The sequence below is a fragment of the Eptesicus fuscus genome, chromosome 3 (genome assembly GCF_027574615.1).
Source record: "Eptesicus fuscus isolate TK198812 chromosome 3, DD_ASM_mEF_20220401, whole genome shotgun sequence".
Classification (NCBI taxonomy): Eukaryota; Metazoa; Chordata; class Mammalia; order Chiroptera; family Vespertilionidae; genus Eptesicus; species Eptesicus fuscus.
This window is the reverse complement of record NC_072475.1, coordinates 104772998-104917176: the sequence shown is the minus strand read 5'-3', so window position 1 is coordinate 104917176 and position 144179 is coordinate 104772998. Positions and strand designations below refer to the sequence as shown.

Below are 144179 nucleotides of genomic sequence, written 5' to 3'. Positions count from 1 at the left end.
TTTTTACATTTTTAAATGGTTGGAAAAATCAAGCAATTATTTGGTGATCTGAAAACTGTATGAAATTCAGATTTCTGTGTCTTCAAAAAAGTTTTATTGAATACAACCACAGTTGCTTTCAGGCTACAACTGCAGAGTTGAATAGTTGCAATAGCCCATCTGGTTTGCAAACTCTAGAACATGTATTCTCTGGCTCTTTACAAAAAAGGTTTGCTAACCGCACGGTACAATAATACAAAGTAACAAGGAAATAATCATAATATATAGTTATTTTGCTTCTTATATTCTTCACTACATAAATTCCTAGAAGTGGAATTGCTGGGTCACATCATAGTAATACTCCTTTATTATATTTTTCTTCAGTAACCTCACCTGTTTGATAATTTTTTCTCAATCAGTTTTCACTTTTTTGTTTTTGTTGTTAATCCTCATCCAAGGATATTTTTTCTGTTGATTCTATTTTATTTTTTTAGAGAGAATGGAAGGAAGGGAGGGGGGAAAGAGAGAAAAATAGATGTGAGAGAGACATATCAATTAGTTGTCTCCTGCAGGTACCCTGACCCAAACCTGCAATGCAAGTACATGCTCTTGACCAGGAATCTAACCCACGACCCTTTGGTGTGCAGGGTGATGCTCTACCCACTGAACAAGCCAGCCGGAGCCAGTTTTCACATTTGGTACTATTATTGAGACTATTGTTTTTATTAGGTGAGTGTGCCAATTGGCATTTTGACACCTAAACTTTTTTTTTTTTTTAAAGAAATAAGGTGAAAAGATTAAGCAAACAAACAAACTCATAGACACAGGTAACAGTTTTGTAATTACCAGAGGGAAATGGGGATGAGGGCAGATAGAGAGGGAATAGGGGGATAACTGGTGACTTTGGGGTGATGAACACACAATACAATATACAGATGATGTATTTATAGAATTATACACCTGAACCTATGTAATTATATTAACCAATCACACGCCAATACATTCTATTAAAAAAAGAAATAAGGTACCCCATCTGGCGTGGCTGAGTGGCTTAGCATCAACCTATGAACCAGGAGGAGGTCACAGTTCGATTTCAAGTCCAGGCTCATGTCTGGGTTGTGGGCCTGCTCTCCAGTGTGAGGGGTGCACAAGGCAGCCAATCAATGATTCTCTCTCATCATTGATGCTTCTATCTCTCCCTCTCCCTTCCTCTCTGAAATCTAAAAATATATTTTTAAAAAATAAGGCCCTAACAGGTTTGGCTCAGTGGATAGAGTGTTGTCCTGCGGACTCAAGGGTCCCAGGTTTGATTCCCGTCAAGGGCATGTACCTTGGTTGCAGGCACATCCCCAGCAGGAGGTGTGCAGGAGGCAGCTGATCGATGTTTCTCTCTCATTGATGTTTCTAACTCTCTATTCCTCTCCCTTCCTCTCTGCAAAAAATCAATAAAATATATAAAAAATAAGGTAATAGGCCAGATTAATTTTTATAGAGATTGAACATTTATTGCTTAAAACATTAATGAGAGAAGTTCATGGGCCAAACTGCTTCAGATAACATGTTATGCCACTTTTTAAAAACTAAATTGTACACTTCCTGAACTTATAACCCCTACCAAGTAAAAATAATATACCTGTTTCAAAAGAAATTTTATATCAGAAAGTCTAAGAAACATGTGAAAAAAGATGTTGAGTTTTCCAAAAGTAAATAGAAAGGTGTGCATATTATTTATGGCTCTTCAGCTGGTTACCTAAAGATACCCTCCGTTAACAGCCATTGTCCTGAGACTGCCTGTGGTCCTACCATCATTCAGGTGTCAGTCCCAGGCCCCTGCAATAAGATTGCCATTCCATAGGGACAGCTCAGCTTTGCGGAATCTCTAAGGTTGTCAGGCATGGATGTTGCTGCAGTTGTGGAGACCTGTTTACACTGAAGGCCACTCCTGAAAGGGGGCCAACTGCCTATTCTAATTAGTTACTCAAGTTCAACTTTACAGCCCACTCCTTCCCTTTATATTGCTTTATTTGGTTCTTAGAGACTCTCTAGGGCTTCACCAGCTTCTGTCTGCACCTTTTTCCTAGTATGTTTTGGAAATGGTAAGTAAACTAATTAGTATGGTTCCATCTACTTTCTGTTTTCTAGAGTTTGTAGTCTCTGGTCAACTGCTTTCTTACCAATGTGATGGATTCATTGCTTCTAGCACTTTCCTGTCGTGTCTCTGAGCTGCTGAGAAAGGAGAGAGGCAAATGCATGTGCTTATTTTGCTATCTTAAATTTAAGTCAGAAAAGCACATGTCCAATGTTTTTTTATATTTTATAATATATGATATCTTTATATTTTAAATGAATTTGAAAGTTAAAAGCATTTAATAGGTTTATCCAAAACACTATTCCTGATATGGCCACTAGAGGATTCCAAAGATCAGGGTATATGAGAATTAACAGAGTTAGAAATTTTAGAACATATCTGGAAAATACACGTATACTCGTATGTTCACTCACTTAAAACTTGCCAATGTAATAGCCTGTGATGCTGCTTTTTTTTCATTGCCAGATTTCTTGTGTGTGTGTTTGTGTGTGTGTGTATGTGTGTTTTATTTTTGCCAAATTTCTGGAATTAATCCTATTTAGCCTTATTTCTACACTTCCTCTGAGTTCTGTCAGTGATCTCCTATTGGCTGCAAATGAACTATGTTTGAAGAGTTTATTTGTAGGTTAACTGTTTACAAAATGAAATGTATTTCTCATAGATGTAATACTATAAGTGGTTATTGGTGCTGAGGTGAGCCCATGAAAATCCTATCTAATAAAAGAGTAATATGCAAATTGACTGTGCCTTCGCTACACCCACAAGCCACGCCCACAAGCCATGCCCACAAGCCAATCAGGAGCAAATATACAAATAAATCCAAGCAAGATGGCTGCAGCCACAGAGAGCAGGAGGGAGGCTTGGGTTTCCCCAGCAATGGAGAAAGACAAGCTTACCGCCTGCCCTTGCCAGCCTAGGCCTCCACTCAAGGCTACAAAGTTTCAATTATAGAAGGTAAATAAATGGCGGCAGCCATGGAGCTGGAAGAGCAGGAGGCCAGGGTTGCCCCTGGCAATGAAGGAAGCCAAGCTTCTGCAGCCTGGCCGGCCCAGGCCTCCACTTAAGGCTACAAAGTTTCAATTATAGAAGATACATAAGTCGCAACAGAAATGGCTGTCGCCACGGAGCAGAAGGCTTGGCTCTGCTCCAGGCTACAAAGTTTCAATGGTAGAAGATAAATAAACTCCAGATACCAGGGCCTCCGCTTGGGTCGCCAGGGGGCATGGCCAGCTGCAAACCACCACAGGCCCTTCGCCCAGGCTGCCCCACACCCCAAGGGAGCCCCCACCCCGATCCAGGACACCCTTCAGGGCAAACCAGCCAGCCCCCACCCGTGCACCAGGCCTCTATCCTATCTAATAAAAGAGTAATATTCAGATTGACCATCACTCCAACACACAAGATGGCTGCCCCCATGTGGTCAAAGATCCTGCCCCATGTGGACACAAGATGGCCACCAAAAGATGGCCAGCAGGGAAGGGCAGTTGTGGGTGACCAGGCCTGCAGGGGATGGCAGTTATGGGTGACCAGGCCTGAAGGGGAGGGCAGTTAGGGTCAAACAGGCTGGCAGGGGAACAGTTAGGCATCAATCAGGCTGGGAGGGGAGTGATTAGGAGGTGATCAGGCTGGCAAGTGGAAGCAGTTAGGGGCAATCAGGAAGGCAGGCAGGTGAGCAGTTGGGAGCCAGCAGTCCTGGATTGTGAGAGGGATGTCCGACTGCTCGTTTAGGCCCGATCCCGGTGGGCCTAAACGGGCAGTCGGACATCCCTCGAGGGGTCCCAGAATGGAGAGGGTGCAGGCTAGGCTGAGGGACACCACCCCACCCCCCTGTGCATGAATTTCGTGCACTGGGCCTCTAGTCTTAAATAAAAGAACTAGGTATAGATTGATTTTTTTAAGGCAATTTAGAATTTATTTTTTTTTAAATTAATGCCAGAATAAGAAATATAAGAAAATAGAATGAGAATTTTTTTGAAAATTTAAATGTTAACTTTTATTTAAGTAAATGAAGAAAATAAAGAATTTTTAGGAGATTCCTGAGGGTGCTTTTGGTCATTTTTGTGTGCTCTAGCTATTGGTTCTTTACCACATACATATAAACTTATCTTCTCTTTCCCTTGATATAAATTTTCACTATTCTTAAATTTAACCATAATTGAGATAATTTGGTGTTTACAAATAAAATGAAGACAGGGAAAGAAGAAAGATTTTCCTAAGATCACTGAGCAAAATATAGAAACAGGAAGGAAAGAGACAAAGGCATTATAGAGAAAATGATAATACATGAGATGGACAGAGAAAGAGAGAAAGAGACAAGCGAAGGAAACAGACTGGAGCATCACACCTAGGATACCATCTCAGCTTCCTGAGCTAGAGAGGAATGCAGGGATGATGAGGACTCTTGCAATATGAAAAAGTACTATGGAACCCAGGAATAGTTGCAAATCAGGCACTTGGAAATACCTGCACAAATCTTTTAGGAATTAAGGTGTGTGTGTGTGGTTTTCTTTTTTTTTTTCCCAAAGAAAAGTCATATGTATTTTTTCCCCTCAGCCTATTATATATATGCTAGAGGCCCAGTGCAAGAAATTTGTGCACTGGGGAGGGGTGTGTCCCTCAGCCCAGCCTGCACCCTCTCCAATCTGGGATTCCTCAAGGGATGTCTGACTGCCCGTTTAGGCCCCATCCCGGTGGGATCAGGCCTAAGTGGGCAGTCGGAAATCCCTCTCACAATCCAGGACTGCTGGCTCCCAACCGCTCGCCTGACTGCCTGCCTGATTGCCCCTAACCGCTTCTGCCTGCCAGCCTGATCAATGCCTAACTGCTCCCCTGCTGGCCCAATTGCCCCTAACTGCCCTCCCCTGCCGGCCTGGTCACCCCTAACTGCCCTCCCTTGCCAGCCTGGTTGGCCCTAACTATCCTCCCCTGCTGGCCTGGTTCCCCCAACTTCCCTCCCCTGCTGGCCTGATCACCCACAACTGCCCCCCCCTGCAGGCCATCTTGTGGTGGCCATCTTGTGTCCACATGGGGGCATCCATCTTTGACCACATGGGGGCGGCCATCTTGTGTGTTGGAGTGACGGTCAATTTGCATATTACTCTTTTATTATATAGGACTAGTGGCCCAGTGCATGAAATTCGTACACGGGGGGGGAGGGGTTCCCTCAGCTCAGCCTGCACCCTCTCCAATCGGGGACCTCTTGGGGGATGTCTGGCAGTTGCACATTCCTCTTGCAATCTGGGACCTCTGGCTCCTAACCATTCACCTGCCTGCCTGTCTGATCACCCCTGACCTCTCTGCCTGCCTGCCTGATCGCCCCTAACTGTCTCTCCCTGTCTGCTTGATCGCCCCTAACTGCCCTCCCCTGCCAACCTGATCTCGCCCCTAACTGCTCTCCCCTGCCAGCCTGATTGCCCCTACCTGCCTCTGCCTGCCTGATCACCCCTAACTGCCCTCTCCTGCCAGCCTGATCTCACTCCCAACTGCCCTCCTCTGCTGGCCTGATCTCACTCCCAACTGCCCTCCCCTGCCAGCCTGATATCGCCCCGTAATGGCCCTCCCCTGCTGGCCTAATCTTGCCCCCAACTGCCCTCCCCTACCAGCCTGGTTGCCCCCAACTGCCCTCCCCTGCCAGCCTGATCTCACCCCCAATGGCCCTCCCCTGCCGGCCTGATCTCTTCCCCAACTGCCCTCCCTTGCTGGCCAGATCTCACCCCCAACTGCCCTCCCCTGCCGGCCTAATCTTGCCTTCAACGGCCCTCCCCTGCCGGCCTGATCTCTTCCCCAACTGCCCTCCCTTGCTGGCCAGATCTTGCCCCCAACTTCCCTCCCCTTGCCCCTACTGCCCTCCCCTGCTGGCCTGATCACCCTTAACTGCCACTGCCTCAGCCCCCACCACCATGGCTTTATCTGGAAGGAAGTTGGATGCCTGGAAGATGGCTGGTTGACCTGGTCTAATTAGCATATTACCCTTTTATTAGTATAGATAGATTATATATGTTAGGATTGCTTAAATGGAGGGGGAAAGCCTTTTTCAGCAGGAGGTTTTCTTGGCAGACAAAAATACATAATCCCTATATCTTGACTGATAGCCAGTCATATGCACTATACTGCTAAACTGGTCATTAAAAAATTGAACCATTTTCTTATACCTTACACCAAACAGCTATTGCCCTTAAAACCCCTCCTCAGCTCCCACCTTAGGTTCTGCCTTCACAGTTCACCCAGATTAGGTTCTGATTGGTCGGTTTCTATGCCAGTTAGCGTCAAAAGCTCCACCTCTTAGGCAGCCATTGGCTCCTTGCAGTTCACCCAGATTAGGTTCTGATTGGTCGGTTTCTATGCCAGTCAGCGTCAAAAGCTCCACCTCCAAGGCAGCCATTGGTTCCTCGCAGTTCACCCAGATTAGGTTCTGACTGGTTGGTTTCTATGCCAGTTAGCCTCTCTGGGCCTATCTCCAGGCCTGATCAGAGAGGCAGGGCTGATCAGCAGCCACCCAGGCTGCTGGTGAGAGGGCTGAACTGCTGACCTCTCAGAGAGAGAGAGAGAGGCACAGATGCTGGCGAGACCCGGAGAGAGAGAGAGGCAAGGGCTGATCAACAGCTGCCACAGAGGCTGCGGATCAGACCCTGCTTCTGTCACCAGGCCTTGCCAGCAGCTTGGGCAGCTGCTGATCAGCCCTGCCTCTCTCTCTGAGAGGTCAGCAATTCAGCCTGCTCAGCAGTCCCTGCCCACCCGAGCCTGCTGCGTGTGCAGCCTGGTGTTCAGTCATCTCTTTGGTTGTTTTGGACGTTACGGACCCTGGCTCTTTATGTAGAGAGATTTTTTTATTGTTTAAAGTATTACATATGTCTCCTTTTCCCCCCCGATTGACCTTCCGCTGCCACTCCTACACTCGAGGGCAAGCCTCCACCACCCCAGTGTCTGTGTCCATTGGTTATGCTAATATGTATGCATACAAGTCCTTTGGTTGATCTCTAACTGCCCCGCCCCCCTGCCATTTGTCTCTGGATCTATTTTTGTTCATCAGTTTATGTTGATCATTATATCCCACATATGAGTGAGATCTTGTGATATAGTCATATGTATTTTTAGTTTTATTTTTATTTATTTTTTATTTTTTTAATTTTTTATTTTTTTTTATTGAGGTATTATATGTGTACATATCTTACCATTACCCCCCACCTCACACCCATTCATGCCCTCACCCCCAGAGTTTTGCATCCATTGTTTATGCTTATATGCATGCATACAAGTCCTTCGTTTGATTTCATAACTCCCCCACCTCTCCCTAACTTTCCCCCTGTAATTTGAAAGTCTGTTTGATGCTTTACTGTCTCTGTATCTATCTTTTTGTTCATCACTTTATAATGTTCTTTACTATCCATAAATGAGTGAGATCATGTGGTATTTTTCTTTCATTGACTGGCTTATTTCACTTAGCATTATGTTCTCCAATTCCATCCAGGTTGCTGCAAATGATGAGAATTCCTTCTTTTTTATGGCAGCATAGTATTCCATTGTGTAGATGTACCACAGTTTTCTGATCCAGTCATCTGCTGATGGGCACCTAGGCTGTTTCCAAATCTTAGCTATTGTAAATTGTGCTGCTATGAACATAGGGGTGCATATATCCTTTCTGATTGGTGTTTCTAGTTTCTTCGGATATATTCCCAGGAGTGGGATTACTGGGTCAAATGGGAGTTCCATTTTCAGTTTTTTGAGGAAACTCCATACTGTTCTCCACAGTGGCTGCACCAGTCTGCATTCCCACCAGCAGTGCACGAGGGTTCCTTTTTCTCCGCATCCTCGCCAACACTTGTCGTTTGTTGATTTGTTGATGATAGCCATTCTGACAGGTGTGAGATGGTATCTCATTGTTGTTTTGATTTGCATCTCTTGGATGATAAGTGACTTTGAACATGTTTTCATGTGTCTCTTGGCCTTCCTTCTGTCTTCTTTTGAAAAGATTCTTTTTAGGTCTGTTGCCCATTTTGTTATTGGATCATTTATCTTCCTTTTATTAAGTTGTATAAGCTCCCTGTAGATGTTGGAGATTAAACCTTTATCAGTGATAGCATTTGCAAATATGTTCTCCCATGCAGTGGGCTTTCTTGTTGTTTTGTTGACTGTTTCTTTTGCTGTAAAAAAAGCTTTTTATTTTGATGTAGTCCCATGTGTTAATTTTCTCTTTAGCTTCCATTGCCCTAGGGGCAGTGTCAGTGAAGAAGTTCTTTCAGCATATGTCTGAGATTTTGTTGCCTGTGGATTCCTCTAGTATTTTTATGGTTTCCCGTCTTATGTTTAAGTCCTGTATCCATTTTGAGTTTATTTTTGTGTATGGTGTAAGTTGGTGATCTAGTTTCATTTTTTTGCATGTATCTGTCCAATTTTCCCAACACCATTTATTGAAGAGACTGTCTTGACTCCATTGTATGTTCATGCCTCCTTTGTCAAATATTAATTGAGCATAGTGGTTTGGGTCGATATCTGGGCTCTCTATTCTGTTCCATTGATCAATATGTCTGTTCTTGTGCCAGTACCAGGCTGTTTTGAGAACAGTGGCTTTGTAATACAGCTTGAAATCTGGTATTGAGATCCCACCTACTTTATTCTTCTTTCTCAGGATTTCTGTGGCTATTCGGGGTCTTTTTTTTATTCCAGATGAATTTTTGGAGAGTTCTTTCTAGGTCTGTGAAATATGCTGTTGGTATTTTGATGGGGAGTGCATTGAATCTGTAGATTGCTTTGGGTAGTATGGACATTTTAATGATGTTGATTCTACCAATCCATGAGCATGGTATGTTCTTCCATCTGTTTACCTCTTCCTCTATCTCTTTTTTCAGTGTCCTGTAGTTTTCTGCGTATAGGTCTTTTACCTCCTTAGTTAAGTTTATTCCTAGGTATCTTATTATTTTTGGTGCGATGGTAAATGGGATTGCTTTTTGAGTCTCTCTTTCTGTAAGTTCATTATTGGTGTATAGAAAAGACATAGATTTCTTGGCGTTAATTTTGTATCCCGCTACATTGCCGAATTCATTTATTAAGTCTATTAGTTTTTTTATGGAATCTTTTGGTTTTTTTTTTTTTTTTAATATATTTTATTGATTTTTTTACAGAGAGGAAGAGAGAGGGATAGAGAGCCAGAAACATCGATGAGAGAGAAACATCGATCAGCTGCCTCTTGCACACCCCCTACTGGGGATGTGCCCGCAACCAAGGTACATGCCTTGACCGGAATCGAACCTGGGACCCTTGAGTCCGCAGGCCGACGCTCTATCCACTGAGCCAAACCGGTTTCGGCTCTTTTGGGTTTTTTATGTACAATATCATGTCATCTGCAAATAAGGACAGCTTCACTTCTTCTTTTCCAATTTGGATGCCTCTTATTTCTTCTTCTTGCCTAATTGCGATAGCTAATACTTCCAGTACTATGTCAAACAGGAGTGGTGAGAGTGGGCATCCCTGTCTTGTTCCTGTTCTTAGGGGAAATGGTTTTAGTTTTTGCCCATTGAGTATGATGTTTGCTGTGGGTTTATCATATATAGCTTTTATTATGTTGAGGTATGATCCTTCTATTCCCACCTTGTTGAGAGTTTTTATCAAGAAAGGGTGCTGGATTTTGTCAAATGCTTTTACTGCATCTATTGATATGACTATGTGATTTTTATCTCTCAGTTTGTTTATGTGATGTATCACGTTTATTGATTTGCGGATATTGTACCATCCTTGCATTCCTGGGATAAATCCTACTTGGTCATGTTGTATGATCTTTCTGATGTACTGCTGGAGCCGATTTGCTAGAATTTTGTTGAGGATTTTGGCATCTATGTTCATGAGGGATATTGGCCTGTAATTCTCTTTCATTGAGTTGTCTTTATCTGGTTTTGGTATTAGGGTGATGCTGGCTTCATAGAAGGAGCCTGGAAGTGTTCCTTCCTCTTGAATTTTTTGGAATAGTCTGAGGAGGATAGGTTTTAGTTCTTCCTTGAAAGTTTGGTAAAACTCTCCTGTGAAGCTGTCTGGCCCCGGGCTTTTGCTTGCCGGAAGCTTTTTGATGACTGCTTCAATTTCTTCCATAGTTACTGGCATGTTGAGCTGTTTAGATTCTTCCTGAATGAGTTTTGGAAGGTTGTATTTTTCTAGAAATATGTCGATTTCCTCTAGGTTGTCCAGTTTGTTGGAATAGAGTTGTTTGTAGTATTTTGTAACAATCCTTTGTATTTCGTCGGGGTCTGTTGTTATTTCACCTCTTTCATTTCTGATTTTGTTTATTTGGGTCCTCTCTCTCTGCTTCTTGGTGAGCCTGGCTAGAGGTTCATCAATCTTGTTTATCCTTTCAAAGAACCAGCTCTTGGTTTTGTTGATCTTTTGTATTGTTTCTTTGGTCTCTATGTCGTTTATCTCCGCTCTGATCTTTATTATTTCTTTCCTTCTGCTTACACTGGGCTTATCTTGTTGCTCTCTCTCTAACTCTTTGAGTTGTTGGGTTAGGTAATTTATTACCATTGTTTCTTGTTTTTTGCAGTAGGCTTGTAGAGCTATGAACTTCCCTCTCAGGACTGCTTTCGCTGTGTCCCATAGATTTTGGATTGTTGTGTTTTCATTGTCATTTGTTGCCATGATGTTTTTTATTTCTTCCTTGATGTCTTTGGTAACCCAGTCATGGTTTAATAGCATGCTGTTTAGTCTCCAAGTGTTTGATTTCTTTGGGTTGTTTTTATTGTAGTTGATTTCCAGTTTTATGCCACTGTGATCTGAGAAGATACTTGATATGATTTCTATCTTCTTGAATTTGGAGAGACTTTGCCTATGTCCTAACATATGGTCTATCTTTGAAAATGACCCATGTGCACTTGAGAAGAATGTATATTCTGTGGCTTTGGGGTGAAATGTTCTCAAGATGTCGATGAATTCCATCTGTTCTAGTGAGTCATTTAGGATTGATGTTTCCTTGCTGATTTTTTGTTTAGAGGATTTGTCCAATGGTGATAGTGGGGTATTGAAGTCTCCTACTATGATTGTACTGCTATCAATCTCTCCTTTGATATCTTCCAGGAGTTTTTTAATGTATCTTGGTGCTCCTGTATTGGGTGCATATATGTTTACCAGAGTTATTTCTTCTTGTTGGATTTCTCCCTTTAGTATTATGAAGTGGCCTGCATTATCTCTAGTTATGTCCTTCACTTTGAGATCTAATTTGTCAGATATAAGTATTGCTACCCCAGCTTTTTTTTTCATTTCCATTTGCCTGGAAAACCTTTTTCCAGCCCTTTACTCTCAGTCTATATGCGTCCTTTTTTTTGAGGTGGGTTTCCTGTAGACAGCAGATATATGGGTTTTGTTTTCTTATCCAATCTGTTACCCTGTGTCTTTTGATTGGGGCATTCAATCCATTTACATTTAAAGTTATTATTGATAGGTACTTATTTTACGCCATTTTTATTCTATACCCCTGTGTTCCTTCTTTGCTTCCTATTTCTTTCTTTCTTTCTTTTTTTTTTTTTTAACAGCAGACCCTTTAGCATTTCTTTCATTGCTGGTTTGGTGGTGATAAACTCCCTTAGTCCTTTTTTGTCTGTGAAGCTCCTGATTTCACCTTCAATTTTGATTGATAGCCTTGCTGGGTACAGTATTCTTGGATTTAGACCCTTCCTTTGCATGACTTGGTATATTTCATTCCATTCCCTTCTGGCCTGATGAGTTTCTGTTGAGAAATCAGTTGCTAGTCTGATGGGGGTTCCTTTGTATGTAACTGTCTGTCTCTCTCTGGCTGCTTGTAAGATTCTTACTTTGTCGTTGGTGTTTGCCAACTTAATTATAATGTGCCTTGGCGTCGGTCTTTTGGGGTTCATTTTGCTTGGAACTCTGTGAGCTTCTTGGATTTGTGTGGGTTTTTTCTTCCCTATATCAGGGAAGTTTTCTGTTATTATTTCTTCAAACAGGTTTTCTATTCCTTGCTCAGTTTCCTTTCCTTCTGGCACCCCTATTATCCTGATGTTGTTTTGTTTTGTGTTGTCCCAAAGTTCCCTTAGGCTCTCCTCCATCTTTCTAATTTTTGTTTCTAGAAGCTGTTGTAATTGGGTATTTTTTTCCATCTTGTCTTCTAGCTCACTTATGCAGTCCTCTGCTTCGTCTAGTCTACTCTTGATGCTTTCTATTGAGTTCTTTACAGCAGCAATGTCATTTTTCATTTCTTCTTGGTTCTTCTTCATTTCTTCTTGGTTCTTACTCATATTGTCGAATTTGTCTTCCATCCTTTTCAGCCACCCTATGACCATTTCTCTGAATTCTTTCTCTGATAGGTTGTTTGCCTCTAAATCGTTTACTTCCTTTTCTGGTGATGCCTGCTTCTCTTTCCTGTGGGGGCTATTTCTTTGTCTCCTCATGGTCTCTCTTCTCCGGATGTCTGGTTATATAGATTTCTCTCTCCGGCGTTGATTTAAAGGTACAAAATACAACACAACCAGGCACAACAGACAAGGCACTGAACAGAATTGTATTCACGATATTAATAACCTCCAATAAAGGTAACCACCAGAGAAAGACAAATTAGGGAATAGGAGTGTGAGAGGGAGAGTAAAAAGAAAGAACAAAAAAAAAACAAAAAGTGTGAATCTGAACTTGGGAAAAGAGAAGAAAGAAAAAGAAAAGAAAAAGAAAAGAAAAAAGTAAGAGAGACAAGAGCGATACTAAGAGAGAAAAGGGGAACAAACTATATATATGGGGAGTAAACTCCACTAGAACAACCACTATTCCCAGCAAATTCCAGCAACACGAGCCTGGAGATTAATACAAACTGCAACACCAGCTAATATCAAGTGAGGCAAGGGAAAACAAAAGTGAAAAACAAACAAAAACAAAGCAATCAAAAGAACCAACCAAACCAACAAAAAGAATAATCAAAACAATCTCATAAAAAAGCATAAAAATTCAATCTAATCAACATTCAAGCAAACAACAACAAAAGGCCAGAGAGAAAAATAATTTTTTTAAGGTAGCGTAGAGAGAGGTTTGTATGGATTTGGAGCAGAGGGTTGGGAATTAGATATATAAGTAGGGTGAAGTTTTAGCAGAGAGTAAACTGAAAAAGTAGGGAAAATCTAAAGCCAGAAAGGGTTAAGATAAACAGGAGACCAAAAGGGGAAAGGTTAGGAGGAGAGTGATGGCATAATGTTAGCTTTGAGATAGGGTAAAACGATTGTAAGGGAAAGATGCAAATTGAATGTAGGACACTAATCCAAAAATAAAAGAAAGAGAAAATCAACTGACATTAAAAAAAAAAAAGTAAAATAATAGTAATAATAATGCTGATTGAAAATAAAAATGTAATAATTAAAAAGGTGAAAATCGAGTGAGGAAAAAGAAAAAAATTTAGTTTCTTAAGTAAAAGATGCAAAAAATGAGAATAAAAAATTTAAAAAATTGAAAAAAGAATTTAAAATTAAAAAATAGGAAGACTAAAATGTGCAGTAGCGGCTGTCATTCACTTCCTCTATTATTCTGTTTGGTACGCCTGTTTCCCAGTCTGGGCGGTATTTCAGTTCAGCTTCATTCCAGGGCTCCTCAGTGTTGGAAGCCAGTCCTGCTTTTTAAGCCGGCCGTGTCTTAATTTCTCGTATTTATTTTTGATTACACCAGAGAAAATTAGCGTTTCAGCCCTTGGGTGGCAGTGTTTCTGAATTGACTTCCGGGCCTCTCTAGCTTTTTTTTTTTTTTTCCCCCTCTATGGCACTCACTACCGGTTTGTGGAGGTGTGCGCCTCAGAGCTTGTGGAGGTGTGTGCCTCAGAGCTGCCTCTCTGATGCTCACACCCAGCTCTGCTCCCCAGATTCCGAAAAAACAACTTCCCCCCACAGTCTTTCAGGGCCCCTCCACCTGGGTTTTCTTATGTATTGGGCTTAGCAATCAGAGTCGGAAAGAGCCCAAGTGTGCGGACAGTGGGTCTGTGCACCAAACTAAGGATACTGCACTCCTTTGAAAATTCTTAGTCTGACCCTCCTCGTCAGATTAAAATGAGTTGCTTTCTAGAGGTCACTTCTGTTAGCAGCTCAGAAGACCCCCCTCCACATTCACAGATCACGGCAGTTCCAACTGCCGCCGATTTTTCTAGGCACAGACCTCCCGGCTCCTGCCGGTCCTGCGGCTGCCGCGCTTCCCTCACCCAGCGCTTCCCTCACCCACCGCGGGGATTAGAAACCACTCCTTATTTCAGGTGAAATCTGACCTTTCCGTGGTGCAGTGAAGAGTTCCTTTGAATCCGAATGTTTGCGCCGATAGGGGACCGGTGGTCTGGTGATCGCAGCAGTTCAGTGTTTGCAGTTGTCGCGGAAAGTCAGGTTTCCAATAAAATCCTCCTTTCCTTACAAGATGGCGAGGCGCCCGGTGAGCCCGCAGCTCTGGGAGGGGACCCAGCCCCTGTGGGTGCTGCATGGTCAGGGGAACACTGCCCAGCACTCCCCCGCCTTCTCCTGGAGTTTAGCTGTCCCTTGGCTTGCCCATATACACTCCCTCTGCGAGCCTCTGCTTCTCCTACTCTCCGCCCCAGGACCAGACTCCAAACCCGACTCTATTCCGTCGCCATTTTTTCCCTTCTGTATTTTTAGTTTTAAAAGTCTTACACACTCTCAGGCAAAATTTCTTCTAGGCATAATTTTGTTTATTTTTCTACGTTCAGTTTAAGCTAAACAGGTCAAATCCCAGAATTGTGGTAACCACAGAGAGAACCTTTTATTGTGTCCAGCCTGTTTTGTTTTTTCATCCTCTTCTTCCTAGCAGGAATATCAGACACCCACTAAAGAAACCTGAAGTGTCTGGCTTGTGCCTCATCCCCTTAGTCCTGAATCTATAATGGAGACTACCCATTCATATTTAATGACTGAAGTAATATACTATTTCTTTCTTTTTTTTTTTATAGCTAAATTTTTATTTTGTAGCATATGCAGAACAAGAGCCCTGTGAATCACATATAAAGACACCGAGGAAACTAACACAACATTCTTCTGCCAATAAAAAACCCGCAGTCCCCAAGTAAGCAAGTAGGGCAAAGAACTGTGAATTGTTGTTACTCTGTTATCTACTTTTCACTCATTTAAGTCCATATATAAACATTTCCCTCCATCTAATTGATCTTAAGAAAGAGAAAACAAAAACCAGGTATTTTAAACCATTGGCTACTAATCAATCCCTCCACCCTCAGATAAGGGAAAAGACTTCTCTACGGTCAGGTCAGTATTAGCAACTCAAAACATTTAGTGTCTGGGAAGAAAAACGACACGAAAGCCCCACCCGCAGACATGGGTGCTCCTGGGTGTGCAGGTGCGTTAACTGGGGGACCTCCAGTGTGGGGCAAGCGTGGGTGGTGGCTGCTGGGACCATCCCACCCAGTGCAGGCCACCCATACACTGACGGCTCTGGGCCAAGGCTGCACTGGAGTTAGGTGTGTGCTACCAGGCCTCCTTCGATAGCATCTTCTATTAACGTTTACAGCTTTCCAACAAACTGGCTTGGACTCCCTGATTTTAACAGGAGTCTAGGATGTTCATTTCAATCTACCCACAGGTGACTGACTATACTGATCTACAGCTCAACAGTTCTAAAATCTGCTTTAGTTTTTTGAATTTTCCAATGACTCTATTATGTATCCTGTTCTCAATAATGTACAAAACTTAATGTCTACCAAAACAAGAAGACATCAGTCATGTCTACTGCGTGCCCAGTTCAGATCTATTTCCCCACCGAGTACCCCATATTTTCCAAGGGCAGTGAACTATCTCCTCAAGTTGGAGATGCCGACATAAAGTATTCTGGTTAAAGACTGAGCACAGGGCTGATGCTAAGGAAACTCAGGAGTCACCTCAACTTGGGACCCTTACTTAGTAAACATTCCCAGAACAATGCTCCAAAATGGAGTGTAAGGGAAAGAAGTCTAATAGGAAATACAAGTCTGAAAAGTAATTTCAGAATCATTTTTTTTTTTTTAGGTGAGAGAAACTTTCAAATACTGTTGCTCTCAGAGGGACAAACACAACTCCACACTCAACTCCACGGAAATTCTCCCCTGGGATGACAGTCAGGAGAGAGAGGCAGCTCTAAGCTATGGTAAAGGGTGCCCTTCACAGTCATCTTTTTGCTTTTTAAGTAAGCGGGCAGGAGTTCAAATCTCTGAGAGGTTTCCCCGGGGTCAGGGTCAGTGCGACAAAAGCTCTTGACTCTTCTAGTGGATGCGGTCCTTGACACTACTAGCGGCCGACCAGGTGGAGTGGACGCTGAGCTCTGACACGCGAGCCCAGGGAACCAGGGAAGGAACTTGTGTGAACTGACAGCGCAAGCCGTCAGCAGACTGGGAAGAGTTTTGAGGGTTACGGTAAATGTTCAAGGGGGCAATGGTCTGGCTAAAGGCTGGTTTATTGTGCAACCGAGAGCATCAGTCTCCATGACGACATGCTCCAATTTTGAAATAAAATGAACAGTTGACTTTGTCCTTCTCGGTGCCGAAGATGGAGGCCAAATACTCCGCCATTTCCTACCCGCAGCCGCCGACAGCGCTGCCGACACTGCCCGACGCCCGCGGGAGACGTCACCCTGACGCGCCTAATATACTATTTCGACCACAAAATTTAAGCAGACATTTGCATTTTAAACACTGTCAATGAAAGTCTTTCTCAAGGCATTTAGACAGAGAATTGGGTAATATTGACAAGTGACCAGGCTTGGGCAGTTGTGGGGCCCAGTACAAAAATAAAAATGCAGACTTTCTTATTCAAAAATTAAGAATTTTAACATGGTGATTGCAAAGCATTAAATCAAGTGCTGGGCCCTTCTAAGCACATGGAGTCGTGCAACTACACAGGTTGCCAACACATGAAGCCAACCTTGTGTAGAAGCTGCTAGAATTCCAATTCCCTCTCATCTTAAAGAAGAGTCTTTACTTTGTTTCAGATATCCCCCAGCTCAACCAGTAAATTTGATTATCTGATTGGCTTTATTAAACAATTAATGAATTGGCACCATCCCATCTAGCAACTAGAAGGGCACTCCAGGGGGTTGTACAAAATGGAAGGTTTTTATACAAAGCAGGATGGGGCAAGGGAGTGTTAACGAAAAAAATCATTGAAACCTGTAAAGAATTTAGTGAGTTTATTTGAGCCAAAATGTCGACATATGCCGGGAAGCAGAACCTCAATGAATTGAGATAATGCTCCGAGGAAATGGTGGGTTACATCTGTATTTATACATTGCTATTAAAGGAGGGACATAGGTTGGCTACATGAAATTCATTGGTGACGGATTAAGGAGGTGGGTTAAAGTCAAACGGTGGGAAACCCCTGGGATTGGATAAAAAGTAAAATGATGGACACATACCTAGGTGGGTCCAGGAACAATTAACATGATAATGAAGGAATTTGAAGTATCTGTCCTGGCGCCCACCACATTTGGTTGTGCCCCAGGGGCTCCAGCAAAAGAAGGAAGTTACAAGTTACCCAGACATCTCACAGATATGTTATCTTAGAGGCAAAAAGGCAAATGGGCTCAGTAAGGAAGATCTAAGTTGACCTTTGTCAGGGAAGATATTGGCCTAGGACATGACTGCCCACTATAACCTGTTTGTAGTTAAATATTTAATTTTCAAACCATCCTTTGTGGTTATTTCAGGTCTCTGAGTTTTCAAGACTGCCATACAGGCCTCCCCTGAGCTTGTCAGGTTAGCATGTGGCTCCTTTCATTCACAGGAGTTATTAACAAAAGAAAAGAAAGAATTATTGGTCTGGATGTTTTTTTTTGGTTTTTTTTGAGAATGAGAAAGGGAAGGGTTTTCAATCATGCAAATTGCCTCTATCTTTGGAGGGTGGGGGATATTGAGAGGGCCAGTCTCCATGTGGCTTCTTCTTTAATCCCCTACTTGTAGGACTTCCCTTCAGCCAGATTTCAGGCAGTTCTGAATGATGGTTGTTCTGTAGTTTAGTTGTAGTTTTGATGTGGTTGTGGGAGGAGGCGAGAACTGCGTTTACCTATACCTTTAACTATGCTCAAAATGGTGGCTTGGTTCTTCCCATCCCTTTGCCATCATCTTAGTGCATTTAAGCTGAAGTGAGATGAAACAACTTATGAGCTGAATTATTAAAAGGAGACATCTTACAGTATTGACAAGGTTTGATAAAGTCACTTCAAGAAAATGCCAAATAGGTAACTGCTTCCTTCAACAGTGATCTCCCAGGAGACAAAACTTTAAAGATCACTGACTGACATCTGGAGATTTGGGGCACTTTGAAAGACATCAAATAAAAGACACTCTCCAACCTTGTGGAAAAGACCATGTGAAGGACCTAACCATGAATAGACATCTACCCCTGTCTCTGACATACCTCTACCTTACAATGGCCATCAAAGTCTTCTAGCATGAGAAGCTGCTGACATTAGGTAGACAGCTGTCCAAGACATCAACAAGGCCTGTTTACTTATGGATTGATATTGAACTCAGAATCTATTTTGCTTAATGGTCTGCTAATGATACTGTTGCAGAATTTACCAGGCAACCAGAAAACACACAACGGGTACTCAGAAGATTCAGGAAAAAAAGAAACCTTTATCCAAAGCAGCGCTGCTGGCTCAGGGGATTCGAAGATCCAAAGCCTGAACACCATATACAATGAGATTACTCCTTATATATATTCCTAAAATTCTTTGTTTCCTAACTTCCAGACTTTTGTGGCAGGCTTTTGCAGCCCTACCTAAGTTAGTTAAAATGGGGAAGTAAGATTACAGGTAAAGGCCTGGCCTGGTGGTGCCAGTGACCTTCCCTCTGGCTAAATTCTTGGTTTGTGGCCCTTGTAAACTGGGAATATTTAGGAAAACAGATTATTGCCTAAGGAAGGGGCAGTGACTTAATTATAGGCTAACAAGAATGTACAATAGGATACTGGTTAACTAGGTACAGATTCAGATTGCTAGGCCCCCCCCCCCGCCCTCCCCCTGAGGTTGCCTGCTGTTTCCCCCCTCATTATTAGTCATAGCCATAATTATATGTGTCCTTTGGGTTTTTCTATATAGTTCAACTATTTATGATTACTGAACATGTATAAAAGAACTGTTAATATTCTCTTAATGGTGTATGCCAAATGAGACTGATGGCAAAACTTGGATTGTGATAGTTCAAAGGATAGAAATGATCTGAAGGAGGAATGCACAGGCCAAAGTGGTAAGGGATTATAAATTTACTAGAGGCCTGGTGCATGAAATTCATGCATGGGGGGTTCCCTCAGCCCTGCCTGCACCCTTTCCAATCTGGGACATCCCTCTTGCAATCTGAGTGCTGGCTCCTAACCGCTCATCTGCCTGCCTGCCTGATTGCCCCTAACCCCTCTGCCTGCCGGCCCGATCGCCCCCAACTGCACTCCCCTGCTGGCCTGATCGCCCTGCCACTGTGGCTTTGTCCGGAAGGAGGACTGGATGACCGGAAGATGTCCGGTCAACCCGGTCTAATTAGCATACCCTTTTATTAGTATAGATTAGGTCATCTGTATATCAGATGGGCTGAGCCCCAAAATGGCGCCAGCACCCAAAGACGTGCTTAAAACAAACTGCAAAACTGTTATTCTCCAGAGCATTTGAGATTTTGCTCCCTAGCATGTCCTGAGTTTAGCTAAAATAAACTCATAAAAATTCCCTACCAGTTTGAACATTTCTTACATTGACACCTTCAATATATAATTTTTTTTCAGGAAGGGGGAGAGGAACAAATATTCAGCCCATAACATTCACTTTTTAGATCATCCATCAGCAACCACCAAATTAGCCAATATTTCTTCCAGAAAAGTCTCTTAGCTGTGTCTCTTCCTTTTTTTACATTTATCATCTATCTTCTGACCCTTTCTTATATTAATTGTATTAATTGTTTCTCCTGGGAAACTCCTTCAGGCCAGTTTTGCTGATGGTTTTATAGACATGTGCTACTTTACTGTAATCTGAATTTGGACCACATTACCTGCCTCTGAGATTAAATAGAGTAACATTAATAATGCAACCTCATTATCACTGACTCATTGGTCCCACATACAATCCATTTAATGCCCCCCACCCCGCTTCCAAGTATGTCTGGTAGACTCTTGGGGATGTCTGATTTATATTCAGTAAATCAATTAATTCTGTTGCCAGTGCTCGCTCTGGAGCAGGAAGAAACTTTCCTCTACCCTTCTAAGTTCTTCGCCCTGAGGTAATAATTAAACCTAGGTACATGAGACAGATTTAACAAGAGAAAACAACCAAATTTAATTAAATATTTATGTGTGGGAACCCTACATACCTGAGAGAGTCAGAGACCCCACATACCTAAGAGATTCAGAAGCAGAAATGGAAAAAGAGGTAGACATGACATTGGGGCTTCAGAGGGGAGGGAGGTCATTCACAGGATGATAAGAGCAGATTAGAAGCTTTCCCTGGCCTATAGGTAGAACATAAGAAAAGTTATCTCTGCTAATAACTCTTGCTATGGGCAAGGCCCAATATTTAAATTCTTTAAGGGAGAGGTAAGAGTTTCGTTTGAGCCTGCAGGGTCTGAACTGCCTTTAACTCAAAATAATCCACATGCCAAAGTGGCACACCTTGGGAGGCCTTCTCTGAATCCTTTCACCCTGTGTGTGCCATAGGTCTTCCATGAATGCTACCTCTGCTCTGCTGGACACCCCACCTGCTGCTGGCACTGAGGACTGCTCCACTGAGCACTGGGGTCTCTTTCGCTATCTTGGCACAGTTTCTGTATCACAACCCTGAACTGCTAGAGCCTTCATTGTGTCAGTTTGTGTCTCTGAATAAGATGGAGAATCTCTCTCTTCCCTTTGCATTATATTCTTTTGTTGGGGGGAGAGTTGTTGAAAATTGTGCTTTTAGGGTTCCAATGTTGTGCCACATTTTAAAACTTTTAGACCTGTCACTTTTTTGAATTTAGTTAGGCTGGGATGGGGATGCATTCTAAATGCCAGTCACTGTGCTGGGATTGGAATCATCTTTCTACCAGAGACCTGTGCTTTGTTGCTGCCTAGGTTCTTGATGTTTGGTCCCTTTTTCTATTAAGATGCATTATTCCCCAGAAGCATTCATTCACCCCACCCCCAGATACACACATCTGACTGCCAGCCACACTCCGTATGTCTGAGCCCTAGCAGTAGAAACCTTCTAGGCTTAATAAGATTCTCCATTTGCTTACTTTTGCACATTTCATTGGCCCCACTTAGCATATTTTCTTATTTTATAGTCATTTTTCAGAAGTCTTTCTTCAATAATGCACCAAATCTAATTATTCCTTGTGCCCTGGTTTTGCACTATGCCAGGTGGTTTACAATGACTGTCCTATGGTAATTTCTCCCTGTTATGTATGACGCCCTACTTGTAGATGCTTTCTACTTCATCTTTTATGCACATAGTTACTGCCTCAGTATTACTAAGACAGTCATTTGATAATGTGACCAATCTTAACGTGCTCCCATTTTCTATAGAAAAAAAAAATTCCAACTGCTTAGCCTGGCATTCAAGGCCTTCCACAATCTGTCCCACCTACATTCCCAATCTGACTTCCCATTCTCCTGCTAGAGGGACCACACCTCCAGGACAGCAGTCATGGCCTTTGCTTATGTTCTCTCCTTTCTTCTTCACTGTTTAAAATCTTAATCATCATGACATGATTACATTCAAACATTTGCTGTGTCTCTTTTACTTAGTAAATTAATAAAAACAATATATGTAAAGGACTTATCAGCACCTTGTCTACAGTTGGCATTTGATAAATAGTAGCTGATATTATTTGTTCTTATTTTATTACGATGCATGAAATTCGTGCAAGAGTAGGCCTTCCTTCCCCTGGCTGCTGGCACCGGCTTCCCTCTGGCACCCGAGGAAGGCACCCAGGACCCAGGCTTCCCTTGCAGCCCCGGCTTCATCCAGAAGGTCGTCTGGAAGGACGTCCAATCTAATTAGCATATTATGCTTTTATTTTTATAGATTATTGTATTGTCACCGTTATTATTGCAAGAACTCCATAGTCACCTGGGCTACAAGGATGAATGACAGTTTCTGTCCTTACCAAGGTCAGCTAAGAGCAGAAGAGGCTAAGGTGGCAATAAGTTATTTCAATGAACTATGATGACTAAATAGGGAGATCAGTGCCGAGTGCTACAGGGGCACATTGCAGGGAGGACAGACTTCACTAAAGAAACTGTATTTGCCTTGAAGAGTGAATGGAAAGGTGTATGTGTGTGTGTGTGTGTGTGTGTGTGTATGTGCGCGCGCGTGCGCGTGTATAAAGGTTTTGCATGCTTCAGTTTAGGTTTATTCTAGGAAATATAGTTAAAGGATACTTTTAAAATTATATTTTCTAATTATTCATGAGAGATAACTATTGACTTTTATAAATTGAGTTTGTATCTAGCAACCTTGGTGTACTCAAAGTTTATAGATTTTTTTGTTTTTTTCTATGTATGATAATATTGTTTGCAAACAATGGCCGTTTTTTTTCTTTGCAGTCCCCATATGTTTTCCTTCCTTTTCTTGTTATAGGTATAGGTAAAGTTTCTAGGTATAGTTCACAGTTACAATTCAGCACAATGCTGAATAGGAACAGTGAGAATGGGTATACTTAACCTGTTTCCAACTGAAATGGGAATTTCCTGGTATTCTGATGTTTCAAATTAAGCATGATGTTTGCACTTTTTGTTACATATCTTTTATCAGATTAAAAACATTTCCTTCAAGGTGCTGAGAAATTTTGTAATTATTGAGTTGAATTTTATCAAATTCCATTGAAATATATTTTTCCTCTAATTCATTATTACAAAGAATTTCTAATAGGTTTTTTTAATTAAAAAGTTATTGTACCATTGCCTACTTGGTGTGGCTCAGTGGATAGTGTCTTCCCATACACCAAGAGGTCTCTGGTTCAATTCCCACTCAGGGCACATGCCCAGGTTTTGGGCTCAAGCCCCAGTAGGGGGTGTGCAGGAAGCAGCCAATAGATGTTTCTCTCTCATTGATGTAGCTGACCTTGGTAAGGACAGAAACTGTCATTCATCCTCTCTCTTTCCCTTCCTCTCTCTCTAAAGTCAATAAAAAAACATATTAATTATATAAAAACTTATTGTACCCTTAAATTATCTGAACTTTCTTATGATGTGTTTTTTTTACTACATTAACTTAAATCTGTTTCTCTTACTCCAAAAGTTCAATTCCCATTGATACTGAATAAGATATGGGTTCCTATTGTCCTAAGACATCTAAGGTTTGTATTAGTTACTTAATGTTTAAGTGAGCTCAAATTAATTGTTGTGCAATGTTTTCAGACTTGCACTACATCCTTAAATTAGGAAAAACATTTTGATTATGTACTACATTTAAGCTATTGAATATGAGGAACTATGTACATACATTTATTGAGAACTTCCTATTCAACTGTTCCTCCAACTCATATCTGATGTATTTCATGATTGCAATACCTGGGCTAAATGAGCCAGAACTACCAATGCTTATTAATACTGAGACTTTTTTTTAAAAGTATGACCAAATTTTCCATTGCCACCCCCGACACTCTTCCCAAATCATCCAATCAAAGCCCAAATAGGACCATCTTTCTAACACCCTGTTACTGAGACTGCCCTTGGTCCCCCGGTGTGTGTTCCCCTTTGCTGCAATGAATAATATAGGACACTTTTTCAATTCCTGGTGTATTCTTGGACTTCAAGGTTTTGACAGGACCAAAAGACTTATCAACTAATGACAACAGATTTTGTTTTGGTCCTGATTTGAATAAGTGAACAATAGAAAAGTAAGTATTTACTAAAACAGGAGATATCTGAACACTGACTGGATATTTGATATTAAAAACAGTAACTTTTTTTAAGGTGGGATAATGGTATTGTGGTCAGGTTTTTATTTTTAAAGACTAGTGACTTTCTATTTTTTTAAAAAAATAAGTACATGCTTAAATATCTATGGCTGAAATGATGTGATGATATTTGCTTCCCTGGGGGGAGAAGTTAGAGCTATAGACAATCAAGATAGTAAAAATACCATTAATTCTTAAAGGTCATTACGGTCATTCTGTTCTTGTATACAATTGAAATTTCCCAAAGTTCTTTTTTTTTTTTTTAAATTATTTTACGAGAGAGCAATATTATAAGATCAAAAATGAAACTCCATAGCAAGGCACCCCGAACAGTTACGCATTCCGGTTAAGAGGGCCTGGGCTTCCTCTTTTCTCTCCCACACTTGAATCAAGTCCGTCCAGTAAGGAACTGTGTGTAGAACCCAGGTGTGCCAGGAGCTACCATTAACAGGCTACTCGGACACCCCAACCAGCGGATACTTCCCCTCCCTGCTTCTCTCTTCTCACCCGGCGGCTACGCACACAACCAAGATGGTGGTGCCGGACAGTGAAACCAGTCATTCTCCCTCGCAGCGCATGCGCAGGAATCGGGCCGCGCAGGCGCACCCCTGCCTCCCTCCCCGGATTTGGCGGACCGCGCCTGCGCTGTGGGAGCTGCTCCCGGCTCCTGCTGGGCCTTGGCCGGCTGCAGTCAGACCGAGAGCGGCTCCAGGGGCTGGCTCGAGTAAGATGAGGCTGTTGCTGTTCCTCCTGGTGGCGGCGTCCGCGCTGGTCCGGAGCGATGCTTCGGCCAACCTGGGCGGCGTGCCTAGCAAGAGGTTAAAGATGCAGTACGCCACGGGCCCGCTGCTCAAGTTCCAGATTTGGTGAGTACGCGCGTCGCCCCGCGGCGCCTCTGCTCGATGTCTCTCGCTACGCGAGTCCGCGGCTTCGCGGCCTAGCGGGCTGACCCTCCCCTGGATGGCGCGATCCGCGCCGGCAGCCTTCCTCAGCCTGCCTGCCCCGGGCCCTTCCCCGGACGGCCAGGCCTGCCTCCCTCCCTCCAGGCACAACTGCTCACTTCCATTTTGGTTCCCGAATGGTGGGAATGCGGAAGGGAGGGCATGAGCAGGTTAGATACCGAAAGGCGAGGACGTGGGGACACTTGTCAGTGCCGAGGACCGGTCGGCGGGGTCCCGCCAATGGCGGCCCCTGCTGCCTGCGGAGCCGGGCGGGAGTCGGCGCGGCGTGGGCTGAGGCGCTCCTAGCGCTCGCCGCCCGGTTCTCTTCCTCTGCCTTGCCCAGGGTGCGCCCGGCAGCCTCGCTGCCCCGCCAGGTGAAGGTTAATCCGGGTCGTGGAGGGGACCCGCGAGTGAGAGAGAGCTTTTACCGGCCGGAGCCCTGGAGGGAGGGCGTGGAGCTCCTGACAGCCGAGGGCGTGGAGCGGCGGGGAGGCCGATTCCCGGTTTGCAATCTCCGAAGTGGGAAAAGCAGTACATTGCTCTTCTGACCACCGTCTCTCCGGGGCAGCGGGGTCTTCACCCTCATTTTTCCCTACACCCGCCTCCAGAGGGTTGCCTTTGTACCTTTCAGGTTTTCTCTTGTGCATTCAGAGACATAGAAAAAAAAATCCCAGCAGTTTCCGACATTGTAAGTGATTCTGTTGTTACCAGGTTATGTATTAGAAGCAGAGCAGTAATGCAGTATAATAAGGTAAATGGGGTCGGAGGTGTGAAAGACTCAGATTAAATAAACAAATAAAAATTGTAAAAACACAGAAATTAGAATCCTGTATCGTAAAAAGGTGACTTTTTAAATATATATATATTTTTATTGATTTTTTTACAGAGAGGAAGGGAGAGGGATAGAGAGTTAGAAACATTGATGAGAGAGAAACATCGATCAGCTGCCTCCTGCACACCCCCTACTGGGGATGTGCCCGCAACCAAGGTACATGCCCTTGACCAGAATCGAACCTGGGACCCTTGAGTCCACAGGCCGATGCTCTATCCACTGAGCCAAACCGGTCAGGGCTCATTTGAACTTTTGATACTTAATTTTTGTTTCTTTTTTTGCTGTAAGAACAAACTTGTCCCAAAAATCTATTAAGAGTTTTCATTTGCAGTCACCCTGAGCATATTAAATACAAAAGTGCTTTAGGTTTGTTTTTTGTTTTTCATGGCTAACTAAGGACTTTATTTCAAACAAAAATTTAAAAATTGAGATCTATTTCTCTGGGTGTGGGAAGGTATCAGGTCAAGGAATTCCCTGTGGCTAGGCCAGTATCTTCATGTAGGGAAGGGGTTGTGGTAATCCTTCCTGGCCCCTGTGATGGGGAACGTTAGTAAGTGCAGGACCCTCTGTGAGAGCCTGCCTGTCCAGGGGAACAGTCTGGGACTCAGTCAGAGTCAGTCCCTGGGCGGGAACAGTCAGGCAGCGAGCAGCATGGCCTAAGGTGAACCACAGGATCAAGTCGTCAGTACCAAGAACCCACTCTTCCCCCGCTCTGGGATCTAGAATAGATGAAGAAGATGGCCTGTGGAAAGAACCGCTCAGACCCTGGTGAGAAGAAAGGCCCAGTGCCCTCACATTTGTCACCTTTCTTCTCTGGGGGGCAGTGAGTCCTGGAGTTTGTCAGGTGGTAATACTGGACCCCACACCTGGCTCTCCCCTGGCAAGCTCTACAGTCACCACATGATCCTGTGTGTGTGTGTTTAAATATGTAGATGAGAAATAACTTTATTAATTGCCCTATCAAATACAGGTAAATTTAGCTTGTTTGTTACTCTCCTCCTCCCCCTGAGATTAATCTGTATATAGTAAGGTGAATATTGGTTTTGGTGGAATCTTTTGGACATTCCTTTGCAAGATTGTTTGGGAAAGGAGAGGAAGCTAAGACAATTGAGGATAAATATGTGAAAATTCTTTTAATTCTATTTGAAATCTGAGTGCTGTAAAATGCAGTCGTTCAGTAATCACCACTGTTAGCAAAAGATAACTAATTTTTACCTTCCTTTCACTTGCTTTTTTTCCCTTATTTTATATTTCTTGAGTACTCTAACTTTAGTTCAATAGATCATCTGTTAATTGTACACATTTGTAATTGCTAATAGGACAAAAGAGCAATACAACACACAAATGGAATTGAAGGGAGAAAGATCATTGTGCAGAATAGCTTAAAACAAACTTTCCTATTCTACGATCAATATTTTTTCAATAAATAATTGTTCAATACTTGCTTGTGCCAGGAACAAACAATCAGTATATCTCACATGATGTTTACTTTACTCTCTCCCCTCTTTCCCCTTCATTCCCACTCTCTCTGAATATCAATGGGAAAAATATCCTGGGGTAAGGATTAAAAACAACAACAAAAAAGAATAAGAAGAAGAAAAGGGAAAAGTGGGTTGGCTGGCACCATGAATTAGGAGACTGAAAAACATGACAGACTTTAAAAACCACAGAATCTATTTGAAATAGCATGGACAAAGGATTTTTCTGTATTTCCTAAATTTCCTTTCTATTCATTATACACAAATCACCTAATTTATATGCAAGTTCTTTTAGAAAAGTATTGTGAAAAATATTTTAGATTGAGCAGTTGCAAAAGTTGACTCCATAAGTAAGATATTTCATATTACTAGATTTGCACAGTGATTAGGACTTAACTTTAAGATTTTTTTCAAAGTTTAAATTTACTTTTTAAGGACCTTTGGCCCAGGGGCAGAAGGAATGGGCAGCTATTGCAACACTTTTAGCATGTTTGGATACTTATTTGTTGGTTGTATACTAGAAGTCATAGTTTTATTCACTGACCCAGAAAGAATGGAATAACTTGAAAGATATGGGTATGATAGTTGCTATGGAATGACTACTGCTCCTTACCATGTATGTTTGCCTTTAATTTAACATTTTGCCCACCTTGATAAACACTATGTATGTTTTATATCCTGTCAGCAGTCTTGATTGCTATTTCAAAACAGAAAAATTGTTTTGAGCCCAGCCAGCATGGCTCAGTGGTGGAGTGTCGACCTATGAGCCAGGAGGTCAGGGCACATGCCTGACTCAATCTCCAGTGATGGGTGTGCAGGAGGCAGCCAATCAGTGATTCTCATTATTGATGTTTCTATCTATCCCTCTCTGCCGGAAACCGAACATTGTCACTTGGTAGTTATGTGAAAAGGGAACCCGGCAAGGCTGGTCAACCTTGAAGCTAAAGGTCAGAGCCAACCACTCCCTATCTAATTGAGACGATGGTAACTGAGGCAACTTCCCCACCAAATAATCATGTAAATCCTTATTGATAAGATCATCTGTCTGTTACTGGAATTACCTGCCTAAGGGCAATGGGTGTATCTCAGAACTCTAATAAAAGGGATAGAGCAATTGGAAGTCCTCCCACTAGAGGTGGGCTCCCGCCTGGCCCCACATTTTCCCAAATTGATTCTTTTCTAGCTTCTCTTCATTTTGATTGCGGCCTTCTCCAGAAACCGGACCCGAACGGGATATCTGAAACACGCGGGACGTGACAAGGGATCCCACACACCTCTCCCTTCCTCTCTGAAATCAATAGAAAAATATTTTTTAAAAAGAAAAAATTATTTTGAGGAAAACAATTATATAGGAAAAAAGTTCCTTGGTTTTTCTTTATGAGTCTGAAGGCAAATATAGAGAAGAAATACTTATGTATAAAAATACGGTGTTTTTTGTTTGTTTGTCTTGTAAACTGCTTCATTTTTCAAAATAAGAAAGTTACAGTTTTAAAGTCTTTTTTTGAATTTCAAGGTTATGGGCTAGTTTCATCTGGAGTTTGGTGCAAAGATCTGAGACATGGGACTGGGAGAACTGAGGATAGAGTCAGGCTTCTGAGCACAGTAGCCAGACAAATGGGTAACTAGTAGGAATCTACCAATAGTGTTGTCTGCACAGAGACACAGCTCTCTAGCTGGGGCTCTTGGGCTTCCCTTGGTGAAGGATTGGACTCCTAGAGCAAATGTGACCCACAGGCTTAGGTCTCCTTGAGGGAGAGGCTGTGTCTTCACCATGGAAGAACCTCAGAGATCTCGCCACCAGGAGGCCAACTAAATGAGCAATTGACTGTGGCATTGTGGTCAAAGAGAACTTACTTCCTGGACACAGGGAAGGATGGCTCTTGTATTATCTGATAGTTCTATTGGGATCTAGTGGAGTGGCCCAGAATCTCATGTCATGAAGTCTGTATTCTAGTCTCAGCCCTAACTAAGGTTACTCACCACTACCTACCCACTGCCTAATATAATGCTTGACACATAGTGGGCATTCAATAAATATTTGAGTGAATTAATAAATGATACATGGATGTATAGCCATGGAAAAGTCACTTGATCTCTCTGGGCTTCATGTTTTTCCGTTCATCTATAAAAAAAGAAGTTTCAACTCAATTAGGTCTCTAGTTCTGAAAATACTGCATTAAAAGTTAGATACTGTTATTTTAAATAATCAACTTCATTGTAAATACCAATGCAAACTTGGGCATTGAACTCAGGTGGCATTTCTTGGTTTCAAGGTAGATAGGTACCTAGGTAATCTAGATTATTTGTATAATAGAAGCATTAAAATTTCGTACAGAAAACACAGTTGTGGCAAAATAAAATATTTGGTGAATCTAAGAACAGTAATAAGAAAATATTAGATAAGGTGAATGCTTAGTTAAGATAAGGTATCTAGAGATTTATAAGTTCTTTTAAGAACTTAGCTATGGAGATTTGTCTCCCTTTGAAAAAATTTCTTACTTTTTAGTGACATAATCTTTCATGAAATTTTTATTCTAAATATAGAGGAAGTATTAATTGTTAAGAAAGACTGAATTTCTCACTTTTTAAAAGTGAGTTTTTTTAAGTTGAGATCTATTGATAGTTGGACTGTCTCACCCTGTCAGACATAAACTTGATGCCCTTTTCTTGGGTTGATGATGATGGTTGGCATTTTTCATTGATGACAGTGTAATTAAAAAAGCTGTCATCTGAGGTTTTATTCTGCTATAACTTAATTGCTAATCCTGCTTTTTCTGTACCAAGTGGTACCTTCATTGCTTTATATTTATGTGTTCCTTAACTTAGAACTTAATATATTTAACTACTTAACAATCTTACCTGAATTTGTAAGCTCTTCTGTTGCTATGATGGTACCATCCGCCTTCCCCTTCCCAGTTTTACTGAAGTGTAATTGACAAATAGAAATTGTATATACTGAAGGCGATGATTTGATAAACATATACAAGGTATGTTGTGAAACACTACAAAAGGTTAGTTAACACATCATCATCTCACATAATTATGTTCGTTGTGGTGAGAACATTTAATATCGATTCTTAGCAACTTTCAAGTGTACAGTACAGTATTGTTCATAATAGTCATCACGCTGTGCATTTGGTTCCCAGAATTTATTAATTTTAAAACTGGAAGTTTTCATCCTTTCACCAGCATCTCCCCATTTTCCCGACCCCCACTACCTGGCCACCACCATCTACTCTGTCTGTGAGTTCAACTTTTTATATTTTTTAGAAATATTTTTATTGATTTCAGAGAGGGAGGGAGAGGGAGAGGGAGAGAGAGAGAAACATTAGTGATGAGAGGGAATTCATGGATTGGCTGCCTCCTGCACACGCACACTACTGGGGACCAAGCCGGCCACCCAGGCGTGTGCCCTGACAAGGACTCAAACTGTGACCTGGTTCACAGGTTGATGCTCAACCACTGAGCCACACTGATTGGGCAAGTTCAACTTTTTTAGATCTTACTTATATGTAGAATCTGTAATAATGGTGTTTCTCTAACTTATTTCACTTAGCATAATGTGGTCAAGGTCCATCCGTGTTATTCCAAATGGCAGTGTTTCCTTTTTCTTTGGCTGAATAATATTTCATTGTATCATATGTACCATGTTTTTAAAAAAATATTTTTTTTTATTGATTTCAGAGAGGAAGGGAGAGGGGAGAGAGATAGAAACATCGGTGATGAGAGAGAACCATTGATTGGCTGTCTTCTGCGTGCCCCCTACTGGGTATCAAGCCCACAATCGGACATGTACCCTGCCCAGGAATCAAACAGTGACCTCCTGGTTCATAGATTAATGTTCAACCACTGAACCAATAGGCTGAGCCTGTGCCATGTTTTCATTCATTCATTCATTCGGCATGGTTGTTTCCATGTCTTGGGTATTATAAATAATGCTGCAATGAACATGGGGGTGCAAATATTTCTTAGAGATAGTGATTTAATTTATTTCAAATATATACCCAGGAGTGAAGTGGCTTGATCAAATGGTAGTTCTATTTTTAATATTTTAAGGAACCTATGTACTGTTTTGTAGTGGCGCACCAGTTTACATTCCCATTAATAGTGTACAGGGTTTCCTTTTCTCCATGTCCTTTCCAAACTTATCTCCTCATTATTGATGATAGACATCCTAGCAGGTGTGATGTGCTATCTCATTGTGGTTTTGATTTACATTTCCCTCGTATTTAGTGATATTAAGCACCTTTTCATGTACATGTTGGCCGTTTATTCAAGTTCTTTGTCTATTTTTAAAAAAATCCTCACTTTGAGGTTATGTTTTATTGATTTGAGAGAGAGAGAGAAAGAGAATGAGAAAGAACCATCGATGTAAGAGAGAAACATTGATCAGTTGCCTCCTGTATGCACCAGATCAGTATTGAACCCGAAACTTAGGTATGTGCCCTGATTGGGAATCAAACCCACAACCTTTTGGTGTACAGGACGACACTCCAACCAACTGAGCCACCCGACCAGGGCCTTTTTCCTAATTTTTTGGTTATTGAGTTGTATGATCCTTATATATTTTAGATATTTACCTCTTATCAGATAATTTGAAAATATTTTCTCCTGTAGGTTGCCATTTCATTTTGTTGATGGATTCCTTTGCTGTGCAGAAGCTTTTTAGTTTGATGTAGTCCCACTTGTTTATTTTTGCTTTTGATGCCTTTGCTTTGGTGTCAAATCCAAATAATAATTGCCAGGACTGTTGTCAAGGAGCTTTCCCTCCTATGTTTTCTTTTTAGAATTTTATGATTTCAGGTCTTTAGTTCATTTTGAGTTGATTTTTGTGTATGATGTAAGGTAGTGATCCAGTTTCATTCTTTGCATGTGGCTGTCCAGTTTTCTCAACACCATTATTTGAAAAGACTGTCCTTTCCCCATTGAATGTTCTTAGCTTCTTTGTTTTAAATTAATTGACCATATATGGGTTTATTTGTTGGCTCTCTATTCTGTCCCCATTGATCTGTGTGTCTGTTTTTGTTTTTTTATTAATCCTCACCCCAGGATACTTTTCCTTTGGTTTTTAGGGAGAGTGGAAGGGAGAAGGAGAGACACAGAGAGAGAAACATCGGTGTGAGAGAGACACATCTATTGGTTGCCTCCCGCATGCACCCTGACCAGGGCCAGGGATCCAGCCTGCAACTGAGATACATGCACTGGATCAGAATAGAAACTGGGACCCTTCAGTCCGTGGGCCAATGCTCTATCCATAGACCCAAATTGGCTAGAGCTGTGTGTTTTTATGCAAATACCACACTTTGTGTGTGTGTTTGTGTGTGTGTGTGTGTGTGTGTGTGTGTTTTACATTTGAGAGTACATTTATTAAAGTTGGGGACAGTGAAACAAGGAAGGGCTTAGGGCAGAAGAAGCAAGAGGAGAGAGCCTGGGTGGGGCTGCTTTGGCTCACTGAGAAATAAAAGTCACAGTGAAAAGAAGTGAGCCAAGACAGGACTGCTGTCATCCCATTGAAAAATCAGAGAAAAGGCAGCCTTGGAGACAGGTTCAGGGGGTTAGCTTGGGAGGAGCTGCTACTGCCCATTGCTCGTGGTTGCAAGTCTCTTGGGGACCCTTAGAATTTAGGAGATGCACACCTGTGAGGGAAGAAGAGGGAGAAGGGCCAGGTGCTGGGGTACATCTGGGAGGGAGAATGCACCAATATCATACTGTTTTGATTATTCTGGCTTTGTAATATAATTTGAAATCAGGAAGTATGATGCCTCCAGCTTTATTCTTCTTTTTGAAGATTGTTTGGGCTATTTGGGGTCTTTTGTGGTTTCATAAAATTTTTAGGATTGTTCTATTTCTGTGAAAAATGTCATTGGAATTATGGTAGGGATTGCATTGAATCTGTAGATTGCTTTGAGTAGTGTGGACATTTTAACCATATTAATTCTTCTGACCCATGAACACGAGATATCTTTTTATTTGTGTCTTCAATTGCTTTGATCAGTATACGTTTTTCCTCTCTTACATATGCACTGGTGGCATTCTTCCCTTTTTCTTGTCGGGCAGCATATATCATATCCATAATCTAGTAGTTCAGAGATTTTAATCAAGTTGATTGGGTGCTGTTGACTTAATTTCTGGAGTAATGGTATGGATTACTAGCATATTGTTGAAAATTATCTTCCCAATCTTTGTTTTCCTTCACAAAGTGGAATTAAATTTTAAAGTCAGAAGGGATCTAAAAGTTATTTAAGTTCCTCTTATTGTGATTAAGCAGGTATGTCTGCCCAGTTAGGGGCAGAAGGGGAATAAGAACCTGAGTTTCATGTCTCCTGCCTTGGTATTTTTTTAAGTTTCTTATCCCCATTTTTGAAAGTCCCTATTTCAGATGAATAAGTTGTTTTTATTTCAGTGTTTATGTAATCATTGATTTTTTTAAAAAGCCAAATTGATTAGAGAGCTCAAAGTACAATGACATATGTGAGTAGGTATTTGCTGTTGATCAACAGTAACCCAAATCTATAAAGTTTAATAACTAATGGAAGGGTTTTACTTGAGGGTGAGGTAACTTAAATATGTGAAGTTTGTGGGGGAAAATCTCCCCATACCCATTATCCAGCATCAGTCATTATTAATTTGTGACTGTTCTTGAGAAACACTTTTAATCTTGCTAATTTTAGGCTTTGTCCAACTGCTAAAGCAATCTAGGCATATTTTAAACCACTTAACAGGAAGCTTTTTTGTTTTTCTGCAGTGTTTCCTGAGGTTATAGGCGGGTGTTTGAGGAGTACATGCGGGTTATTAGCCAGCGGTACCCAGACATCCGCATTGAAGGAGAGAATTACCTCCCTCAACCAATATATAGGTAAGTAAATTTTAGTGACTTAGGAGGAAAAGAATTTGACTTCATAAACTTTTGTGAAGTGGTTCAATTAACTTTCTTGGTTATTATCATTTCTTAGTTGGTTGTAACAATACACAGAGAATACGGTCATAAAAAGCAAATTTAGAAGAATTTTTCTGTGGAAAGGAGAAGAGGAGAATCATTTTCTAGATGACAATTCTTCAAAAGATGTGTTTTTCTGTAATTGTTATTATGGCGATAGACCATGAACTCCCACATTTTTATAGTTAGTCAGTGGCATAAAATTCTATACTGCTAAAATAATAGTATTTTTTAAAGGCCAGTGCTATATAAGTAATCTTATAAGTGAATTTTTGATTGATTTAAAATATATAACATTTTTATTTTAAAACTATTCAATAAACTAGTCATTATCTTTATCACTAGTTATAATTAATAACTTTTAAATTTGGTGTCTAGAAAATGTCGGTACACATACATTGGAATTAATGAAATTTTGAAGTAAATGAGAATTTGCAGCTTCTGATGAATTTTTCTTTTCTCTTGATAGACACATAGCATCTTTCCTGTCAATCTTCAAACTAGTTTTAATAGGCTTAATAATTGTTGGCAAGGATCCTTTTGCTTTCTTTGGCATGCAAGCTCCTAGCATCTGGCAATGGGGCCAAGAAAATAAGGTATGTAACTTAATAGCTTTGACAACTGTAAGTTTTTAGGTTGTCACTGAATATGTTTTAATGAGTTTTTCTTTTGTTTTTAAAGTACTTATTGCTGATTAACCTGTTTACATATATTTTTTCAACTTAAACCACTTTTTATCTCTGGGCAAGGCACTTAACCTCTTTTGGCTTTAGTTTTCATATTTATGTAAGAATAAGTTGTGTGTTTTTTAAAATTTAATAAATCTTTATTGTTCAGATTACAATTGTTTCTCCTTTTTTCCCCCCCATATCTCCCCACCACCCGGTTCCCACCCCCTCCTCTTCTCTTACCTCCCCCCCCCCCCGTTGTCCTTATCCATAGGTGTATGATTTTTGTCCAGTCTCTTCCCGTACCCCCCACACAGACACCCCTTTCCCCCTGAGAATTATCAATCCACTCCGATTCTATGCCTCTGATTCTATTATGTTCACTAGTTTATTCTGTTCCTCAGATTTTTAATTCACTTGAAATTTAGATTCACTTGTTGATAGATATGTATTTGTTGTTCATAATTTTTTTTTAAATATATTTTATTGATTTTTTACAGAGAGGAAGAGAGAGGGATAGAGAGTTAGAAACATCGATGAGAGAGAAACATCGATCAGCTGCCTCTTGCACACCCCCTACTGGGGATGTGCCTGCAACCAAGGCACATGCCCTTGACCGGAATCGAACCTGGGACCCCTTGAGTCCGCAGGCCGACGCTCTATCCACTGAGCCAAACCGGTTTCGGCTGTTGTTCATAATTTTTATCTTTACTTTTTTCTTCTTCTTCCTCTTCTTAAAGAATACCTTCAGCATTTCATATAATACTGGTTTGGTGGTGATGAACTCCTTTAGCTTTTTCTTATCTGTGAAGCTCTTTATCTGCCCTTCAATTCTGAATGATAACTTTGCTGGGTAGAGTAATCTTGGTTGTAGGTTCTTCATCACTTTGAATATTTCTTGCCACTCCTGTCTGGCCTGCATAGTTTCTGTTGAGAAATCAGCTGATAATAGTATGGGTGCTCCCCTGTAGGTAACTAACTAACTGTTTTTCTCTTGCTGCTTGTAAAATTCTCTCTTTGTCTTTTGCCCTTGGCATTTTAATTATGATGTTTCTAGGTGTGGTCCTCTTTGGATTCCTTTTGTTTAGGGTTCTGTGTGCTTCCTGGACTTGTAAGTCTATTTCTTTCATCAGGTGGGGGAAGTTTTCGTTCATTATTTCTTCTAATAGGTTTTCAGCATCTTGCTCTCTCCTTCTGGTACCCCCATAATTCTGATGTTGGTATGCTTGAAGTTGTCTCAGAGGCTTCTTACACTATCTTCAACTTTCTGAATTCTCTTCTCTTCTTGCTTCTCTGGAGGAGTGTCCTTTGCCTCTTTGTATTCCAAATCTTTGAGTTGATTCTTGCGTTCCTCTAGTCTGCTGTTGGGTCTCTGTATAATATTTTTTATTTCAGTCAGTGTATGTTTCATTTCTAGTTGGACCTTTTTCATATCCTCGAGGGTCTCATTAAATTTATCGGCTTTTTCCATGAAATTCTTGAAAAACCTTATAACTGTGGTTTTGAACTCTATGTCCATTCGTTTGTTCTCCTCCATTTCTTTTGTTTGGGATCTGTTTCCTTGCCTCCTCATTTTCGCTGCTTCCCTGAGGTGGTAGGGTAGCTTTGTGTACTAGGTGTCTTATTGGTTCAACGGGTCAGCCTCCCAGTTACCTGAGGTGGACACTCTTGGTGTACCCCTTTGTGTACTGTGTGTATAGCCTTGTTGTAGTTAAGTCTTGATTGTTGTTGGTGTTACTGGGAGGAATTGACCTCCAGGCCAATTGGCTGTGAGGACCCGCTGTGTCTATAATGGAAGAATTGCTGTGCTGGAGACATAGTAGGGCTTTGGTGCTCACTGAGTCTGCCTCTTGAATGTATCCCTTATGAGAGTGGTTGAAATCTGGTGTTGTTTCACACCGACCACTAGATACACTAGTGTCTGGATCTCCAATGGGGTGCAGATCAGCTACTGTCTGAGGCCCCCCAGCAGGAGCTACAGCAAGAACTAGTTTTCTCCTCTTTGCTTGGGCAGTTTTGGAGCAGTCTGACTGGAGCTGCAGTTAATTTGGTTAAGCTGCCACAGAATAGGCCATTTATATGCAAAAGCCGCTGTGTGGAGCCTTGGGCGGGTTTGTAGAATGTGCGGGGCGGGGTCTCAGGGTGGCGCGGGGTCTCAGGGCGTCACTAGGCTGGGGTGTGGCAAACGGCAACGGCTGCTGTCAGCCGTCTCTGCCTTTCTGCGTTTCCAAGTCCCCGCGTCCCGCGCTCCAGCGCAGTAAACAAGGATTTTTGGGTGCACCTCTGCAAAAAAGTCACTCTCACTTTCTGACCCGATGGCCGAGCGTCCAGCTTCTCCCCGTAGGCGTCTGGGTCCCCCGCGTGTCCCCAGAAACTGGATTTCAGAGTGATCAGGAGCTTGTCTCCCTTCGGGTTGAAGAAAAGCCGCATGTCCAGTCGCCCACCACCAGTCGGATTCGCATGCCTCCGTACCTCAGCTTTTCAGCGTTTGTGCTCCTTTCTCTCCTTAGTTGTGAATCTACCACTCAGCCAGCTTTCCCGTGGTTCTGGGTGGTAGACATTTCGTCCTTTAGTTGTATTTCTGAAATTGTTGTGCGAGGCGGCAGTTTAGTTGTTTAACTTTGCCGCCATCTTGGTTCCTCCTTTGATTAAGTTTTTTTATTACTTGAAGGATAGGGAAGTATTACTTTAGTAGAACCTGGACACAGTAATTTAAAACCTGATTTTGATTGTATAATTAGGCTAATCATATCTGGCAAGACATTATATATATATATATATATATATATATATATATATATATATATATATATATATATATAATATATACATAATCTATATATATAAAAAGCCAGCAACAGGAATGCTGGAATGACTGATCACTATGACGCCCACTGTGGCCAGCGAACTGTGTCAACCTCCCGTGGCCCCTCCCCCCAGCCAACCCCACCCCTGATCAGCCTCTCCCCCCCCCCCCCCCGATCGAGGGAGGGGCAGCCGGTCAACCCCACCCCCCATGGCCATGCCCCCCCGCCGACCCCACCCCTGATTGGCCCACCCACCCTGTTTGTCCTGCAGCTCCTCCCACAGCCGGCCTGCCCCAATTGGGGGTGGGGCCAGCCAGCCAACCTGCAGCTCCTCGCCCCAGCCAGCCCTGCCCCCGATAGGCTCACCCACTCAGATCAGAGACGGGGCCGGTTGGCCAATCTCCCACAGCCCCTCACCCGGTTGCTGACCCCCCACTGGCCCCCTCCCCCACCCAAATCGGGGGTGGGGCCCATCGGCCAATCACCCTCAGCCCCTCTCCCGAGACAGCCCAGCCCTGATCAGGCCCCAATTGGGGCGGCTGGCTGGCCAATCTCCTGCCATCTCCTCCTCTGACAGGCCCAGACCCCACCCTTGCACAAATTCGTGCACTGGGCCTCTGGTCCTATATAATAAAAGCCTAATATGCTAAGTGTCCGGTCGACTGGTTGGCCATCCAGGGAGCAGGCATGTCCCCGCTCCCTAGCCTGCCCCGGAGCCGGCAAGTCCCCGCTCCCTGGCTGCCAGGGAGTCGGCATGTCCCTGCTCCCGGCCCGCCCGGAGCCTGCAAATCCGGGGGAGCCAGAAAGTCCTCGCTTCTGTCCGAAGCACGGCTCCAGTAGTTCCCTCCGCCGCTCCCCTTCCCCTCATAGCAGGCGTCATGCCTCTCCCAGCCACTGTGTGCCTGCATATGCAAATTAACCTCCATCTTTGTTGGGTTAATTTGCATACTCTTATTGGCTGTGGGCGTAGTGGAGTGATGGTTAATTTGCATGTTTCTCTTTCATTAGGTAAGATAGATAGACATATATATACACACCTGTGCTTTCTTATCTACTTTTTCTTAGTTTGTCTCTTGAGTTCATGAACCCAATTTAAACGTGTGTGTGTGTGTGTGTGTGTGTGTGTGTGTGTGTGTGTATGTGTGTGTTTCCATCATAACAATTATCGGACATCAGCAGGGTGTCTGAGAATTCAACTCAATTCTTACACTTATCCACCTGGAGATAACATCAGATTCCACAGGTTAAGAATTTAGTCCAACAAGACACATCTCCTCTGCCCTCCTCTCCCCCGATACACACATACACACTATGGTATTTAGATACTAGTTGCAAGCCCAAGTTGATACCTGTGCTTCTGATCAACTGGCTACAGAGTGGAGGTTCCCACAGCCACCTCCATGGGTTTGTTTAATTTGCTTGAGTGGCTCACAGAGCTCAAGAGACACATTTTACTTACTAGATTACTAGCTTATTGTAAAAGGATATCTCAGAAATAACCAGGTGGAAGAGATGCATAGGGTAGATATATGGGAAGAGAGCATCCATGCCCTCTCCAGGCATACCATTCTCCTTGCATCGTTTTTCTTTTTCCTTTTGCATCCTATATAATGAAAGCCTAATATGCTAAGTGTCTGGTTGTCTAGTCGGCCATTCAACCAATCAAAGAGTAACATGCTAATGATATGCTAAGGTCACTCAACCGCTTGCTATGATGTGCACTGACCACCAGGGGGCAGATGCTCAATGCAGGAGCTGCCCCCTGGTGGTTAGTGTGCTCCCACAGGGGGAGTGCTGCTCTGCCAGAAGCCCTGAACCGGGCTCACAGCTGGTGAGCACAGAGGTGGTGGCGGGAGCCTCTCCTGCCTCCATGGAAGCACTAGGGATGTCCGACTGATGGCTTAGGCCCGCTCTCTCCAAGGGCTCCCGAACTGCAAGAGGACACAGGCCAGGCACTGGGCCTCTGGTCTTTGCATAAAGGTTCACCAACCTGGAAGCTCTTCAATCGAGTCCTTTTGGGTTTTTGTGGAGACTTCATTACATAAGCATGATTAATTAAATCATTGGCAATTGGCAACTAATTTGGTCGCCTGTCCCTCTTCTTTTCCCTGAAACGGAAATGTCCAATGCTCTAATCACCTGGCTGGCTTTCCTCTTTTCTGGCAATCAGCTCCATCCTTAGGTACTGTTCAAAAATCACTTCATTAACATAAGAAAAGACACCTTTCCCATTCCCATCACCCTGGAAATTTCAAGGGTTTTTAGATGCTCTGTGCTGTAACTTGGGAAGAAGACCAAATACATATTTCACAGTTTGACTTGAAATGATTTGTTTGGAACATGGGCAGGTTGTATTGAAAACATGGAGTTGCTGATTGTTGCATCAATAGTCTCTTGTGAATTCATTCATTATATTATAAAAATGGTCAAATGAACTCTTCTTACACTGGTATTCTTTTGTTAAACTTACTAAGACTATTAAGAGATCTCTAGAAATTCTGCCTCTACATTATGAATATCCTATATAATAAAGAGCTAATATGCTAATAGTCATGACAACCTCACGCCGTAATGACCAATCAGCAGGAGGCTGTGTGCGCAGCAGGTGTGGGTGGGCAGGGCAGCATGTGTGGTGAGGAGCACACGGGTGGACGGGGATGTGATGCTGCATTCCCCGCCGGCGGGGCTTGATGGGGTGGGGCCAGCCGGGTCTAGGTCTCTTCCCTTTTAATGTTCATGAATTTCATGCACCAGGCCACTAGTCATATATAAGTTCTTTAGCATGTGTGGAGCTGTGAATTAATATTGCATTTTTCTTTTTCTGTGTATTGTTATTGAACATATGGGATAGCAGTAATAGTTTGTATAGAAACTTTTAAAATAGAATTAAAAATAGCAATTAACAAAAAAAATGAGACTACTTAAAGGTTACTGTTTCTTAAGTTGTCATGCTGTTTTGATTCCATGCCTGTTGTACTTAATTATAATTTCTTCTAGGTCTATGCATGTATGATGGTTTTCTTCTTGAGCAACATGATTGAGAACCAGTGTATGTCAACAGGTGCATTTGAAATAACTTTGAATGGTGAGTTCTGAATAGTTTGCATTCTGTGATAAATTTTAGGTGATTTATAGTGAGCATGAGGCTTTTCTGCTTTTCATAATATGCTAAATCATCTCTTTATATTGGCCTCATCTACTCTCATGGCATTAAAGTCACATCTGGCCTGGCCAGCATGGCTCAGTGGATTGAGTGTCGTCCCATGCAGCAAGAGTCTCTAATCCGATTCCCAGTCAGGGCACATGCTCGGGTTGTGGGCTTGATCCCCAGAAGGGGGTGTGCAGGAGGCAGCCAATTGATGTGTCTCTATCATCGATATTTCTATCTTCTCTACCTCTCCCTTCCTCTCTCTCTAAAAAAGCAATAAAAGCATATGTAAAAAAATAACATCTGTATGATGACGCCTGAATGTATAGCTCTACAGAGTTCTAGATCTCTCTTCTAGATGCTACACCCAGAATCTTAAACTTCTATTCCCAAACGCTTGATTATTTCTCATTCCTGTAATTCCTGTATATTTCAATTTGTTCTTTCCTTGGCATTTCTCATTTATTTAATGGCACTATTATCATTCTGCCCAATTGCCCATGTCAGAATGGGTAAAATCACTTTTGCCCTTACTCTCCATACCTTAATGGATTACCAAGTCTTCTCAGTTCCACTTTTTACATTTCTCAAAAGTCAGTCCCCATCCTTAGGTCTTCCATCTCTTTATCTTCATTGGCACCACTCTAGTCTAAGCCACAATTATCTTATTCCCCTCTAATACATTCTCTAACCAGAGGTTAGCAAATATGGCCTATATTTCAAGATAACAATAGTTTTTATACATTCTAATTGTTTAAAAATATCACAGGAATATTTGTGATACACAGAAATTATATGAAATTCAAATTAGTGTTTAGTCCTAAAGTTTTGAGTTTCATCAATGAAAAACATTTAGAAATTTAATTTTATCTCTCTAGTTATAAAAGAACCTATATAATATCCTTGATTTTGCCTCTTGATCCATAAAGCCGAAAATATTTACTGTCTGGCTTCTTATAGAAAAATTGGCTGATACCTGCTCCAAATAGAGTGATTTTTTAAAAATGCGTATTTCATCTTCTTGCTTCACTGCCTCAAATTCATTAACTGTCTTTGTTCTTAAAATAAAGACCAGAACATTTAACATGGATGGCAAAAAGGCCCTGTATGATGTACCTAGGGATCAGCAAACCAAGACTTTGTGGACCATATCTTATGCTGCGTGTTTTGTAAACAAAGTCTTATTGGAACACAGCCATGCCCATTCATATATGTATGCTTTCAGGCCACGAGGAGAGTTGAGTAGCTGTGACAGACTGTATACCTTTTTGAGCTGAAAATGCTTACTATCTGTCCCTTTGCAATTTGTTGATCTCTGACTTAGTTCCTGCCTACCACTCCAGCCTCCCTTATACCACTCTTCTATATTTCACCTGTCACTTTCTTTTTTTTTTTTTTATCCTCACCAGAGGATATATTTTTCCATTGATTTCTATGGAGAGTGGAAGGGAGGGAGGAGGGGGAGAGAGAAACAACGATGCGAGAGACACATAAATTGGCTGCCTCCCGTATGCGCTCCCATGGGGCCAGACAACCTGCAACTGAGATACACACCCTTGACCTGAATTGAACCCATGATACTTTGTTCCTCAGGCTGATGCTCTAACCACTAGATACAACTGGCCAGGGCTCAGCTCTCACTTTTAATTATAATCTCATTTTAATAATAGTAGTTGCGCCGTAGCCAGGTTGGCTCAGTGGATAGAATGTCAGCCTGTGGACCAAAGGGTCCTGGGTTTGATTCCGGTCAAGGGCATGTATCTTGGTTGCAGGCCCAGGTTGGAGCTCATGCAGGAGGCAACCAAACGATGTGTTTTTCTCACATCAGTATTTCTCTTTTTCTCTCTTTTCCACTCTCCCTAAAAATCAATGAAAAAATATCCTCAGGTGAAGATTAATCAAACAAAGTAAGTGCAATGACTCCTTTCCAGCCTCTCAGGTCTCCCTCTCATAGCATCTTCTAGTTTTAATTCTTAGTACACAATTGTGATTTTGTAGCTATTTGTATATATTTTTTTCAATTCTACTAGAATGTAAATTCCTTAAGAGCAAGAAGCCTAATTCTTTTGCTCACATTTTTATTCTTAGCTGAGTACATAGACAATAAATATTTGTAGAATGAATGTTTATTATAGAATCATGTTTAATTTTGAGGGCTGGTACAATTTATTTTTATAGATGTACCTGTATGGTCTAAGCTGGAATCTGGTCACCTTCCATCCATGCAACAGCTTGTTCAAATTCTTGACAATGAAATGAAGCTCAATGTCCATATGGATTCAATCCCACATCATCGATCATAGCCCCACCTATCAGCACTGAAAACTCTTGTAAGTATTTAAAAATATAAGAACTATGTATAGATATTAGTTTATTTGCATCAGGAATCAGTAAGATACTAGATATTACATATATTATCACTTAGGTTTCCATCTTGGGATTTAACAGATGGATGTTTTCTTCATTAAAATTTAGAAGAGATCAAATAAGATTGTATTAAGTTATCTTCAAGGCTTAATAATTGGGCTTATAATATTATTTTTTTTGACTATGAACTTCTAATGGCCAGAATTGATATATTATACTATTTGTTTATATATATACAAGAGGCCCGGTGCACGAAATTCACGCACAGATGGGGTCTGTAGGCCTGGCTGGCAATCAGGGTCTTTCGGGGCTGTCTTGCCCAGTCCCGATCAGGGACAGGCTGGCCAGGGCCTGCCGGCTGCTGGACAGGGGGGAGGGATGGGAAGGAGGGACCACAGGAGGTTTGCTGACCCAGAAGGAGGGGCCAGGGGCGGTTGGCTGGCCATGGGAGGTTGGCTGTGGGAATGCACTGACGACCAGGGGCAACTCCTGCAATGAACGTCTGCCACCTGGTGGTCAGTGCACATCATAGCAACTGGTCGACTGGTTGTTCCGGTCATTTGCTCGAAACGGTTGCTTAGGCTTTTTTATATATATATATATATATATATATATAGATTCTCTCCCTACCTTCAAATAACTAGTTTCTAAGAGTATAAAAATTCTTTTACCATACTCAAGATAGAGAATTTATAAGCAAATATGTGTGAACGTGGAGAGGTATTAACTTTTGCTTAGCAGAGATGTTCTCAGTTCTTTTCTGATCAAGAAGTTGATTTTACGAGTGAAGTTGAAATAAAATATTCTTTTTCTCATATGTCTTTCAGACATTACGGGATTTTTGCAAGAGCAGCGTGACTGACATTATGAAGGCCTGTACTGAAGACAGCAAACTGTTAGTACAGACCAGATGTTTCTTAGCAGGCTCGTTGTACCTCTTGGAAAACCTCAATGCAAGAGATTTTAGTGCTGGCACATTTTGGAATTCTGCACATTCGTGGAGTGCAATAATACTGTATAGTAATTTTTCTCCTCCCAATCCACTGAGTTAATAGTTTTCTAAAAATTACTACTTCTACCATTTTTCCTTAGTCATATTTGAAAAAATTGCAAAATGAGTTAGAATTTGATTTTTTTCCCCAAGGATGTCTGTTAAATCTGTTGTGATTTTATATGAATTTTCCTTTTGTATTGTTTAGAATTAATCTTTTTGGGAATAAGCTGAAGTTCTCACTTTATAAGAGTTTATCAGACATCTCTAATTTGGTCATGTCCTACTTATATAGGTTTCAAAATACTGCAGATTTTGAACAGTACATTATACAAAATTATGGGGGGGGGAGATCCTATATGCAAAGTTCTCTAACAGTTTGTGTGTGTGTATGTGCGCACATGCGTGGGAATACCAGAGAAACGACTAAAAGACCAACTGCTTTTAAAATCCTGTTATAGTTCAAGTGTCTTGCCTTGACCAATCTAATGAATTGATTAACTGGGCCTTTATACTAAACTCAATAAAAAGTAAGCAGATATAAGTTAAATAAAAACTTTGAATTTATTGCCCAGCGTACCTGTTAACGTTATATTTAACCGTCGTCTGTTTAAATTTTTGTTTTTGACTTACAGATAATTTCATTAGGGATTTAGATTCACAACAAATAATAGATCACTTACCATTTTTTAGGGTAATTGAAACTCGTCTCATTAAAGAAAGTTTAGTTGAACTTCTTTACAACATTAATATTAGATGAATGGAGATCACTTGTCTAATTTAACTTGCCTAACATACCAGAATTTTATTTGAGGGACAAAATTGAAAATTTTTTATTCAGTGAGTTTAATATCTTTTCAGAGTTCTAACAAGATTATAAGGGAATTTAGCAGAAGTAGGATCATGATGTAGAAAAAAGGCCATATAGCAACAGTCATAACATACTGCAGCCTCCATATAGGAATAAAAGTGCTAGTGGAAGTAAAGGGATTTATGGAAAAGTTTGGAGATTATTCAACATTGGTCCCCCAAACAAACACTTAGCACAACTGTATACTTTGTCATTAAATATTTGCTGAATGCATGTCTGGTAATGATCATGATGTGACAGCCTCGAGGTGGAACATGGTGACAGGAAGTTAGCCTGCAGAAAATTTATTAAAATGGCTTTTCCTTTTCATTAAGACTGCAGACTGTTAACCTAATTTCATACAATTTAACCTGGGGATTTACAGATTTTTATTTTTGAGGTGTAATAACATTTTGTTATCTTCAACTAGGGCTAAAACCTTGTTAACTTGATTTGTACCAGCTCAAACTTCCTATCTTCTGAGTGTGTCCAGGGTCTTTCTTCAGCTGATGGACATTCCACTAGTGACAGTTAATCTTTTGGTATTTAGACCTTTCAACTTGGAGCCTTGGAAATGTTCCCATGTACTATATCTGGCAGGTCAATCGTGAAGAAACCGAAGATTTGATTAACATTTTCCATGTTTGCCCTGGGTGGATAAATTGTCTTTTAGAGAATAACTTTAGGTAGCTTACACTCTGATAAAACTCAGCTATTTTATTGATATTCATCTCAATATTGTTTTATCTTTGGCCATATTTAAATCTAGGATTTAATGGAGTTTTAGTGAAAATGGAAAGAATGACTATGAAAAGACTAATTTAAGGGAAAAGGGAAAGTTTAAATGAAGCTATTTATAATATAGTTTTATTCCTAACATTTCAGAATTCTAATTGCTTGCAAATTTGTGTGGCTCTATAGTTTATAAATGTCTATGTACTATATTAATTAGAAGACCATAGAACATGACAGCAGGTTTGCTAATGTTATTGGAGTTTTTACCACAGTTACTATTGTGGCAGAAATTATTTGTTAGATTAATAAAAAAAAAGTTGGCAAAACATGGCTTTATACCTCAATATCAAGATGTGCAAGACAAATATGTTTTCAAAATATACATGTGGTATTTACTTATGGCACTAACATCAACAACAGCAGTTGATCAGCCTTTACCACTATCAAAATAAAACAGGATCCTAATGGTAATTCTTACTTTGAATGTTTTTAGTTGGGACTTTGTTGGCATTTTATCATTGTCATAATTTTAAATTTAGATTTAAAAATAGCCTAAAGTATTTTAAAGCATGATTTGATATTTAATTTTAAAGCTTTTAAAAAACCTTATGAGAGAAATGTGAGGGATTGTAAAGTTTGGGGCTTACCTCTCAAACATTGTGAAAATAAACTTTTATTAAGCTCATGTGAAAGAAACCCCTCCGTTGTGTAATTAAATCTATGCTAGAGCACTTTATATGTTAACTGTATTTAGAAAACTTTATGTTGTAAAAATTTGTGTCCTCAAATAATGTTTACTTTATAATGACTTCTTTTTTTGTTTGTTTTGTTTTTGTTAATCCTCACCCGAGGATATTTTTTTCATTGATTTTTTTAGGAAGAGTGGAAGAGAGGGGGGAAAGACAGAGAAACATAGATGTGAGAGAAATGCATTGATTGGTTGCCTCCTGCACGAGCCCAACCAGAGCCCAGGCTGGGGAGGGGCCTGCAACCAAGGTACGTGCCCTTGACCGGAATCAAACCCGGGACCCATTGGTCCGCAGGCTGACTCTATCCACTGAGCCAAACCGGCTAGGGCTATAATGACTTCTTAAACCAACCAGTGCTAACCCAAAGTCTGGCACTCAGCTCCTACCACTCTTGGATCTTAAAAGTACTTCCTCAGTCTGCAGTCCACTGTGCTTCAGTGTTGCTGAGCTGTCATCAGCTCTGGTGGCTTCTGTGCTGGGGGTGGAGCAAAAAGGAACCATTGCTCATCTTTACCCCCAACTTCCACAATTCCTGAGAAAGTCATACTATCATCTCTATATCTGGAGAGAAATAAAGCGAGGGTGTTTTCCTCTTGACTGGTATAGACAATTTAATAGTTCTAGAAGAGACCAAAGTTCAGATATTTTTAAAAATTTCAGCCGAGGTTTTTTCTTCACAGTCCCTGGCTCCTTTTCTCTTGGCTGCAGAGAAGCAAATAGAAATAGATCTAGCTCTGAACAGGATCCCGAAGAAAAATATAAACTGGTCTCACCTACTGTGGGATGAATCTTATGTCATCCACTCTCAAGATTTAATAGAATCTCTTCTGTTGCCTAGGTTAAGCAAGAACAAGGTAAAAGGAAACAATTTGGTAACTGTAAGCATACTCCAGCAAGCAGTGGTTTTAAAAATTGAGTGTGCCTAAAAATCATTGGTACAAATCCCTGGATCCCATCCTTAGAGATGTTGATTCAGTTGGTCTGAAATGGGACCCGATAATTTGCATTTCAGCCAAGCTTCCTGATGGTGTGGATGCTCTCAGTCTGTGGTCCTCACTGGGGAGCACTGTTCCACAGAGAACACCAGACTTAGGACTCACCTGGGAGAAAATGTAGTTCTATAAACATGAAGGAAATTTTGTACATTTGCTTTCATGTTTATAGAATAACTTAAGAACAAGAATTCAATAAAATTGGAACTCAAAAGAAAGAATGAGATGAGAGGAAGAGTGTTTCTTTTTTTAATGTATTTTTAAAATTTTCAATTACAGTTGACATTTTATATTATTTAATTTCAGGTAAGATTTTTTTTTAATTTTTTATTGAATTTATTGGGGTGACACTGGTTAATAAAATTATATAGGTTTTAGGTGTATAATTCTATAATACATTATCTATATATTGTATTGTGTGTGCACCACCCCCCAAGCCAAGTCGCCTTCCATCACAGATTATGTTTCTAAGGAAACAAGTTGAGGACTTCATTGTTCCAATTAATTTATGTGACATGTTTTTTAACCTTTGGTTAGTATTTTGGATCTTTTTGGATGGATGTTTTAAAAGGAAATGTTAAATCTTTGAGTAAAATAACTGGTGTGAATTGCTAGATTTTCTAGAGTAAAGCAGGTAACATGTTTGCATTATGCTTATATTTTATAATGATAACTGATCTTTATATTCACATAAAACAAATCTTTAAATTTTTAATAGTTTTAAGTAGATAAATTGCATACTTCTTATTTTATTGTAGTAATCATGATAGAGCTCTAAATTACTAGGGAAAGCCAATATGAGCTTAATTACTAACCCCCTCCCACACACAAAGGATTTATTGATTCATGTCACTGAAAAATCCAGTGTAGAGTTGGCCTCAGGGATTCAAATGTGATTATCAGAACTCTTCATCTAAGTGGGGCTAGGAGGGATGGGGGAGAAATAAGAGCATGGATAAACAAAAGTGTACCCTGATGCAAGTTGGGCCACATTCCTTACTTTGGATTGTATTCCTCACTTGATATCCATTCAAATAATTTTATCATCTATTAACTCTTTACTCTGTTTACTCAATCTCCTTCTTAATCATAATTGATTTAGACAAGTTTATTTATGGTTTTGTGTTTATAAGCTGCTCATACCAAGTTCTTTGCTATTTGGGAATTATTGAAATGGGTAGAGCTAGCATTGGGTTGCTTGGCTTGGTTAATAACGGTATTAGAATCTGGCCAGCAGGTTGCTACCAACACTCCCTTGAGCCACTGGTATACTCATTTAATTTGTGTACTAGCAACTTAAGAGAAATAAAGAAACAAAGCTACTCCTTTGGCTGTTGTTGCTATGGGGAGGTCTGTTTGCAAAGAAATGTGCTGATGACATTTTCCCCCTAAATATTAAAAAAAAAAAAATATATATATATATATATATGAAAATGCTAAATTTCATCTTTTAATAGCCCATAGGATCTGGAGATGAGACACTATTTTTAAGGTATTAAAATACAGATTTTTAATGCACCTTGTCTTCATCATGTTAACCAGCATGCCTTTCAGTACTTTGATGAAACCTCAGATGTTTGGCCTTTGAACCAGGGTCTGTGATTTCATATTGTTGGAGGGATCATTGTACCCCCAGGAGCTGTGGTTTTCTATGTTTGCTGTGACCGAATCACGAAAGGCATGTGCAGATTTTTGTAGAGATTATGATTCTGCCATCAGACCAGAGTCGGGGATGCCTGTGCCCTGGCGTGATTCAGGACCTTTGTGTGTCAGGCAGGCCACCTCAGGCTCTTGATTTGTGCAAGAGAAATGTGAAGAACAAGTCAAATGAGAATGACAGCAAGTTTTCTTCAGGCAGAGATAGACCAGGACATGGGCCAAGTGGTCAGTTCTTGGGATTTTATGTGTTTCCATTTTGTATTTTATGGTGCCAAATTCTGACTCCACTTCTTCTGGAAGTGTCATGGCATTTGCACCCCATCTTTCACTGCCTTCTACTTGTAGTGTTGAGGCAGGATAGTAAGAAGCTAGGAAAATTCCTTGGTGAATGGAATGAGGGAACCTGAGACAAAGTAGTTAAACAAGGCCGAGCAATTAACTTGCTAATAAATTATAAGATCTTACCTTCCCTAATCAAGGACACCTAAGAGCAGATAGTTTATACCTCCTGCCCAACCACAGAGTGAGTGAGTAGCTTAAGTCCCTGATCAGGGAGATAGATAACAGAGGCCCAGTTGATGCCATTAGTGCCAGCCAAACCCCAGAGGCGATGAAGTCAGGGGAATAAACAAAAAAGCCCAATTAGATACAGACAGACCCAAGGTAAAAGTAAAGCAGTGAAAGTGACCAGAGAATGATACCAAATTCCCCTATCTGTACACTCATTTTGGTATGTCAGCATGGACACACTTGGAAAGCTGTTGAATATTCTGTTGAAACCCTCCCCTGAGATCTCCCCTAAAACTCCCCCCCTTTAGAAGAGATAAAAAACCCTTAAGGCAAGGAATGTAGCTCCCCTCCCCCCTCTCTCTTTCTCATGCCCACCCCACCCTCCTTTCCTCAGACTTGTGCTTCTGCTTTCTTCTGAACTCGAAGGGTCCTCGAGAGACTTGCAACCAATGGATCATTGGGCAGGGGCAGCTCATCCTGGGCTGACCCCCTGAACCTGACTCTGAGGACTCTGCCTCTGTAACTTGTTTCCTTTTTTTAAAATTGATTTTAGATTTCATTTATGCATTCAGTGGTTGATTCTTTACGTGACCAGACCACTTTGTCTGCATTTATTGAAATGGTCATATTTCACCCCTTTATTCCATACTGTTGTCTATTACATTAATTGATTTTTAGATGTTAAACCAACCTTATATTCCTGGGATAAATTTCACTTGGTCATGGTGTATAATTTTTTTTTATATGTTGCTGGATTTGGTTCACTGTCATTTGTTGAGAATTTTTACATCTCTCTTCATCGACAGTAGAGATCTTTTAGTTTCTTTTGCTATCTTTGTCTGATTTGGATTAGGGTAATACTGACCTTATAAGGAGGGTTGATACGTGTCCACTTCTCTTATATTTTTAGGAAGAATTTATGAAGAATTAATATTCCTGTGAATGTTTGGTAAAATTCACCAGGGTAGCCATCTAGGACTGAGCTTTCCTTTGTGGAAGTGTTAAAATTACTAACTTGATCTCTTATAGGCCAAATACATTTTTTATTCTTATGTTGGTTTCAGTATTATGTGTATTCCTGGGAATTTGTCCATTTCACTCAAATTATACAATTTGTTAACATATAGTTATTCATAGTATTTCTGTAACTTTGGTAATGATGTCCCCTCTTTTCTTCCTGTTTTAAGTTATTTGAGTCTTCTCTTTTCCCTTTGCCCATCTAGCTAAAGGCTTGCCAATTTTGTTGATCTTTTTAAGCAACCAACTTTTGGTTTTGTTAATTTTTTTCTATTGTTTTTCTATCTTTTGAAAACCAAAAATGAAAAGAAAAATCTTTAAGACAGCCATGGAAAAACAAAACACATTGCTTCTAGAGGAATAGAATGCCCTGCAGTAAAGAAGATAATGAAATGATGCTGCACTTCAGATGAATGCATTGATTCTTTAAAAAAAAAAAGTGATTTGATAAAGCACTTTTTTTTTTTTTTTTTTTAGTCTAAGGCTGTCAGTTTGATCTCTGCAAGAGATAGTCTGCTTTATCAGGAAGAACCAGTCCTTCCCCTGTCCTCAAATTCCCAGGCAACTGCCCTGTCCCAGAGGTTTTCATGGTACAGGTGATGGTTTTTTCTTCAAGCTCAAAGGGGGAAAAAAGGCCCGGCTGACACCACACTTGGTGATGGTGCCAGTGTAGGCAGGAATCTGTGCCAATTATTGTGCTTTTAAGGAACTAGTTTTTCTCCCTTATTTTATCCCTAATCTAGTCATTATCAATTGTTTGAAGTTTAGCATCAGCTGCATGGAGCTTTATTTTTTTATTTTTTTAAAATATATACTTTATTGATTTTTTACAGAGAGGAAGGGAGAGGGATAGAGAGTCAGAAACATCGATGAGAGAGAAGCATCGATCAGCTGCCTCCTGCACACTCCCCTACTGGGGATGTGCCCGCAACCAAGGTACATGCCCTTGACCAGAATTGAACCTGGGACCCTTGAGTCCACAGGCCGACGCTCTATCCATTGAGCCAAACCGGTTAGGGCCAGCTGCATGGAACTTTTAAAAAACTCCTGATACCTATCTACATCCCAGACCAACTTAAATTTAGAATCCAGTGGTGGAACCTGGCCATCCGAGTACATATGTGTATAAATTTAAAATGTGTGCATGTGTGTGTGTGCGCGCGTGTGTGTGTATAATGTGGGGGTTTTTTTTGTTTTACTTATTATGTTGAAATTTAAAAATATACACCAAAATGGAGAGAATAGTGATCTTCAAAAAGGGGGTATAAGGACCCCCAGGGGTGAAGGCTTCTCTAAGGGATGAACTTTAGTTGAATATCCAGGTTAGAGTTGACACCCAGTATACTTTCCATCCCCAAGACAAAACAGGCTGGGTGCTTAACATGTTAATTTTTAAGGGCATGAGAAAGGAAAAGTTTGAAGATCACTGGTCTAGAAGGATTGCTTTGTTTCCTTCTGGAGGGCCAAGGGCTATTCATTAGAATGTAATTTATTATTTTTATTTTTAATCCTCACCTCAGTGTATGTTTTTAAAGTTATCATTATTGATTTGAGAGAGAGAGAGAGAGAGAGAGAGAAACATTGATGTGAGAGAGAAACATGGATCGTTTGCCTCCCATACACACCGTGGCCTGGCATGGAACTTTGGTGTATGAGTTGCTCCAACCAACTGAGCCACCCAGCTAGGCTTAGAATGTAATTTATTTTAAATCTTATCTTTATAATTTAATGAAGCATAATTTGATCCATATATACAACTTTATATGCTTTAGGATTGATAAACAATAAAGGCTGCAAAAACGTGTGGATGTGCTTCGTACAGCACTTTTTAAACGGATTCTTTGTTGGTAAAGGAGAAAAAAAATGTTGGTATGGTACAAAATCACCTTTACTATTTTTAATACTTATTAATATAGCCTACTTTGTAGAAATAATTAAATCACTCCATTTAAACACTAGGTTTCAGTTCCTATTGATTATTTAATCAAATTAACCGAATTCTGTAATCCATTTCTGTCTTCAGAAGAAAGGTGGTTGCATTCCCTGGTTTGGTCAGGACTGTACAAATGAGAGGCTGGGACCTCTGCACAAGCTGTTCCAGGCTCTGTAATAATCACGTGGTTCCCATCACTGGGCATAGCTTACAACAGGCAGGGCAGAGGACATATGTTCTCTCTAATGGTCACTATGACCATGGGCAGTTGATTTTTTCCTTTTTAGTTTACAGAGAGAACTGAGCCTCATGGTGGTTAAGTAACTGTTCCAAGGGCACAAGCCAGTTGGTAGAGCTGGGCCTTGCCCCAGGATTGTCTGACAGTTTCTGCTTTAGCGTGCAGGCCCTGGGCAAAGAGTGCACAGGTGAGGAAGGAGGGAAGAACATTGCAGGTGGAGTCTGAAGATCCAGGCTCACTTTCCAGATTCACTCCCTGGTTAGCCGTGAGACCTAAGAACTCCTATCTTTCTGTTTTAGTGTTGCTGGGAATTTGCAGGATTATGTAAGACTTCAACTGTAAGCAGTATATCAATATGAAGAGTTATTTTATCCTGTCTCCTAGATCTTATTTTGTTATAGAATTCATGAAAAGCTGTCATATCACCTTTTGGTCACAAGAATTCTTTTTTTTTTTTTTTAATATATTTTATTGATTTTTTACAGAGAGAAAGGGAGAGAGAGAGTTAGAAACATCGATGAGAGAGAAACATCCATAAGCTGCCTCCAGCACACCCCCTACTGGGGATGTGCCCGCAACCAAGGTACATGCCCTTGACCGGAATCGAACCTGTGACCTTTCAGTCTGCAGGCTGACGCTCTATCCACTGAGCCAAACCGGTTTTGGCGGTCACAAGAATTCTTAATCATTTGGGCCTGGCCGATGTGGCTCAGTGGTTGAGCATCGACCTATGAGCCGGGAGGTTACGGTTCGATTCTGGTCAGGGCACATGCCTGGGTTGCAGGCTCGATTCCTAGTAGGGTAAATATATTTTTATTGATTTCAGAGAGGAGGGGATGGGGGGGGGGGAGAGAGAGGGAGAGGGGCAGGGAGAGAAACATCAATGATGAAAATCATTGATCAGCTGACTCCTTCATGCCCCCTACTGGGGGTTGAGCCTGAAATCCAGGTATGTGCCCTGACCAGAAATTGAACCACTGAGCCACACTGGTTGGGCAAAAACATTTTTTTAAAATGTATATCTTTTTGATTTCAGAGAGGAAGGGAGAGGGAGAGAGAGATGGAAACACCAATGATGAGAGAGAACCATTGATCAGCTGCCTCCTGTGTGCCCCACACTGGGGATGGAGCCTACAACCTGGACATGTACCCTGACCAGGAATTGAACTGTGACCTCCTGGTTTATAGGTCAAATCTCAACCACTGAGCCACGCTGGCCAGGTCCAAAACATTTTTTTTTTTAAAAAGAATCATTTGATTTTGAGGAATTGTAGTGTTTTCCCACCTGTGAATGCTGCAGTGAATCGATTGTCACAACTTGAAGTGTGGGCAAGTGTGTGGCATTCCCATCTGGCTTTGGCATTGGGGAAGGAAGTCAGGTAGTGTGGACACAGGAGAGTGTATCACACCTTCTTAGATAGGGAGATGTTACCTATGTGCATTCCAGATCATCCAGCATTGCAAGAACGTGGGTAGGAAATGCCTACGTTGTTCATTGTTAAACTCTGACCTGGTCTTGATTTCTGGAGAATTATGTAAGTATGGAGTTAAAATACAAGAATAATGTTTGTGTTAAAGGAACGTTTGAATAAGGAGAAAACCTTTGATAAGGAGAAAAGAAATTTGTAAGTTCCCTCTTTGTGGCAGATTCCCTGTTCTGCTTTCAAGGCTCAGTTGAAGCCTCTGCTGACTCAGAATTGTGGCTTCTCCCCAATACTAGTCACTGCTTCAAATGGCCTTTCTCTGTCTGCTTGCCTGCTTCTGACTAGTCTCTAAAAAAAGGAAAAAAGAACAATTGCAGGTATTAAAAATACACAAAAAATAATTACCTTCCTCAGTGCCCACCCCTTGTAAACCTCTCTCCATCACATGCACCTACAGTTTGAGGCACCTGTCAGGAGTTTGACAGCATTCCCATGCTTTCTTTATACGGTTCCTGCATAGGCATGTCTAACTAACTGATACAAGGGATTGTTTTGCATGTTTTAAAACTTCATATAAATAGAAAAATACTGAACGTGTTTCTCTGCCCTTTTGATGTTCTTATTTAAAGTGAAAATACTTTTGAGGGTTGTTCATATTGATTCAGCTCATGTCTTTCCATTGCTATACGGAACTCCGCTGTATGTATAAACCATGTCTTAGTCAGTCAGACTCTTCTAACAAAGTTCCACAGGCTGGCAGCTTATAAACAACAGAAATTATTTCTCCAAGTTCTGGAGGCTGGAAGTCTGAGGGTAAGGTGCCAGCATGGCCGGCTTCTGGTGAGAACCCTTTCTAGGTTGCAGACTGCTAAGCTCTCCTTGTATCCTCACGTGGAGGAAAGAGTGGGCCTCTTCTCATAAGGGCACTAATCCCATTCTTTTTTAAAAAAAAACTTTATTATTTTTTTAAAATTTTTAAATAAATCCTTATTGTTCAGATTATTACAATTGTTTCTCCTTTTCCCCCCCCCATATCTCCCCACCACCCGGTTTCCACCTCCCCTCTTCCCTTACCTCCCCCCTCCCCCGTTGTCCTTATCCATAGGTGTATGATTTTTGTCCAGTCTCTTCCCGAACCCCCCACACAGACACCCCTTTCCCCGAGTATTATCAATCCACTCCCATTCTATGCCTCTGATTCTATTATGTTCACCAGTTTATTCTGTTCCTCAGATTTTTAATTCACTTGATTTTTAGGATCACTTGTTGATAGATATGTATTTGTTGTTCATAATTTTTATCTTTACTTTTTTCTTCTTTTTCCTCTTTTTAAAGAATACCTTTCAGCATTTCATTTAATACTGGTTTGGTGGTGATGAACTCCTTTAGCTTTTTCTTATCTGTGAAGTTCTTTATCTGCCCTTCAATTCTGAATGATAACTTTGCTGGGTAGAGTAGTCTTGGTTGTAGGTTCTTGCTATTCATCACTTTGAATATTTCTTGCCATTCCCGTCTGGCCTGCATAGTTTCTGTTGAGAAATCAGCTGACAGTTGTATGGGTGCTCCCTTGTAGGTAACTAACTGTTTTTCTCTTGCTGCTTGTAAGATCCTCTCTTTGTCTTTTGCCCTTGGCATTTTAATTATGATGTGTCTTGGTGTGGTCCTCTTTGGATTCCTCTTGTTTGGGGTTCTGTGCGCTTCCTGGACCTGTAAGTCTATTTCTTTCACCAGGTGGGGGAAGTTTTCGGTCATTATTTTTTCAAATAGGTTTTCAGCATCTTGCTCTCTCTCTTCTTCCAAAAATTCGGATATTTGTACGCTTAAAGCCATCCCAGAGGCTCCTTACGCTATCCACACACTTTTGGATTCTTCTTTCTTTCCGCCTCTCTGGTTGGGTGTTTTTTTCTTCCTCATATTCCAGATCTTTGGTTTGACTCTTTGAGTACAGTGGTCTACAGTTGGTTGCCTGTATATTCTTTATTTCAGACAGTGTAAGCATAATTTCTGACTGGTCGTTTTCCATTTTTTTGGTATTCTCATTTAGGTCCTTGAAGGTCTCTTCAAGTTTCTCAGTGGTTTTTAGAAGATTCTTGAGTAACCTTATAAATGTGGTTCTGAACACTGTGTCGTCCATTAGTTTGCTTTCATCTATCTCTCCTACTCGTGACATACTTCGATGTCTCCACATTTTGGCTGCCTCCCTGTGTTGATGGAGTGGCTTTGTGTGGTCAGTGACCTATAGGGGCCGGTAGCTCAGCTTCCCCAATCACTCTAGGTGGTCGCTCTTGGTACACCCCTTTGTGGGCTGAGTGGAAAGTCTTAGTGTAGTTAAAAGCTTTGATTGCTGTTGGTACACTGGGAGGAATTGACCTCCAGGCCAATTGGCTGTGAGGGCCTGCTGTGTCTATAACGGAAGAATTACTGTGCTGGGGACACAGTAGGGCTTTGGTGCTCACTGAGTCTGCCTCTTGAATGTGTCCCTTATGAGAGTGGTTGAAATCTGGTGACATCCACACTGACCTAGATACCCTAGTGTCTGGATCTCCAATGGGGTGCAGGTCTGAGGCCTCCCAGCAGGAGCTACAGCAAGAGCTACAGTTTTCTCCTCTTTGCTTGGGCAGTTTTGGAGCAGTCTGACTGGAGCTGCAGTTAATTTGGTTGAGCTGCCACAGAACAGGCCATTTATATGTAAAAGCCGCTGTGTGGAGTCTGGGTGGGTTTGTAGAATGTGCGGGGCGGGGTCTCAGGGCGTCACTAGGCTAGGGCATGGCCAACGGCCATGGCTGCCTTCAGCTGTCTCTGCCTTTCCGCGTTTCCAAGTCCCCGTGTCCCACGCTCCAGCGCAGCAAACCCTGATTGCTGGGTGCACCTCTGCAGAAAAGTCACTCTCACTCTCCGACCGATGGCCGAGAGTCCAGCTTCTCCCTGTAGGCGTCTGGGTCCCCCGCGTGTCCCCAGAAACTGGATTTCAGAGTGATCGGGAGTTTGTCTCCCTTTGGTTTGAAGAAAAGCCGCACGCCCAGTCGCCCGCCGCCAGCCCGCTTCGTGCGTGCCTCCGTACCTCAGCTCTCCAGTGTTTGCATTCCCTTCTCTTCTTAGTTGTAAATCTACCACTCAGCCAGCTTTCCCGTGGTTCTGGGTGGTAGACGTTTTGTTTTTTAGTTGTATTTTTGAAATTGTTGTGCGAGGCGGCAGTTTAGTTGTTTAACTTTGCCGCCATCTTGGTTCCTCCTCACTAATCCCATTCTTAAAGGCTCCAGCTTATGACCCAGTTCTCTTCCAAAGGCCTCACCTTCAAATGCCCTCACATGGGAATTAGATGTCAGTAAATGACTTGGGAGGGATACAAACATTCAGTTTACAACCCACCATAATTTACCTAGTCTTCTGCTGATGGACATTTGGTTGTTTTTTTGCATTACAAACAATGCTGCAATGAACAAGCTTATTTTTGTCTCTGTGTAAATGTGGGTTTCTCTAGGATTTAGCTCTGTAGCAATGGAACTTCCATGTGCTGGGTATGCACACCCTCGGCTTTACTAGATACTGTGAATTGCTCTCCAAAGATGACACCAATTTATGTTTTCTGCAAATACAATCGAGCATTCCAGTTGCTTTCTATCCTTGCCCCCAGCTTTCATTAGTGGTTGGGCATAGAAAAAGTACAGGGCCATGAGTTGTTAGGTCAACTTTGCAGGCATTTGAAATTAGTGTTCCTTTAAGAGAAGGACAAGTGTCTAGAAAATAAAATCCAAACTCCTTACCTTGGCGCACACAGCCCTGGCTTATCTGGCTTTCTCCTACGTGGCCAGCCTCACCTGGTACCACACTCCCCGTCATTCACAGTGGCCTTCCTACTATTACTGGAACATGCTTGCAAAGTTATTTCCACTCTTTCCCAACTCATTGTATGACTGGTTTCTTCTCAACCTTTACATATTGGCCCCACCAGGAGGTCTTCTCTGACCACATAACATAGTTTCCCAACTTACCCCATGGCACCATTCATCCACATTACTCTCTTTGGTTTTATCATTGCATTTATTACAATCTGAAATTATTTACTTCCTTTTTTCTCTCACTGGAAGATAGACACCATGAGGGCATGTCTAATGACTTGCATGTGCTAAATTTTAATTTAATTTATTTGTTATTATTTTTTCATTTTCATTTTCTAAAAAATTAAATCTTTATTGTTGAAAGTATTACATACTAGAGGTCCGGTACATGAAAATTCATGCACTAGAGGGGGGGTCCCTCAGCCCAGCCTGCCCCCTCTCACAGTCCAGGAGCCCTCAGGGGTGGGAGGCAACTAGTGATCAGGGGAAGGCGACGCCCCCATCACACCTGTGCTGCTGCCACTGCCGCCAGCACAAGCCTCGGCTGGGCAGCTGACATCCGAGGCAAAGAACTCATACAACTCAACACCAAAATAAACAAGCAATCCAATTAAGAAATGAGCAGAGGACCTTAATAGACTCTTCTCCTAAGAGGCCAATATGAAAAGAGAGATGCAAATTAAAAATCATAATGAAATATCACCTCACACCTGTCAGAATGGCTATCATCAATAAATCAATAAACAAGTGTTGGTGAGGATGTGGAGAAAAGGGAACCCTAGTACAGTGCTGGTGAGACTGTAGACTGGTGCAGCTTCTGTGGAGAACAATATATAGGTTCCTCAAGAAATTAAAAATGGAACTGCCTATGACCCAGCGATTCCACTTCTAGGTATATATCTGAGGAAACCAAGAACACTAAATTAAAAGAATATACGCACCCCTATATTCATTGCAGCATTATTTATAACTAGAGGCCTGGTGCACGAATTCATGCACGGGTGGGGTCCCAAGGGGGGTGGAGGGCCAGGATGCAATCGGCCCTCCAGACGGGTGGTGGGATGCCCTTGCCGGCCCGGGATCCAGATCCGTCCGTTGACATTCATGCTGGTTGTCGGGAACCACCTGGCGGCCACTTTTATATTGTTTCTTCCTGAGGAGTGTGTAAATGCCCGAGGCTGGTGGTGCTGCTGGAATTGTGCTGGCAGCACTGGTCCATCAGTGCCTGGCCCGTTCTCTGGAGATTGGACCTGCAGGACTACTGAGGGAGTGAGGGGCTGCTGCTGGACTGGTGGGCTGCCAGGACGAGTGCACTCCTGCTGTGGGAGCACACTGACCACCAGGGGGCAGCTCCTGCATTGAGTGTCTGCCCCCTGGTGGTCAGTGCACTTCGTAGTGACTGGTCGATGGGTCATTCCAGTCATTCCAGTTGTTTGGTGATAATGGCTGCTTAGGCTTCTATATATAGACTAGGGGCCCAGTGCATGAATTTGTGCACCTTGAAAGGAAATGTGGGCTGCAAGGCTGCCGTGAGCACAGGGGTGGGTCTCGGCCCATCTCCGTGACCCCACCCAGCCTCTCCTGCCCCGGCTTTTGGTCCCCTGTCTGCTGGCAGCCCTGCTCCTGCCATCGCTGCCACTGCTCCCACATGCTGATGATGCCTGCCCCGCTCGCACCCGCTGATGGTGCAGAGGGATTGGGGCCAGCGCCAGCAGTGCAGTGAGCGGTGGCTGCTGCCCTGATCCTCTCTCAGAAGCAGGGGGAGGTAGAGAAGTCCTCACGGGCGATCGGTGCCAATGCCAGGTGCTGGCAGCAGGTGCAAGTGGCAGCTTCGGCGCCGGCCGCAGATGCGAGCGGGGCTGGTGCCAGCAGCATGTGCAAGAGGCAGCTGCCGACCCCGATCGCCCCTCAGGAGAAAGGGAAGGTGGAGAAACTTGGAGGGGCGATTGGGCCCAGCAGCTGCCACTCACACCTGCTAATGGCACTGAGTGACTGGGGCCGGTGCTGGGCACCGGCAGCATCTGTGAGAAGCAGCTCCAGCTTTGGCAGCGGGTGCGAGCGTGGCCAGTGCTGGCAGCAGGTGCCAGCACCAGGTGGGACTGCAGTGCGTGGGAGCAAAGACTTTTCAATAACTATTAGAGGTTTGCCCCGATGACAGTGACCGGCGCCCCACCTTGGTCTGGCGCCCTTGCTCACCTGCTCCACCATCCCACCATGGCCAATGCCCGCCATGTTCTGCACCCACCCCTTGGTGGTCAGCGCATGTCATAGCGACTGGTTGTTCAGTTGTTCCGCCGTTTAGTCTATTTGCATATTAGGGTTTTATATATTTAGATAGCCAAGCTATGGAAGCAACCCAAGTATCCATCAATAGACCAGTGGATAAATAAGAGGTGATATACACTGAGTGGCCAGATTATTATGATCTCTGAATGCATAATAATATGGCCACTCAGTGTATATCCTATATAATAAAAGGCTAATATGCAAATTGTCCCCTCGACCAGGAGTTTGACCAGCAGGCAGGCCGGCCAACCACCCATGTTCCCTCCCCCTGACCAGGCTGGCCAAACCCCACCCATGCATGAATTCATGCACTGGGCCTTTAATATATATATATATATATATATATATATATATATATATATATATGTATGTATATACACACACACACACACACACACACACACACACACGTGTGCGCGCACACGCGCACACTGAGTGGCCAGATTATTATGCGTGTAGAGATCATAATAATCTGGCCACTCAGTGTATGTACATATATATTACAAAATAGAAACAGACTCATTGATCAGACTGATGATTGACAGAGGGGAAGGAGGGATGTTGAAAAAGGTGAAGGAATTAAGATCTACAGGTTGGTAGTCACAAAATAGTTTTAGGGATGTCAAGTATACTATAGAGAATATAGTCAATAATCCTATCTAATAAAAGAGTAATATGCAAATTGACTACCCCCACACACCCACAAGCCACATCCACCAGCCAATCAGGTGCGAGTATGCAAATTAACCCAACCAAGATGGCTGCGGCCACTGAGAGAGCAGGAGGCTTGGGTTTCCGTGGCAATGGAGTAAGCCAAGCTTTCTACCTGCCCTGGCCTGCCTTGGCCTCCGCTTAAGGCTACAAAGTTTCAATTGTAGAAGATAAATAAATCCCAGATACCAGGGCCTCTGCTTGGGTCGCCGGGGGTGTGGCCAGCCTGCAAACCACCACAGACCTCTTGCCCAGGCCCCAAGGGAACCCCACCCTGATCTGGGACACCCTTCAGGGCAAACCAGCCGGCCCCCACTCCTGCACCAGGCCTCTATCCCATCCAATAAAAGAGTAATATGCAAATTGACCATCACTCCAACACACAAGATGGCTGCCCCCATGTGGACACAAGATGGCTGCCACAAGATGGCCAGCAGGGGAGGGCAGTTGTGGGGGACCAGGCCTGCAGGGGAGGGCAGTTAGGGGTGACCAGGCCTGCAAGGGAGGGCAGTTAGGGGCAAACAGGCTGGCAGAGGAGCAGTTAGGCATCAATCAGGCTGGCAGGGGAGTGGTTAGGGGGTAATCAGGCTGGCAGGCAGAAGCGGTTAGGGGCAATCAGGAAGGTAGGCAAGCAGTTGGGAGCCAGCAGTCCTGGATTGTGAGAGGGATGTCCGACTGCCCGTTTAGGCCCGTCAGACATCCTTCAAGGGTCCCAGATTGGAAAGGGTACAAGCTGGGCTGAGGGACATCTCCCCCCCCATGCACGAATTTCGTGCACTGGGCCTCTAGTATTGTAATAACTGTGTATGGTGTCAGATGGGTACTTGAAATATCAAGGGATTACTTTGTAAAGTATATAATTGTCTAACCACTATGCTGTACATCTGAAACTACTACTGTAAAAAAAAATGTCATCTCATTATTTTGCCTATGTCCAATTAATCAAGGCGTTATTCAGTATCTACTATGGGCTTTACACCCATAAAATAGGTTTTACTAATGTACAAGAACAGATTCAGTTGAGGCTTTGCTGTGACTGTTACTTGTACTTTATGTGCTATTTTTTCAGAGATATGCTTATATATATTAGTTCAATTAATTTAATATTTCTATCTTACTTGAAACTAAAATTTCCCTCATCAATGAAAAGGAAGAGGCAAAAGTCAAAACTAGAAAAGAGAGATTTAGTCTTGATCCAGACATGAGTCTGGTAACCTCTTTTTTCACAAAGACAGCAGGGGAGATTAGCAAGTTTAGAAATGAAAAAATAATAAAGTCAAACCTTCAATGTTAACAGAGTTCTTATAAAGCAAGCTAACTAAAGGCAACAACAACATAAAAGATGGCAAATGGCTTAATGCCAAGAATTAGGCCCCATCTCCCAGCGGCTCAGCTCCTTCCTTGTTGGTTCCTACTTCCTACTGCACAGCACTCAGCCTTCCCAGAAATACCCCATTCTTCTACTTACTCCTTTACCTTCCATTCCCAACTTGCACTTCCTCAGGTGGCTCTTTGTAGGAAAACAATAGGGTTTAGTACTTCACACTAAGTGGTGAGTGGTTGATAGGCTTAATCCCTCTTGTGCATTTAGCACCAAATTTGGAATTCACTATAAGGAATGGCCCCTCAAACTACATTTCTCCCTCTCCCAGAGAACAGGGTGTTGGGCAAAAAAGGAGCAGGGGATTAAGAATTACAAACTTCCAGTTATAATGTAAGTCATGGGGATATACTGTAAAGCATAGAGAATAAAGTTAATAATAATCACTATCTATGGTGACAAATGGTTACTAGGCTTATTGTGGTGATCACGTTGTAAGGTAAGTTATGTTGAATCACTATGTTGTACACCTGAAACTAATATAATATTGTATGTCAACTACAATAAAAAAATAAATAAAGTTGAATAATAGCTTTAGGCCATTCCACTCTAATAAAACTGTTACAACATTTAGAAGAAAAGAACAGGGAACTGAGAAGCCTGGGAAGTTCAGAAAGGCAGGGTGCAGGTGCTCCAAGGACATCCCTGCTCTCAACTCTTTGTTGTTCTCTAAAGCACCTTTGTCACTGAGCAGAAGAAACTGTGCTGGGCTGTCCTTGCAGACGCAGCAGCACCCCACCCTTCCCTTGGAAGGGGAAATACGCCATGTTCTAAAACCCTTTGCCAGCAGTTCCCGTTATGATTCCCCAGCAAGAGGCACCTGCCTGAGGTTTGCCAGATGAGAGAGAAGCAGGCCCCCATTCATCCCTGGCAGGAGGGCGGAGGATCAGGTAGGTGGCCTGTTAATGTATTGTTAGTCACACTCTCTAATGGGAGGGGCAGCTCTTCCAGGAGAGCTCCCGCCACCCTCACTCCTTGCTGTCAGCTTCCAGATTTCCTGAAAGCCAGTGGGGTTTTTCTTGACCTTCACTTCCCCAGCCTTAAGGATGGTTTTGGAAACGTCTGACCCCTCCCTGTTTTCTGTTTCCCCCGATAGAACTCTAGTTGACACGGACACTTTTACTGATTTGCTCATCCTCTGATGTCCCGAAAGTGAGATTGTTTTCCCATACCAAGAATATAAACCAGTGATGACTCAGGATGTGTTCTAAATTTATAATAAAGCCTATTTCTTGGTCTTTCCTAGTCATTTTATATACTCTTCTTGAAATCTCCTGCACCCCCTCCTTAAAAAAAAGTCAATGAAACAAATGAAAGCACCATCATACTTAGTTAAATTTTTTTATTTATTAGAGCTGCTATTGTTGTTTTGGTGTCTTTCTTTACACTGGAATTGTGACAAAGGGCCATTAATTTTACAGAAAGTGAAGAAAGGTAGGAAGGTTGCTTTAATTTTTCCCAAACCTGGCCAGAGGGAAAATTCACACATCCTTCAAGTTTATGAAACAGGCGTCGAATCCTTATTAAAATGGCCAGCAGAAGAAGGTCATCCCCGTTCACGTATTGGAGAACTGGAATCTCCTCAGGTTTTATCAGCTGTTCAGCAAAGGGAAAGAGAAGGGAAGCTGAGGACCCAGAATGGGAAGGTGCCTGTGGACCCAAGGAGGTGGGGAGGCTGGTGGCGGCACTAATTTGGGGTTGGATTCCCTTGAGTCTAATTATCTGTAGACTCAAGGGAATCCAATATATATATTAGCTCAATTAATTTAATATTACTCCAGGGTGTTACTCTGACCTGGACGAGGAATGAGCTGCAATGCTGTGGAGACTTGAGAGACTCAAGCAGGCCAGAGCAAAAAGAATTTGGACACTTTCAAATGCTTACAATTTATTCAAATAATTTGACCAGCATAAATTGAGGGGAGCACAAAGATGCTGAACTCTGTACCTTCCCTGGGAAACACCACGTTGGGGAGAGCATTGTGAGCGCTGGCCTGGAGGCTTGGAGGACACTGAGGGCAGCCCTCCTCAGAGGAGGGAGCACCCCAGCGGGGTTTTGAAGAAGGACTGGGATGATTACAATTCCTTTCCTTCTCCTAAAGGTGCCCTCCCTCCAGGAGGCCATTCCACATTAACCTTCCTTGGCCTCTGCTCTCCCCACTTCCTCACAGCCTTTGGTGATTCAGGCTGGTGTCTCTGTGCAGCTGCAGGGAAGGCGAATGGGTCTGCTCCACAGCCTTGCATGAGGAGCTTCCAGGCTGCAGCTCCCAGGGGTGGGGGTTCAGTGGGCAGGCTAACCAGAAGCTAAACCACTACCCTCTGCAAGCTGAGTGATCACTTACCTGCAAAAGACACCAGAACTCACAGTATTGCTCTGCATTTTCACCCCTCCCCCCACGAAATGAAAGGAAGGAGGAGAGGAAGGGAGGGAAGGAGGAAGGTGTATGAGATGGTGAGTAACAAGAATTAATCAGCATTTTTAACTTCCCTTCAATTCCAAGTCTCATAAAATGACAAAACTTTTGTAGAGAACAAATCAATAATGGTTCTAGAAAATAGGAAAAACTTTCATCATCAGAAATAACCTTGAGGAATTCCTAAACATAAAAAAGCAGATGGGACCATATCTAGAGTGATAAATGACCAACTGAAACCACTAACCCAAAACACACCCTTTCTGAGCTCCAAGTGAACAGAAATGAGAAGCGGGAGGGGCCCTGAGGTAAGTGTGAGGATGTCAGTTGGGAGGTAGCCCTCGTCCTCTCCTCTGTGTTGAGCCCCACTTGGGGCTGAGAGCCTGGCATGGGACTAGCCTTCGAAGCCTCAGCGGCACATGCCACTTCTCCACAGTTATCAGAAGCAAACTTCAGTGAGCAGAACATGGAGGAAAGCAGAGATTCTCAAACAAAAATGAACGCACACCAACAATCACCAAACACCTGAGGAAATTTGAGGGCATGACAGAGAGGCGCCAGGTTTACCTGTTAGAGATGCTTGTATTCAAGGACACAGAATTAGGAGCCAGAGGGAGATTATATATAAGAAAATATTGGCTATATATATTTTCTGAAGGCCTTGAGAGTATTGTTGTCAAGGAAAAGAAATAGCTAGAGAACCTCGAAGTTAATTCTATTTATATAAAAAAGATAGTTAACAGTAACCATTAAAATAAAATGTATTAAAAGATTGGTTCTGTTAGATTGAGGAAAGCAACAAAATCCATCTCGATGCTTTTTATAAGAGACACATCCACCTCAAAACTAGGTTGAAAGGTTGAAAGTCCAAGGATGGAAACAATGCACCAAGCAGGTGCTAACTAAAGAAAGCAGGTGTAGAAACTTAACATCAGATGGAATAGTGTTTAAGCCAAAGACCACTAAAAGAGAAATTGCAAATAATACACCTAGATATTAAAATATTTGTCAAAAAAAAACCCTCCAACATCCCTCACTGATACACTGAGTCAAATAATAGGCATAGCTGAAGACCAAATAAGTGAGGTGGAAGCTGGCACAGAGGTAAGGGGCACAACTCACCAGGAAGAGTATCAACATCTTTAATTTCATAACCATAGAGTTTTAAAATATACAAAGAAAAATCTGGTAGAAATAGTAGGAAAAATATGCTCTGTGTGGCTCAGCTGGTTGGGCATTGTCCCATGCATAAAAAGTTTGCTGGTTCAAATCCAGGTCAGGGCACATGCCTAGGTTTTGGGCTCAATCCCTGGTAACATCATTGATGGAACCATTAATGATGAGAATCAATGATTGGCTGCCTCCTGCACGCTCCCTACTGGGGATGGAGCCCACAACCTGGGCATGTGCCCTTGACTGGGATCGAACCTAGGACTCTTCAGGCCAAAGTAGAGCACTAGATATTAGAACTTGTGGCACAGGGCCAAAGAGGCATTCAGAGTGACAGGGTGGAGGTGGGGATGTGGTGCTGTTGATTAGATGGGATGGGTCAGAAACCTGAAGGAAGTGAGGCAGCAGCTATGTGCTAAATGTGGGAGCAACATTTTAGGCTGAAGGAATAGTAAGTGCAAAAGCTCTGTGGCAGGCACATGCCTGGGATTGTCTAGGAACAGCAAAAAGGAGCAGGTGAGTGATAAGAGGGCATATTGAAATAAGAAGTCCAGGTCAGGTACAGTATGTTATAGGACCTTGGCTTACTCTGAATAGGATTAGAAGCCACTGGATAGTTTTGACCAGACTTATGTTTTCCAAGTATCACTCCAATTATTATGTTGGAATAGACTTTAGGAAGACCTGAAGCAGGGAGATTCATTAGGAGGCTACTATAATCATCGAAGCAAGAGATAGATTAGATATGAGAGGCAGACATGTGAGAAGTCTTAGAGTCTGGACATAGGGTTTATAGGACTTGAAGATAATAGAAGTGGGGCTATGAAACATAAAGGAGGGTAACTAGTTCCAAGTCTTTTGCCTGAGTGAATGTATTGCCTTTTTTGGGAAATGGAGAAGATGGAGGGTGGAGTGAGCTTTCAAGTCGAATTTTGCTAAGTAAAGTATTTAATGTTCTCTTAGGCACCAAATAGAGGTGCAGGTTTGGAATCAGAGATTTGCAAATGTTAAGTTCATGGGAGATCTCCCTGGAGACAAAACAAAAAGGCTATCAGTATGTAGAGATATTTAAGGACAGCAGACTTAAAGACATCAAGAGAAGCCCAAGGTAAGCCCTGGAAGCCCTCAATATTTGGGGAAAAAAGAAGTGAAGAAAGCCAACAAAGAATAAGAGAAGGAAGCAAAATCAAGGGAGAGTAGTGATCTGGAAGCAATGGAGGACAAAGTGAGCAACAGTGTGTGTGTGTGAATTGCTAAGAGGTCATTAGATTTAGCATAAATTAACTAGAGTACATAGGAAATATTATAAGTAACATTTAAAAATAAAATGGACAAGTATGCTGGGAAATTCAGTCATGGGAAAACCTTTAGTACTTGTTAATTGGAAAACAAATATAAATTGAAGTCCTAACAATATAATCTGTATAGTTTAATCCAATTTTTATTTTAAAAAGATGTATGTATGTATCAATCCAAGATGGCTGCCAATGGGATGGCAGGCTGCAAGATAGTGTGTGAGTGAAAGGAGAGTACGTAGATGTGCAGGGAGTGTCTGTATTTTGAGTGAGGGACAGTTATATTCCACAGGACAGTTGGGTACTGGTGAACCAGGCTCCCCTGGCAGGGCAGCCTCTACTACTGCTGAAATCTCTCCCAGAGTAGCCAGCTCTGCCACAGAAACTGCACCATCTTAAAGGAGAGAGTGGCTGAGATTGGAAGCCCAGTCTTATATTCACCTGGGGAGACCTTGGATACCTCCCAGGACCCTACAACCACAACACCCAGGGACCAACTGCCTCAGCTGTGAACCCACAACACTGAGAATCCAGCCTCCCGACCACAGGCACCTAAAATGTTTGTCCAGGGGGAGACAAGGTGGTGGCCAAATATGCAGATGGGTCCTGTGCCTTCTCACAGAGCAGATAGAAGGAACAGCTGAATCGGATAACAACCAGCAAGAATTGGTGAATTAAACACAGCTGGTGAGGCAATCCGTGGACAGAAAGGTCAGAGATTGCCTAGAGGGAGTCAATGCAGAAGAGAGAGAGCTACATAACCAGACATCCTGAGGAGTGAACACAGGGAGACAAAGAAACAGCCCCCATACAAAAGAAAACAGCCCCCATACAAAAGAAAAAGGAAGTAAACAAAATGGAGGCAAGCAATATGTCAGAGAAAGAATTCAGAGCAATGGTCAAAAGGATGGAAAACAAATCCAACAATATGTGTAAGAACCAAGAGGAAATGAAGAACCCAGAAGAAATGAAGAAAGACATCACTGCAATAAAGAACACAATAGAAAGCATCAACAGTAGACAAAAAGAAGCAGAGGACTGCATCAGTGAGCCAGAAGACAAGGTAGAAAAAAATACCCAAGCAGAGCTGCAACTGGAAAAAAACCTTAAAGGACAGGAGGAGAGCCTAAGGGAACTTTGGGAAAACACAAAATGAAACATCTGAATAATAGGGGTACCAGAAGGAGAGGAAACTGAGCAATGATTAGAACACCTGTTTAAAGAAATAGTGACAGAAAACTTCCCTGATATTGGAAAGAAAAAACTCACATAAGTCCAAGAAGCTCACAGAGCCCCAAACAAGATGAACTCAAAAAAGCTGACACCAATGCACATTATAATTAAATTGACAAACACCAACAACAAAGCAAGAATCTTAAAGGCTGCCAGGAAGACACAAAGTTACCTACAAGGGATCTCCCATCAGACTATTGACTGATTTCTTAACAAAAACACATCAGGACATAAAGGAATGAAATGAAATATATGAAGTCATGCAAAGCAAGAGTCTGAATCCAAGAATACTGTACCCAGCAAGGCTATCAATCAAAGTTGTGGGTGAAATCAGGAGCTTCACAGGCAAAAAAGGACAAAGAGAGTTTATTACCACCAAACCAGCAATGCAAGAAATGCTAAAGGGTCAGCTGTAAAAAGAAGAAACGGGAAGGGAAGAAGGAACACAGGCATAAAGAATAAAAATGGCAACAAACAAGTACCTATCAATAATAACTTTAAATGTAAATGGATTAAATACTCCAATCAATAGACATAGGGTAGCTGAATGGATAAGAAAGCATGACCCATATATCTGCTGTCTACAGGAAACCCACCTCAGAACAAAGGACTCACACAGACTGATAGTGAAGGAATGGAAAAAGGTTTTTTAGGTGAATGGAAATGAAAAAAAAAAAAAGATGGAGTAGCAATACTTATATCTGACAAATTAGATCTCAAAGTGAAGGCTGTAATAAGTGATAAGGAAGGCCACTTCATAATACTAAAGGGAGCAATTCAACAAGATATAACTCTAGTAAACATATATGCACCCATTACAGGAACACCCAAATACATTTAAAAAAAAACAAAAAAACAACTTCTGGAGGATATCAAGGGAGAGATTGACAGCAATATAGTCATAGTAGGGGACTTTAATACCCCACTATCACCATTGGATAAAACCTCTAAACAAAAAATCAGCAAAGAAACAGCAATCCTAAATGACTCACTAGATCATATCTAATTAATTGACATCTTCAGAACATTCCACCCCAAAGCCAAAGAATATACATTCTTCTCAAGTGCACATGAGACATTTTCAAAGGTAGACCACATATTGGGACACAGGAAAAGTCTCTTCAAATTTAAGAAGACAGAAATCATATCAAGCATCTTCTCAGATCACAATGGCATAAAATTAGAAATCAACTACAATAAAATCAATGGAAAAAATCAAACACATGCAGGCTAAATAGCATGCTATTAAATAATGATTGGGTTACCAGAGAGATCAAAGAAGAAATAAAAAGCATCATGGCAACACATGACAATGAAAACACAACAATCCAAAATCTATGGGATACAATAAAAGCCATCTTGAGAGGGAAATTCATAGCTCTACAGGCCTACCTCAAAAAACAAGGAAAAATGGTAATAAATTATCTAACCTTACAACTTAAAGAGTTAGAAAGAGAGCAACAAGAAAAGCCCAGTGTAAGCAGAAGGAAGGAAATAATAAAGATCAGAGCAGAAATAAATGACATAGAGACCAAAAAACAATACAAAAGATCAACAAAACCAAGAGCTGGTTCTTTGAAAGGATAAACAAGATTGATGAACCTCTACCCAGGCTCACCAAGAAGCAAAGAGAGAGAACCCAAATAAACAAAATCAGAAATGAAAGAGGTGAAGTAACAACTGATCCCACAGAAATACAAAAGATTATGAAAAAATACTATGAACAACTCTACTCCAACAAAATGGACAACCTAGATGAAATGGACATATTCTTAGAAAAATACAAGCTGCCAAAACTCAATCAGGAAGAATAAAAAACCCTGAATAGGCCAGTAACTACCAAAGAAATTGAAGCAGTGACCAAAAATATTCCAGCAAACAAAAGCCCTGGTCTGGATGGCTTTACAGGGGAGTTCTACCAAGCAGTCAGAGAAGAACTAAAACCTATTCTCCTCAGACTATTCCAAAAAATTCAAGAGGAAGGCACACTTCTAAGCTCTTTCAATGAAACCAGCATTACCCTAATCCGAAAACCAGATAAAGACATGACACACAAAAAAAGAGAACTACAGGCCAATATCCTTGATGAACATAGATGCTAAAATCCCCAACAAAATTCTAGCAAATCAGATTCAGCATTACATTAGAAAGATCATACACCATGACCAAGTGGAATTTATTCTGGGGATGCAAGGATGGTATAATATCAGCAAATCAATAAATGTGATACATCACAGCAAACAAATTGAGAGACAAAAATTACATAATCATATCAATCAATACAGACAAAACATTTGACAAAATCCAACACCCTTTCTTGATAAAAACTCTCAGCAAAGTGGGAATAGAGGGATCATACCTCAACATAATAAAAGCCTTATATGACAAACTTACAGCCAATATCATATTCAATGGGCAGAAAAGAAACTCATTTCCCCTAAATGGGAACAAGACAGGGATGTCCACTTTCACCGCTCCTGTTCCATATAGTACTGTAAGTGCTAGCCATAGTGATCAGACAAGAAGAAAAAATAAAAGGCACCTGCATTGGAAAAGAAGAAGTAAAACTCTCCTTATTTGCAGATGACATGATACTATACATAGAAAACCCCAAAGACTCCATCAAAAAACTACTAGATCTAATAAATGAATTTGGCAATGTAGCAGGATACAAAATTTACACCCAGAAATCTATGGCCTTTTTATACACCAATAATGAACTCACAGAAAGTAAAACTAAAAAAACAATCCCATTTACCTTCGCAACAAAAATATTAAGATACCTAGGAATAAACTTAACTAAGGAGGTAAAAGAGCTGTACTCGGAAAACTACAGGACATTGAAAAAAGAGATAGATGAAGACATAAACAAACAGAAGAAAGAGATAGATGAAAGAGATAGATGAAGACATAAACAAACAAATCCATGTTCATGGATTGGTAGAATCAACAGCATTAAAATGTCCATACTACCCAAAACAATCTATAGATTCGATGCAATCCCCATTAAAATACCAATGGCATATTTCAAAGAGCTAGAACAAATTCTCCAAAAATTCATCTGGAATAAAAAAAGACCCCGAATAGCCACAGCAATCCTGAGAAAGAAGAACAAAGTTGGAGGGATCACAATACCAGATATCAAGCTATATTACAAAGCCATGGTTCTCAAAACTGCCTGGTACTGGCACAAGAACAGACATATAGACCAATGGAACTGAACACAGAACCCAGAAATCGACCCAAGCCATTATGCTCAATTAATATTTGACAAAAAAGACAAGAGCATACAATGGAGTCAAGACATTCTTTTCAATAAATGGTGCTAGGAAATTTAGTCAGATACATGCAAAAAAATGAAACTAGATTACCAACTTACACCATACACAAAAACACACTCAAAATGGCTAAAGGACTTAAATGTAAGACGGGAAATCATAACAATCCTACAAGACTCCATAGGCAGCAAAATAGCAGACATATGTCGTAGCAATATCTTTACCGACACAGCTCCTAGGGCAATGGAGACTAAGGAGAAAATAAACAAATGGGACTACATCAAAATAAAAAGCTTCGCCGAAACCGGTTTGGCTCAGTGGATGGAGCGTCGGTCTGCAGACTGAAGGGTCCCAGGTTCGATTCCGGTCAAGGGCATGTACATTGGTTGCGGGCACATCCCCAGTAGGGGTGTGCAGGAGGCAACTGGTCGATGTTTCTCTCTCATCGATGTTTCTAGCTCTCTATCCCTCTCCCTTCCTCTCTGTAAAAAATCAATAAAATATATTTAAAAAAATAAATAAAAAGCTTCTGCACAGCAAAAGAAACCATCAACACAACAACAAGAAAGACCACTGTATGGGAGAACATATTTGCCAATGCTATTTCAGATAAGGGTTTAATCTCTAAAATTTACAGAGAACTCATACAACTTAACCAAAGGAAGAGAAATGATCCAATAATAAAAAAAAAAGGGCAAAGGACCTAATTAGACACTTTTTGAAAGAGGTCATACAGAAGGCTGAGAGACATATGAAAACATGCTCAAAATCACTAATCATCTGAGAGATGCAAGTCAAAATAACAATGAGATAGCATCTCACACCTGTCAGAATGGCTATCATCAACAAACGACAAGTGCTGGTGAGGATGTGGAGAAAAAGGAATCCTCATGCACTGCTGGTGGGAATGCAGACTGGTGCAGCCACTGTGGAAGACAGTATGGAGTTTCCTCCAAAAGTTAACAATGGAACTCCCATTTGACCCAGTAATCCCACTTCTAGGACTATATCCCAAGAAATCAGAAACACCAATCAGAGAGGATATATGCACCCCTACGTTCATAGCAGCACAATTTACAATAGCTAAGATTTGGAAACAACCTCAGTGCCAATCAGCAGATGAGTGGATTAAAAAACGGTGGTACATCTACACAATGGAATACTATGCTGCGGTAAAAAAGAAAGAGTTCTTATCATTTGCAACAGCATGGATGGAACTGGAGAGCATTATGCTAAGTAAAATAAGCCAGTCAGAGAAAGATAAATATCACATGATCTCACTTTTATGTGGGATATAATGGTCAACATAATATGATGAACAAAAATAGATCCAGAGACAAATGGCAGAGGAGGTAGGGAGGGGTGGTTAGAGAGCAACCAAAGGACTTGTATGCATGCATATTAGCATAACCAATGGACACAGACACTGGGGCCATAGGGGCTTGCCTGGGGTGGGAATGGCTGGGTAGTGGGGGGGTCAATCAGGGAAAAAGGAGACATATGTAAAACTTTAGACAATAAATAATCATAATAATAAAGAGCTAATATGCCAATGGTTGGGATGCCGTAATGTGTAACAACCCATCACAGGAGGCTGCCTGTGCATTTGCAGCGGGGTGTTGCTCCAGAGATGGGGTGGAAGTGGGGAGGTGCCCGGAGGAGGCGGGACCATCCCATGCCGGGGAGGGCAGGGTTGAGAGCCCGTAGCGTCCCCCTCACCAGTCCTTCCTCACCCTCCACTGGCACTCAGAGTGCCCCGCCGCCCACCTGCCAGGGGAAGGAGCACAGTGCAGCAGGCAGAAGGCTTCCACACTCTCCTCTGGCGCCATGATGGGGCGGAGCTGCTGTGTTGCTCTGGAGACGGGGCAGAAGTGGGGAGGCGCCCAGAGAAGGCGGGACCAGCCCAAGGCAACTAGAGGGACTGAGGGCAAGGCTCGAAGCGGCCAGAGAAGGCCGGAGGGGTCGGGGACTGGGCCAGGCACGCTGGAGCTCTGCGTGGAGAGGTTCAGGTGTCAAGGCAGGGTGGCAGGTGGGTGGGCAGGGCCACGCAATTTCATGTTCTGGGCTCCTAGTACATATATCAAAGATGTATGTAAGTAATTTGTAAATGCATAGAAAAGAGAAATACACACCAAATTTTGGGTTATGGTTACCTTTGGGAAAGGAATTAGAATAGAAAAAAGGATAAAAAGAAAATCTCATTTTTAAACTTTGTATATTTCTATATTATTTGAATCTTCAAATATGAGAATGTATTCACATGTTCCATTTGTATTTTTAAAAAATCCAAAGACAGGCTGATCATGAGGACAATGAGAAAAGTAAAAACTTTAACACTAAATTTTTTCTTTTGCATCAAAGTGACTGTTTTTCTGATTAAAATTTATTTCTAAAGAGGGAGAGGAGAGTGAGCACATTTTGCACATTTTTAAAAATAAATATACTAGAGGCCCAGTGCACAAAATTCATGCACAGGAGGCAGGTGTCCCTCAGCGCGGCCTGTGCCCTCTCACAGTCTGGGACCCCTCACTCCTTACTGCCTGCCTGCTTGCTGCTCCTTACTGCTCTGCTTGCTGCTCCTTAGTGCTGCTGCGAAGGCTCCTGCCACCACCACTGCACTTGCCAGCCTTGAGCCGGCTTCTGGCTGAGCGACGCTCCCTGACCACCAAGGGGCAGCTCCTATGTTGAGTGTCTGCCCCTGGTGGTCAGTTCATAGCTACCAGTCATTCCACCATTCTGTCGATTTGCATAGTAGCGTTTTATTATATACTAGCGTTCCCGTTGCAGGAAAAATCCTGCAATAGGGTTTCCTGCTGCACTCTAGCCCGCCCTGCCTGCTCTCCTTCCTTCTCCCCCAGCCCTGCCTCTGCTCCTCCTTCTCCTCCCCCCCTTCCCCCCGGCTTGCTTGCTTCTCCACAGCTTTGCTCCCTTCTGAAGCTCTTGGCTTCTTTCTACATTGTCTTGATATGCAAAATAGCCGCCATCTTGGTTGGGGTAATTTGCATACTCATCCTGATTGGCTGGTTGGCCTGGCTTGGCATAGCGAAGGTGTGGTCAATTTGCATATTTGTCTATTATTAGGTAGGATGATTGTACCAAATGTACAAGGCTATATTGTAAATTTCTATGTCTGGACCCTGAATAGCCACTTGCAGTAGCCAGACTGGTTAAATGCAGCTAGGATAATTGATAGCAATTGTAGATGCTTTCTTTCTGTTGTCTGAATCTGAAGTCCCCCTTCTCTTTATGAGATATTCCTGCCTGGGCTGAATATTGAGGTCATACTTCCACTTAATTAAAAGTATAAACTTTAGAGGTTGAAGACACCTTAGAAGTTGGAGCAGTCTCTTCCTTTAATAATTGATGAAACAAAGGTCAGAGTTAAAGGGACTTGTTCAAAGCCACACAGTATATATGCTACATAAGTATACAGACACACAGATCTGTATCTATTTCTACACCTGTGTATATATTTCATCTTTATTGAAGTATAACTGTTAAATTCTACATCTATCTTGAGCTGTCACTGACTGATGCCAAGCACCATGCATAGTACTTTACATTCTTATTGAATCTTCACCACAATTGATATTGTAGGAATTATTATCCCCATTTTATAGATGAGGTGTGGAGGACAGACCCATGAGCTAGACGTGGGCGAGACAGAAACTGCTTCCCCTAAACCCTCAGGGAGTTACTGTAATAGACACTTTCCTTCTGACATAAACAGAATCTCTGCTTTAAGCTCCATGGTGTGCAGGTTCTAGGATGACCCTTGTCCTGACCTGGGCACACATGTAAGGCATTTTCCTTTACCTGGGATGGGTCCAGGGCCAGGGCCCCATCCCTTCTGCCTTGTTCTGTTAATTCTTTGGTGCCTGTCAAGCAGTGTGGAGGATACCCACTTCCTCTGCCCAAGATGTAAGTTTCCTTTAATAAACTCTTTAATTGCCAGACTGAAGTGGCCTGCCTCTTTCTTCAGCCCCTTCCTGCCCATCATTCAAGAAGGTAGATTTCCAGACTTGGGGCTTTCCCCTGGGTCTGTGTGTACTAACACAAGGGAATTGAAGTTCAAATTTACCCACTTAGCTAAATGGCAGAGTTGAGATTTGAAACTACATCAAATGTAACCTGAAGTCCATGTTCTTAACCATTGAACTGTATTGCCAGTTTCTGAGAGTGCCTCTGGGCCATGCCCTGGGTGGGGTAGAGGAATCAGTAAAACAGAGACTCTGTAATTCAGGATCTCTCATCCCATAGGAAGGGCAGCCATGAGGGCAATTAAAGGAGCACGGTTCAGCAAGCACAGAGACAGAGGTGAGTACAGCCAGAGAAGAACATGACTGAGCCTCACTCAGCCAAGGGCTAGGCAGTATGGAAGTATCTCCAAGGATAAGGGGCTGATGATTGGTCTTGAACATTGTTAGAATCCAGGTCTCCTGACTTAGCTCAGGGCTTTCTACTAGAGCACAGAGAGAAGCAAATGCAATCCTAAAACCAAACCCCAAACCAGCACTATGCACTCACAGAGGAAACACTCAGTAAATGTTGCTTGGATCCAAGTCTAAATTAGAAGCAATTTCTAAGGATGAAGAAACAATTAATAAGACTGCCCCAACTCCATTTGAAACTTTCACTACTTGTTTTTTCATTGAATTCCAAAATTCTTAGTGAACAGTAGATTATACACAAGTATAATCCTCCTATATAATAAAAGGCTAATATGCAAATTGTCCCCTTGACCAGGAGTTCAACTGGGGGGTGGGGCTGGCCCACAACTGCCTGAAGCCCCTCCCCTTCAATTGGGGCAGGCTGGCCGGACTCCACCCATGCATGAATTCATGCACCGGGCCTCTAGTTTATCAATAATAACACTAACAAAAGTTATTTTACTCTTACTATTTTAAAAAATGTACCTACCTCCACTTTGGTTCCGACACTGATTCTTGCCTGCTGACCCATTGCTAGGAAAGTGATTGAAATTTTGTCTTGTTCTAAGATGCGAATTCCAACATAATGGTTCAAAGCCAGAAAGACGGGTTTAAAAGAAACAACGGGCGAGGAAGTGACAGAATTTGACCAATTCCAAGCTCTTATTCTATTGCCAGCTTGATCTGAATATTGACCTCCAAAGACATTGATGTAAACCCTGGGCAGAAAGGAAATTAATAATCACAAACAGAAACATTATAATTCAACTCTGAAATTTGACCTGACATTTGCAAACTGAGGGGAGTAGTAGTTTACGCTAGCTAATAGCATACAAATGGTGGAAAAATCCCAGGTGATCCTAGGAGTGATAAGACCGTGACTGAATGCTATACTAATACAAAGTACTGGGTTTAATTCAAGACCTACTAATATACCAAAATGGGTCTAATGATGGGACCAGGATGGTAAAGGGATCTGGAAAATGATGTGCTGGAAGAAAGATGAAGTGGAAGGTTTAATCTGGACAAGAAGAAATACAGGGGAACAGGGTTTACCTGAAAGCCAGGAGAAGACCAGTGTTTAGATGTTCCCCATGGCAAAATGAAGACTGGGGGTGTAAATTTTGAGGAAGGCCAAATTGACCTCAGTACAAGAGAGCTGTTTTCTAACAGCATCTGGCACCGGGGAGCCAGGGGTCTCAGGAGGCCTCTCGCCAGGGTGAGGTGGGCAGGAGAGCTCCAGGGACATCTCTGAGGCATTGTGGTGGAGAAGAGCTCTGTGACAGCAGAAGGAGAACTTAGACCAGCCAGGCTCCCCAGTCTCAGCACCATCACTAACGCACATTTTACTGCACAGTCTGAAAGCTAGTGGCTCTAATGACGTCTCTTCTACTCAGTTACCGCCTTATGCTCTCTTACCTCCTTCCAAATTGGATCTCCACGCCTTTCTTGAGGTGACAGAATATGTAGAGTTCTGAGTGCTTAGAAAGTTGGCTTAATTTGATAATGAATTATTTCTTTAAAAACTAGATGAATTGGCCATAAAGACCCCCTAAGTAAAATCTCTAACATCTTATTTCCCCAGTATTGACTAGTGGCAGTAATCTAATAGCAAAAGTACAAATGAGAAATTGAGACAGTTATCTTATTGTATCTGGGAAATAGGATACAAAATTATCCATATAAATTATTTATTTAATAAACATTCTTGAATCTAGACCATGTGCAGATACATACTATGTAAAGGCAAAGATTCAGGGTGTGCTTTCAAGCATCTTCAGTCCAGTAGGGGAGATGGGCTTGTTTCACAAGAGCCAGTGAGAAGGGGTTCGGAGTGTATCAAGGAATCATGTCAGAGGGCCCAGGAGTTGAGCTGGTGGGTCAGAGGGCTTCACTGGCAAGGGAAAAAGTCCTAGAAACTAATGAATAACTGGTGACAATTAATATAGTGCCCCACCAAACATAATATAGAGTTGCTGTTGAACCCTGAAGTAGAAGTTCTCCAATATACATGGGGATAATGCATTGACTACGGCTTTGGACTAAAATCACAAATAGCTTTCTGTGTCCTAACTCTCTCAAGTTCTGACAGTGTCCAAGCTTTGTCAATTACTGGCAAAATTTCTCAGGATGAGACTGTTATCCCTTTAAATCATTTAAAGGGAGAGAATATCTCTTTCTGAAAACCTCAAGAAGTTTAAATTGCATTTGAAGTTAGAACCTGAATTTCACTTGTTCAGGTTAAATGAAATAAGATAAAGTCAGAGTACAGAGCACATGAGTTAGTAGATCAAAATGGGATCAGGATCTTAGTTTCTCTAGAGATTTTGTTTGTATGCTATTCTTGTTAGTTGTGGCTATAGGATGCTTACTAGTTAGAAACATAGGGTGCCCCCAAAAATGTATACACACACTTTGAATAATTATAAAAGCAGTGTTTATTAAAATACATTTAATTTTCAAAATCGAGCTATCAGCTGTTAAAGTCTATATATCTCAAACAATAACAGTGCATTGTAGCACCTGTCCATCGTAAATTATTTCCATAGGTGAAGCAGTATAATAGTACTAGGGCAAAGGCTCTAGAGAGACTGTCTGAGTTCATATTCCATACCCCTAATGTAATTTACATAGAGATTTTTATATCATTGAAATTATATACTTAATATTTTCTTTTCATTTATAGAAAGGATATGATGAAAAACAACCCAAATAAAAATAATATTAAAAAGAATAAAAAGAAAGAAGCAAGCAAAAAGAATATGATGAGCTTTGTTTTACAAAGTTGCCTAGGATTTTTCCAGAGAAGCATACGAAAAGGCATAAATCAAATGGTTCTATGAGTTAAACATAACTATCTAAAGACCATTAACTTAAATAAAATTTCTTAAAGCCATTTTTATCACTTTAAAGAAAAAAATAACACTTATAGTTATTAGATGAATAAGTTCTGGGATTGAATGTATAGCATAGTAATTATACTTAATAATACTATGTTACATATGTGAAAGTTGGTAACAAAGTATGTCTTACGTGTTCTCAATACACACAAAAAAGGTAATTAGGTGGCATGACGCATGTGTTAACTAATGCTATGGTGGCAATCATTTTGAAATTTTTAAGTATATCAAACCAATGGTGTTGTACACCTTTAACTTACACAATGTTGTATGTCAATTATATCTCAATAAAGTTGGAAAAATAAAAGGAAAAATAAAATTTCACAAAGCCAGAAAGCACAATGGTAGCAGGAGGAAACTAGAAGCCTACCAGACATTTCCATTGGGGTGATAGCAGGAACTTCGGCCCGAAGAGTCCAGCACTGCCAGGATCGCAGGGTTGGTGGGTATGTCTTCTTGGACTATGCAAGTGAAACCATGGATCTTGTTGGGCACTCGGATGATGGCTAGGTTTCCAGATGGGTAGCTGAGATCAGATAAGGTCATTGTTCTAATGGTCCCTGGCTATGCTGTGAATAAATTCAATTTATGAGAAAGAACTTTAAAATGGAAAGCATTCCCAAAACAGGAGATACTGTTTTCATTTTAAAATGTTATGCTTTATATGTGAATCAAATCTCTCTATGTAAAAGCCTAAGCGGCCGTTATAGCGGAATGACTGGAATGACCAGAATGACCGGTCACTATGATCGCACAGACCACCAGGGGGCAGATGCTCAATGCAGGAGCTTCCCCCAGCCCGCAGGCCCTGATGGCTGATGGGGCCTGCCAGCCAACCTCCTGGTCCCTCCCCGCACTGGCAGGCCCCGGGGCTGGGACGGGGAACCAGGGGTGGGTGGTGGACACGGCCCCTTTCCCAGGAGGGCCGAGGGCTGGCTCCCTCCTTGGGGGCAGCAGCCAACCTCCCGGGTCCCTCCCCCTAACTCTCCCCCTGGCTGGCAGGCCCCATGGGCCCGCCTGCTGCAGTGGTGGCCCCTCCCCCTGGCCATCCCCCTGGTCCCTCCCCCTCGCCCCTCTGCTGGCAGGTCCTGATGGCTGCATAGCGGCTGGCCCTGGGCGGGGACGGGGCACCAGGGCTGGGTGGCCATGGACATGGGTGGTGAGGGAAGAGGGTGCAGGGGGCAGGGAGGCAGGGAACCTTGCAGTGGTGGCAGGGAGGGAAGGAGGAGGGGGGAATCTGATAGGTCCTGATCCCTAGCCAGGCCTAGGGACCCCACCCATGTATGAATTTCATGCACCAGGCCTCTAGTAAGACACAAAAAAATCTCAACAGAATCTGGCATCCCATAAAAAGGATCGTGTACGACGACAAAATGGAGTTTACCCCAAAATGCAAGGTTGGCTTAATATTTGAAAATCAATTAATGAAATATATAATACTGATAGAATAAAGAGCAAATAATAAAACCTAATAACGAGTATTTTCCCTTTAAGATCAGGAACTAAAATATCCACTCTCCCCATTTCTAGTCAACATTACACTGGAGGTTTTGTTCCTGTTTTTGTTTTTTGCAGAACAAGGCTTCAGTTGGCAAAAGAAGCGGGAAGAGGTTGGGAAGAAACAAGCATCGCATATTTAAAAACACGGAAACCCGGGTGGACAGGGCCCATCCAGGACGGATGGACGCTGTGGAATGTGCTGAAGGATGGGGCGGGGCGGGGCCCAGCGGGCCCGGATGGCCTCCACGTGGTTGGCCGGCGGCATCTCCGCGTCACCGGTGCGCTCCTCGGTCCCGGCATCAACCTGCCGCCCGCTGACGATGGTGTCCCGTCCTGAAGGAGACCTCATCCCTGTCCGAGGCGCTGTAAGTCTCCGACGGCCCCGCCGGGGGCGCTGCAGGCTCCTCGCAGCCCCCAGGGGATGGGGCCGGCTGCTGCTGCGGGCGCTGCTGGTGACCTGGGGCGCTGGCGGGGTGTGATGAGGTGCTGTTCCTGGCGTCTCCGGGGCTGGCGGTGTCCTGGGGCTCTCGCTCGGGCTCCAAGCCCCCACCCCTCTGGGGCATGTGCGGCTCTTCCGGAACTCGGTGGTGTTTTACATTACTGCTCTGGCCCCGGGTCTGCTTGACCAGCGGAAGCCCTTAAACCCGGTTCTCCTCGAGCTCCCGCTGGGAGCGCACGGACCCTGGAGCGCGCTCTGGGTTGGCGGCGGCGTTTGCAGGGTGTCGCCGCCCCGGGTGAGGACTGCGGGGGCAGTGGCGTGGCAGCAGGGCGTCTGGGAGCCCCTGAGTGCTTCACGTGGAGTGTCACCTTGCAGGGCTCGCAATGGGAGCGTGCTTTGTGTCAGAACTTATCCAGACCGTTCGCCTTCTCCGCGGGGTGCACGATCCGCCGCACCGGCGAACTGGGCTTCGTGGCTCCGGGATAGGCTGGGGCGGGACGCCGGGGCTCGTGCGCGCGCTCCCCGGAGCGAGCAGGCGGGAGGCCGCCCGGCGGCAGGGGCCCGGGGAGCTGGCCTCCGCCTCCGCCCTTCCCCTCAACACACACCGCGGGGAGGGGGTCTGCGCCGGGCCGGGCCGCGCCATGGGCGCCGGCGGGGGCGCCAGCCGCCCGGTGCGCCCCCGGGGAGAGGGCTGCTGCGCGGAGGAGGGTCCGGGCAGGTGTGTGGGGCGTGGGGGGCGCGCCTAGGGGAGCCCTGAGGGCTCCCTGCACTGGAGGTTTTGGCCAGGGACATTTTATCCACGAGAAGAAATGGAAGGCATTTAAATAGGTAATGTAAGAAGTAAAATTATCCCTATATTCGGAAGACATGCTCTTACAAAGAAAAAATCCTAAAGAATCTACAAAACAATATAGAACTAACAATTTAGTTCAGCAGGGTTGCTGGCTACAATATTAATATGTAAAAATAAATTGTATTATTCTATTCTAGCAGTGAACATTCTGAAAGTGAACTTAAGAAAATAATTCCATCCCAGCCAGTGTGACTCAGTGGCTGAGTGTGGATCTATGAACCAGGAGGTGATGGTTTGATTCCTGGTCAGGGCACAGGCCTGGGCTGCAGGCTCCATCCCCAGTCGGGGGCTTGCAGGAGGCAGCCCATCAATGATTCTCTCTCATCACATCTCCCTCTCCCTTCCTCTCTAAAATCAATAAATATATATTTTAAAAATTCCATTTATAATAGCACCAAAAGGAATCAAATATACTGAGGATAATTCACTAACTGTTAATGCTTAGTCCTATCTAAACTGACCAGAAGTCCAGAGATGAAGTAAACACAAGATTGACACTGAATCATTTTGAAAATCAGCCACAGTCTTTAAGAGTTGGTAATTAAAGCCAGGGCATGAGAACCGGTTTGGCTCAGTGGATAGAGCATCGGCCTGCGGACTGAAGGGTCCCAGGTTCGATTCCGGTCAAGGGCATGTACCTTGGTTGCGGGCACATCCCCAGTAGGGGGTGTGCAGGAGGCAGCTGATCGATGTTTCTCTCTCATAGATGTTTCTAAATCTCTATCCCTCTCTCTTCCTCTCTGTGAAAAATCAATAATAAAAAAAAAAAAAGCCAGGGCATGAAGTGATAATTAATAATAAAAGTTGGGGAAGTTATTTTAAGTGTATTGGTACAATTAAAGTAAAACCTACACTCTTTCTCATAGGGTCTAAGGAACTAAAACTTTATTACATTTCCTATGCCATGAAAGTCATTTTTCTGGTTTATTATTGAGCTTTGACTAAACATTTAGGAAACTATACTAAAAACGACTTTCTCCTACAAAGTGAGGCCCTGATTCACCAAAATTTCTCCACATTTCATAGGGCTTTTTGTTTTCCTCAAGATATTAAATAGCCTTTATGTCAAAATACCAAATGGGCTGGCCATCAGGCAGAAGTTCACGTGACCAATAACTTACTATTCCATAAAATGGATATTGAATTTTTGTATTAAAAATAACATGGTGCTCATTGATGGGTAAGCTGCTACACATTTTCTTGGGGGCAAAATATATCAAAGCTTTAAAATATCCATAAGTTCTTACCCAGAATTCCTACCACTAGGTATTTAATTCAAGAAACTAAGTGATAAATATGAAAGGAAATATGCACAAAGCTGTTCATTTAGGTACTTTGTATAATAGCAAAAAATTGTGAAACCACCTTTGTTTGGTAATAGGGGACAGGTTAAATGAATTATAGTACATTTCTATAATGAAATACCATCTACATATATAAAACCCTAATATGCAAATAGACTGAACAGCAGAACAACTGAACAACCAAACAGCTGAACAACCGGTCGCAATGACGTGCGCTGACCACCAGGGGGTGGGCACAGGCCATGGCAGGCATCGGCAGCAGTCAGCAGAGCATGGAATATGGCGGGTGTTGGCCACAGTGGGATGGTGGAGCAGGTGAGCAGGGGTTTAAGGCGGGGCGCTGGTCGCTGTCATCAGGGTGAGCCTCTGGTGGTTACTGAAAATTCTTTGCTCCCACACGCCACGGTCCCACCCGGTGCTCGCACCTGCTGCTGACGCCAGCCTCCCTCACACTCGCTGCTGGCACCAGAGCTTCTGCGCGCACCCGCTGCCCGTGCCTGGCGCCAGTCCTGATTGCTCGGCGCCATCAGCGGGTTCAGGCGGTGGCTGCTGGCCTTGATCACCCCTCAGAGCTTCTCTACCACCCCTGCTCCTGAGGGGCAATTGGGGCAGCAGCTGCTGCTTGCACCCGCTGACAGTGCTGGCCCCGCTTGCACCGCTGCTGGTACCAGCCCTAATTGCGCCATCAGCGGGTGCAAGTTGGGCCGGAACCGTCCGTGTGTGGCAGCAGCAGCGGTGGGAGCAGGGCTGCCGGCAGAGAGGGGACCGGGGGCCGCGGTGGGAGGGGCCAGGCAGGGCCATGGAGGATGGGCCAAAACCCACCCCTTTGCCCACCGCAGCCTCTCAGCCCACAGTTCCTTTCAAGGTGCACAAATTCGTGCACTGGGCCCCTAGTGTGGTTATAAAATGGTGTTATAGTTCTATATTTATTGCACTTTATATACTCATAACATTATCTATTGTATAATAATGTGAAGGGGGGAAAGTTATAAAATATGAATAGTGGAAGAACTGATTTTTAAAAAAGTATATGCCCATAGGGAAAAGTAAGAAATGATATATGAAAAGATGTTAACAGCTTTTCTTTGGTTGGTAGAATTTGAGGGTAATATCTGTTTTAAAAATATTTTTCTATGTACTTTATCTTTTTGTGAAGAAATAAAGCTAATAAAAGTAACTTGTTGCCAGAAAGGATACAATATTTGCGTTGTCCCATCTGGAAATGAAGTCAGAAACTTGCTCCCATGTTTATAGTGCTTCTCCAGGAGCTCATCACTCATGATCTATAAACCACAGGAGATAGGAGGACACTGAACTGTCAATTGTTCCACATAGAACACATTTACATATGACACCCTTTGCTTGCTAGACAATGATACAAACCATTTCTTAATTTAAATTTATGGCCCTGCTTCAGTGACAGGGAATAATCCTTAGACATCATTAAAGATTGTCCCTAATCCCAGAAGATAACTCGATAAAACTTTCTGGCAAAAATCTGACATTACATATCTCTTTGAAGGGTTTTTGTTTTACTTTACACACATATTAAATACTATAAAAACAAAACAGGAGATAAAAAACAGCCCCACTACAATGAAAATATTCTATATCTTGATTATAGTGGTGATTAAAATTCATAGAGCCATACATCCAGAAAAGGTATATTTTACTCTACGTAAATTATACTTCAGTAAACTGACTTTAAATCCCAGTGACAGCTGCCGTATCTGGTATCTCTTCAAGGGTGATCTTGAGGTTCATCTGAGCAAAACACTAGTGGAGTGTGGAAAGATGAAGAAAGAAATATAGAGGGGGCGGGAATAAAAAAGAAATACAGGGAGCTCTTACTTTATCTCTAAGTTTAACTCTTATAGGTAATACTTGATAGGGATATGAATTCGTCCCCAAGAATATTTTATAATAAAATAGAAGATTCAATTTGATTCTACTTATTCCTAATCTTGAATTGTGATCAAATGGATACAGGAATTCCTAGGGGTGCCCGGCTGGCGTGGCTCAGTGATTGGATTCTGACCAGGAACCAAGAGATCACTGGATGGATCCGTCAGAACACATGCCCAGGTTGTGGGCTCAATACCAAGTGGGGCGTGTGCAGGAGGCAGCTGATCGACGATGTTTCTCTATCATCAATGTTTCTATCTTTCTATCTCTCCCCCTTTCTCTCTCTCTAAAAATCAATAAAAAGCTTTAAAAACAAAGAATTCCTAGGGTTCAACAGTTAAACAACCTAATTTTTTAATCTAAATGTTGTCATTTGTTTTAGAAGATAATACATTTTTCACTTTTAAAAATATGAAATACATTCATATAGTTGTTAAAACATGCTATTTTGTTCATCAGTAATTATAAATGCCCCTGTTATCACCACCCGAGTCAAGAAAGCACAGTGCTGATACTTAGAAGCCCTCAGAGTATCTATCCCAAAACTAATATCCTTCCTAGACATAACCACTAGTCCTAATTTCTAAATAATGCAGTTTAATTTTCCCATTTTAAATTTTACAGAAATGGAATCATACATTATATATTTTCAATATTTTATTTTTCTGTCAACATTGATACATGACCCAGTATGTAGCTGTAGTCCAATAACTTTCATTTGTATACTATAAACAATGACACTGTGGGTATTCTTATGCATGTATACTGGTTCCCAGTTCCTTTTGGATATTATACCCAGAGGAGGAATTGCTAAATCCCAAGATATGTCTGTCTTCTAGTTTACTAGATAATACCAAAATGATTTCCAAGTTGTACCAATTTACATTCTCACCAGAGGCAAATAATAGTGATTGTTGCTCTATATCCTTTCCAATACAGTATTATCAGACTTAAGTTTTTTAAAATATTTTTTTCTGCCAATATGATAGGTATGTAGGTCTGTATAGATCCTTAATTGTAGTTTTCATTTTCCTTCCCCATGTTACTAATGAGGTTGAACTCCTTTATATATGTTTAGAGATCATTTGAATTTTCTCCTTGGAGAAGTATGCAAATTTTTTGGCCCATTTTCTATTAGATGGACTTTTTTCATATATTTTTACATTTAGGATATAAACCTTTTGTATGTCACATGTGCTGCAAATATCTACCCCTTCTTGGCTTATCTTTCATAACTTTAATTTTTTAATAAGATTTTTAATTGGTTTTTAGAGAAAGAAGAAGGTAGAGGGGGAGAGAGAGAGAGAAACTCTTATGTGAGAGAAAAAATTGGTGGGCTGTCTCCTACGTGCCCCTCACTGGGGGTGGCGCCCACAACCCAGGCCTGTGCCCTGGCCAGGAACCAAACCAACAACTTTTCAGTACAAGGGACACTGCCCAACAGAGCTACACTGGCCAGGGCCGCACCTGTAATTTTAATTTATCAAATATTTTACGGATACTGCTTTTTTCATCAGTTAGTAAATCTTTCTCTAACGTAAGGTAATATCGCTATTCTCCTATATAAAGGAACTCTTTGCATTTTTGCATTTCACATTAAGGTCTTTAATCCACTTAGAATTGATTTTTACATATGATGTGAGGTAGTGGTTCCAATTTCACTAAAAAACTATGGCTACCTGACTGTCCCAGAGCTATGTTTTGAAAAGACTTTTCTTTCTCCATTATTATGCAGTGCCACTGCTGTTATAAATCAGATGTTTATGTATGTGTGAGTCTGTTCTGGACTTTTTATTCTTTGTTTATCTTGCCCTAATATTACACTTTCTTAATCACATATTTTATAACTAGAGGACCGATGCACGAGATTTGTGCATGGGGTGGGGGTGTCCCTCAGCCCAGCCTGCTCCCTCTCTCAATCTGGGACCCTTCGCTCCTGACTGCCCACCTGCTTGCTCCTAACCGCCCGCCTGCTCACTCCTTAGCTCCTTACCGCTTGACTTGCTGCTACTTAGCACTGCCATGGAGGCAGGAGAGGCTCCCGCCACTTCCACTGTGCTCACCAGCTGTGATCCTGGCTCAGGGCTTCTGGCTGAGTGGAGTTCCTGCTGTGGGAGCCTCTGCATTGACCACCAAGGGGCAGCTCCTGCATCGAGTGTCTGCCCCCTGGTGGTCAGTGCATATCATAGCGACTGGTTGTTACACTGTTCGGTTGATTTGCATATTAGCCTTTTATTATATAGGACTAAAGGCCCAGTGCACGAAATTCGTGCATGGAGGCGGGGTGTCCCTCAGCCCAGCCTGCACCCTCTCCAATCTGGGACCCCTCGAGGCATGTCTGATTGCCCATTTAACATGCTAACTGTGTCGTTAGACATGTCGTTTAACATGCTAACTGTGTTGTTAAACGGGCAGTCAGACATCCCTCTCACAATCCAGGACTGCTGGCTCCCAACTGCTTGCCTTCCTGCCTTCCTGATTGCCCCTAACCGCTTCTGCCTGCCAGCCTGATCATCCCCTAACCACTCCCCTGCCAGCCTGATTGATGCCTAACTGCTCCCCTGCCAGCCTGTTTGCCCCTAACTGCCCTCCCCTGCAGGCCTGGTCCCCCCCAGCTGCTCTCCCCTGCAGGCCTGGGTCCCGCCCAACTGCCCTTCCCTGCAGACCCGGTCACCCCCAATTTCCTTCCTCTGCCAGCCTGGTCACCCCTAACTGCCTTCCCCTGTGGGCTTGATTGCCCCCAACTGCCCTCCCTTGCAGGCATGGTCTCTCCCAACTCTCCTCCCCTGCTGGCCATCTTGTGGTGGCCATCTTGTGTCCACATGGGGGCAGGATCTTTGACCACATGGGGGCAGCCATCTTGTGTGTTGGAGTGATGGTCAATCTGCATATTACTCTTTTATGTGATAGGATAGAGGCCTGGTGCATGGGTGGGGGCCAGCTGGTTTGCCCTGAAGGGTGTCCTGGATCAGGGTGGGGGTTCCCTTGGGGTGTGGGGTGGCCTGGGCGAAGGGCCTGTGGTGGTTTGCAGGCTGGCCACACCTCCTGGAAAACCCAAGTGGAGGCCCTGGTATCTGGGGTTTATTTATCTTCTACAATTGAAACTTTGTAGCCTGGAGCAGAGCCAAGCCTTCTGCTTGCTCTGTGGCTGCAGCCATTTTTGTTGGGATTAATGTATCTTCTATAATTGAAACTTTGTAGCATTGAGTGGAGGCCTAGGCCAGCAAGCGCAGGCGGAAAGCTTGGCTTCCTCCATCACCGGGGAAACCCAAGCCTCCCTCCTGCTCTCTGTGGCCACAGCCATCTTGGTTGGGTTTATTTGCATATTTGCTCCTGATTGGCTGGTGGGCGTGGTGGAGGTTGGTCAATTTGCATATTACTCTTTTATTAGATAGGACAGGTCTTAATTTTCTGGTACAAAAAAAAAAATTTTCTGGTACACTATGTTTCCATCCTTCCCAGCATTCTTCTCAAGAATGTCTTGGCTATTCTAGATTCTTTATATTTCCATGTAAATATCAGACTCAACTTGCCAATACCTCTTTTTCCCCCACATACACAAATATACCATCCTGTTAGAATTTGAAATTTGGGAAGAATGTCATATTTAAACTATTTAATCTTCCATTCCATGAACAAATTTGTTAAATGAGTTGTTCAAGTATTCTCTCTTTTAGTCTAATAGTCCTCTCAATTATGTGAGAGGTAAGTTAAATCATCCCATTATATTATGAATTGAAATATTTTTATTTCTATGAAATGTTCTTTTATATATTTTAACCTTTTGCACTCAGATGTCGAGTGTGACTCGACACAGTTAGCATCAGTAGCAGCTCGAGAAAAAAGCAAGTGAATGCAAAGGGTTAAAACTATATTAATATGGGAAAATATTTTGTAATGTTATATCTTAATGGTAGATTAAAATTATTATGATTATTAAGTGATCCTCTTTCTCTCTAGTAATGCTCATTATTATTTTCACGATATATTATTTTTACTTATTTATATTTAATCTTTTTGTATCCTTATATTTTAAATATATTTTTTATTTATTTCAGAGAGGAAGAGAGAGGGAGAGAGATAGAAACATCAATGATGGGAGAGAATTATTGATCAGCTGCCCTCTGCACACCCCCTACTGGGGATTGAGTCTGCAACCCGAGCATATGCTCTGACTAGAAATTGAATGGTGACCTCCTGATTCATACGTTGTTTCTCAACCACTGAGCCACACCAGCCGGGCTGTATCCTTATATTTTATAAGTACCGCGCGCTAACCGATTGCGCCACTGGAGCTCCTGTATCCTTATATTTTAAATGTGTCTCTTATAAACAATATATGGTTGACTTTTTATTTTTTTTTAATTGGCAGTCTTTGTCTATTAACTGGAGCATTTAGTCTATCCTATCTAATAAAAGAGTAATATACAAATTGACCGTACCTCTGCTACACCCACAAGCCACGCCCACCAGCCAATCAGGAGCGAGTATGCACATTAAACCAACCAAGATGGCTGCGGCCACAGAGAGAGCAGGAGGCTTGGGTTTCCCCAGCAATGGAGGAAGCCAAGCTTTCCACCTGCCCTGGCCTGCCTTGGCCTCTGCTTAAGGCTACAAAGTTTCAATTATAGAAGATAAATAAATTGCAACAAAAATGGCAGCAGCCACGGAGCTGGAGAGAGCAGGAGACTTGAGTTGCCCCCGGCGATGGAGGAAGCCAAGTTTCCACAGCCCTGGCCTGCCTTGGCCTCTGCTTAAGGCTATAAAGTTTCAATTATAGAAGATAAATAAATCCCAACAAAAATGGCTGCGGCCACGGAGCGAACAGGAGGCTTGGCTCTGCTCAAGGCTACAAAATTTCAATTATAGAAGATAAATAAATCCCAGATACCAGGGCCTCCACTTGGGTCGCCAGGAGGTGTGGCCAGCCTGCCAACCACCACAGGCCCCTCACCCAGGCTGCCCCATGCCCCAAGGGAACCCCCACCCTGATCCAGGACACCCTTCAGGGCAAACCAGCCGGTCCCCACCCATGCACCAGGCCTCTATCCTATCTAATAAAAGAGTAATATGCAGATTGACCATCACTCCAACACACAAGATGGCTGCCCCCATGTGATCAAAGATGGCTGCCCCCATGTGGACACAAGATGGCCACCACAAGATGATCAGCAGGAGAGGGCAGTTGGGAGGGACCAGTCCTGTAAGGGAAGGCAGTTGGAGGCAATCAAGCCTGCAGGGGAGGGCAGTTAGGGGTGACCAGGCTGGCAGAGGAGGGAAGTTGGGGGCAAACAGGCTGGCAGGGGAGCAGTTAGACATCAATCAGGCTGGCATGGGAGTGGTTAGGGGGTGATCAGGCTGGAAGGCAGAAGCGGTTAGGGGAAAACAGGAAGGCAGGCAGGCGAGCAGTTGGGAGCCAGCAGTCCTGGATTGTCAGAGGGATGTCCGGTGGGATCGGGCCTAAACGGGCAGTGGGACATCCCTCGAGGGGTCCCAGATTGGAGAGGGTGCAAGCTGGGCTGAGGGACACCCCCGCGCCCCCGTGCACGAATTTCGTGCACCGGGTCTCTAGTTTTTATAATTGAATTTAAAAGAAGGTAAAAATTACATATCTATATATATAAAAGCCTAAGTGACTGAATGACTGAACGACTGGTTAACTGGTTGCTATGACATGCACTGACCACCAAGGGGCAGACGCTTAATGCAAGGGGCAGACGCTTAATGCAGATGCTTAATGCAGGAGCTGCCCCCTGGTGGTCAGTGTGCTCCCACGGCCAACCTCCCCTGGCCAGCCAACCTCCCACGGTCCCTCCTCCCAGCCGGCCAGCCCCTATTGGCCCCGATCTGGACTGGGCCAGATGACCCTGATTGGCCCCGATTGCTGGCCAGGCCAAGGGGCCCCACCCATGCATGAAATCATGCACTGGGCCTCTAATATAATATAATTATAAGTATGTTAACAAAAACCATTGCATAAAAATGTCCAGAATGGGTATTGTCTAATAAAACTTTTGGTGACCATAAAAATGTCCTATATCTGCCCTGCAATTTGGTAGCCATTAGTTACACACAGCTATTTAATACTTGACATGTGGCTAGTATGACTAAAGAATTGCAATTTAGCCCTGGCTTGTTTGCTCAGTGGTTAGAGCATCGGCCTATGGACTGAAGGGTCCAGAGGGTGCCTACAGGAGGCAACCAATCAATGTATCTCTCTTGCATCAATGTTTCTCTCTCTATCTATCTCTCTCCCCTATTTTCCATTCTCTCTAAAAAAATATCAATGGAAAAAATATCTTCAGGTGAGGATTAACAACAACAACAAAAAAGAATAACAGCTTAAGTTCTATTTAATATTAATTATTTTAAATTTAGCTGTATGTCATAGTAGCTACTATATTGGCTATTGCAGGTCTAGAAAATATTGAAATATTAATAATGATCTTTTTGGTAAGTGGTTGAGCGTTTTGGTGACTTTTCCCCTTTCTTTTTAGTTTTCAAAGGGTTCCAAATGTTCCTTAATGTACAATTTACATTTTAAAGTAAAAAGGCTTTAACCAAACTAGTACCCCATAAAACATATGTAAAGTATTGTTGTAAAGTCTAGTAGAAGTTAAAAGGCCAAGTCTATACCAATTCCTCTAAAATATATATATTTTATTGAGAGAGGAAGGGAGAGGAGAGAGAGAGAGAGAGAAATATCATTGATCAGTTGCTTCCTGCATGCACCCACTGGGGATTGAGCCCGAAACCTGGGCATGTGTCCTGACTAGGAATCAAACCGTGAACTCCTATTTCATAGATTGATGCTCAACCATTGAGCCATGCTGGCCAGGCTATACCAATTCTTTTTGACACATAGTTAAATGTGCCATGTACACAAGCTACCATATTGATCATGATAGCTTTTATACTTTTAGGTAAAACTAATTTTTAAAGAGTAGCAAGAAAAAAGTTACAAGCTAATTACCTTTCCACACGCTGTCCTAGAATCACAACTACTGATGGACATGTTTCTTTTGTCTAGTTCAAAATCAAATAGTCTGTCATCAACTATCTTTTTCTCTGGAATATCCACAGAAAGTTGATAAGAAATTGTTTTACAGCGCTTTGGATCTAAAAGGAAAAGAATCACATGAAGTACATATATGTTTTAAATGTTCAAAAGCCTCTATTCTAAAATGAAACTTTAAACTATTGCAAATGCATTGCTCCATCAGGAATATTTTAATGGAATAAAAATGACAACCTTCATTAAATTAAAGTGAGGAACCTTCCTTTGTTAAAAAAAAAACAAAAAAAACAAAAATGAGACCATTCATTCCTTTGTTAAAAAAAGAAAAATGAGAGAGGAACCAAGATGGCAGCAAAGTTAAACAACTAAACTGCCGCCACGCACAACAATTTCAAAAATACAACTAAAAGACAAAGCGTCTACCACCCAGAACCACAGGAAAGCTGGCTGAATGGTAGATTTACAACTAAGAAGGAAAAAGAAAGAACAAATGAGGAAGGGCTGAGGTACGGAAGCGCGTGAATTGGGCTGGTGGTGGGCAACGGGGCGTGCGGCTTTTTTTCCAACCTGAAGGGAGATAAGCTCCCGATCACTCTGAAATCCAGTTTCTAGGGACGCGCGGGGGACCCAGACACCTACGGGGAGAAGCTGGACTCTCAGCCATCGTGTCGGAAAGCGAGAGTGACTTTCTTGCAGAGGTGCGCCCAGCAATCAGTGTTTACTGCGCTGGAGCACGGGACGCAGGGACTTGGAAACGCGGAAAGGCAGAAAAGGCAGAAAAAGCAGACTAGCAGCCATTGCTGTTTTCCATGCCCTAGCCTACTGATGCCCTGAGACCCCGCCCCGCCCTGAGACCCGCCCCGCCCTGAGACCCGCCCCGCCCTGAGACCTGCCCTGCACATTCTACAAACCCGCCCAGGCTCCAAACAGCAGCTTTTGCATATAAATGGCCTGCCCTGTGGCAGCTTAACCAAATAAACTGCAGCTCCAGTCAGACTGCTCCAAAACCACCCAAGTTAAGAGGAGAAAACTGCAGTTTTTGCTCTAACTCCTGCTGAATGGCCTCAGACAGTAGCTGACCTGCACCCCTTTGGAGATCCAGAAATGAGGGCATCTAGTAGTCGGTGTGAGACAACACCAGATTTCAACCACTCACATAAGGGACACATTCAAGAGGCAGACTCAGTGAGCACCAAAGCCCTACTGGAACACATCCTGGCCCATAAACCTGTCTCCAGCACAGCAATTCTTCCTTTATAGACACAGCGGGTCCTCACAGCCAATTAGCCTGGAGGTCAATTCCTCCCAGTGACACCAACAACAATCAAGACTTAACTATACAAAGGAGGACCAAGATGGCGGCATAGGGTGGACGCCTGAATGTTGCCTACCACAACAATTTTGAGACTACGACGGGAGAGCAGAGCAGACACCATCCAGAACCAATGGAGGGCTGGCTGAGCAGATGCTCTACAACTAGAATAAAAGAGAGGGGTACGCGGGATGATGCTGATGCTGGTGAGCCAAAGATCACACTTTAAGAACTACGGCTCTGGCGACACAATGGCGGCCTGGAACGTGCTCGGTGTGGTTCCCCCGGCGGTCTGCGGCTGAGGGGACGGCTCTGCTCGCTGCCGAGCACGGACAGATGAGCCTCTGGGGGACATGGGGTGGGAGACCCCGCACTTGCTGACCTCCGAGTCCTTCGAGAATCTCTGCGCCCCAGAAGCGGCCAGGTGCGCACGCCTGGTGACCGGCTGCCGCTGCAGACCCGAGCGCCGAAACAGCGATCTCGGACCAGCCCGCCACCGCGCACCGGGCGCACCGGAGCCTCACCGAGCCCGCAGCCCGGCGAATTCCGCGGCAGCCGCCCCGGAGCTTTGAGAAAATGGCCGGAGGAATTGCTGAGAAGGAATTGACTGATGGGAGTTGGGATCGGGAAGACGAGGCCCCGCTGGGTCCTGGATCCAGGAGTGCTCGCCCAGCGACCGGCCGCCGCTGCAGACCCAAGCGCCATCGCAGCGACCTCGGACCAGCCCACCGCCGCGCACCGGGTGCACCGGAGCCTCGCCGAGCCCACCGCCCAGCGAGTTCCGTGGCAGCCGCCCCAGAACTTTGAGAAAATGGCCGGAGGAATTGCTAAGAGGGAATTGACCGACAGGAATTGGGATCAAGAAGACAAAGCCCCGCTGGGTCCCGGGTCTGGGTGAGGCTGGGACCCGGGTCAGGGTGAGGCTGGGTCCCAGGTCCGGGCGAGGCCACACGCCCCTGGGTCCGGGTGAGGCTGGGTCCCGGGTCTGGGTGAGGCCATGCACCCCGGGGCCCGGGTGATGCTGGATCCTGGGTCCGGGTGAGGCCGCGCGCACCTGGGTCCGGGTGAGGCCACATGCCCCAGGGCCCGGGTGATGCTGGGTCCCACGTCTGGGTGAGGCCGCGCACACCTGGGTCCGGGTGAGGCCACGCACCCCTGGGTCCGGGTGAGGCCACGCACCCCTGGGTCCGGGTGAGGCCACACGCCCCGGGGCCCGGGTGATGCTGGGTCCCAGGTCTGGGTGAGGCCGCGCGCCCCTGAGTCCAGGTGAGGCTGCGCCCCTGGGTCCGGGCGAGACCAAACCAGAGGGAGTCGGACCTCCGTTACCACCATTTGTCCACCATCCAGAACTGAAAAGTCAGTGCTGACATGTACACATAAGGAACTGGTGGACATTGAAATTGGGTCTCAAAAGAACTGTTGGTCCAGAAAGAAACTCACTACAGACTGATTCATTTGCCTGTCAGCATAACTATTATTGCTCGTCTCACATTCGGTTCTTATAAGTATATTTCTAGTAACACATGATCTCACTCATCTAGGGGAAATGATGAACAACATAGACTGATGAACAAGAACAGACCCGGAAACAAGGAGGCATCGATCGGACTGTCGGGCCTCAGAGGGAGGGTAGGGGAGGGTGGGGGTAGGCGGGAGAGATCAACCAAAGGACTTGTGTGCATGCATACGAGCCTAACCAATAGTTAAGGACAACAGGGGGGTGGGGGCATCCGTGGGGAGGGGTGTGGGATGGGAATGGGGGGATGAGGACAAATATGTGACACCTTAATCAATAAAGAAATTTAAAAAAATGAGAATTGCTTTGGGATCCAGCACCTTGATCTGGAAGCAAAATGGCAGCTGAACAGGCAGCAGTGTCCTGTATCTCCTCCTAGGGGCAGGCCAGAAAAGAAACTAAATCGGAAAATATCCACCCTGAATTAACAAATTGGATACAGCTGAGGAGACAATTTTCAATAAGGAAGGGGAGAGGATGCCGAGAAGAACACCACTTGCCAGCCATAACCCATGTGGAACCACCACCGTGCCTGGCAGTAAGTGGCGCAGTACCTCCCAGCAGGCCCCCAGATGTCTGCAGGGAGCACGGGCCGCCAGAGTGAGCTCCCACACCAGTCCTCCTCACCAGCCTGCTAGGACCCAGTGTCCTAGAGTCCAGCTTCAAGACTCTGTGGTGAGTGCAAGCCAGGGGGAACCCTGCGCCCCACCCCTGCCCCAGACCCCAGAACCATGCTGCTAGCCTGACCCGGAGCCACGAGGCACCCGCTCCACCCCCAGACCCAAGACCTACTGTCAGGGTGAACCGGAGCCACCCAGAGCATGCCCCAGTCCAGACCACAGGGGAGTTCGGACTGTGACCCAGAGCAATCTGCTCCCACTCCAACCAGGCTCCTGGCACCGTCCTGCCGTGGCCATCCAGAGCAACCCGAGGCACACCTTACCCAAGGTGACAGGGGAGCACAGACTGAGTGACCCAGGGCAACCCAACCCCACTCCACACTGAGGAGGGGCGAATTGGAGCAACCCAGCATGTGCCCCACTCAGGCCACACAGGAGCTCGGACTGTTTGACCCAGAACAACCTACACCCATTTCTCCCCAGTCCCTGGGACAGTTCTGCAGGGGCTACCTGGAGCAACCCAGCACACACCTCACTCCAAGCCATAGGAAAGCACTTCAGGGGCAACCCGGAGCAAGCTGGTGTGCCCACCCAGGGGCCAGAGGACAAGTACTGCAAGTGAGCCACCAGAGGGACCTAGGGTGAGACCCTGCCATGAGTGCCAGAGCTGCACGGCAAATTGCACGCCAGAAAGCTCTGGGTCCTCACAGGAAGTCGCACATCAGAGGAACTGTGCACATGCTCCCACCATCTCAAGAATCTAAAGCAGATAACTGAGCCCTAGCCAGTTTGGATCAGTGGATAGAGTGTCGGCCTATGGACCGAAGAGTCCAGGGTTTGATTCCAGCCAAGGGCACATACCTCAGTTGCAAGCTCCTCCCTGGCCCAGGCCCTGGTCAGGGCTCATGCAGGAGGTAACCAATAGATGTGTTTCTCTCACATTAATATTTCTCTCTGTCTTTCCCTCTCTTTTCTGTTCTCTAAAAATCAATGGAAAATATCCTCAGGTGAGGATTTTAAAAAAAATAAAGCAGACAACTGAGGGACCAGATCTGTGAGAGAAGAGGATACAACTCAGAGCAGAGACTCAAAGGCAGACCCAGCCTCTGGGATAACAATTTCCAGACCATTTCCCTGATAAGGTCTTCAACCTCTCAAACTCCAAGCAGGGTACCCAGGACCAGAAAGAGACAGCAAAAATGGGGAGACAAAGAAACAACCCCCAAGGAAAGAAAAGGAGGAATTACCAGAAAAAGGAAATAAATAAAACGGAGGCATGCAATATATCAGAAACAGAATTCAGAGTAAGGGTTATCATAATAATAAAAGGCCAAGAGGTGTCACAACCAAAACAACCAAAGAACTGGTCACCAGAAGGTGCGTAGAGCACTTCTCGGCCATAACGACCTAACGACTTGTTGCTATCATGCCCACTGTGGCCAGTGAACCAGTCGGAACAGGGAGTGGGGCCGGTGGCCAAGCTTGTGGCCCCTCTTCCCTACCAGCCTACCCCTAATCGGACTCTCCTACCCTGATCAAGAGCCAGGTCTGCAAAAAAAAAAAAGAGTTGGGCCTGCCAGCCAAATGCCCCTTGCCTTCCTTCTCCCACCCCACCAGCTGCGCTCCCATCAGCCCACCCCACCATGATAGGCCCGCAGCCCCTCCCCTTGGCCAGCCCTCCCCTGATTGCACCCCCCACACCAATAGGGAGTGAGGCTGGGTGGCCAACCTCCTGAAGCCCCTTTTCCTGTCTGGCCATGCCCCTGATGGGTCCCGACCATCCTGATCAGCCTGCAGCCCCTCCCCACATCCAGCCCCATCCCTGATCACCCCCCCCCCCCACCATGATCAGGGCCAGGGCTGGCTGGCCAACCATCCATGGCCCTACCCCCAGGCTGCTGGCCCCCAATCGGCACCCCACACCCACTGCATTTGGGGACGAAGCCAGCTGGCCTACCACCCACAGCCCCTCCCAATGGCCGGCCCCACCCCCAACCAGCCCCCCAACCCCAATCGGGGGCAGGGCTGGCTGACCAGTCACCCGAAGCCCCATCCCTAAGCTGGCCCAGCCCTGACTGGGGGCCCTGATCAGGCCCTAATCCAGACGGGCCAGCTGGCCAACCTCCCACCATCTCCTCCTCCCAACAAGCCCAGCCCTGATCTGCCCTGACTGGGACTGGGCTGGCCAGACCACACTCGTGCATGAATTCATGCACTTGGTCTCTAGTACAGTTCATAAACCGGAAGGATGACAAAATAAAAATCTTATGTAAGAATCAAGAATAAATCAAAACTGATATAGTTACAATAAAAAACACAATAGAAGGTTTCAACAGTAGACTAGAAAAAGCGGGAGACTGAATTTGTGAGTTAAAAGATAGGGTAGCAAAACACACCCAATCTGAACAGCAATTGGAGAAAAAAATTAGAAAGCAGGAGGAGAGCCTAAGGGAGCTTTGGGAAAACATGAAACTACCAGTAAGTAACATACATATAATAGGGGTGCCAGAAGGACAAGAGGAGGAGCAAGGATTAGAAATCCTATTTGAAGAAATAATGACCAAAAAATTCCCTGATTTGGGGAAGAAAAAAGTCACACAAGCACAGAGAGTCCCAAACAAGATGAACACAAAAAGATCCACACAAAGACATGTCATAATTTCAATGGCAAATGTAAACAACAAAGAGCGAATCTTAAAGGCTGCCAGAGAGAGACAGAAAGTTACTTATAAGGGATCTCCCATTAGAATATAAACTAATTTCTCAACAGAAACACATTAGGCCAGAAAGGAATGGAATGAAATATACAAAGTGATGCAAAGCAAGGGACTGAATCCAAGAATACTATACCCAGCAAGGCCACCATTCAAAATTGAAGGTGAAATAAAGAGCTTCACAGACAAAAAGAGGCTACAGGGACTGCTGTATTAAGAAGAAATAGGAAGGGAAGAAGGAACACAGGCATAAAGAAGAAAAATGGCAATGAACAGATACCTATCAATAACAACCTTAAACGTAAATGGACTAAATGCTCCAATCAAAAGATATAGGGTTGCTTAATGCAGAGGTCCTCAAACTTTTTAAACAGGGGGCCAGTTAACTGTCCCTCAGAACATTGGAGGGCTGGACTATAGTTTAAAAAAAACTATGAACAAATTCCGATGCACACTGCACATATCTTATTTTGAAGTAAAAAAACAAAACGGCAAAAACACCCGCATGTGGCCTGCGGGCCGTAGTTTGAGGATGCCTGGCTTAATGGATGAGAAAACATGACCCATATATATGCTGTCTACAAGAAACCTACCTCAGAACAAAGGACTCACACAGACCGATAGTGAAGGGATGGAAAAATATTTTAAGGCGAATGGAAATGAAAAAAAAAAAAAAAGCTGGGGTAGCAATACTTATATCTGACAAAATAGATCTCAAAGTGAAGGTCATAATAAGAGATAAGGAAGGCTACTTCATAATACTAAAGGGATCAATACAACAAGAAGATATAACTCTGGTAAAAATATATGCACCCAATGCAGGAGCACCCAAATACACACAAAAAAATTCTAGAAGATATCAAGACAGAGATCTGCAGCAATCCTATCTAATAAAGAGGGAATATGCTAATTGACCCTCATGCTGTTGCAAAGATGGCGGTGTCCACAGCCAATAAGGAGGGAATATGCTAATTGACTGCTCTGCCCTCAAAGATGGCGGCACCCACAGCCACAAGATGGTGGCGCCCAGTCCACTCAGCCCCGTCGGGGCGCACCTGCCTTAGGAGACCCCCAATCCCCTCAGCCCCGCAGGCTCCCAGGGCTGGCCTTGGATGGCAGCTGCCCAGCCGCCCAGGGCCGGCCTGAGGTGCAGGCAAGCCTCAGATGGTAGCTGCCCAGCCACCCAGGGCCCGCCAAGGCTCAGGTAACAAGGGCCGGCTGAGGCTTGTACTGCCGGCAGTGGCAGCAGCAGAGGTGTGATGTGGTGTCTCCTCCTGATTGCTGGTTGCCTCCCGCCCCTGATGGTTCCCAGACTGAGAGAGAGGGCAGGCCCAGCTGAGGTACCCCTCCCCCTACAGTGCATGAATTTTCATGCACCAGGCATCTAGTACAGTCATAGTAGGGAATTTAATACCCCATTGACATCACTGGATAAATCCTCTAGACAAAAAATCAGCAAAGAATCCTAAATGACTCAATAGATCAGATGGACTTAACCGACATCTTCAGAACATTTCACCCTGAAGCTACAGAATATACATTCTTCTCAAGTGCACATGGGACATTTTCAAAAATAGACCACATATTGGACACAGGCAAAGTCTCTTCAAATTCAACAAGATTGAAATCATATAAAGCATCTTCTCAGATTACAATGGCATAATATTAGAAATAAACTACAATCAAAACAATCACAAAATTCAAACACTTGGAGGCTAAATAGCATGCTATTAAACAATGATTGCATTACAAAAGAGATCAAGTAAGAAATAAAAAACAGCCTGGAAACAAATGACAATGAAATCAAAACAATCCAGGAGAAACCAATATGGTGGCATAGGTAAACACCTGAACTTGCTGCCATGCGCAACCACTTCAAAACTACAACTAAAAGACAAAACGGACATTATCCAGAACCACAGGAAGGCTGGCTAAGTAGAAATTCTACAACTAGAAGGGACGAGAAAAGCACACTGAGACTCAGAGGAGCTGCGGAAGTAAAGTCCAGAGGTACGGAGGCATGCACGTGGAGAGGGCTGGCAACTGAGTATGTGGCTGGCTTTTTCAATCTGGAGGGAGACACAAGCTCCCGAATGCTCTGAACTCCAGAGACCCACTGAAGCAAGTCTTGCCCCATAAGGGTGTCTCCAGCACAGAAGTTCTCCCATCATAGACACAGCTGATCCTCACAAACAATTGGCCTGGAGGTCAATTCCTCCCAGTGATACCAACAACAATCAAGGCTTAACTACAACAAGACTGTGCACACAGCCCACAAAGGGGTGCACCAAGAGTGTCCACCTCAGGTAACTGGGGAGGCTGAGCCACTGGGCCCTATAGGACACCTAGCACACAAAGCCACTCTATCAACTCAGGGAAGCAGCCAAAATGCTGAGACAAAGAAACAGGTCACAAATGAAAGAAATGAAGGAAAGTAAATTACTGGATATAGAGTTCAAAACCACGGTTATAAGGTTACTTAAGAATTTTCTAGAAAAGGCCGATAAATTTAGTGAGACCCTCGAGAATATGAAAAAGGACCAACTAGATATTAAGTATACACTGACTGAAATAAAAAATAATATACAGAGATCCAATAGCACACTAGAGGATCCCAAGAATCAAGTCAAAGATTTGAAATACAAAAAAGCAAAAAACACCCAACTGGAAAAGCAAAAAGCAAAAAGAATCCAAAAATATGAAGATAGTGTAAGCAGCCTCTGGGACAACTGCAGGGTACCAACATCCGAATTATGGGGGTGCCAGAAGAAGAGAGAGAGCAAGATACTGAAAACCTATTTGAAGAAATAATGACAGAAAACTTCCCCTACCTGATGAAAGAAATAGACTTACAAGTCCAAGAAGCACAGAGTACCCCAAACAAGAGGAATCCAAAGAGGACCACACCAAGACACATCATAATTAAAATGCCAAGAGCAAAAGACAAAGAGAGAATCTTAAAAGCAGCAAGAGAAAAATAGTTACCTACCTACAAGGGAGCATCCATACGATTGTCAGCTGATTTCTCAACAGAAACTATGCAGGCCAGACGGGAGTGGCAAGAAATATTCAAAGTGATGAATAGCAAGAACCTATAACCAAGATTACTCTACCCAGCAAAGCTATCATTTAGAACTGAACGTCAGATAAAGAGCTTCACCAATAAGAAAAAGCTAAAGGAGTTCATCACTGCCAAACCAGTATTATATGAAATACTGAAAGGTATTCTTTAAGAAGAGGAAGAAGAAAAAGATAAAGATAAAAATTATGAGCAACAAATACATATCTATCAACAAGTGAATCTAAAAATCAAGTGAATAAAAAATCTGATGAACAGAATAAACTGGTGAATATAATAGAATCAGGGGCATAGAAAGGGAGTGGACTGACAATCCTCGAGGGGAAAGGGGAGTGCGGGGTGCGGGAAGAGACTGGACAAAAATCGTACACCTATCGATGAGGACAATGGGGGGGGGGTAGGGAATGGGGTGGGGTGGAAACTGGGTGGAGGGGAGCTATGGGAGGAAAAAAGAGGAACAACTGTAATAATACTGTCCAATAAAAGAGTAATATGCAAAAAAAGAAAACAAAACAATCCAAAATATGGTACACTGTGAAAGCAGTCCTGAGAGGGAAGTTCATAGCATTATAGGCCTACCTCAAAAAAAAAACAAAAAAACAAGAAAAACTGGTAATAAATTATATAATTCTACAACTTAAAGAATTAGAAAGAGAGCAAGAAGAAGAGCCCAGAGTGAGCAGAAGGAGAGGAAATAAATGACATAGAGACCAAAACAAACAAACAAACAAACACCCCCCCCACCACACACACACACACAATATAAAAGATCAATGAAACCAAGAGCTGGTTCTTTGAAAGTATAAACAAGATTGATGAACCTCTAGCAAGGCTCACCAAGAACCTCTAGCAAGGCTCACCAAGAAAGAGAGAGGACCCAAATAAATAAAATCAGAAATGAAAGAGGCAAAATAACAACAGACCCCACCAAAATTCAGAGGATTGTAAAAACAAAAACAAAAACAAAAATACTATGAACAATTCTATTCCAACAAACTGGTCAATCTAGAAGAAATGGACATATTCCTAGAAAAATATGACCTTCCAAAACTCAATCAGGAAAAATAAAATAATCTGAATAGGCCGATAACTATGGAGGAAATTGAGGAAGTCATCAAAAATCGTTCAGCAAACAAAAGCCCTGGGCCAAATGGCTTCACAGGGGAGTTTTATGAAACATTCAAAGAACTAAAACCTATCCTCCTCAGACTATTTAAAAAAATTCAAGAGGAAAACATACTTCCAAACTCCTTCTATGAAGCCAGAATTACCCTAATTCCAAAACCAGATAAAGACACCACAATAAAGAGAACTACAGGCCAATATCCTTAATGAGCATAGATGCTAAAATCCTCAACAAAATTCTAGCAAATCAGATACAGCATTACATTAGAAAGATTATACACCATGACCAAGTGGGATTTATACCAGGGATGCAAGGCTGGTAAAATATCTGCAAATCAATAAACATGATACATCACATAAACAAATTGAGAGATAAAAATCACAAAATCATATCAATTGATGCAGAAAAAGCATTTCACACAATCCAATACCCTTTGTGATAAAAACTCTCAGCAAAGTTTGAATAGAAGGATCATACCTCAACATAATAAAAGCCTTATATGACCAACCTACAGCTAACATCATACTCAATGGGAAAAAAACTAAGACCATTTCCCCTAAGAACAGGAACAAGACAGGGATGTGCACTATCACCACTCCTGTTTGACATAGTACTAGAAGTGCTAGCCATAGTGATTAGACAAGAAGAAGAAATAAAAGGCACCCATATTGGAAAAGAAGAAGTAAAACTGTCATTACTTGCAAATGACATAATATTATACATAAAAAACCCCAAAGACTCCATAAAAACACACACACAACTTCTAGATTTAATACATGAATTTGGCACTGTAGCAGGATACAAAATTAACACCCAGAAATCTATGGCCTTTTTATACACCAATAATGAACCCATGGAAAGAGAAACAAACAAAGAAAGAATCCCATTTACTGTTGCAACAAAAAAATTAAGATACCTGGGAATACATGTAACTAAGGAGGTAAAAGACCTGTATTCAGAAAACTACAGGACACTGAAAAAAGATATAAAGGAAGACATAAACAAATGGAAGAATATACCTTGTTCATGGATTGGTAAAATCAACATCATTAAAATGTCCATACTACTCAAAGTAATCTATAGATTTAATGCAATCCCTATTTAAATACCAATGGCATATTTCACAGACCTAGAATGAATTCTACAAAAACTCAGATGGAATAAAAAAAGACCCTGAATAGTTGCAGCAATCCTGAGAAAGAACATAGTTGGCGTGATCACAATACCAGATATCAAAGCCACTGTTCTCAAAACTGCTTGGTACTGGCACAAGAACAGACATATAGACCAATGAAACCAAACACAGAACCCAGAAATTCACCGAAGCCATTATGCTTAATTAATATTTGACAAAGGAGGCAAGAACAAACAATGGAGTCAAGACAGTCTCTTCAACAAATGGTGTTGGGAAAATTGGACAGATACATGCAAAAAAATGAAATCAGACCACCAACTAACATCATACACAAAAATAAACTCAAAATGGATAAAGACTTAAACGTAAGATGGGAAACCATAAAAATATTAGAAGACTCAATAGGCAGCAAAATATCAGACATATATCATAGCAATATCTTTACCGATACAGCTCCTAAGGCAATGGAGACTAAGGGGAAAATAAACAAATGGGACCACATCAAAATAAAAAACTTCTGCACAGCAAAAGAATCCATCAAGAAAAGAACAAGAAAGCCCACTGCATGGCAGAACATATTTGTCAATGTTATCTCTGATAAGGGCCTAGTCTCCAAAATTTATAGGGAACTCATACATCTTAACAAAAGGAAGATAAACAATACAATAAAAAAAATGGGCAAAGGACTTAGACACTTTTCAAAAGTGGACAGACAGAAGGCCAAGAGACATATAAAAACACTAGAGGCCCAGTGCACGAAATTCATACACAGGGGCGGGGGTGTCCCTCAGCCCAGCCTGCACCCTCTCCAATCTGGGACCCCTTGAGGGATGTCTGACTGCCCGTTTAGGGCAGTCAGACATCCATCTCACAATCCAGGACTGCTGGCTCCCAACTGCTTTCTGCCTGTCTTCCTAATTGCCTCTAACCGCTTCTGCCTACCAGCCTGATCACCCCTTAACCACTCTCATGCCAGCCTGATTGATGTCTAACTGCTCCCCTGCCAGCCTGTTTGCCCTCAACTTCCCTCCTCTGCCGGCCTGGTCACCCCTAACTGCCCTCCCCTGCAGGCTTGATCACCCCCAACTGCCCTCCCCTGCTGGCCTGATCACCCACAACTGCCCTCCCTTGCAGGCCTGGTCCCTCCCAACTGCCCTCCCCTACTGGCCATCTTGTGGTAGCCATCTTGTGTGTCCACATGGGGGCAGCCATCTTGTGTGTTGGAGTGATGGTCAATCTGCATATTACTCTTTTATTAGATAGGATAGAGGCCTGGTGCATGGGTGGGGGCCAGCTGGTTTGCCCTGAAGGGTGTCCCAGATCAGGGTGGGGGTTCCCTTGGGGTTTGGGGTGGCCTGGGAGAGGGGCCTGTGGTGGTTTGCAGGCCGGCCATGCCCCCCAGCGACCCAAGTGGAGGCCCTGGTATCTGGGGTTTATTTATCTTCTACAATTGAAACTTTGTAGCCTGGAGCAGAGCCAAGCCTTCTGCTTGCTCTGTGGCAGCAGCCATTTCTGTTGGGATTAATGTATCTTCTATAATTGAAACTTTGTAGCATTGAGTGGAGGCCTGGGCCAGCCAGGGTATGCAGAAAGCTTGGCTTCCTCCATCACTGGAGAAACCCAAGCCTCCCTCCTGCTCTCTGTGGCTGCAGCCATCTTGGTTGGGTTAATTTGCATACTCGCTCCTGATTGGCTGGTGGGTGTGGCTGGTAGGTGTGGCTTGTGGGTGTAGCGTAGTGATGGTTAATTTGCATATTACTCTTTTATTAGATGGGATGCTCAAAGTCACTAATCATCCATGAGATGCAAATCAAAATGACAATGAAATACTATCTCACACCTGTCAGAATGGTTATCATCAACAAATTGACAAAAGACAAGTGCTGGTGAGGATGTAGAGAAAAAGGATCCCTTGTGCACTGCTAGTGGGAATGCAGACTGGTGCAGCCACTGTGGACAACAGTATGGTGTTTCCTCAAAAAATTAAAAATGGAACTCCCAACTGACCCAGTGATCCCACTTCTAGGAATATATCCCAAGAAACTAGAAACACCAATTGGAAAGGACATATGCACCGGTTCATAGCAGCACAATTTACCATAGCTAAGATTTGGAAACAGCCTAAGTGCCCATCAGCAGAAGAGTGGATTAGAAAACTGTGGTACATCTACACAATGGAATACTACGCTGCTGTAAAACGGAAGGAACTCCTACCATTTGTAACAGCATGGATGGTCCTGGAGAGCATTATGCTAAGCGAAATAATTCAGTCAGAGAAAAATCAATATCACATGATCTCACTTATTAGTGGATTATAATGAACAACATAAACTGATGAACAAAAACAGATACAGAGACAGAGAAGCATTGATCAGATGCTCAAACCTCAGAGGGAAGGTAGGGGAGGGTGGCGGTAAGGGGAAGAGATCAACCAAAGGATTTGTATGCATTCATATAAGCATAACTAATGGACACAGACACATGTGGGGGTGTGAGGGCATGAATGGGGATGGGATGGGGGGGCAATAGAGGGATAAGGACTCATATGTAATACCTTAATCAATAAAGAAAAAAAGTATTGAATTGTACATTTAAAACGGGTGAATTTTATGTATATAACTTATACCTCAAACACATCCTATCTGATAAAGAGGGAATATGCTAATTGACCATCATACCCTCACAAAGATGGTGGTGCCCACAGCCAATAAAGAGGGAATATGCTAATTGACTGTCATGCCCTCACAAAGATGGTGGCACCCAGTCCTCTCAGCCCCACCTCATCCAGCCTCAGTTCCCCAGTCCCCTCAGGCCTGCCTCATCCAGCCAGAGTTCCCCCAATCCCCTCAGCCCCGCCCATCCAGCCTCAGTTCCCCAGTCCCCTCAGCCCCACAGGGGAAGGCAATTGGGGGCAATTGGGCCAGCAGGGGAGGTCAGTTGGGGACGACCATGCCGGCAGGGGAGCAGTTAGGTGTCAATCAGGCTGGCAGGGGAGTGGTTAGGGGTGATCAGGCTGGCCGGCAGAGGGTTTAGGGGCAATCAGGCAGGCAGGCAGGCAGGCGAGTGGTTAGGAGCCAGAAGTCTCAGATTGTGAGAGGGATGTCTGACTGCTGGTTTAGAATCAGGCCTAAACCAGCAGTCGGACATTCCCTGAGGGGTACCAGATTGGAGAGGGTGCAGTCTGAGCTGAGGGACACCCTTGCCCCCCATGCACAAATTTCATGCACTGGGCCTCTAGTGTGTAATATAATGTTGAATATTTCAGTTATGAAAGTCTTTGTATTAGAAAAAAATAGATGATTCCATTTAGTAAATATTGTCTTTCTGTATTTGAAAGCCTAAATAAATAAATAAATAAATAAATACAGTTGTACATCTACACAATGTAATACTACACTGCTATAAAAAAGAAAAAACTCTTACCATTCACAACAGCATGGATGGACATGGAGAGCATTATGCTAAGTGAAATAAGCCAGTCGAAGAAAGATAAATATCACATGACCTCACTCATTTGTGGAATATAATAAACAACATAAACTGATGAACAAAAACAGATCCAGAGACAGAGAAGCATCAAACAGTCCATCAAACTTCAGAGGAAGGCGGGGGTTGGTGTTTTTGTATTAAGAGATCAACCAAAGGACTTGTGTGCATGCATATAAGCATAAGCAATGGACACAGACACTAGAGAGGTGAGGGCATGTGCTGGGGTGGGGGGGGGGTGGGAGTGGCCAGGGAAAGATCAATAAGGGAAGTAAAACAAACAAACAAACAAATAAATAAATAAATAAATAAATAAAACAGAAAAATGTTTATTTTCATTAAGTGCAATTTTCTGGCCTTAGACCTAGTAGAAAACAGTTGAATATCAAGAACTTTGTACTAGAGATTTAGTTCAAAAAACAAAAATATATTGTCTCTAAGTATCTTCTCCACAGTGCTGAGTGGTAGAGCAGGAGCCTAATGCTAAGAAAGATTAAGTAATTTACCCCAAAGCAGACAGCCTCTAAGTAGAAAAGCAAGGATATAAATTCAGAGCTTGTGATTCTAACATCAGTGCTCCTTTAACAGTCCCAGCTCTTTAACTATATTGGCCAGGTGACTTGTGGAACCTATGAAGAAAGAAATCTGATTTATTTTTGACGGATTTACCATACCCCAGCTTGAAAACAAAATGGAATATGTGCTTAATAAAACAAAAGACACTGAACCCAAAAGCTCTTTGCAGTTATCTGTAACATGCTCTATACTACCATAGATGTTGCTAATTCATTTCAATCAATAATAACTAGATGAAGACTAAAAACTTCAAAAGCCAGATGACTTGAAACATCAGCTTTTCTGATCCATTTTGACTAATGCATCGACTGGAATGAAAACTTTAAATAGTGTTTTTTAAATATGCCAGTTTTGCCCTGGACGGTTTGGCTCAGTGGATAGAGTATCAGCCTGTGGACTTAAGGGCCCCTGGTTAGATTTTGTTTAAGGGCACATACCTTAGTTGCAGGCTCAATCCCTGGCCCTGGTCAGGACACATGCAGGAGGCAAACCAATTAATGTGTCTCACATCAATGTTTCTCTCTCTCTGTCTCTCCCCTTCCTTTCCACTCTCTCTAAAAAAAAATCAATGGAAAAATATTCTCTGGTGAGGATTAATAAAATAAAATAAAATGCCAGTTTTAGCTCTTGGTCAAACATATGAGCTTTCTGATGTACAATTGATCTATAACATGAGCATCGATGAACTCACCTTCTTCAGAGAAACTAGTATGTTCATTTGTTTTTATTTCCCAGTGTTTGGCTATTTGTTGCTCCTGTTTTCTACAAAAAAAAACAAACAAATAAATCCATAAATCTAATGTTTCAAGCTGTAAAAAGTATATGACAAATTGTAACTATTTCAATGTCATCCCTTGTAATTTTTATCTGTTATTACTTGTGAGTCTAGTTATTTAATCAAAGCACATGGATCTCCATTTTGTTTAGTGGACAAATTTCTCCAAAATAGGAATTCTGAATTGTCCTGAGAATCTGGGTAAGTTTCTATTTTAAATCAGTGAGTTCACTGAGTTTCTGGGAGCTCCTGAATCTCATAACATCCACCAGGTTTTGTAATAGGTTTGCTTTGACCAATTTTATCTCTTCATTGGTTATATATCTTCAAAATTATGTGTTTTGAAAAACCAGGTTCGTTTTACAAAGAGCTCTTTAAGTGGACTTATCTGAGTTTCAATATCCAAAGCTCCATGTTACCTCCGCAGGGCCTTCTCCTTTGCTCTGAATCTCTCCATCTCAGTGCCGTGGGCGGCATGAGGGTCGATACAGATGAATTCCTCTTTAGAGCTTTGGATTTTTTGTTTTTCCTCATAGATGTAATCAACCAGATTTTGGAAAGAACTACAACAGATGGCCTAAAAACAAAGAGGTCATTTTCTTCTCTTTAGTTCTGGGTGAAGATAATTAGAGGGGGTAAAAACCAAAAATGGCTAATGGGGTTTGAATAATAATCTATAATAACAGTTTTTGGTAAAAAATTTATTGAGATATAATTCATATACCATACAATTGACCCATTTAAAGTGTGCAATTCAATGGTTTTTAGTGTATCCAGAGTTGTGTAACCATCACAACCATCAATTTTAGGACATGAAACCTGTATCCATTGACACTCACTCCCTATCCTCCTCTCCACTCAGCCCCTGGCAACCACTAATCTATTTTCTGTCTGTATTATTGCCTGCTCTGTACACTTCATATACATGGAATCATACAATATGCGTTACTTTGTGTATGGCTTCTTTCAATGAGCATAATGTTTTCAAGGCTCATCTATGTTGTAGTATGTATTAGTACTTCAATTCTTATGACTAAATAATATTTGATTTTATGAATACACCACATTTATTTGCCCATTCATCAGTTGAAGGGCATTGGATTATTTTTCACCTTTTGGCTGTTATAAATCATGCTGCTGTGAACACTTGTGTACCAGTTTTTGTGTGGACATGTATTGTAAATTTTCTTGGGTATGTACCTAGGAATGGATTTGTATGTTATATGGTAATTGTATGTGTAACTTTTTGAGGAACTCCCCAACTTTTCCCAACACAGCTGTACCATTTTATATTCCCCTTCAATAGCATATGAGGGTTCCAGTTCCTCTACATCCTGGCCAACACTTGTTATTGTCTGTCATTTTATTAATACCATCCTAGTGGGTGTGGAATGGTATCCGATTGTGTTTATGATTTGTGTTTCCCCAACTGCTAACACATAATTTTAAAGAATGGCAATGCAAGGAGAAAATACTACATATATTTTAAAATGGTATTTAAAATAACACTATTTCCTCATTAAATCTGCTTTACAACTTACATGTTTTATTGGTTCAGAGCTACTGTTGTCAGAATAAATATCCATAGCAGAAAGAAATGTTCTTAGATCACTCCCACAAAATTCACACTTCAGCGATATCTCTTCCTCTTCTCCCTGAGAGAGGGGGAAAATGAAGACCTGCCCACAAGCTGCAGCAGGAGCCAGGGCTCCGGGCAGGCCAGTGAGTGCCCGTTAGGACAGCAGGAGTACAGAGGTGTACAAACCTACCTGACAGCTCCTGCCAGACACCCTGAAGTCTCCCAGAAATAGTTGGCGGGAAACTTTCAAGAGCCTGAGATTCTATGCTAGAAGGTACCAAGCCAGCAAGATCTATATATTCCAGAATGAGACATCACTTGTGTTAATGAGTTGGTGAGGCCTGAGGATGCTGAGGTGGTGTTGAGGGCCTCTCTCTGGTGCAGTTCACCAGAGCACAGCTGAGCCCATCAGGAGCTGAGTTGGTCCTTTGAATGGCTCCTTAGTGTAAGAACAAAGTTTCAGAAATGACTGTGGACATCAGAGTCTCTTGTTGGGGAGGGGGATATACAGTGTGTGAGTAGATGCAAGAGACAGGAGATAACATATATCACATTGTAGGCAAATGGTCTAAGATTTTGAATGCCATAAACTCCTTCAAGAAGTGCCAGGTAAAAAAAGTCTTGACATTACTTATGCAGGTCACCATTCATAATGATCACCATTCTAAATTAGAGTCCTTTCTCAAGGGGAAGCCCAGATTGGGGCTCTGAATTCTCCTGTCTGGGCTATGAAGGTAATTCCTGAGGGGGAAGGAGAGAGCAGGGGAAGCAAGAAGGAGATCTGGAGTTAGGAGTTCAGGTGGCTCCGTGAGGGGTTGATACATTATGGCATGTTGGTGATCTGAGGTCATGATGGCAAGCAGGCAAGCCTCAGCACAGGTCTCAGGAACAGACAACGATTATGGCTCCCAGGTCATGAATGCCACAAGGGCATCTGCATTTGCCATAGGAACCATTCTCTGGGATTGGCAAGATGGCCATCATGGGGCCAAAGTGTAACTGAGGTGGCCAGTACAGTCAGGGACTCACCATCCTGGAGTTCTGGTCAATACCTTTAGCCATTAAAATGACACAATAATGGAGCTGAAAGCAGAGGACTTAGTGGGTGAGTGGAGTGGTAAAGACTTGTAATAGAGAAACGGTGGAGTAAATCCAGGATGGCTACCAGATGATGGAGCAGGGCAGAAGGAGAGCTGAACAATGCCAGGGTATCTGCAACCTGTTCCATTCAAGGGTCTTGGTAGTGAGCTCCTCAGCCCGAGGTCCCTTTATCCCTTTACCTGGGGTGAAGCAAGGTGGAGATGATTCGAAAGACCATGAGTGGGATTGTAATCTGCATCTGAGGAGAATATGACTGGAGGGGAAAGTGGGAAAGCCAGTTGCTCTGCTCCTGGACTAGAGGACCTGGAAGGTCTGTCCGAAGAGCAGGAGGAGACATCCCTGCCCAGGTGCCAGTGCAGGGACAGGTCCCTGGAAGAAAGGACCTTGCTAATGTTCAGGGGCATCTCTAGGTGTCAGGGCAAGAAAGCTTGAGAAACTTCCCTGGATACGAGCCTTTGTGGTTCAGAAGGAGGAAGGTGTTAGGTTTGAATAAAGAATTTCAACTTGTAGAGTCTATAGGGTGACTAACCCTGGGCTAAATATAAACAGTAAATGTTGGTTGACATTAAATGACATGATATAGTCCATGTGTTGCCCCTCACCAGAATCGCACAGTTCAATGTGCTGCACAAATCAGCAATGAACACCACCTCAGAGCATCCACAGATTTCCCACCAAGTCCTTCAACGCACTGGCCACAGGCCGTCTCACATGATCGGTGTCTTGTTTTCAGTGAATAAGCCTGCGCCTTAGTGCACCCAGAAGAAGTAATCAAAGGGGTTGCCATGTGGGGGCTGTGCAGCTCTCTCCACATGCCCATAACACCCAAGTTTGGGAATAATCATTCCACCGGGCAGGCCCTCACCACTCACGTGAAGCGGGTGCTGGGCCATCCTGTTGGAATTCCTAAGATGACCTTTTCCTTGCCCACCACGCACAGGCATTGGTCACTTAACATGATCTAATATGGCACATCTACATCTTATCTATGTTTCCAGGCATTATGGCCACTCTTACAGGTTGAATTGTGTCCCCCCGAAAGACACTGAAGTCGTAACTCCTGGAACCTGTGAATGTGGCCTTATCTAGAAATAGGGTCTTTGCAGATGTCATCAAGTTTAGATGAGGTCATTAGGCTGGGCCCTAATCCAACATGGCTAGTGTCCTTGGAGAAGAGAAACACTTGGACCCAGACCCGCAAACCTCCAGGGCAACTAAGACAGAAACTGAAGTGATGGCGCTGCCAGCCAAGCTTAAGAACTGACAACCACAACCAGGAGCCTGGAAGAGGCAAGAAAGGCTACTCCCCTGCGTGCTGCACTCACTGCCTTTGGACTCCTCACCGTCAGAACTGGGAGACGACACGTGTTCGTCATGTTAAGGCACCTAGTCTGTGGCCCTTTTTGGCAGCAACCCTGGGAAACTACCGTAGCTATCCTGTCCAAATGCTATTTCAAGTAAATGGGCGCTTTGCCTATGTTTTTTAAAAGTACGTTCACTGTCTTTTGTGCAAATCATCATGTGCCTTTTCACTTCATTTATTAGAGTAAAAAAAGAAAAAATGAAAATCACCTTGAAGTCAGTGCCTAAAGTGGAATGCTCCTGTTTGAATGCCAGAAAGGATGGTGGCCCGACACTGGGTAATGTTCTCAGAGAAGGCTCAAACAATGTTATAAAGTCTTCCTCAAACTGAATTTTAAAGAGAGACACAGAAAGAGAAAATGAAGGTGAATGATCGATTTACCATGAGCATGATTTACTAGTTGGACTGAAATATTTCTTACCTCCAACTCACATAAAATATTTAGTTTTAGCTCTTCTGGATTAATTACCCATTTTTCTGAAGAGAAAAGGATAGATTTAGAAGGAAAGTTTAAAGTCTTTGTGCACTGTATCCCATTTTCTCTAGTTTGGAGATCCTAGCCCATCACCCCCCCCCACACACACACACACACATGCACACACACATGCACACTCATGCACACACACACACACATGCAAATGCACCCCCCCTATACACACACACCATTTAAATGCCCTGAAACCCTCCCTTTTCACCACCTTATTGCATATATTATTACGGGGAGGGTTTTTCTAAAGGGCATGAGAACCATCCAAGTTAAGTAGGTTCCCTAATAGCAGTTTGCCTTTGCCACACAGGGGATGATGCCAAACTTCCATTCACCTCTTAACATAGCAGCTATACTTTCAGGTTCAGTTTCCTTCTTTATAGTGCGTTTTTTCTTCCCTGTCAAAAGAATATATATTTGTGATTAATCCTGACAAAATAGGAAAGAAGTTTAATATAAAAGAAAACATGAGTCCAGCCGGTGTGGGTCAGTGGTTGAGCATTTACCTATGAACCAGGAGGTCACAGTTCAATTTCCAGTCAGGTCATATGCCCAGGTTGCGGGCTCAGTACCCGGTTGGGGCATGCGGGAAGCAGCAGATCGATGATTCTCTCTCATCATTGATGTTTCTATCTCTCTCTCTCTTTCTCCCTGAAGTCAATCTATATATATAAAAGCCTAAGCAACTGTTACAACCAGACAATAGCTATGATGCGCCCTGACCACCAGGGGGCAGACACTCAACGCAGGAGTGCGCTCCCACAGCCAACCTCCCACAGTCCCTCCTCCCAGCTGGCTGGCCTCCATCGGCCCCAATAGGCCCCAACTGCCAGCCAGACTGAGGAACCCCACCCGTGCACAAATTCGTGCACTGGGCCTCTAGTAATATATAATATATATATATATATATATATATATATATATATATATATATGTAATATGCAAATTGACTGAACAACTGAATAAGAGAACAACTGTCTGGACGACCTTCCAGAAGACCACACTATGACATGCACTGGTGCCAGGCCAGCCAAGGCACATGTGATGTGATTGGTCGGGTGGCCCTGGCATCATCCCACAATTGCCCTGCAGAGGGGGGTCTCCTTCTGTGAGGTGATTGATGGGGGGCTCCACGATTGATCATCCTAAAGAGGGAGGCCCAAGCCACTGGTCGGTGGGGAGATCGATGGGGGTGGGGGCTCTGTGATCACCCCAAAGAGGAAGGCCCAGGCCACCTTCTGTGCGGCAATCGATCATGGAGCCCTGGCCAGGTAGGCAGGGCCTCCCTCTATAAAGCCATTGATTGTGGAGCCCCACGATTGATTACCCTGCAGAGGGAGGCCCAGGCCACCTGGCTGGAGGTGCTGTGGTAGGTGGGTGGGACCTCCCTCTGCAGGGTAATCGATCTTGGGGCCCCACGATCGATCACCCCACAGAGGGAGGCCCAGGCCAGCCAAGTGATCACATCCCATACCTGTCACCTGCAGAGGGAGGTGACAGGTGGCAGGGGGTGTGTGGCAGTGCCGCACAGATGGCAAGCAGTGGCAGCAACAGGGGCAGGGCCAGCTGCCAGCAGCTGGGGGAAGGAAAGCTTCGATAGGCCCTGATCGCTGGCCAGGCCTAGGGACTCTATCCAAGGGGTCCCAAATTGTGAGAGGGCGCAGGCTGGGCTGAGGGACAACCCCACCCCTTCGTGCATGAATTTTGTGCACTGGGCCTCTAGTCCTATCTAATAAAAGAGTAGTATGCAAATTAACCATCACTCTGTGACAAAATGGCGGCGCCCATAGCCACAAGATGGCAGCGCCCAGTCCTCTCAGCCCTGCCGGAGTCCCCCAGTCTCAAGGAGGGCTGCCGCTGAGAGCCTGCAGAGTAAGCGGCCTGGCGGAATGCTGCCCAGAGGCCCTCCTGACCCTTTATAAAAAACAAAAACAAATGTACTCCCCACCGCCTGATCCCCTCCCAGAGGCGGCAGCCTGGGGTCTCAGCCTGGGAGGGGTGCACACCCCCACAGCAGGATCCCCTGCCAGCGGAGGCAGCCTGGGCTGGGGTCTCAGCCTGGGAGGAGCACACACCCCCTGGTGAAGGTTACACAAGTTCAGGAGGCACAGAGAATCCCAAGCAAGAACCCAAGCAGTCCCATGCCAAGACACATCTTAATTAAAATGCCAAAAATTAAAGACAAAGAGAGAACCTTAAAAGCAGCAAGAGAAGAGCAATTTGTTAACTACAAAGGGAGCTCCCATAAGGCTGTCAGCTGATTTCTCATCAGAAACTCTACAGGCCAGAAGGGAATGGCATGAAGTACTCAAGGTAATGAAAAGCAAGAATCTGAAGCTAAGATTACTATGTCCAGCAAGGCTATCATTCAAAATAGATGCTGAAACAAAGAGCTTCCCAGACTCCCTTCCCCCCCACAAAAAAAAGGCTAAAGGAATTTATTGCTACCAAACCAACACTGCAAAAAATGCTAAAGGGACTGCTGTAAGGAGAAGAAGACTATATATAGAGAGAAACCTAGGAATAAAGAATTAAAATAAAAATAAATAAGTTCCTATCTAATCTAATAATAGACAAATATGCAAATTGACCGCACCTTCGCTACACCTAAGCCACGCCCACCAGCCAAGCCACGCCCACCAGCCAATCAGGACGAGTATGCAAATTGCCCCAACAAAGATGGCGGCTAATTTGCATATCAAGACAGTGTCGAAAGAAGCCAAGAGCTGCAAAGGGGAGTAAAGCTTCAAAGAAGCAAGCAAGCCAGGGGGGCCGGGGGAGGAGAAGGGAGGAGCGAAGTCAGGGCCGGGGGCGAAGGGAAACGAGGGCAGGCTGGAGGAGAAGGCAGGGCCGGCGACAAGGGCGGGGCGGAGGCGGGGCCGGGGCCGAAGGGAAACGCGGGCAGGCTGGAGGAGAAGGCAGGGCCGGTGACAAGGGCGGGGCGGAGGCGGGGCCGGGGGCGAAGGGAAACGCGGGCGGGCTGGAGGAGAAGGCGAGGCGGGCGGCAAGGGAGGAACGGAGGCGGGGTAGAGTGCAGCAGAAAATCCCATTGCAGGAATTTTCCTGCAACGGGAAAGCTAGTCAATAATAACCTTAAATGTAAATAGTTTAAATGTTCCAATCAAAAGACATACGGTAGCTGAATGGATAAAAAACATGGCACAATTATATGCTGTCCACAAGAGACCTACCTCAGACAAAAGACTCACACAGGATGAGAGTGAAGGAATAGAAAGTATTTTCCAAGCAAATTGAAACAAAAAGAAAAACTGGGGTAGCAGTACTCATATCTGACAAAATAGTCTTCACAATGAAGGCTATTACAATAGGGAATAATGGTCACTACATAATACTAAAGGGATTGATCCAACAAGAGGATATAACCTTGGTAAACATACTAGTACATGCAGCCAATATAGGAGCACCTAGATATATAGAAACATTTTTAGAGGATTTCAAGGGAGAGATCGACAGCAATACAGTCATAGTAGGGGACTTTAACACCCCTCTGACTTCACTGGATAGACCTTCCAGACAAAAAGTTAAGGAAACAGTGACTCTAAAGGACACCCTGGATCAGATGGATTTAATTGATCTGAACATTATAGAACATTTCACCTCAAAGCTGCAGAGTATACATTCTTCTCAAGTGCACATGGGTCATTTTCAAAGATAGACCACATGTTAGGACACAAAACAAGTCTCTACAAGTTCAAGAAGACTGAAATCGTATCAAGCATCTTCTCAAATCACAATGGCATGAAATTAGAAATCAACTATAATAAAAACACTCAAAAACATTGAAACACATGGAGGCTAAATAGCATGTTATTAAACAATGAATAGGTTACAAATGAGATCAAGCAAGAAATCAAAAACTTCCTGGAAACAAATGACAACGAATACACAACACCAAATCTCTGGGACACAGGAAAAGCAGTCCTGAGAAGGAAGTTCATAGCACTACAGGCCTACCTCAAAAAAATACAAAAATTATCAATAAGCTATTTAACCCCATAATTTAAAGAGAATAACAAGAAAAGCCCAGAGTAAGTACAAATAAAGAAATAATAAAGATTAGAGCAGAAATAAATGAGGTACGGGCTAAAAAATACAATACAAAAATCAATGAAACCAAGAGCTAGTTCTTTGAAAAGATAAACAAGATTGATGAACCTTTAGCCAGACTCATCAAGAAACAGAGAGGACCCAAATAAATAAAATCAGAAATGAAAGCAGAAAGTAACTACTGATAGCACAGAAATACAAAGAATGGTAAGAAAATACTATGAACAACAATATGCCTACAAGTTGGACAATGTGGATGAAATAGACAAATTCCTAAAAAAAATACAATGTTTCAAAACTGAATCAGGAAGAATTAGAAAACCTGAATAGGCCAATAACAATTGATGAAATTGAAGCAGTAATAAAAAAAAACTCCCAGCAAACAAAAGCCCTGGTTCACGTGGCTTCACAGGGGAGTTTTACCAAACATTCAAAGAACAACTAACATCTATCATCCTCAAACTATTAGAAAAAATACAAGAGGAAGGAACATTTCCAAGCTCTTTTTATGAGGCTAGCATTATCCTAATTCCAAAACCAGATAAAGACACTACAAAGAAAGAGAATTATAGGCCAATATCCCTGATGAACATAGATGCTAAAATCCTCAAGAAAATATTAGCAAATTGGAACCAGCAATATACTAAAAAAGATCATACACCATAACCAAGTGGGATTTATTCCAGGGATGCAAGTCTGATACAATATTTGCAAATCAATAAACATGATACATCACATAAACAAATTAAAATACAAAAATCACATGATCATATCAATAGATGTAGAAAAAGCATTCAACAAAATCCAACACTCATTTTTTTTTAAAACGTATTTTATTGATTTTCCACAGAGAGGAAGGGAGAGGGTTAGAGAGCCAGAAACATCGATGAGAAAGAAACATCGATCAGCCGCCTCCTGCACACCCCCTACTGGGATGTGCCCGCAACCAAGGTATATGCCCTTGACCGGAATTGAACCTGGGACCCTTCAGTCCGCAGGCCGACGTTCTATCCACTGAGTCAAACCAGTTTTGGCCAACACTCATTTTTGATAAAAACTCTCAGCAAAGCGGGAATAGAGGGATCATACCTCCACATAATAAGGCCATATATGACAAATATACAGCCAACATCATACTCAATAAGCAAAAACTAAACCCATTTCCTCTAAAAACAGGAACAAGACAGGATGTCGCTTTCAACGACTCTTATTCAACACTAGAGGCCCAGTGCACGACATTCGTGCACTGGGGGGTGGGGGCGGGTAGTGTTTCTCAGCCCGGCCTGCACCTTCTCCAATCTGGGACCCCTCGGGGGACATCCCTCTCACAATCCGGGTCTGCTGGCTCCTAACTGCTCACCTGCCTAACTGCCTGATTGCCCCTAACCACTCTGCCTGCCAGGCTGATAGCCCCCTAACCACTCCCCTGCTGGCTTGATTGACACTGAAACGTTCCCCTGCTGGCATTATTGACACCTAACTGCCTACCTGCCAGATCACCCCAACTGCCCTCCCCTGCCAGCCATCTTGTGACAATGTGGGGGTGGCCATCTTGTGACATGAGGGCTTGAGGGTCAATTTGCATATTACCTCTTTATTATATAGGATAGTACTAGAAGTCCTAACCAAGGAGGTAAAAGAGTTATACGCAGAAAACTACAGGACAATGAAAAAAAAGAGGTAGAGGAAGATATAAACAAGTGGAAGAATATACTGTGTTCATGGATTGATGGAATTAACATAATTAAAATGCCCATAGTACCCAAAGCAAAATGTAGATTCCATGCAATCCCTATTAAATTACCAATGGTATATTTCACAGATCTAGAACAAATACTCCAAAAATTTATATGGAACCAAAAAGACCCTGAATAGCCGTAGCAATCTTGAGAAAGAAGAACAAAGTTGGAGGAATCACAATATCAGATATCAAGTTATATTACAAAGCCACGGTAATCAAAACAGCCTGGTACTGGCACAAGAACAAGCATATAGGTGGAACAGAAGAAGATATCAACCCAAGACTGTAGATATCAACCCAAGCCAGTACGCCCAATTAATATTTGACAATGGAGGCAAGAGCATACAATGGAGTCAAGACAGTTTCTTCAATAAATGGTGTCGGGAGAATTGGACAGATACATGAAAAAAATTAAAAAAAAAATGAAACTAAACCACCAACTTACACCATACAAAAGAATAAACTCAAAATGGATCCAAGATTTAAATGTAGCCGAAACCGGTTTGGCTCAGTGGATAGAGCGTCGGCCTGCGAACTCAAGGGTCCCAGGTTCGATTCCGGCCAAGGGCATGTACCTTGGTTGTGGGCACATCCCCAGTGGGGGGTGTGCAGGAGGCAGCTGATCGATGTTTCTAACTCTCTATCCCTCTCTCTTCCTCTCTGTAAAAAATCAATAAAATATATATTTTTTAAAAAAAAGACTTAAATGTAAAAAATGAAACCATAAAAATCCTAGAAGAAAACATAGGCAGCAAAATTTTAAACAGGTCTCATAGCAATATGTTTGGGTATCCATCTCCTAGGGCAAAGGAAACAAAGGAGAAAATAAACAAATGGAACTACATCAAAATAAAAAGCTTTTGCACAACAAAATAAACAATCAACAAAATGAAAAGGGAGCCCACTGTGTGGGAGAATATATTTTTAAAAATTGGCAATGATACATCTGCTAAAGAATTAATATCCAAAATGTATAAGAAACTCATACAACTTAACAAAAGGAAGACAAACAACCCAATTAAAAAATGGGCAAAGGACCTAAATAGACACTTCTCCAAAGTGGACATACAGATGGCTAAAAACCATATGAAAAAATGCTCAAAATTACTGATCATCAGAGATATACAAACTCACCTCACACCTGTCAGAATGGCTACCATCAACAAATTAACAAATGACAAGTGATGGTGAGGATGTGGAGAAAGGGAACCCTAGTACACTGCTGGTGGGAATGCAGACTGGTGCAGCCATTAGGGAAAACAGTATGGCATTTCCTCAAAAAATTAAATATAGAACTGCCATTTGACCCAGTGACTCCACTTCTAGGCATATACAGTAAGTCCCAAAACACCAATCAGAAAGAATACATGCACCCCTATGTTCATAGCAGTGTTATTTACAATAGCTGAGATCTGGAAACAGCCCAAGTGCCCATCAGTAGATGAGTGGATAAAAAAGCTGTGGAAAAGTTGTCATACATTTACGCCATGGAGCCGTAAAAGAAAGATCTCTTATACTTTGAGATAGCCTGGAGAATATTATGCTAAGTGAAATAAGCCAGTCAGAGAAAGATAAGTATCACATGATCTCACTCATATGTGGAATCTAATGAACAAAATAAACTGATGAAGAAAATAGATCTAGAGACATAGAAGCATGGAACAGACTGTGGAATCTCAGAGGGAAGGTGGGGGTGGGTGGGTAGGAGGGAAGAGAACTTGTATGCATATATGCATAACCCATGGACACAGACAATAGGGGGTGAACACCTGGGTCAGGGGACAGGGCATGGTAGAAAGGGTCATGGAGGAAAAGGGGGGACATATGCAATACTTTCAACAATAAATATTTAATTAAAACATAAAATGTTTCTGCTCCTTTCTAGTACTAGAATACTGTATGGATGCATATTTTATTTGATTATAATCATACTAGAGGCCCGGTGCAGGAGATTCATTTACTGGGGGCGGGGGCGGGGGGAGAGGGGAGGAGCGAGTCCTTCAGCCCAGCCTGCACCCTCTCACAGTCTGGGAGCCCTTGGGGGATGTCTGAATGATGGCTTAGGCCTGCTCCCCGGGGCAGTTGGACATCCTTAGCATTGCTGTGGAGGCAGGAGAGGTTCCCGCCACTGCCGCTGTGCTTGCCAGCCGTGAGCCCAGCTTCTGGCTGAGCGGCACTCCCCCTGTGGGAGTGCACTCACCACCAGGGGCAGCTCCTGCATTGAATAGGATAGGGCCAAAACCGGCTCTCCGACAGGCCAAGAGACCCCACCAGTGCACGATTGGGGCCAGGGAGGGACGCAGGAGGGCTCCAGGGCGTGTCAGGCCCATCTCGCTCAGTCCTGATCGGCTGGACTCCAGCCGCAAGATAATCTACTGGTTGGAGAGTCTGCCCCTGGTGGTCAGTACATGTCATAGTGAACGGTTGAGCGGTCTTAGCATATCATTAGCATATTACACTATGATTGGTTGAACGGACGTCCAGACACTTATCATATTAGGCTTTTTTTATATAGAATTTTGCAGACGCTGTTATTTTCTGCATCTCTTAAGTACTATTCTGTCTACTTGATGTCTGCTATTCTATAAAAGATTTTTCAGGTAGACAGGTGCTGGGGGAGGGGTGTTCAAGTTCAACACAATGAACTAATCCACCAGTATCATTTCCTCCACCAACTCCAGGGCAGTACTGGAAATGGGGAAAGCAGCCACCAGCACAACAGGAACATGGAGAAAATCTCGAAGTTTAAGCACACAGGATTGCATTGATGAGAAACCAATCAGAACAATCTGCAATCGCTCAGTGGTAATGGGAGGAGGCTGATAAGTCTCCCAGCAGAGTTAGAGATGGCAAGGACTGCTGCTGGAGAAAGAATAGGCTTTAGCGGTAACACACTTTTTATGTGGAGAATCTGAAATAATTTTAAATACATTTTAGGCATTTTGTCCAATAGAAATACAAACACTGGTACAGTATAAATCCTAATTTAAGTGACTTTAAGTGAAATGATCTATAACAAAATTGATTTTACCATTGGCTATTGATATACAAGCAATAAGTTCCTACATATGTAATACTTTCAACTATAAAGATTTAATATCATCATTATAATGAAATGACATTATTCAAGGACCTGCTGTATAAAAACATCAATGCACAAAGATTTTCATTAAGGCATTATTTGTTGTTGGGAAGAACTCAAGGAACCAAACCAAACCAAACCAAACCTAACCAAACCTAACCAAACCTAACCAACCTTGAAATACCTAGCAACCAGATTTGTTACATAAGTCACAATAACTGTACATAGACGAATACTGTGCAGTCATTCAGAGGATTAGAGCAATCTTCCCTAACATGGGAAGATGTGTACGACATACTGTTCAGTAAAAAAAATTAAAGAAGAAATAAAATTGCTGTTATTCACAGGAAATATAATTGTCTAATAGGCTTTCAAGTGACAAACTGATAGAATTAATAAGAGGGTCAGAGATAGAAGATTAACACATAGAAATAAACAGTTTTCCAATGCAGTAACATAAACAATTAGAAAATATAATAGTAAAAAAAATGCTAATTGTTACATTGATAAAAAGACTAAAAAGTACCTAGGAATAAACTTATAAGAGCTGCATGTGAATCCTCTTGAAAAAAAAACAACAACAACACAAAAAAACCTACAAAAGAAGACTCATTTAAAAAATGGACAGGTACACTAATCAAATACTGTTAATTAAACAAGGAGAAATTAGAGGTGGCTGCAGAGTCTTGTTGTCCGATGTAAGCAAACTGAAACCTAAACCAGAGTCAATTCCTGAAAATGCCTCAGGGTTAAGAAGAACAGCCAATCACAAACAGCCAACGAGGTTCCCCAAATAGTGTAAGCACTGGCGCTGTAGCCAATAAAATAACTTCCTTGCTTTGCTCCTGTGTCTCCTCCATAAAAACCTCTCCCAGAGCTCTTGTCAGTGGAGGGTTCCTAAACACTCCTGGTCTGTGCTGCACAATCTGGGTGAACATTTGTTCAAATAAACTCTTAAACATTTGACAATGCCTCGACTTATCTTTTAACACTGCCAACCCAGATCAAAGGATCAACTTGCCAAATTCCAATGAAAAATCCAATCAAAATTACATTGACCACAGAGATTAATTTGGCAATAATTAATGTTTTTAAAATATTTTTACGATAGGTTGTGCCACTCTTTTGTGCAAAACCTTCAGTGATTTCCCACTTCATTCCCACTGAAAAAGATTTGGTCCTCATTATCTCTTTGACCTTGTCCCCTAAGATTCTCCTCCTTACTTTTTCCACTGCAGCCACCCAGGATGCCTCTTTGTTCTAGGAGGCACTTCCTGTTTTCTGTGCCTAGAACACCCTTCCCCCAGAGATCATGATGGCTCATGCTCTCACCTATTTGAGGTTTTGTTTTTCTTAGGTCTTTGAGCAAATATTTCAGCTTCTCAGTGAAGATTTCCCTGAACACCCTGTATAAGCTTGCATTCTTCCTGCCCAACATTTTCCATCCGATTATGTGCTTGATTTTTCTCCTTAACACTTACCTAATGTATTATATAATGGTTTGACATTTAAAAAACAGTATGCATATGTTCTATAATAAAAATAAAGATATGTATCAAAATATAATGGCACATTATTACTTGCTGGGAACATAAACACTACTGATAGGGGGACTTATAATCTGGTAGATAGAGCACCTGAATTAATCTGAAAAATAATCATATTATTTTAAATCTTAGAACACATATACTTATGTGAATAGGGAGTTAAGTTTCTCATATGTGAATAGAGGGTTAAGTTTTACTTAAGTTTCCTTTTCAAGGCCTATGTGAGCGATTGAGGAGGTGACTCAACTGTGAATCCAGTAGCAGAACCAATAAGCAGGGTCAGACAGACCTACCAGGAGTCAGAACATCATCTCATCGCCTGGTAACTAAGGACAATCGCTGATGTCTGCAGACCTTCAGGGCTGCAGGTAGCTGCATTCTGTTCCCAGCCTCACTCTAGCCTAGTGGTTCTCAACCTTTTTCAGATATGCCCCATCTAAGCATCTCTAAAATCCTGATGCCCCCCCCCCCCAATTCATATAATTCTTACTAGAGGCCTGGTGCACAAAATTCATGCACAGGTGCAGTCCCTAGGCCTGGCCGGTGATTGAAGTGAGAGCATCTGGTGTGGAAAGGCAGGTCCCAGGTGACCTCTGGACTCTGGGCAGCACCTGGGCCTCTGAGCCCCATCACGCCCCCCTCTGCCTGAGTCACGGTGCCCGAGTCCCCACGTGGAGATGCGGTGAGTGCAGCGGATACTGCGGGCCAGGGCGCAGCATGGGCCTCTGAGCCACCCAGTGGTGCTGCAAGGAAGCCAGGCGGGCAGCATGCTCTCTCCTGGTCGGCCTCGCAGACCGGTTCCTGCATGAACCCACGGGGAGCTTACCGGCCCCTACGTTCCCTGCTGCTGTGGCCCGGCTCACCCAGGAGGCTGTGCAAGTGTGGGGCAGGCTCCTCGCAGGCGCCTGGCATCTGAGTGCCCACTGCCAGTGCCGCATCACCAATGCCCGCCATGTCCCACACCGCCCCATGGCGGTCAGCACACATCATAGTGAGCGGTCGAATCCGGTCTCCTGGTCGAACGACCACCCAAGGGGACAATTTGCATATTAAGCTTTTATTATATAGGATTATTAAAAAAGTGAGCTCCTATTCATGTGGAGGAAGCCTAAAAGGCCATTAACTTGGTCTAAACAAGCTTCCAAAGAACATGGCATCCATGAAAGAGAAAAATAAAAGAACGAAAGGACAGTTGAAGTACTGAGGAAGAAATCACTAAGAAATGGTTAAAAAATAATAATAATATGAAGTGATATGAGAAAATAGCAAATAAAGTTCAAAACATATGAGAACTGAAAAGCATAAATATGTGACAATATATATTTATATACTGTATATGAGGCCCCTAGAACCATAAGAAATGCAAAAAAGTAACTGTTAATAACTTATTCTTGAATTGCCCCCCTTAAAAGTCAAATGCCCCCTGTGCAGTGTGGGTGTGTGCCTCACATTGGGAATCACTGCTCTAGCGCCTTCCCCTTTATAATCCTGCCCCTGCACCTTGGGTAAGACAGGGTGTGAATGCTTGTAAGCACCCTGTTTTCTTGGTGGGCTGCCTTCTCCATAGATGCCTTATAGGATTGGACCCTGCCTTCGTTACTGGACACAGTGACAGGCAGCCGAGCCCAACGGGGGGTTTAGCCGTAACACCACTATTTCTTAAGAGACTAAGTGCCACGGAGTTTAAACATTCAACCTCATTTTGATCTACATAACAGCCCTGTGACAGTGGCAGTATTATTTATTGCCAGCATGTGAGGAAACGGAGACTGAGTGAGGTGCGGCGGCTTGCCCAGTCCTCACAACGTTAGTGCTGGGGCTGGGGCTCAAACTGGACTTACCAATTGCCTGCACTGCTCTTCCCACTGTGCATCCCATCACCCAGCAAAAGCTAAAAATCAAACTACTCACGAGGCTTCCTTTTGCTGGACATCGCTTGAAGCCAACTTTCTTCTGTTTGGACTGATATTGGGATTCCTGGATGTAAACCATAATAACTCGTCCTGAAATTTAGACAAAACATTATTTTTGAGTATACCTATATAGTCGTTATCAGTTCTAAATATAGTATATTTAATAGTCAAATAACAAGTGTACATAGAAGATCCTGAATTCTATTTTCTTTGAAATATTTTCTTCCATTTTTATCTCTCCCGTAAAGTCAGGCACAGTGTGTTTGCATGGTATCTATCTGTTCTTTAGCAAGTACTCCTTTCTAAATCCTGGAGGCTCCCAATGCCGTATTACCTCCCTCAGGGACTAAATTACCACCGTTCTGTGAGTGTGTGCTGCTCGTGGTGGTGGCAGTGATGGTGAATGTGCTTGAATTTAAATGAGAACTCTTTTTAGAAGGCTGAAGCTAAATGCATTGTAATTAAAAAAATCTGCATTCTTTCTATAAGTAGTTTAATCCGTTACTTGAGTTATCATTGACATGATAGAAAGGCAGGAATTTATTGACTTTTACTAGTTAAAATGACTGTTACTGGTAACAAGTACGTGATAACTTGCTTTTCAAGTTCCTTTTCATCTTTGAATTTCATTTTCTTGTAATAATTTCGGGCATCTTCCAAAATTTTTCCAAAAATTTAGTCAATTTCAGAACTGTCCCTTTTTCCATGTTTCTCTGTTTTCCTGTGTCTCCACCTTCTGTTTTGATGCTTTGTTTATTGAACATTGTAGCAGAGGGGTGTTTTGTTTTAATTCTGAAATGACTGCACCTTGCAATGGGCGAAGAACTCCTCTGCCGAAGCTACCTGCACAAGTCTGTTTATCTAACCGCCTAGAGAAACAAGTTACAGGGACCAAGAGTGCAGGCACATTGAAGAGCAATCCCTAGACAACATTTAAAGTTTGGATCCCACCCGCCCCCCCGCCCCACCTAATGCAATGGTTAACAAAAGCAGTGTATTATTTATTTAGTTCTCTTTGTTTTCCTTAAACCAACACCAAAGATTGTTTCTGAAATCCTGTGTCAAGATGGCAGATGACCAAGGATAATAACAAAGTCAACATTTTCTGAGAACTTACTATGTAGCAGTACATACATAGTATTTGCTTTCTCACATTATTTATCTTTGCAAAAAACAATCAAGGCAGGTGCTAGTATCCCTTTCTACAGGCAAGGCAATTGAGGCTATAGGGAACCGCTCAGAAATTATGCCTGGCAGAGGCAGGTGGGGGTCCAGACCTGTCTGGCCCCCAAACCTGTTATTCTACATTTACCTGCTCCCAAAGTTTGCCTCATTTTCAACCTGAATAGTAATAGGGCCACTGAACATAGAACTTGAGCCAATATTGGTGGCATTTTTATGGTGTTTTAGGCCAGATTTCCTTAAAAACACACTTCACCAAATTATGCTTTGAAATATGAAAGAAGCATTTTCTCAGGAAGATTTACGAGAGGAAATTAAGACTTGATCTGGGAAAGAGCTTCCCGTGTAGAGAGTCCAGGTCAAGAGGGCATCTGAGCACACGTTTTTTCCCTTCCTTTCTGAGATACCAAACACTTAAGAGCAAACAAGAAATAGCCCTGGAAAACAAGAAAGCTGTCATCGGTAGATAATATTGAAGAAGTTCTTATACAAAAGAAAGTAAGTGGCCTCAGGTTGATGGAAAAGCAGAACAGGAAACACCACAGCTTAAGACAAGAGAGTTTTGTTCTGAAGGGAATTTTCCAAGGACCTCCCAGCTCAGACTCAACAAAATGCAGACATGGGGCTGGGGCCTGTCATTCAAGTTCAAGGAGTGAACTTAGAAGAGCTTCCAGGCAGAATCCTTCTCTCCCCTTGTACAGAGCATTTGGCAGGAGTTCCTTTTATTCCAGATGAAGCCCAAAGAACGGCTTTCTAGAAAATGTGAGCAGCCAGCCTGAGGGATTTAGGCCTGAGAGAGAAGCAGAGCACAGTAAGAGATTCTTGAGGATCTGCTCAGCGGGCCTTGGTGAAGGGAAGGCACATTCTATCTAGAGAGAACTGCAGCCACACAGTCAAGCGTCCTCATCCTAACGCCAGCCTAGCAATAGTAGGGTTGCCCACCTTGCCTGCTCCCTGCTGACACTCCCCGGAAGCTGGCTCTGACATACGTCACCCACCTACATAGGACTCACAGTCAAACTCCCCTCTGCATACCCTGTCAGAAAAGAGAACTACTCAGGCCCTGGCAGGGTAACTCAGTTGATTGGAGCATTGCCCAGATGTGCCAGGCTTGTAGGTTTGATCCCCGGTCAGGGCATGTACAGGAATCAGCCAATGAATGCACAAATAGGTGGAACTGCAAATCGATGATTCTCTTTCTTTCTCTAAAAATCTCTTTACATAAAAGCAGAATATGCAAATAAACCAGATGGCAGAATGACCAGTTGCTATGACATGCACTGACCACCAGGGGGCAGACACTCAATGCAGGAGCTGTCCCCAGCCCGCAGGCCCCAATCAGGGCCTGCCAGCCAACCTCTCGGTCCCTCCCCCTGGCCAGCAGGCTCTGATTGCCCGATGGGGAACCGGGAACCGGGGTTGGGTGGCAGCAGATGTGGGCGGAGTCAGGCCAAGGTGGGTGCCAGTGAGTGGGGCCCCAATCGCCCTGCTGGTCACCCCACACACAGAGGGCCACCGGTGGTGGGGGCAGGGCCGGTGAGTGGGTGAGAACGGCCAACCTCTTGGTCCTTCCCCCTGGCCAGCAGGCTCCAATCGCCCGATGGGGAACAGGAACCTGGGGTGGGTGGCGGTGGGCAGCGCCAGGCGAAGGCGGGTGCGAACAAGTGGGGTCCCCATCTCCTCGCCAGTTGCCCCACACATAGAGGGCGACCAGCTTTGGCGACAGGGTGGGCAGGGGAGGGCAGGGCCAACTGCCGGCAGCTGGGGAAGATCAGCCCTGATCGCAGGCCAGGCCTAGGGACCCTACCCATGCACGAATTTCATGTGCTAGGCCTCTAGTCAATGAATAAAAAATTAACACACACACACACACACACACACACACACACACACACACACATCAGAACTACTCAGCTGTAGGACTCCATTTTAGCTAACAGTCATTAGGTAACCAAGGATTATCAGCCACTTAAGGACAATCAGGAGCATGGAAGAGGAAGGACCAAGATAAATAAACCAGAACAACTGATTCTGAAAGAAAAAAGAAGCAATACAAAGACAAAGAACTTTAGTATGTTGTAAGAATAACCCCAAAGACATTCAAAAAGACCCCACACAACTATCTGAACAGCAGTAGAGAACAAGAACTGGTTCTTAGAAGCTAAAACATGAATCCTGAAATAAAATCTGTGCAAGGGCTGCACAGTAGCATGTAAACACCTAAAATCTTAGATGTCCAGAGGTCCAATAGCCATCCTTCAGATACCTGCAGGATGGAAAGAACAGAGGCAGTGAAGGGAGGAAATAAGCAAGTATCAGAAGGGTTTGAGAGTCACTGATCAGCAATACCAGATACTAGAATGCAATAAAGCAATCGATGTATTCAGAGCACAAGGGAGAGTGGTTTTAAATCTATTGTTTTATGCCAGGTTATATGATTAAGTAGGAGGTAAAATGAAGAAATTTCAAGACAGGCAAGGACTCAGAAATTCCCTTGAGATCTATATGAAATAATTACCTGAGGAGTTTCTCCAGCAAAAAGAAAAAAAAAAAAAAAGAATAAAAGCAAGCAAGCAATATGGGAATCAAGAAAGTGTGGCCATTGAGCACAACTCAGAAAAATTTAAGATAACTAAAAACAACTGAGAGTTGAAAAGTTCATCTTTTAGGAGTTAAGTTTTGTGAACATAGGATTTTATTTTCCTGTGCATAAACCAAGTAACATTATTGGGTGTCAGCATGAAATTTTGAGTATTGTTGATTGGTTTTTAATTTTTAGAATCAACTTGTACCAAAAGTACTAGAGTTAATTATAATTATAAAATATAATACAAACATAATAAAGCTTGGCAAAGCAATATGACTTTATATATATATATATATATATATATATATATATATGTATGTATATATATATATAGTCATATTATATGTATACTAGAGGCCCAGTGCATGATTGAATCATGCACGTGTAGGGTCCCCTACACGCTTTCACTTTTCGCGGTGGAGCTGGGTGCCTGTCTGCTGGTGCACCAGGCCTTTCAGAAGCCTCCGGCTCAGCGGAGGCTTCTGAAAGGCCTGGTGCCGGAGCAGACAGACACCCAGCTCCCCCACTTTTGATGGTCTGCGGCCGCTGAGGGGGGCTACCCTGCTGTTGAGAGGCGCAGGGGGCGGGACTCCCGCCCCCTGTGCCTCTCAATAGCAGGGTATCCCCCGTCAGTGGCAGTGGATCCATGCCTCTCAATGGCCGGATAGGCCACCCCGAGTCCAGCCCCCCAGCCTCACGCCGCCCAATTGTGGGCGTAGCGGAGTGATGGTAATTTACATGTTACTCTATTATTAGATAGGATATGTGTGTGTGTGTGTGTATATATATATATATATATGTATATGTATATATGTATATATACATATACATATATATGTATATGTATATGTATATGTACATATGTATATGTATATATACATATACACATATGTATATATGTATATACATATATATAAGTATATATATAATATATGTATGTTTTAATACAGTTTGCTATATAATTTGTTGTTAACTGGGAAAGGAAGGGTGAGAGAAGAGATAGAAGGGGGTAGAAGTATATTAATGTGTAATTTTTCATAAGTTAATAGCTGCTAAAGCTGACAAGTCAAGAAGTACAGGTTTAGCCCTGGCTGGTGTTGCTAAATGGTTAAAGCACTGGCCCTAGCACAGAAGGGTCTCAGGTTTGATTCCTGGTCCAGGGCAGGCAGCTTGGTTGCAGGTTTGATCCCCAGTCTAGAGATCAAGTTATGTCCTCTCCACAGGTAGGTGAATTCGGGAGGCAACCAATCTATGTGTCTCTCTCACATCGATGTTTCTCTCTCTCTCCCTTCCTCCCTCCCTTCCATTCTCTCTCTCTAAAAAAAGTAGTGATTTAAATATATTAATGTCCTAAAAGTTAGAAAAACTAAAAATAATGTCACTACCAAAAATGGAGAGGAGGGAAGTATAAGTTACATTTGTTATCTTTCATGGTGGTAAGTCATTAGTTATGTCACAAATTGATAATTCAAGAAATGAAAATATGCTACTTAAAATTGTACTGGAAGCAAAACAAACTGTTAACTGTCAGGACTGACCAGCAGACCCTGATCGATAGATGAATGGATTACTCTGACACACGTTTCTGTGAAAGAGAGGGCTAAGGGGCTGCTTGGCTATCAGAACCAAACAGCCCCATTCCCCTGCCTCCTCAGGCTTTTATTGTAACAATAGCTTGAATTAAAATTAAGTATTAGATACTATCAGTAGGGTAAACATCCTTGAAAAGACATGTCTGTCCTTTAAGCAAGGATGTCTAAAGACTAGACATAAAGATTACAGTAAAACACCCGGGAGCTCAGACTTGTTTGGAAAAGTCAAGGCAGGGTCTGCCACCTTTGGCAAGGTCCCCCTAGAGGCGCCCCCCGCCCAACCTTTCAGAGAATCCTCCTTACCGACTTTCTGACCAAGTCCCGTGCTTCCCACAGTTAACAGTATTTAATTATGATGAGTGGGAGTGGGGTGATGGTGAAGGAGAGTATGAAGATTTAAAATTTGCCCGGCTGGTGTGGCTCAGTGGTTAAGCGCCGACCCATGAACCAGGAGGTCATGGTTTGATTCCAGGTTAGGGCACATGCCGGGGTTGTGGGCTCGGTCCCCAGTGGGGGGCGTGCAGGAGGTAGCTGATCAATGATTCTTCTCTCTCTCCCTTCCTCTCTGAAATCAATACAAGTCTATTAAAAAATAAAATTTTATACAATTGTATACTTTAATATTTTAACCATGTACATATATTATCTTTTATTAAAATGTTGAAATAAGAGGATACATAGAAACATATAAGTGGAACAGAACTATTCTCTTTATGCTTAATAATTTAGAAGTTGCTTGTAAAAGCAAAACTTAGGTGAATAGTAGTTCAAGATTGTAGTCTCAGGTTTGGCGTAGATTTCAGAGAAGATTTATAAAGATAGTTCAAAAGGTATTTCTCTGGTGTCTTCTTATTTCAAAGTACTCAAAGGCTAATAGCAACAACAGGAAGAAGAAAAAGATCATAATTTCCACTCTCCTCCTCAAGTGTCCTTGATCACTCTTGAATTTAGCCAATAGAGACTTATGTCCTAAATGTTCACAGCGCTTACACATGCATACAGTTGTTATTGAGTTACATTAAGTGCACATGTCCTCTCTACAGCTAGGTGATGAGTTGGAAATGGGCAGGGACCTTGTCTCTATCTCTTCCAAATTGTTTAACAGTGCAGATTTGTAAAAAACCCAAAACTTTAAAAAATTAATTAGTTGTAAATGTCCTGGGTTATTTTACTCCACTTCCTGACATGTTTATCCGAAAAATAAATGTAATCAGCTTCAAAAATAACATGAAAACATTCTTACCTATCTAAATCTACTTCAGACATGCCTTTCCTAAATGTCTGAAATACCGTAGGAAAACCTGTTGAATGAAACATTAAACATTTTAGCCATTGCCTCTAAATCAGTGGTTATCAAGAAGACAGTTTTGTCCTCCAGGAGGCATCTGGCAACACCTGAAGACATTTTTGATTGCCATGAAGTGGGGTAGGAGCTAATGGCCTAGCCAGGGCTAGAGGCTAGGGATGCGGCTAAACATCCTATTCGTGCAGAGGACAGCACAGCCCGTCCCTCCTCCGGCCCCAACAAAGAATTATCCTGACAAAACATTTCTAAGAACGTGACTGAAGGGGTTTCAGCAGAGGAAAAGAGGAAATTTGACAGAAAGGGGAGCTGCCTTTTGTAGGACTGTTTTTAGTTACCCAGCACCCTTAAGGCCCTACTACTTCTCCCAGAGGGGAGAGAGGGTGTGTGTGTGTGTGTGTGTGTGCGTGTGTGTGTGTGTGTGTGTGTGTGTGTGTGTGTGTGTGTGTTGGTGGGGGGGGGCGGTGTTAGGGAGGCAGAGAGACGGGAGAGAGAGAGGGGAGAGAGGGTGTGTGTGTGTGTGTGTGTGTGCGTGTGTGTGTGTGTGTGTGTGTGTGTTGGGGGGGGCGGTGTTAGGGAGGCAGAGACGGGAGGAGAGAGAGAGAGGGGAGGGAGAGAGGGGAGGGAGGGGAGAGACCCCTGCGTGCTGGGTGTTCACCTATATCCTAAATTGTGAACCATCACACCCGCTGAGCCAGGATTTCAATGCCTTTTACAGAAGGGACTGAGAGAGAGGTGTGTCTGGGGGTGGTGGGGGTGGTGCCCATATTTGGAAATCAGACACCCAGGTGGACGGTCAGCTGCCCCCTAGGGCCCGAAGCTTCCAGGGAGGGGCGGGCGGGGCAGTACTTTTCTGGGAGGAGGCGCTGGAGGGCGAGCTGGAGCTGACGCCCCCGGGGCTCCCGGGCTGGCTGAGCGTCCGAGCCTCGCTGGGCGTGGAGCTCAGGCTGGGGCTCACGACGCTGGCTAGGCGGGGGCGTGCGCCGGGCAGGTCTTCCTCGTTGCCCTGGTCGATGTCCATCATTTTCCAGAAGTACTCGTCGTCCAACGCCCCGGGGACCTCCGCCCACTTCTGCCTTCCTGCCTCCGCCTTCTCCTCCCCTTCGGCCTCCTCCTCCTCTTCCCCCATCTCCTCTTCCTCCTCCTCCTCCTCCTCCTCCTCCTGGCCCTCCACGGGCTTCCTGAAGCTGCCGCGCCGCCGCTGCAAGCTAGCCATGGCGGAAGGGGGTGCGGTTGGTCCCGGCCGGGCGCGCCCTGTTGTTGGTCCGTCTCCCCGGCAACCGCCAGCCGCGTGCAACCCGGGCATTTAAAGCCCCAGAGCCCGGGGCGGTGGCTCCGTGGATTTGGATTCCCAGTCCGGGCACAGACAGAAGGAAACGATGGATGTTTTTCTCTCAAATCAATAAACATATCCTCAGGTGAGGATTATTAAAAAAATATTAAAAATCAATAAATAAAGCCCTGGACCCCCTTAGCTGGGTGGAATGGCGCACAGAGACAGAGAGGAGGTGAGGCCAGGAGCTGCTGGGGGAGCTGGGCCCCTGCAGACTTCTTTCCACAAGCTCTCCGTGGCCTCAAGAGTAAGGTGACCAGACGTCCCGCTTTTTAACAATCTGTCCCGCGTCCCGCGGCGTTTTAAAAAAGTCCCGATTTGTGTGTGTGTGTGTTTTTTAAAATACATTTTATTGATTTTTTTACAGAGAGGAAGAGAGAGGGATAGAGAGTTAGAAACATTGATCAGCTGCCTCTTGCACACCCCCCACTGGGGATGTGCCCGCAACCAAGGTACATGCCCTTGACCGGAATCGAACCTGGGACCTTTCAGTCCGCAGGCCGAGGCTCTATCCACTGAGCCAAACCAGTTTGGGCAAGTCCCAATTTTTGGAAAGAATGCACGACAAACTAGGGAACGGCAGGAGGACGGGAAGGGAATATACGTTTTCAGCGGCCATGTGGCTATTTAGCCAGGATATGAGTTTTATATTGTTTTTGTTAATTTTATATTGTTAAACTTTAATAATAACAAATAATTGTTGAGAACTGATTATCGAGAACTGCTTATCAAAGTTCGCATTGTCGATCAGTTGTTAGAATTCGACCACCATTGTTTGGACTTAATGAACAATGGCATTTTTTGGGATTGGCAACGACGAAAACATTTTGTAACTGTCTCTCAGACGATACACATCGTACTGCGTGCTAGTAAGCTAGTTAAACAAGTGATGTCATTACAAATCAGCTATTCAGATAATTTAGGTAAGTAATTTATTTATTTATTTCATAAATCCATACATTTTCTTGAATTTAGCAGACAGTACTCGTATTATTTATATTTTATAGTGGCGGCAAAAAGTCTAGCGCCGGCCTTGAAAGTGACACTTACGACTTACGTTACAGCAAATTCATGACCTTTTAAACAACGACAGCAATCTACTAAAAAAAAAAAATTCACTCAAATGATAAATATTCCAAAGAATAAAATAATACTATACATACTTTTTAATTTATTATATTTGTAAATTGTACTTATGTTGAAATTTAAAAAAATATATTACAATACTATTTTTGCGTTCTATGAAAATTTTTGTCGCTCCATATAGACCAAATTTTTAATCAAGAACCTCCCCCCCTCCCCCCCCCCCCCCCCCCCCCCCCCGTCAATGGTGTCCCGCTTTACCAATGTTAAAATCTGGTCACCTTACCCAAGAGACACTCTGGCAACCTGCGGCCAGACGATCTCCCGTTCTTCTATCAGCTCTTTTGGGCAAGTCTTTTTTTGAGTGGGGTAGGGGTAGGGGCTACTAGCAATGGAGACCCATAAGGCCACTTGTTATTGCAGATGCTGGAGTGTGTGCATGTGTGTATACACAGATGCTTGTTGGAACTTAGGATAAAACTTTATAAAACTATAAAAACTTGGGTCCTAGTTTGCTGGTTTGACTTTCTGTTGTGTATAAGCCACCCAGTTTATGGTACTTTGTTCTAGTAGAATAAGACAAAAGGTTACTCTGAAACCATGATCAAAAGAAACAAAGCAAGGCCAGGTCATAATTTTGTCTTTGTGTTGCAGAAGACCAAAGAAATGCCAAGCACGCTTCCTAGAGAAAGGGAGGGACCCCGTTTATTAACACTCGTGGACTCCGGGAATAATTTCCAAATCAGAGTGAAGAACCACGCAGAGGGCCTCACTTTTTATAACCTTCTGGGGTCTTTGTCTTATAGATATGGTTCCTCCCCTTTCCTGGGCTTACAGGAAGGCCCCCAGGTGTTGGGGGTCCCCAGGCCATATCTGACGATCTGTCCTGGGTCCAGCGATAACAAACCCTCCCCACCCTACCCCCACCCCTGCCCCCTTGTCCCACAAGCTTCTTTTAGCCTTGTGGAGCAATGGCCACGGGATGTTATGGTGAACAGGGGTGACGACCGCTCTTAGCTACTTCCTGCTGGAAAGGGACAATGACCAAGGGGTTAGCATCCTGCTTCTTCCTCTCAGAGGGGTTTGTAGGGAGTTCTGGTTTTTAGGACCATCTGAAGTTTAAAGGCATTCCCGTCCAGTTTGCAGGCAGGCAGAGGTAAGCAGTGGTCCCACACGCGTAGAATGTTCCTGCAGGGGGCACCAGGGGTAGGTGGTGTTTTCAGCTTTGGGGGTAGAGTTGCATAGTTCATCTGGGAGGTGACCTGTTGGATGTTGGCCCTGGGTACTGCTGAAACAAATAGGAGCAACATTGGTTAGCTGCACATTGGCCGTGACAGGTCCTATTATTATTTTTTTTCTGTCCAATACAATCCCCGCTCCCCATGTGCATTTGGTAGTAGACTCGTAACATGCCGCAGGCTGATAAGTATAGCTAACAAAAATCTGGCTTGATTGGGTTTTCTCGTGGACTACCCGGTCTAGCATATTTGGGTAGCGAGTTTCTAAGCAAGGAGCCAAGGATGGCATGACAAGGTGTAATCCAACAATTTATGATAAGGCCTTTGTTTCCTTGCTGTGTGGGAAGCAGTAATTTTATGGTGCTTCTGTGTCCCAGCAAGAGCAGATGAGTTCTCCTCCTGGTGCTAGTCTCGGATAACGCTGGCACTCATAAAAAGACAAAATAAGAATTATTAGATAAAACCAGTGATTATCCAGAAATACCAGAGCATGTTACGTTAGGAGGAGATAAGAAAGGAAGATTAGTGTTAGGGAGAACACTATGATCTGGGAGTATCCACCAGCCTTCCATTGTTCTCTTGTCCCCTTCTTTCTGGGCCCATTCCTCTTCCTGAGGAGTGTAGTTTGGAGGTTCAGGTAATTCAGGGGCCAACATGATCCGTGACGGTGCTGCTTGTTCTTTATCAGCCAGCTTGGCTGTGGCGTCAGCACGCTGGTTTCCTTCTGATACTGAGTCTTTCCCTTTCTGGTGACCTTTGCAATGGATGACGGCTATTTCCTTAGGCTCCCAGACTGCTTCTAGTAACTTTAAAATCTCATTCTTATTTTTGATTCCTTTTCCTCCTTCTGTCAAGAGCTCCCTTTCCTTATATATGGCCCCATGGACATGCAGGGTAGCAAAGGCATAGCACGAGTCAGTGTAGATGTTGGCACGCTTATTCTTACTGAGTTCTAGGGCTCTTACTAGGGCCCAAAGTTCTGCCCTCTGCGCTGACCATCCTTCAGGCAGGGCCTGTGCTTCAATTGTCTCAAAGTTTGATACCACTGCATATCCGGCTCGTCTTTTTCCTTCATCTAAGAAGCTGCTGCCATCTGTGAACAATACCAAGTCTGCGTTTTGCAGGGGCCTCCTCTAGGACTTCCAGGCAATCATGCTCAGGGGCCCCCTCAGCGATGGGTAGAAAGGTGGCAGGATTAAGTGTTCTCACTGCTTCTAATCGTACCCACAGATTCTCACATAACAGCCCTTGATACTGAGTCATTCGAGCATGAGTCAGCCAGTGCTGCCCCCTTGCTTCCATCAGGGTGACAACAGCATGAGGTACTTTTACATTTAAGTTTTGTCCTAAGGTAAGCTTATCCGCTTCCTTGACTAACAATGCCATGTCTGCAAGGGCCCTGAGGCACGGGGGCCACCCGGAGGCTACTGGGTCAATCCGCTTGGGGAGATAGGCTACTGGTCTTTGCCAGGGTCCAAACTCCTGGGTTAGAACTCCCAGGGCTACCCCGCTGTTCTTGTGAACAAAAAGATTAAAGTCTCACATCACATCTGGTAGCCCTAGTGCCGGGGCCTCAGTGAGCTTTGCCTTTATGGTGACGAAGGCTTTCTCCTGTTCAGGACCCCAGTCGATGGGTGCCTTCTCTTCTCCTCTTAAAGCTTCATAGAGAGGCTTGGCCAGGTCTGAAAACCCTGGGATTCAAATTCAACAGAATCCTGCCGCTCCCAGGAATTCCCGAATCTGCCGCCGGGTGCTAGGGACTGGGATGGCACATACTGCCTGCTTCCTTTCAGTCCCCAGCCTTCTTTTCCCTTGGATGATCCGGAAGCCTAGATACTTGACTTCTTTCTGACAAATCTGTGCCTTTTTCTTAGACACCCGATGACCTGTTTCAGTTAACAGTCTCAGAAGGGCTCGTGTTCCCTCCCAGCACTGAGCTCGTGTGGAGCTGGCCAGTAGGAGGTCGTCTACACTCTGGAGTAGAACACACCCCAAGTCCTGTCCTGGGAACTTAGACAGATCAGAGGCTAGTGCTCCACTAAAGAGAGTAGGGGAGTTCTTGAACCCTTGTGGCAGTCTGGTCCAGGTGAACTGCTCCTTGGCCCCTGTAGTTGGGTTTTCCCATTTGAAAGCAAAAAGAGGCTGGCTGGAAGGAGCTAATCGAAGACAGAAAAAGGCATCTTTCAGATCTAGGCATGTAAACCATCCCTCCTCTGATGGGATGAGTCCCAGCAGAATGTAGGGGTTCGGCAGTGCTGAATGCAGGGTTATAACAGCCTCATTAACAGCACGTAGTTCCTGCTCCCGGCAGTAGTCGTTAGTCACAGGCTTTTTGACAGGCAAGAGAGGCGTGTTCCATGGAGACCTGCATCGTTTAACAAGTCCCCACTGAAGCAGCCGGTCTAAGTGGACCTGGATTCCTAGGTGTGCTTCTCTCGGAATTGGATATTGGCAGATTTTAACAGGCTGTGCCCCAGGCTTTAAGTCAATCAGCACCGGGGCGTGGTCCTTAGCCAGGCCTGGAGGATTTCCTTCAGCCCAGACCAGTGGGAATTCTTTCTCTAATTCAGGTTCTAATGGTGAGGCCTTTGACTGGGGGTTATAAAGTCTCCATTCTTCCTCCCTTCGCACTGCTAGGGACAGGATCATTGGGGAGGTCTCCTCACTTAGGCGAAGCTGTGCTGAGCCATTTGGAGCAAAAGTGATTTCTGCACCCATTTTGGCTAAAAGGTCTCTACCCATTAGAGGCACCGGGCAGTCTGGCAAGTACAGGAATTCATGAATTACTTGATGACCACCAAGTTGGCATCGGCATAGGCGGCAGAATGGTCTATGGGTCTGGTCCCCAGTAGCTCCAATAATTGTGACCTCCTTTCCCGAGAGAGGCACTATTTTCTGTGTGACTACTGAGTGCACAGCTCCCGTATCAACCATAAAGTCCACGTCTGGCCCCCAATTTTCATTCTGACCATGGGCTCGTGGGGGTCTAGCTGAAAAGAGCCCGGTCTGTCCTAGTCGGAATCAGCCATTGCAGCCCGATGAGATCTGCTTCAGGTGGCTCTGGCTGATAGCGACTGGGCGGAAAAGGGGGTCCAGTTTTCTTACTTTGTCGTTTGGGACATTCATTCTTCCAGTGTCCTGTCTCCTTACAATAGGCACACTGGTCCCGTCTCAGGCTCGCTCTTCCTTTCCTCCCTGGTCTGTATTCTTGCTTCCCTTGCTGATCTGTCTGAAAGCCTGAGCCTCTAAAAGCAGCTGCTATTATATTGGCCCTTCTTTGTATTCTCTTTTCTTCCTCCCTCCTTGCCACACTGTCTCGGTTGATGAAAACCTTGTTGGCTATCTCCAGCAGTTCGGTGGCATTCTTTCCTGGAAACCCTTCTAGCTTCTGTAATTTTCTCCTGATATCAGGCTGGGCTTGGCCTACAAAAGCGGCATTTACCATGGTTTGATTTTCTGGGGCCTCAGGTCTAAAGGGGGTGTAGATCCGGTATGCCTCACATAGTCTCTCATAGAAAGCTGCTGGACTTTCATCAGGCTTCTGGAAGACCTCAGAGATTTTAGCCATGTTGGTGGGCTTCTTGGCTCTGGCCCTGACCCCCTGGAGGAAAGCCAGCCAATATCTTTCTAGCCTGGCCCTTCCGTCTTCTGAGTTCGGGCTCCAATCAGGTTCCTCATCTGGGAAGGCCTCCCTGGCCCATCTGTCTGTATCTAATATTCCTGCCGGGGCCTGGGTCTGGAGCCACTTCAGAGCCTCTGTTACTACCCTCATGCGCTCCTCAGTGTTAAAGAACGTGAAAAGGAGCTGCTTGCAGTCCACCCAGGTGGGCTTCTGGGTCTGGAAGATCATTTCTAGGAGGTCTACCATGGCCTGAGGTTTTTCAGAATAAGCTGGGGTGTGATGTTTCCAATTCAGGATGTCACTGGTGGTAAAGGGCTGATAATAATAGACTGGCCTTCCTTCCTGTAAGGTCCCATCTTCACCAAGCACTTGGGCACCCCGAATCTCCCTGAGAGGCATCTGACATGCCGGTTGTGGTTTGTGCCTTTGATCAGCTGAACGCAAGTGCCACACAACTGGCTCTGGAGAGCCTGGTTGAGGAGAGACGAAGGGGGGCAGTGTTTCCAGACTTTCTGGACCTTCCAGACCAGCGGGGGGAGCACTTGGTGCTGCCTGTGGCACATATGGAGGTGGTAAAACTGGTGGGACTTCCTCGAGGAGAGGGTCCTGTGGAATAGGGGGCTGAGCTTCCTTCTGAGGGACCTGTTTCTTTTCTCCTGCCTGCTTCTCATCTGCTTTCTCCTCTCCTCTCCTCTCCTGCCTGCTTCTTTTCTCCTGCTACTAAAACCTTACTCGGTCCCTTCATACTCATGCAGAACCAGACCCAAGGCGTCAAGGTTTGAACAAGTTCTAACCAGCTGTCTATGTAGGGAAACTGATTGAATGTCCAGGATCTTTCGTGACTACATTCCAGACCGCCCCGACCAGTCCCTTATCTAAGGAGCCTTCCGAGGGCCAGCCGACCCCGAAGGCTGGCCATTCTACTTCACAGAATTTCTTCAGTGTTCTGGGGTTCATTTTAATACCATAGTCTCCATTGAAACCCTTTTCAAAAATTTTCAACATGCAATTGAGAACAGTGGGTTTACTCTGTCCCGACCCCATGATGATCGGTGGCGCGAGACAGACAAGGGAGGGGGTGACTTGTTTTCACAGATCCTCACTCAGATGCCCGCCTGGCCGCGTCCCTTGGGAGCTTAGATTTGTCTTAGCTAAGGTGCACCCGTATAAACCCCGGGCCTGGTCACCTCCACGCGGGGGTGAGTCACCGTTATGCCATATGACAAATCGCGGAACCGCAGGTTGGGGCCCACTCGGACTCCGTAACCGAGGTCATGGAGCCACACAAAGGAGAGGAGAGGGCAGGCCCTCTCCCTCCACACTCACACACTTTCACCAGACATTCACTCAGAGTTTAAAAACACAGTCCACCCAATTCCTGACTAATTTAACTGATGAAGTCCTATGACTTCCGGGGAGGTGATCAAGCTCCCCCTTCCACTCACTGGAGTGGGCCTGACTGACTGGGGCCCCTACGTTACCGATTCTGTCGACAGGTCCAGAAGTGTCCGTCCACTTTCTCCAGATGCCGGCCAGGTCCTAGGCTGAGGTCCGGGAGCGCCAGGAGTCCCCCGGTTCAATTCTGCTAAAATCAGCAGGGCGCGCCTTCTGGCGGCCTATCCTGCTCCCCCGGGCCCCAAGCCCTGTCCCCTCACCGGAGGCCAAAAAAGCCAAGCGCAGTTGGTTTCCCGGTCAGGGAATCAGCTGTTGCAGAAGACCAAAGACAAACCAAGCGCAGCCTTAAAGAAGAGGAGGGACACTGTTTAATACACCGGTGGACGTAGGGAACAGCCTTCCAAATCTGAGTGAAGGAACACGCATGGGGCTTTCCTTTATATCTCCCTGTGGTCTTTGTCCTGCAAACATGGATTATGCTTCTGGTCCTTTTCGTGGGCCTTGCAAGAAGGCCCCCAGGTGTTGGGGATCTCCAGGCCATATCTGATGGTCTGGCCTGGCGCCAGCATTAATAACCCTCCCTCTGGGGCAGTGCACTGTTCACAGTAACAGGTTCTGCAAGACCAGTATCTGGGAAGGAGGTAGTGACTTAATTATAGGTTATCAGGAATGTACACTGAGCTTGCTGGCTTGGATTCAGATCACTAGCCCCAAATATCAGGGTTACATTGGAATTAGCCCTTTTTAGCCTTCTCAAGGAAACTTGAAACCAGAGTGGTCAGCTGATAAACCTAAGGTCACACTTGGCAGGTCCCCAAAACCTGCAGTTAGGTAAAAGGACAATTTCTGTGGGGTGGTATTGTGAGGAATTTGCATGATTCTGCTACTGAGACAGACTCAGCCATTGGTTTGAATCTGTTGGTAGTTTCAGGTTCTACTTAGTAGAGTTCGGGCATTATAAGGCACAAACTGAATCTACCAGTGTGCTTGATCAGCCAGATTTCTATCAAATTAGAATGTAGTGTTACAGAATTTACCAGGCGACTGGAAAATATACAATGAATACTCAGAGATTCCAGGAGAAACCCTTTATTTGCAGATGTACTAGTACAGTGACTCAGGGAAGTCAGTTCTCCAAAGCCTGAGTGAGAGAATATGGACGAAGCTTTCCCTTTATACCCTTTAGTTCCTTTGTCCCCCAAATATGGATCAAGCTTCTGGACCTTTCACAGGCCTTGCAGCTCCCCATGGATTGGGATGGGGGAAGTGAGATTACACCCAAAGGCCTGGCCTGACGCCAGTACTGATAACCCCCTCTGGGGTTTGTGTATGGTTCATGGTTTATGGCCTCTGTACAAGCATCCTATCTAATAATAGACAAATATGCAAATTGACCATACCTCCAACACACCCACGAGCCACGCCCACAAGCCATGCCCACCATCCAATCAGAGCGAGTATGCAAATTAACCCAAACCAAGATGGCTACAGCCACAGAGAGCAAGGTTTCCTAGGTAACAGAGGAAGCCAAGCTTTCTGCCAGCCGTTGCAGGCCTAAGCCTCCACTCAAGCTACAAAGTTTCAATTATAGAAGGTAAACAAATTCAAACAAATGGCGGCAGAATGGAGCTTGAGAGAGCAGGCCAGGGTTGCCACCGGCAACAGGGGAAGCAAAGCTTTCCACACACCCTGGCCGGGACCACCCGCTTAAGGCAACAAAGTTTCAATTATAACCCCAACACAAATGGCTGCCGGCCTCGGAGGGAGCCCTAGGCTTGGCTCTGCTCCAGGCTACAAAGTTTCAATTGTAGAAGGAAAATAAATTCCAGATACCAGGGCCTCTGCTTGGGTTGCCAGGGGGCGTGGCCCACCTGCAAACCACCACAGGCCCCTTGCTCAGGCCGCCCCACACCCCAAGGGAACCCCCACCTGATCCAGGACGCCCTTCAGGGCAAACCAGCTGGCCCCCACCCCTGTACCAGGCCTCTATCCTATCTAATAAAAGAGTAATATGCAGATTGATCATCACTGCAACACACAATATAGCTGCCCCCATGTGGTCAAAGATCCTGCCCCCATGTGGACACAAGATGGCCACCACAAGATGGCCAGCAGGGGAGGGAGTTGGGAGGGACCATGCCTGCAAGGGAGGGCAGTTGAGAAGGACCCGGCCTGCAAGGGAGGGCAGTTGGAGGTGATCAACCCTGCAGGAGAGGGCAGTTAGGGGTGACCAGGCCGGCAGAGGAGGGAAGTTGGGGGCAAACAGGCTGGCAGCAGAGTGGTTAGGGGGTGATCAGGCTGGCAGGCAGAAGTGGTTAGGGGCAATCAGGAAGACAGGCAGGCAAGCAGTTGGGAGCCAGCAGTCCTGGATTGTGAGAGGGATGTCCGACTGCCCGTTTAGTCCCAATCCCAGGGATCGGGCCTAAACGGGCAGTCGGACATCCCTTGAGGGGTCCCAGATTGGAAAGGGTACAGGCTGGGCTGAGTGACAACCCCCCTCCGTGCACGAATTTCGTGCACCGGGCCTCTAGTTACAGATAAGAGGGATGGGGCTCAATTACACTAGCAAGAATGTGCGGCAGAATACTGGTTCCTGGCACAGATTCAGATTGCTAGCCCCAATTCAGATGGCAATTCTCCCCTCCCCCCAAATGTCTTATATTCCTCTTCAGTATAACTCGGTCAGGAATAAAAAAAAATTGTTTTAAGAAAATGTAAAGTGGACCATGTGATGAGTTTGACAAATGTCTATTGCTATGCTTTATTTTATTATTTATTACTTTATTGTTGATAGTATTACAGATATCTCCCATCCCTCTATTGCTATGCTTTAAACTGCATTTGAAATTGGAACTATATAAAGAGACATTTAGTTTACATAATCTATTTTGGTGTTTTCACTTCCTCCTAAAACCGGTGTGGTTTTTTTTGTTTGTTTGTTTGTTTTCTGACAGAAAATGCTTAGTTTCAAAAAAAAAAAAAAAAAAAAGTCAGAGTGAAAGTTCAGTTTACAGATTTCCAGTGACAGAGATTTAAGGGGGCTAAATAACTCTGGAAGTAAAAGTTCAGAGTTTTGTTGCCTAAAACTTTATTTTCATTTGTTACATAAGAAGCATGTTTGAATTTGGAGTCAGGAGGTCTGAATTTTTGACTCAGTGCCGCCACCGGAACACTGTATGGCTGCTGGCCCATGACTTCACCTCTGTGGGCTAAAGACCTAACATTTTATGCTTTGGGATACCTTGATTCCACTTTTGATTATAGCTTTACCCTTTGGTACTTACTGACTAATCCAGTCTTGATTTCTTCCATCATATATAACAAGAGTGGTTAGATCCAAACATGATGAACTTGGCTAGTTTATGCACAAAACACATTGCCTGGGTGCCATGCCTGCACCGGACAGCCGACCTGGATCAGCTCTGCTCCTAAGGGTCCAAATCCACCTGCTCCTGG

General features: G+C 43.6%; 2 protein-coding genes across 2 annotated transcripts; one reads left to right on the top strand and one right to left on the bottom strand.

Moving 5' to 3' along the window:
- Window positions 1-24549: 24549 nt before the first annotated feature.
- Window positions 24550-46375, top strand: SELENOT (selenoprotein T). The gene is made up of 6 exons (XM_054714090.1): window positions 24550-24802; window positions 33933-34043; window positions 34594-34720; window positions 40597-40684; window positions 42926-43077; window positions 43942-46375. Exons 1-5 carry the CDS (start codon window positions 24666-24668, stop codon window positions 43048-43050), a joined length of 588 nt encoding a protein of 195 aa, XP_054570065.1. The 5' UTR covers window positions 24550-24665; the 3' UTR covers window positions 43051-43077; window positions 43942-46375.
- Window positions 46376-63754: 17379 nt separating this feature from the next.
- On the bottom strand, window positions 63755-133268 carry ERICH6 (glutamate rich 6). The gene is made up of 14 exons (XM_054710190.1): window positions 132902-133268; window positions 131993-132050; window positions 125387-125478; window positions 113373-113435; window positions 112972-113027; window positions 112760-112876; window positions 110049-110162; window positions 108927-109084; window positions 108424-108494; window positions 92124-92269; window positions 84443-84528; window positions 79520-79675; window positions 76740-76968; window positions 63755-64025 (listed from the first exon to the last, which is right to left on the bottom strand). The coding sequence occupies exons 1-14, from the start codon at window positions 133266-133268 to the stop codon at window positions 63762-63764; spliced, it is 1977 nt and encodes a 658-aa protein (XP_054566165.1). The 3' UTR covers window positions 63755-63761.
- Between the last annotated feature and the right edge of the window lie 10911 nt (window positions 133269-144179).

What these genes read in the sequence shown, in the direction of transcription:
- ERICH6 (XM_054710190.1), bottom strand. Translation starts at nt 133,268, where the DNA reads ATGGCTAGCTTGCAGCGGCGGCGCGGCAGCTTCAGGAAGCCCGTGGAG. An exon ending in GCTCTGAACCAATAAAACAT is followed by an intron (nt 109,085 to 110,048) that starts GTAAGTTGTAAA and finishes CTTTGTTTTTAG; the next exon opens with GCCATCTGTTGTAGTTCTTT. An exon ending in TACTAGTTTCTCTGAAGAAG is followed by an intron (nt 92,270 to 108,423) that starts GTGAGTTCATCG and finishes TTTTCCTTTTAG; the next exon opens with ATCCAAAGCGCTGTAAAACA.